Here is a 126,665-nt window from a genome sequence, read left to right on the forward strand (position 1 = left end):
CTGGTGAAGGTTAATGAGGGCTGGGGGAGCTACTCAGTCCAAAATCTACATTCAAGGAACAGAGGCAAAGGCATCCAAATGAAGACAGTAAAGAGTGAGAATTGCTTCCAGGAGCTGGAGCGCACAGCAACTGAATTAGGACTGTTTGAGCATCATTTGAAATGAGGAGGAAGCTGAAGCTGTTTCCTGGAGCTTGGCACAGTGGGCTTCATCATGGTCAGTCAGCCCCCACGGAGACATGGGAGACAGGGACTGAGCAAGATGGATGCTGCCTTGCCTGTCACGTCTCTCAACTCGAGCACTGCTGGGGCTGAGCCTACTACCTGGGCAAAAATGCTGTGGCATCCAATTATTATTACCCAGCTGGCTTGAATTGAAATTGAATGTAATTAACTAATTAACTAAGGTTGAGACCCTGCCTACAAAAGGTGGGCCATTTCCTCCTGGCTGTGGAAGATGCAATGGTATCTTTGGAGCTGCTGCCCAGGCTGGTGGGCAACAAAATGCCACTGAGGGAGAAAAATGAGTCAGGAGTCCTGACAATGTGGGTGCTGCAGGGTAGGGTTTAAACCAGAGCAAAGCAGGGAGGTGGACAGGGTGATGGGCTGATAGGGATGGCAATCCATGGCCTTAGGGGCAGAAAAGAGTGATGGGGAAGAGGGAGGAGAGGCAGAAAAAGACATCCTATAGCATGAACGTATTGCTCCCACTGAGAGCTGGTGATGGGAAAAAGCAGAGAGATACTGGCTGTGATGGGGGATACTGGGTGGTGGAGCTTGGAGTGTCTTGGTGCCTTGAGCTCCTCTGGGAAAAGCGATGCCTGGGGTCCCTCTGCTGTGGCCAGGAGATCTGTTGGCAAAACAGTGGGATAGCAAAATACAGCTTTGCATCTGGTGCTGAGAAGCTGTAGCATGAGCACTGGTGGGCTTTGTGCAACCAACAGCCATATGTGGGGAGAAGACACACTCTGCAGACGGCCACCTGCCTTTGCTGGCTGAGAAGCACTTCCACAAAACAGTTAATGTGTGTGTACCGAGCACTTCCTGAGCAGTTGCTGAGTATAGGAGATCAGTTATGCAAGCTGTTTCTTCAGTTTTAATCTGATTTCCTCCCTCTGCTCTTAATAAATCTTATTTTTATTAGATCTTTTGAGTCCTAGGCAGCTTGGGAATTTCACATAGATTTTCCAGGAAAAGAAAGGCCTCTGAAAGGAGGCATGAAAAAAAAAAGAAATGAGGTCTGGAGATATTCAGGCAGCAATTCTCATCTGAAAGAGCACAGGACACAGGTTCTTTTCTTCAGAATGATGTTTTCTGGGCAAAGGGCTGCTGGAAATAGCTATTGTTGACTCTGGCTGAGAACTTTAAGGGATAAGAGGTATCACTGCTTGTCAGGAACAGCGACGTTGGGGTGAGTTAAAAAGGAGTGTGATGTGATGGGGGATTGCAGTGGGTTACGTAGCTCCTTTGTGAATCTGTGTGGCTGGTTGCTGCTGCCTTGAGCCAGGTCTTGCCATTTGTTAGGGGCAACTCCCCTCGCACCACCCTGGCTATGGTTCATCCCCACCCATCTTGGTGTTTACTTCCCATCGTCTACATGTTTGCACCAGATTTGACGTCAGCTCCAACTCTGATCACAGCTGAATTTACACCAGACACTCGGCAAAGCTCTGCCTAAGGAAAGGCTGGAAGTTTTTTACTCAGAGTAAGCTCTTACAGCTCGTGGTCCATTGCAGGTGGTGAGCAAGCAACACAGGGCTTGCCAAAAAATGGCCCGCCCCAGGGTCAGCACAGGGCCACCTCTGACAGCTGGGAAGAGGCAGCAGTTTTAGGCTTCTTCTGATTTCCTGTGGTATATTTGAACTCTGCTTTGGGAAAGAAATCAGTCTGGCACACTGCTTCAGAAAGGCTACTCAGACTCGATCTACCAGAACTACTATTTCACTTGTTCTTGTAAGCTTTAATTACTCCGAAACTTTGGAATGGGGATGCTGGGAAGGGTTTGAGGTTTTAGGTATGTTGTTTTTTGGGTTTTTTTTACCTGTTACATTCCACTTGAAGTTATTTGCTGAGAGAGTCTTTAATAGCATGGAATTGGCACGTTTCGGGCTCTCAGTTGGTATCTGTAGATTTTGCTCCTGGTTGTGGGGTTTCTATATTTAAAGGCCAAAATATATCTATGCTTCAATCTTGCATTGATATAAAGCTTGTGCATCACAAATGCTGATTTGTAGAAAATCACGGAAACTCCCAAACCCATGTTGTTACAAGTGACTCAAGGAACTTAATGGGTCATCAGGATCACTGGGAGTTTGTCGAACACTGAAGCTGGGACAAGCCCTGACTCAAGGAGATGTCAGCAGGGAGGTAACTGCAGTGGTGCCCAGACACCTTCTGCTCAGCCTAGATCCCTTAAGGAGTCAACCAACTTTCTATCACTAAGGTTGGATTGGCCTTTAATACTGTGTCTTAATTCTTCTTGTCTGTTATTTCTGTGTTTCTGATATGTCCTAGTGCCCTTCACTTTGGACACCATTTCTCCTGGTACATACTATATCTGGGCCCCCAAAAACCAAACACACTTGGGCTTCAGCTGACCGGGGTAGAATTGCACTGAGCTCCAGTTCCCCCACAGTGTATTACCAAACCACACAACAGCCACAGATCCGAAATGATCTGTAAAGGTTACCACAATAACAGCAGGATGCCATCTTATTTATTTTGCACTTGGCTTTTTGAGTTCCCTATCTGAAAGTACATCAAGTCTCTGCGGAGCTCTAACATCAATGCCACATTCTATGAAGCAAGGAAAATATAATATTTTTACAGTCGGTCTTTAAATCATTTTCTGACAACAAATCAATCTTACAAGAAGCCTTGTTGGTGTTATGAGTAAGAGAAGGAGAGATTTTGAGATTAAAGAATAATAATAGTTTGCTGTCTCCACAAATTTGCCCTTTCCTGTATCAAACTATTGTGTTCTGCTGCTGAGATCTAATTAAGCCCCAGCAATCAGATTTATGATGGTGCTAATAGGAAAAAGGATCGTATAATGCTGTTAATATGTGCTCCATAATTAACATTAATGGGAGTCACGTGGTTAAATGCCCCTTGTACCACCCTGAAAACGGACCTGTAGGTGCCGTGTTTACTTTGTAACTGTGGGGAAGCAGCAATGGATAACGAGCAATTGCCCTTCTTAGCAATTAGCAAAGAAGTTAGAGATGCTTGAGGAATCACTCTGCTCCAAAATGGGGCTTGACCTTTGAGTCCTGAGACAGGAGATGACTCTTCTTTTGCAACACTCCACGTGGTCCTGGGACATTGGTACCTGGGCTTTTCTGAGCTAGACTGTGGGAGCTGGGCAGGAAAGGTGCCGAGAGCTCCCTGGCAGGGCTGTACCCCCTTTTCCGTAATCCCTTGCAGTGCCCAGGTGCTTTCTGGAGCCTCCAGTGTTTCGTGGAATCAGCTTCTTCAGAATCAGCCCTTTGCAGACCCAAACCTTTGGTAACGAGATCCAAAGGCTGTGGAGCCATTTTAGGCTGAAATACAACTCTGACATTTGGCTACTTGTGTCCACTAAAAATCCTAAGATTTTTTTTTCTCTCTAGGAGTAGCTTTAGTGGTTAAACCCAAACGGGTATGTGATGTTCGGTGTGCCCTAAATCATCATTATTGTTTCACAAGGAGGCATTGCTCTGTCTTGAGGCCTGCGGATAACATTCTCCTTAATTAGAAAAGTAGTGGTTTACCCCCTCTCTCCAGGGGTGCAATTTATTGCCCAAGTGAAAAGCAATGAAAATCATTAAACCTTAAATCTCAGCCCTGACACTGAACACTCGGCTACCTCAGCCTTTTCCTCTCTGACCCAAACTGCCCTGAAACCAACCAACCGTTCCAGCCCTCTGTGTAACCGTTGTGTGTGTTTGCTACGTGATGTTTATTTTAGCCTTGCAGGTGTAAATTTAAGTTGAGGCCAAATCTGTGGAAGTTTAAAAAACTCGAGACGCAAACAGGAACTGCGAAGCGATACGTGCTGAGTGATGAGAACTCAGAGTGAAACAGGATATTAATTGTAAGAAACGCGAAGTCCTAATTTCTCCCCAGCTCCCCAAACAGAAAGAGAGTGGAAATAAATGTTTCGAAGTAGGATACTCCTGGTGAATTAGAGGGAATGTTTTCATTTTATCTTCCTACTAATGATTTAAGATGACTTCTGCATGAATTTAAGCACTATACAGAAATGAAAGCCTGGGAGGGAGATGGTTCTGAGGAAGATTTCCATGTTAAAGTATTGAGAATGATTTTCAAAAGCATTTAAGTGACTTATAGCCTACATCTCCTGAACTTAAACTCTTAAGAGAAAACACTTTAAAGGTGCCTGGGGGTGCAATTACGCTTTACGGCTTGAGCAGTCCTAACCATTCCCTTCCCTTTTTGCTCAGAGTCCAGTCCAGCTCCCTTCCTCCGTGCCCTGTGCCCGCTTTCAGCCTCTCGGACCCTGCACAGGGTGAGTTCAAACAGTTAAACCAGCAAAATTAAGCAGGGTTTTTTTTCCTCTTCAGGTTAGCAAGTCGAATCAGCTTCGCGAAGAATCCAGCCACTCCCAGAACTTCCATGAGATGACAGCTGGGTCAGCAATTCCATCTGACCTCCTGCAATGTGTAACTTCACCCAAGGGCTATGGAAATCAAACTTTTATTTTCAAAAATTACTTTAGGAACGAAATATGGATTTTTTTTTTTTTTTTAATTTTTTTTTTACCAAGCCTTTGGCTCTTGAAAGCTCAGCTCCTTTTGGGAATGAGAATCCATGTCCTCAAGATTTTATTTTTTTACCAGACACCTCTTGGTCGCTCTACAAGTACTACGTGATCCCCCCCAAGAGCTCCACAACACCCTCTTGCTCTCTGTCATGACACATCAGCTCTGCGACTGCTGGGTGAGAACGAGAGCAGGGATGCAGAGCAGGAATCGCGACCAGCGCCAGGAATGGGCAGCTGCGGGTGCCCTGGGCTGGGCTCTGGGCTGCTTCATCACGGGAAAGGCGTCCAAAGCTGCCAGTCTGGCCCCGGCACCACCGGAGCGCCTTAATCATAGAATCATAGAATGGTTTGGGTTGGAAGGGACCTCAAAGATCATCTTGTTCCAACCCCCCTGCCATGGGCAGGGCCACCTTCCACTACACCAGGTTGCTCAAAGCCTCATCCAACCTGGCCTTGAACACTTCCAGGGATGGGGCAGCCACAGCTTCTCTGGGCAACCTGTGCCAGTGCCTCGCCACCCTCAGAGGGAAGAATTTCTTCCTTACATCTCATCCGTATCTGCCTTCTTTCAGTTCAAAGCCATTGCCCTTGTCCTGTCACTACACGCCCTTGTCCAAAGCCCCTCTCCAGCTTTCTTGTAGCCCCTTTAGGTACTGGAAGGTCTCCCTGGAGCCTTCTCTTCTCCAGGCTGAACAGCCCCAGCTCTCTCAGCCTGTCTCCATAGCAGAGGTGCTCCAGCCCTCGGATCATCTTCGTGGCCTCCTCTAGACCCGCTCCAGCAGCTCCAACACCTGGAACCCACGGAGCGGTTCTGCCCCTCGGGAGTTATTTATGGCTTTACAGGTGACGCTCGGCGGGAAGCGGCTTTGTGTTCCCCACTGGATTGTCTTTCCACACGGAACTCAGCCGCCCGCGGCGGCGAAGCGCTTCTCCGCCCCGTTGCAAAGCCGCGGGGAGCGGGAGCTCGGCCCGTGCGGGGGACCCGCTCCGCCGGCCGGGAGCGGCGGGGCCGAGGCCGCCTCCCCGCAGCCTGACGGGGCCCGACCCCCGCGCTCCGGTCCCGGGCGCAGCTTCTCCGCCCGCCGGGCCACCCCGCTCCGCCCCGCCGCACCCCCCGGGCCCACAATCCCCCGCCGCCGCCGCCGGGAAGCACCGACCCGGAAGGCGTTTAGCGGTCATGCCGGGCAAGATGGCGGCGCCCGGGCGGTGAGGGGAGAGGAGAGGCGAGGGCGGCGGGAGCGGCGCCGCGGCCATGAGCGCTGCCCGCCGCTGCAGCCCGCCCCGGGCGCTGGCAGGTACCGCCGCCCGCGGGGGGCTGGGGGTGGGGGGGCGCGCCCGGCGCTGTGCGGGGCCGGTGGGAGCGGGAGCGGGGCCGGGGCCGGGCTGCCCCTGGGGCCGTGAGCTGTGTCCCCTATATAGGGGGTATACGTAGAGCCTGTGTGTCTCTGCGTGCATCCCTCTATATGGGGGTATAGGTGCCGTGTCGCTCGCGGGTGCCCTTCTAATGCCTTTGACTGCGGCGCTGCCCCGTGTCAGCCGCGTCCTTCCAGCGCTGCCCCGGGATGGCTTTGTCCGTGGTACACAGGAGCAGTAATGGAGCAATAAACTAAAAACGCGTCTCTGGGGAGCTGGGAGATTCGGGAGAAACCCCCAAACCCTCCGAGCGAGCCCACGCTTCAGTTCTCTCATTCGGAGCCTGCGAACACGTTTTTCCCCCCCGGAGCAGCCCTGGTTCCCGTTTGTTGGGGTGTATCAGTGGCACAGATGGAACTGGAACCTAATGTTTTCTTCTTCTTTTGTTTTTCTTTCAATAGGACTATTTGTGTGGCACCTGAAGAACACTGGAATACGGCAGGTACCGTGCCAGTTTGTGCACCTGTGCCGTGTAGCCAACGACAGATTGATCACCTTTCAGTACTTTAACTTTCTCAAGCGAATGGTAAGTCAGGGAGCGCATCCCATGGTTCTTTCATTTGTTTTATCCTGTGTGATGAGTCAAAATGAAGATTACTTGATAAAAATAATGTTTTTCTTATCAGCCAAGCTCAGGCAATTCCAAGCATTTCCTTTTCTGCACCACGTAGGGGTTAAGCACTTGGCATCTAAAACACTGGAGGTTGGAGGAAACCTGCTGTAGCAAAGACAGTGCCTTGTGCTGCAGTGTGTCCTCTTCCTGACAGCAGGTTTTCTGTGCCCTTGAAGTAGGGTGCTCATCTTCTGTTGAGAAACATGGAATGAAAGGATTTCTAAAGTTATTATTTACAAAAACGCTAATAAGAAAGTCACTTCTTGGCTAGCAGTCATACAAGTGGTAGATGGAACTCACTTGCAGAGGTAGTGTTCTGATTGAAGAGTTGATCAGTTAATTTGAATCAAAACTCCTGAGCTCGTTAACTTCATGGGTTACATTCTATAGCATGCTGTTAGTTTTAGGTATTAAAAGAGCTGTAATTCTCATTCAAACCCTTGAAATTGTGTCTTCTTTGAGCTGTTGTATTGCATGGAAGAGAACGGTAGGAAAAGACGTATTTGACTGTTCCTCAAGTTGTGTCCTGTTCATGTACTTTGGAACTATATGAAACATGGATAAGACAAAGTTTTATAGCAAATGACTGCTTTGACCTCAAGAAGCGTGTACATGTGTTGATATCTTTTGAGATTCAGTCTGTATGTAGCAAGAGAAGAGGGTCTCTTCTTTTTTGCTATTGATTTGATTTGTATTCACATCACTCCTTCAGAGTTTCAGATCCCTCTTCCTTGTTATAGTTATTAATGTGTACTTTAAACCACGATTAGTTGAAAGCTCAATCTTTTTATTCTTATCTCTTGCGCTTGAAATATTTAGAATATTTTGGGAAAGAAAATAGAAATACAGAAGCTAACTGCTCTTTTTCTTATTCTATGTTTTGTTCTATAAGAGATCTAAAAGAGAGGAAACAACTGTCTCCTAACTTTCTGTTCCATATATGTTCATTTGAACTCCGGTTGAAAATTGTTAAGTATACCAATTGGGATAAAGTATAACAATTGGGTTAAGTATAAAGCTTGGGATAAATACTAATAGCCTAATGTAGGAGATGATTTTGTGTCGTAGGAAGTGGATTGTATTTTCTAGCATTTTTCTGATTTTTTTTCTTATCTTAAAGATGCAGAAAGTTTAGTGCTTATATTTGGAGACCAGAGTTCTTATGGGCGTGTGTGTACCTCTTTGTTTAAAGGTGAATTGATTGGTTGTGAATCAAATGGTATTATCTGGTGGTTTTGGATATGAATAGTGTTTGCTATTGAAACTACAGGAGAAGAAGTAGTTTTATCCAGAAGCAATTCTTTATTCTTGAGTAAACATTTCTGAGGCAGTTGTGAGTTGAAAAGCTGCCTTTGCAATATCTTGTCCAACTTCAGAAACTTTTTTGTACGTAAGTCTTTGAAATCCAGGTAAACTCAGTCATGTCATCATAGGAAGTAGTTCTCCTAACAATAAGAATAACATGGGAATAATGTTAATGTTAATATTAACCTGAAACGGACAGAAACATCTTTTTAACTGTTCATCTTAACATTTCTCATTCTGTTTAGTATGTAACACAACACAACAAAGACCTCAGCCAACGGGCAAAGCCTAAGTCAGATTCAGTTGCATCTCCTTTTCGTGAGCTTCAGCAATTGGATCAAGAAAAAAAGGTTATACACAAGATTAGTCCAATTTCACCTGTTCATCCACCTTTGTCTGAGACATCAAGCAGAAAGGAGTTGAGAGAAATGAAGTCAGCTGTAGAAATTGAAGACTCAATCACACCAGTAAGAGCAGAATCCAAAGAAGATAGACAATGGAAAGAAATGAAGCTACGTCTCGAAGATTTGCCAGGAATTTTGGCACGCTTGTCAAAAATTAAGCTCACAGGTACTACTGGTTTATTTTTTTTCACTTCTGTGCATCCTGTTTGATTACAGAATTCTTTAGCACGTTACTGGTACTGTGCAGGCTTTTGTGTGATAATTCCCACTTTACTGACACAAAGTACCTGGGTCAATTCCATCAAATGTGTGCAGGGAAAAATTGTTTTATGGAAACATTTAATAGTTTTCCCATTAAATTTGTTTAAAATCAGTGAGGAGGAGCATCATATCGTCAGCTAGCTTTTGGGAATCATAAGCAAGCAAGCCTTAGTACACAAAATACAGTGAAACTGGATTAGGAAGTGAATTTACAAGCATTATATTTATTATTTAAAGTCATCTTTCTCAAGTTTACCACCATTCTTTCTTATTTACTTACCTTTCACTTTACTGCTTCTGATTGTGGAATTAGTATTGAAAGTACCAACAAAAGATAAATGGAATAATTTAATATCTTGGTCATCAAACATTTTCCTTTACGTTTTCTAAAATAAGGTATAATTTACTTTTCTAGTCAATGACAGTGTTGTATCTTCAGACCAGCAGTTTGTTAAGCAATTGCCTTGTAGCCTAACTATGTTTTCCCTTACTCTAAAACTAGTACGTAACAACTATACATATACTTTTATGCCTAAGGAAACTCTAATGGTCTGACCAAAGCCTTCCATCTTGTCTGTATCAGGGCCAAGAACAGAAATAGTTTTCTAGGTCCCTACCGTGATGCTCTCTTCAGTGAGTGAAATATATTCTTGATAATAAGACTGCTGCTCTTTGCCATAAAAATTTCTAGTAATAAGAATCCTGAATACAGTTTACTTCTTGAAACTTTTTTGTCTTGCAGTATGTTTCCCTTGTTTGCTTCTCCATGGAAGAATTGTATTGACCACGTACAGTGTGCAATGGTCGTTTAATTTTTTCTATAATAAAAAGCCTTATAGTTCTCTGTGTTGATGAGATGTCATGTTTTGGACTTGGCAAAACTGATCTTGTCTGTGTGTCCAAATGTTCTTCCACATCCTTTTTAAAAAAAACTCTCCATGTGTTTATTTTGTGCTAGTAAAGAGTTGGGTTAGTAGCCTTGAAGGATGAAAAGCATGTCTTTTGGTACTTCACCATGTCACTTTTACATATTAGCCTTGGTAATTGTAGGTATTTAAAACTCTTACTGGCACATTCAACAGCTGTCTGGGTTATTGCACTTCAGATTTGCAACAGCTTTGTGGCACATAAAATCTCAGCTATTGTCTCCTCTTTCTTTCTGCATAACACAGGTTTTGCCTTTTTCTCCCCTATGCTGTTCAGCTTTAGTAATATTTTGTTTCTGTTGGGCTCACCATGGATAACTGAAGTGCTGTGTGACCAGTCAGCTCTTCTGGCATATTTTCAATGAGGAGCGTTTATTTAAGTGGCTCTTTTATGTGAACTTGAAAGCTGGCTAGTTATCGAAGTAGGATTGAATTTCAAAAATCTCAATGGATCCAGGAATTAAAAGTTAAAATGCAGTGATTAAGTGACGGCCTTATAAAGGAGAGGGAGAGAATGAACTGTTGTTGCTGATACTCCTTGTGAGTAAGCTCAGTGGTAGTACCACATCAGAGTATTGCTGGGAGTTTCAAGAACTACAGCAAGATGGAAGAGTGGTTTTTTGTTTTTTTTTTCTGGAGAAAAGAATTTTTATATGATACTTCGTTGTGTGGCCTCAGTGTTGCTGCCAAACTTTTCAACAGCTTCTAGTAGGCTCTTACTTAACTGCAAAAGGCAATAGTTGCAGGCCGGAAAGCACCAGTCTGGTTTTAAAACTAGATGTTCTTGAAGCCTGCGGAAGGCAGTGGCTACAGAATTCCTTTTGCTTCATGGTTGTGTGTTGTTCTGCATGAGTCTGCGTTTTGAGATGTGCTGTTCTTCATCCAAGGTAAGTGTAGTAAACTTCCAACCTGTTGAGAAGGGAGAGAGATGTAGAAAAAACCCTTAATCTCTCTTCTGGTTGTGATCTTTGTATATTTGGTGGGTGGGGAAGATGATTCGAGGTGGGGAGGTTTTGTTAGAAGGAGAAAGTGTAAAAGAATAAGTTGGATGAAGAGGGGTTTGTAGGAGGGGAGTTGGTCTGTATTGGTCATAGGATAGCGTAGGAGACGAGCAGGAAAAATACTGGGTGTAGTGTGTGGAGCAAGGAAACAATTAGCTTTTCTCCAACTTGTGTAATCGTTTAGACAAATTATATATTCTGTAAGGGATATGGTGGTGTAGGTCTTTGATTTTATTAAATAAATTCTCTGAGGTCAGTTTTTAAGTTACAAATGACACACAGCTCGATTCCTTTCGCCCATGAAGTTCTGATAGATCTCATATCCTGTGTGGTTTTTTTGGCAGCCTCTTTGTTTATACTTTTTAGAGTATGAAATAACAAAAAAACAAACTCTGCATTATGCTAAAATGGGACTTCCTTGTGCCTTTTTCTTTTCCTGCTGCTGAAGCAAAGAGAATGTTTGTTTGTGTTCTGAACTGTAATTCACCTTTGAAAGGAAATGAGTTTAGCTCTTGCCATTCCCTCCTGCTTCGTGTAAACTGCAGCTCTTGCGACTCTGCCTGACCGACAGGGAAAGATTTTTGTTTATATTCTTGTTGCCATAGAAAGCAATTAGGGAACTTTTAATTACTTGTCGCATAATTTACCTTTTTGGGTTGGATTTCCATCCTTTCCTTTCTCTGTGCTGGCTGGTGTCTGAACAGCTGCTTCTCACCATCCAGGCACTTGGAAAGCTCATGTGTCTGTGAAGTTTTCAGAATTATAAATGTCATCGTTTTCAACTTTGTCCTAAAGTTTATGTGTAGATGAAAATAGGAGAGAGATATGTGAAGATATGGTAATAGGAGGAAATTCTAATAATTTATAATGCAAACACATTAAAAATTTCAGGTTGACTCATCTTAAATGTAAACTTGAAGTTAAATTTAAGTGATGTTTTCCCCAGTGATCACAGATGGAAACTAAGATGAGCTATATGCCAAAACACAGGAAAATTAAACTTCAGTTTGTAATTTGGAGGAAGTGTGATGAAGGCACGATATGAAAAATGCTGACTATTCTCATTAGATGCTTCTCTGTGGTTTGGGAACATTTTCTCATTGTTGCTCCTGTAGTAAAGGATGTCTTGCGCCGTGGTGTTTTGGTGAGCACAACCAGCTGGAGGTGTAGCACCTTGTGTAGCGCCTGTCTGAGGAGTGGATGCATCAACATGGGTCAGATGTAAACTTAACTGCTGGTTTCTAAACAGCTATAGAATTTTTAATCTAACTTGCAAGCTCGTTGAGCAAGGGGCTGTGTTTTTAGCATGTCTGTGTTTCTGCTGTGCCTGGAAGAGTTGAGTCCTGGTTCCAGGCTACCATAACGTGGTTCTCCTTCAGAAAGTCATACTAAAGCCCATGTGTTTCAAACATTTACCAACCTTTCCTTTATTTTAATATACTGCAGTTAACATTTTTATTCATCTTCACAAACATACTAATTTGTGTCTAAAGATTCCTTTTTGCTCACAATTGTGTATTAACTGCTTGTTGTTTACCCAGGGATCATGTGCAAAGCCACTCTCTCCCCTGAAGTCTGTCTATTCATTTATGGCAGCTCATTGCAAATGACTTTTACCTTCCAACTCTTCAAAGGTGTTTTAGAGTTTTGATAGTATTTTTTTTCAAAGTACATTCTAACAGTCAGTTCACTGAAGCATAGTGAACATTGCTTTTCTGTGCTGGTGACCGAAGTCTTGTTTTAGATCCCACCAGAGTGACTTCTGCATTTGATATCTTGCTTGGTTCAGTGTGTGCAGTATCCATGCAGAATCACCAGAACCTCAAAGGGACGTTTCAGGAAGTCATCTAATCTATTTTCTCTCAAGGCAGGACCACCTTTAGGTGTATCATTCATGACTTGATGTTGCTTTGTCCTTTCTTAAACCCAACCGGGGAATGCGCAGCTTCCCTGGGCTGTCTGCAGGAGTGTGTCTAGCAGAAACTCTCCTTTGCTTCACTTCAAGTATGTCTCTATTTCTCCAAACACCAAGAAATCTGAAAGTTTTTCAAAGTAAGCTTATGTTTTGCTGTGTTTCTCTCATTGAGGAGAGAGATTGTTTGGTTCTAACTCTTGAAGAGTTCAACCCAGTATCCTATTAACGTTATGTACAAAGACTTGAGAGTAAATTATCTCTGGTTTTGTCATGGTCTATTAAAGAGCTAAAACAGGCAAGTCTGAGGTGTTTACACCTCTGTACATCCAGAGTAGAGTCGTCTTTAATAGAGTCATTCCAGGGTTTCCTGTTGTCAGAGCAGAATGAAACCTATTGTGCTTTTTCCTCACCAAAGTGTAACGGGCATGTTACAGACAGAATCACAAGACTGATACAAACAATTCGCTGAGGAGACCCGTAAATTTGTTTGATGTTTGTTTTTAAGGTAAAGTCTTTCATGTCATCTTGATGCCATCTCATCATTAGTAGCTCCTTCCACAGGCTGTGGATGTTCTCCAATCAGGTGCCAAAATTCTTTTAAAGACAGGATTGGAAGCATCAATGCTTTAGTTTTCAAGTCTTTTTTTAAAATATATGAATCTTGGCACAGAAAAAACGTGTTTCATAAGTGAGAACCTCCCGTTTCAATTTGACATAAGAAAAAAAAAAAAACACCTTTGCCATGAGGACGGTCAAACTTTGGAGCAGGTTGCCCAGAAATGATGTGAAATTCTCATCCTTGGAGATGACAAAGCCCTAAGGAACCTGGCCTGAATTCAGTGTTGATCCTGCTTTGAGCAGAGGTTGGACTTGATGGTCGCCTGAGATCCCTTCCGATGTAAATTACTCTGTGTTGTTGCTAGATGATGTTAGACAAAAACCTAGGAGTAAAGGCTACCAGCTACAAAAACATGCACAGTTTCTATGCCATGGATTTACTGACTTACATTTAAGATTTGCAAAGTGGACAAATACGATAATTTGTAAACATTTTTGGGTTTGGAGACTAAAATGGAGCATTTCTTCACATGCCCCCTTTTAAGAAAATAATCCTGTCGTGTTTACCAGAAAACTAGGATGTGATTGTGAACATCCTCCTTCCTCTCTGTGTCCGTTGTGTGTTTGTAAAACGAAGGTGATGGACATCCAGCTTTCCCTAATGGTTCCGAGTGTTGCCAAACTGGCACGTAATGGAGCAACAATGGCTGAATGAGGTGCCTATGCTGTGTCGCAGGCTAAAAATTTGGTAAGAGCAGCTCTAGTAAAAAAAGTGCATTTGCTTTAGTGGAGTTCCAGTACATTTCCACTTTATTCTGGAATAATGGCATTTATTGTGGCATTTATTCTTTAAACAGCACCTTTAATGTAGCGAGAAACGTTGACAAAGATTTATCACTGTTCATTGTTTAGATTATTACTAGTCTACGTTTATTCTCAGTTCTAAATATATTTCATTTGCCTGTCAAAGTAGTTCTCATTTTGTGATTATTAAAACACTAACTATTATCCTATCAAAGAAATGAAGCTTAATAGTGGAAGCTTTCTGGCAATTTGATTTCCATGCTACAGGGAAAACTAATGAAATAAAAATAAACTATTATTACACTTTTTTTTTTTGCAAAGCATTTTAAAATTGTTTGGTAGTGATAATCTCTCTTACCATCTGCTCTGCTCGTAATATTGGACTTGAATTCTATATGGTATGATGCAAAGACTTGTTTCAAATTATTGTCCCAAATTTTCTTCAAGAGTCTGACCTTTAGTGTGCAGGTTATAATCTGCAACAACACTTAAGATTTTTTTTGGGGTAGGGACATTTAAGCTAATAAAGCAGACATCGGTCAGATGTGTAACACTAATGCTGATGCTACGTGTAGCTTTCCAGAAACCAAAGTCTGAAAACTCTGGAAGGCAAATTCCGTCAGCTTTTGGAATGCTGGTTTTCTTTAAGGAGTACAAAAAAATTTGTAGTATAACAGTGCAATTGTTTCTTAAATTAAAGTAGAAATGCATTTGCTTTTGTCCTTCCATATGGAGTGGTGTATCGGTACAGGAGCAGAAAGGAAATGTGAAGCTGAATTGATTTGCTTTGGCTTTTTATAGTTTTATTTTGGCTTTGGCTACTTTTTAACAGAAGGTAAAAAAAACATGACATAGTGATTCACATGCTATAAATACAATTACAGGGATTTATAAAGGCAGATGATATTGCAATGAAGCTAAGAATACTGTACACTGTAGACTTCTTGAATTTGTTTTTGTGCTAGAAACATCATAATTCACTCTTTTTGTCACCGATCCATTAGCATTTTCTTTTTCATTTGCATTGAAATTGGAGACAAAAGTCCCTTGTTATTTTTGTTAAAGCTGAAGGTGTTTAAAAGACCAAAAATTAGGTTTAGGCTGAGATCATAGGTTTAAATCCTGGCTTCTTTTTGAAGAGCAAATGTAATGCCAGCTCTCATCAACAAATCTTGAAAGGATCAATTCCATCTATTATGCAATAAGGCGAAGTTAATTGGGCCCCTAAAGCACTAAACTAACAGGGATTAAAAAACAAACAGAGTCAATGACCTCATTCCCTTGATGTGATCTCCATTAAATACACTTTTCCTCTATGAGGAAAGTAGAAGAGTAAATTATTACTTCCACAGTAAAGGAAAATAAACCTCCTGGTCCAAAGGGACCGTTTTCTTATTTACTTTCGACGTGTTGCATTGGAATTGCTGGGTGATGGGATGTGCCTTGTGTTCAGAGCACTGCCCAACCAACTGAAATACCTGCTTCAACGGGAAAAGCGAGAGGATGTGCTGCAACCTTTTTTGATGGGATCCTGATAAGTCACACCGAAACGACTGGCTGAAATTAATCTGGAGAAATCAATGGGGACTTTAATTAGCGCTGTAGCTGTACAGTGTTAGGATTTCTTTGAGGTCAGTGTAATGGTAATGTTACACTGACTGTTTGCCAATCTGCTCCACCTTTCTTCTGCAGTAAATGAGTTGGTGTTTTACCATAATAAATTGGTGTAAAGTGCTCTCTAAGATAAGTTTTAATTAAATTTTTGTCTAGAAATGAACGTGTGATTTATTACGCAAAAAAAATGAATGTAATCACTCTTAGAAATGCAAACGCCGCTGCTCTGCCGTCGTCTTCTCAGTGTGTTTTTTAACTCTATCAGTTGTAAACCGGTGCATTTGTGTTTTCTTGTATGCTCTACTAAGAAGGATCCAAGACTTTTTGGAACCAAAATGCAGTTGTATTTGTATAGTATTGTATTTATATATTTCAGCCTTTCAGAAGTGATCCGCACCTGCGTGTCCGTTAGTCTGGCCAGCGGGGTTACAGCTTCTGTGGTTATTTCACAGCTTCTCCGAGGGATAAGGTTCCATCACAGATTTATTGGATCTATGATACACTAAATTCAGAAGTAGCCGAAGGAGCGGCAGTGAGAGCCGGATAAATGTTCAAGGCCAGGTTGGATGAGGCCTTGGGCAACCTGGTGTAGTGGAGGGTGTCCCTGCCCATGGCAGGGGGGTTGGAACGAGATGATCTTTGAGGTCCCTTCCAACCCAACCCATTCTGTGATTTTATGATTCTACACTGTCTGGGGGAATCAAAGCCAGGGGACTTGCCATGGCATCGGGCAGAGAGCCGTCTGCACAGCATCCTCTGAATCCATAGCAAGGCTGAATAATGCTTATAATAATATTATGTATATTATTATAGTAATATTAATCTGCCAATGGATTTTAATGCTTGGAGAGAAGTTTTGATGAGAAGCCAGTTTTCTTCACTGTCTCTTTTAGGATTAAATCCTCTTATGCAGGAGCAGTTCTTTAAATTAGCGCTTCGCGTGTGCGTCCTCACTGGCAGGTCTCTGCCGTGACATTTAGGTTTTCATCTCAAGTAATGCTGCTTAGTAGGTAATCCAGGTATCTTCAGACAGCAAAGCTTATTTATTTGTCATTTAACTTCAGACAAACAGGAGACTTTGTAGGAATCGGGAAGATAAGAACATTTTGATGCTTTGATTTGAGCTAGCTGAGGTCTGGAACACACAGTTATATGCAGAATATAATTTAAATACTTTCTGTTTAATAACTATTAATTTGAGATTGTAAGGTTTAAGGTCGTGAGCAAGATATTCAGTAAGAATGCTGACTTTTATAATAAAAGGAATTTTTCATGTCACTATTTCTTGCCAAAAGTGAGGTTCGTAAGATCTGTTATTTGGGTAATTACAATATTGGGATTGAGACTTACGTAACTTGTTTTAAGGATGTGATTTGCAGTTGTAATTTTGGGTGACAAAACTGAAATGGATTTTTTTATTAATCCACCCAAATTTTGAGGCCTTTAAGAGTTGCGAGGTCCGTGTGATTGTGCTTGCAGCTTGAAGTGGGCATGTCAGATGGGAAGAGCATGAGCAGATACCTGTACAGTGAAGCTACTGCACTCACCAGCTGTAGCCTACATGCCCTGAGTCTCTCTTTGACTCTCTGCACTGCTGAAATTACTGCTCTAATTTGATATAATGCATGTTTCTCAGTTCAGGATTTTTCTTGCTGTTTTTGTTCCATGTTAGACTTTGCAATAGCGTGTGAGTTACTGGAACAAACGTGTCTCCTGTACGTGCTGCATGAGGCAGTTTGATCCTGTAGCAAATCCATAAAACAAGGAATACAGAGGCATAAGTTTAATTCTCGCCTCTTCTACTAATGTGCTGATGCTTCTGGGTTTCTCATTTCATTCCTGACAGTTCTTCTCATCTTTGACTTCTTTACGTAGAGTATTAGTGTTAATCGTATGCACTTCCTGGATATACTTTGATCCAGAAAAGTAGAAAAAAGTTAATCTGCACAAGGTTTCTTGCAGACTTTAAAAACCTTAACTCTAGCGGTGTGTACAAAGGGGATGGTTTCTTGTTGATGCTTTGAACTGTTTTCTTGCTTGTGTTGCAGCTCTGGTTGTAAGCACTGCATCTGCTGGCTTTGCCATGGCCCCGGTCCCTTTTGACCTGACCTGCTTCGTGCTCGCCTCCCTTGGAACTGGGCTGGCGTCGTGTGCTGCCAACTCCATCAATCAGGTCAGTCCATCTCTTCAGCTGTGCCACAAACTGTCGTCCTGGCTTCTGAAAGGCTGCCAAGGAGTGTAAATGGGTGGCTGGGAGTGCGATACTTCAGCTGCCGCGCGAGCTCTGAGCCACTCAGATGGACACTGTGGAAGTAATATGTGTCTGCGAGTTAAAGCGTAGACGCTGGGCACAGTGTGCTGCTTCAGAAGAGAGCTGATGAGGTTTTAAGCCTCCCAATAATAATGTTTATCTTTATAATACCGAGCCTGGATCGCTGCAAATTACATAGGAAGGGCTGTGTGTAATTGGAGTATGGGAATAGCCATTGGGGCTCCAGCTGTATGAGCCTGGTTCCGTGGTTGTGTTATGTATGACCTTGTTGGATCTGTCTAAAGAGTGGCTCAGAGCACCTTTCTAAACGTCTGCAGTGGGACTTTGGTGGGGTTTGTGTGCTTCTGTTCAGGCTGGAGTCAGGGAATCCCATGCATCTATAAAACATACTGTAAGTCTCCGTCATGTGGAAGCTGTCTCATGCTGGAGACATTCCAGGTGCCGGAGCTTGAGCTTCCTTGCATGTGTGAACGTGCCCATGGAGCTTCATGCTGATCTCTCAGTTCTCTTGCAATCCAACTGTGAAGCAGACTTGCTGTTAGGCTCTTCCTGGGTCCCAAAGGAGAGCCAGACCAGTGAACAGGTAATGACACTTGAGGTGTTGAACAGAGTTACAAAGTTCAGTAGCCACAGGCACTTTCAGTGTAAATATGACCTGGAAAAGGAAGTGGCAATAGCAGTGCCACGTTTAATATCACTTTATGGTTTCTGCAATCACTTGGGAGATGGTGGGGGGGCTGAGTCCTGGGACCCTGCTCATGGAACAGGGCGTGGAGGTTTCCTGTGATCAGCATCCTGGAGTCACCTGGATTGAGTTGGGCTCTTTGATGTTTACACCTTGTAACACCTCAGTTGTCGACACCCAATGTGCTTTTTGAGATTGCACCCATAAGCACGTGTCTTGCTCAGACTGAAGTGAGTACAAGTTTTACTGTATGTTTTCACTGAGCTTAAAATTGGAGTAGGCAGCTCACTCCATGTCTGTTTTCTCTGCAAAATAAGAAGGATGCTGCATGATTTCTAGTTGCTTGGAAATACTTAGGTAGCCTGCCTAACTTGAAAACTTACATAGCCTTGAAAAATAATTTTAAGAAAGTTACACTGTTTTCTGAAGTGTACATTTGGTTATCATGTACATATTTTTCACATAAAGTCTGTGTAGAAAAGCTGTCATAACTAAGGTGAAGCTTTCTTGGTTTTGATACAATTTTAGAAGTACCCTTTTTTTCCCTCCCTCTTTTCCTTTACTACAGAGTTTTTTAGTATTAAACTAAGAATATTAAAAATTCTTTTTGTGACTTATCAATCCTTTGAAAAATTTACTGTCATACGTACTTTCACCTTTCATGTGTATACTACTGGACCAAGAGGAGAATTCATTATTTCTTGTTTAGAGATTCCTGTGCGACTGGTCCTTCTTGAGATTTCAGTAGATCTTCCTAGAGATGATATTCATGCACAGATAACTGGTTTTCTTTGTCTTCAGTTTCCATGTGTAGCTCAGTGTTGTATTTTGACTCAAAAGTAGCCACTTTTTAAACTCTTGAAAGTCACTTTTTAAAATTTTGCCTTTTGAAATCTTGGGATACTTGGCAGTACCAGGAATCCTTCGCCATAATTTGTATTTTGACACTTTTGAGGCTTGTTGGGATGGGGAAGGAAAGTTAGGAGTGCAATAACTATGTGCTTGGGCTCATAATTCACTATTTACTCACTGCTATCTCACCGCAGGAACAGCTGTTAATACGCCCTCAAATGTAGAAGCTTACTCCAGCCTCACAAAGTGTGAAACTGCCTTCCACAATCGCAGCTGACTGCTTTAAGTTTGCACATTCGGTCGTGTTGAGCCACTTGCCCGTGTAGACAGACCTTCATAGAATCACAGAGTGGTTGGGGTTGGAAGGGACCTCGAAGATCATCTAGTTCCAACCCCCCTGCCATGGGCAGGGACACCTTCCACTACACCAGGTTGCCCAAAGCCTCATCCAACCTGGCCTTGAACACTTCCAGGGATGGGGTATCTACAACTCCTCTGGGCAACCTGTGCCAGTGCCTCACCACTTCAAGGCGACTACTACCCTTATTAAGGACAGCAAAACAGCAGAGATGGTAACAAAGCAAAAGAGCAGAGCTGTGGTCTGTGACCTTGTTTATGAATGGATCCTTTCCATCGACAAGTGTCCCTTTCCCCGTGTTGCTGTTGGTGCAGTGTCTGAACTGACTGGGAAGTTAATTTTCAATAACCACTGCAAGCTTAGGTATCCGTGTCGACCTTTGGGAAGGAGCACGTTTGACTTGGAACTTCCTTTATTGCTACTTTCCTCTGTCCATTGCTCCCCATACGCATCCTCTTCTCTGGCAGCTCATGACTCATGTTTCCCTTGTTGCTCCTTGCTGTCCCTTAAGGACCTTTTTATGCGATAACCGTCTTTCCGCTTCCCATATTGCCATAAATCTGTACATCTTTAAGGGCGACTCGTCTTTCCCACCCCTCATTTCCCTGATAAATCTGTTCACCATTTACAGTCCTCAAGTATGTCGTGGGAAGGTGAAGTGTCGATTGTGTAAGATTCCTCTCCGTGATTTAGGACAGGATGTGAGGAGCTTGGTCCTGTGAAAATGTCATAGAGATTCCGTAATATTTGTGGAAGTATTGATACAAACTTTTAACTGTTTGAATTCTGTGGTTTGGGGTTTTTTTTTGCTTCTCCCAACCACTTCATTTTAACAATCTGGTAGGAGCTGAGGCCAGTTTACCCCAGTTGAATTAAGCTGAATTAGATAATTAAGTTGAATTAAGTACTGGGGAGGGAGCCAGGACTACTAACACGCAGAGACCAAGAAGTCATGTTTTGTTTCTTTAGGAAGTTGGTCTAAAATAATCTTTTAAGTACCACTTGCCCTCTTGATTTCCGATTGCTGTATGTCATACTTTAAATGCTTTTTTTTCTAACCACAAGAACTAGAATGCTTCAAATATTTGCCAGAGTAGAGGTTCTCACCCCATTTTCACTGTCCTTAATAAGAAAGCGACAATAAAAAAAATGATGGGAGTTGGCAGCACTGTAGTTTTCCATTGTTTTTTAGAAGAACAATTTGGATATTTATCAACCAAAGGCGTGTATTTACAAACAAGTTTCATTCACAACCCATAAATTCTAAATTCTAGCTGTACTTTCCAATGCAAGTTAAAAAAATGTATTTTTATGACAATTCTGTGAAATTGGGTAACTATTCTTAAGAAGCAGATGAGATTTTTGATTTTTTTTTTTTTTGCAAAATGACAGTGAAAAAGTTGTGCTTGAAAATATCCTGGAAAATACAGACAAAAAGGGCTTGAGCGTGGGCTTCTGTTAGGGGGAAACGCTGTGCCTGTTCTGCAGAAAGGTCATTCTAGAAACATTTGTATAGAAAACGTCGAGAGAAGTATCTTGGAATAATTTATGTTAGACGGTAGTTTGATAGAAGCCGAATCTCTCAGACTGGTGGAAAATGTTATGAATTCTGGGGATTTGGAGGGTCCTTGGGTTTTCCTGTAGAGTGTGTTGGGTCTATGGGCTACAAGGGACTAAACTCCTGCTGGAAGGTGCCAAAGAAAAGATAGTGTTTTATTTCTCTGGTCCTCTACCAGCAGTTCTGCCTCTGCCTCACTCCTTCGTATCACAATACTTCAGAGTTGTACTTTGCACCTAATCTAGCATTTTAGTGGCACGCTAATCCCGTGGTCCCTGGGTCTCTTCCACATCACGTAACACTGTGTTATATCCTTCAGCCCTTCAGTGTTGTACTACAACATGTCACCACTTCTCAGTCCCACCTGCTAAAACTGCTTTTCTCTCTTTTTTTCTTTTCCCCCTCTTTTCCTAATGGCACTCTTTCTTTTTTTCCATCATTGAAGTAACTCAAAATTATTTCGGACAGATGTTCTTTATTAGTGTTCTATCTCTTCAAAATAATCAATATTTTACAGTGGTTTTTAATTAAAAAAAAAATACTTAATGCATTTACCAGGGAATAGATTGAGACACGTTTTTACTGTAACATTACTAAGCCAGTCAAACCCACCAGAAAATCTCATTATAAGAGATCAGTCTTATTAATTGCAGTTATGGTAAGGAAATGGAAAGATTTTCTGGGATTTCATTTTGTAAATACTGTATGTTAATCTTGAATAAAACAAATAATTATTCCTAGCACAGCACTTTTTTTATACTGGCCACTTTCCTGACTCTTTCAGTGTTGTATATTGGTATGGATACTCAAGAAGGCATTTTACCTTAGTGTTGTTCCTTACAAGTGGCAAAAAAGAATAATCAAAATATTGGTTTTCTTACTGGTGAAGACCAATTTTGAAACTTATTTTTTCCCGTGTTATACTCGTGCTATCATAAAAATGGAGTGGGAGAAAATGATATTAAGTAGTTAATCACCTTTTACTTTTCCGTAGCTCTGGTTTCTGATGATTTTTGAAAGCTGACTCAAGTTGCAAGGATAGTCTTACACTTATATTATGGAGAAAACATGTCATTTTTGAGACTTCTAAGATACTAGCCTCTGATTTATGGAGAAAGAGATAAAACATGAAGAGATGTTTACAACACAATACATGGCATTAAAATGTTAAAGCAATCACATGCACGTTTTATATGTCAAGTACATTCTTCTGTAACTGCAGCATGGTTAAAAAGTGGGAGAAAGCTCTAAAGATGAAAGCAGGATGTTTAAAATGGTTTGAATTTAGTAACCGAGAGATAAAATGATGTGGTTGGATTTGACTGATGATACCTTGAAAAGGAAGCAGACTGGACTGAATGCCTTAGCTGAAGTTAGAGAGCTGAAAATAAGAAATACCATAAACGTGTTAAACAGAACGAGAGAACAAATGTAAGAAGAGTTATTAACATCCCTGTCCCTTCAGGGTCTGAGCTGATGGCTGCGTTTCGCTCTTAATGCCATCCTCTGTTGACAGCAGTGATCCCTTAGAAGTGTAGCTGGAATGGGTGGGAAGGATGGGGCTGGTGTTAAAATAATGGAGTGGAATTCAGGATCTGAATGCAATCGCCAGCCTGTGGACCCTCTGTGTCGTCTTTTGTATTAAGACAAACTGTGATGTCACTTGGATCCTGCAGTGATGGGCACTGGGCTAAAGTCAGAACAGAGCTGCCTCTACTCCAGTTTTTAATCCACTTACTGTCTCTGCACTGCCAGAGGGATAGCTGTAGTCTTCACATTTATGATATTTTGCTGTTCTGGAATGACTTGATTGACTAGGACTCACGAAACAATCTGAAAAATGAATAAACCTACTTAGATAAGCAAATATTGCCTTGCAGAGAAAGGTCAACTGAAGCTTACAAATATAGTAGCACTTTGAAGTCTTCATCGTGCCTTATTGCCTGCAGATGAGACTGGGGTTTGCTGTAGTGATGGTCTGAAGTCAATGTTTTTACAGTTGTTCTTGCGCATATGGGTTAATCATCAATACTTAGACTCCAGGAAATAAAATGGGCAAATTGATCCAATTCCACTGGCCAAGCAACAGTGGAATCCGTTGGAGTCACACTGATGTGCTCGTATTCCTGTGTGCAGTCACCACGAGCTGATGTTTGTTGTGTGTCTGTAGTTTTCTGAACTACCTGATGTTTAGGGCCACGTAACAGGGTGAAAGAAGTAGGAAAACACAAGTTGAAGGTTTGTTGAATTTTGAAGTAAATGTTATGAAAGAATGTGTTGCACTGGTTACCAGGAGTCCAACACCTTGTTCCTCTCTCAAGATATATTGGCTGTAACTGTTTTAGCTTGCTGGGCCAATAAAAATTGTAATTCATTTTTCAAGGAGGGGGAAAAAAACCATGAGGAATTAGTTATTGGGAACACCTGCATCGGCGGGAGGCGGCGGGTGGTTGGGAGGTGTGCCACCAGCTTCCATGGCACAGCCAAGTCTTCTCAACTCCACATTTTGTTCAGGGTTGTCAAGCAGTAACGATGAGGATTTTGTGTGAATGAGACACGGTGTTTGAAATGGTTTTTAAGTATTAACTCAACCTTTCTTTCCCCTGTTGCCCCCTGTCCCATCAAACAGCTTGTGTGAGTGAGAAGGAACCTGAGAGGTTTGTATGTGGTTAAACCCCACTGATTTTGTCAGCACTCTTTTTTTTTTTTAACGTGTATCTTCTTTTATTTCTGCAAGTTTTATAAATATTCTGGTTTTAGCTTGATCAGAGGCACTGCAATACTACTTGTTTCTCATTTTTCCCATCCCAGAGATGTTTAATGCAGGAGTTTGGATAGTTGAGGTAAAAATGGTTCACGTTGGTCTCTTAGACTCCAAGTAAACTATTCGCTTTCTGCGTTGGTGAAAAATAATGTAAAGTGATGTGACCTTAGTAGTTGTGTCCCTTTCAGAGAGTGCTGCTGTGGTTTCTGAGCAAATCTACAGAGAAATCTGTTACGAGGATTGAAGCAATAGAAAAAAATAAAACACGGGTTAAACAAATGCAGGGAAAGTGGTGGTTAGTGATAGATGCTTGGATTATTGAAGGAGCAGAAAAGAAAAATAGCAGGAGTCTGGCAGTCTCTCCGACTTCTTTCTCTTTATTTCCCAGTGAAGAAATTCAACATGAAAGAGAACAGCAATAGTTCTTGTTATATTTCCCCAAACCGAGTGTTTTTTTGGTGTAATGGTGCCTAAACTTTTCCTACTCAGTGTGTTTTATTGAATGTTTGAATGCAGGTAGTGGGAACTTTTTATTCTGTCGCTGACGTTATTCATATGCTGTCGTTCAGACCCAGGTTGGAGGAGATGACCTCTGTCAGATCATCCAGCCCACCTCCATCAATGCAGGAGGCTTTTCCCACGTAATCTCTTCAAAATTCTGTCTTGTTCACTTTTTGAAAGCGCTGAAAATTTAGTATTTTTTTTTTACTTCTTCCGCTAGCAGATTACTACGCTGCCACGTGTGAATGAGAGAACTTTCTTTAAATGCCAACAAGATCCACTCCATACAGCGTATCTGAAAAATCAGATAGTTGAATGATTAGTTTAAAGTGATTTACAAAGAGCCTAAAATGACTTTCCAAGGTTTTGGGTTTCCAGATCAAAACACTTCATGCCTAGCTAATAGCACCTTGCCCTGCCCGCGTGCGCCCTGGGTGAGCCCGCTGGCAGGCGCTTACCCTTTTTCGGCTGGAAATGGTGAGCGAGTCCGTCAGCCTGCACTCCTGGTCCTTCGTTTGGGATTAACACCTGATGCATCTCTGTCTCTCTCTGAAGTCCCCTTTGTTTTGACTGAGCAGATTGCCTGCAGCAGGCGGCCCTGCCTTTCATCTGCCCCCCCCAGCGATCAAAAGATTGTCGGGAGTGGTTATTAAAACCTGGTGTTTAACTCTGGAGTACAGGACTGTCAGTGTTGGAGGCAGCCCGGGATGTAATTTACAGTGTATAATAAATATGAGAGAAGTGCAACACTGGAAGTCTATCTTGTGCTCCAAAGTGTGCTGATATATGCTGCTTTGATATTTTAACTGCTAGGCAACCTTCATTAGTGGTCATTGAAGATCATAACTTACGGCTCCGTCAGATGGTTCATAATTGCAACAGTTAGATCAAGTTAGCGTGTAGGAATCCCTGATATTGAGTAGGAATGGCTCAGCTTGTGAAGATGTATTTCGTGAGCAGCGAAAATGATGAGCACTAATGAGAACCAAGCTCTGAAGGACCGATAAATTTTAAATACAGAGATTATCTTTGCAAAGCATAAATTATTTGACCTACATCTGAAAGTTGATAAAGGATCTTGGAAAAATGTTATAAATTAATGCACACCGTTGTTGGAAGAAATTCTCTTTCCTCATAGACATATTGTGTGAGTATTGGACATGAGGAGTCTTTGGAAGAAGGTGGATGGCTTCCCATAGCTCTGGAGAGGGGGCACTTAGACTCCACTCACCAGTGTGATGTTCAGTGACAAGAAATCAAACAGCATCATTTTGACTACTTTGCCTCCTTTGTGACATTCGTTATGAGCATAAAGCTTCAGATTTTAGAGGACTTTAGATTTAAATGTTTTGCTTTGATTCTTTCTCTTACGTTACATTTTGTATATATTAAAATCCCCCCAAAAACCCCCACCATAAAGAGTGGATAAAAACTTAGATTTAATGTTGTGCCCCTTCTTTATGGGTCATCATGCTTCTCAATAAAGAATTTTTTTTCTGTAGATGTGCAAAATAAGCTCATCCCATTGTTTGTTCTTTAGTGAACAGAGCAACCAGTGTAAGTATTGGGTACACGCTTTCTCTCCCTGCTTGCATTTGGGGATGAGCAGCTTATGTCCTAAATGAACACCAGAAAGCAGGTAGGATGGTAAAGGGGATTTTATAGAGAAGATGTGGCTGTGGGGACTGCAGCCTTTTCCACTCTGCCAGGATGGTGCAAGTGAAACAGCCCTGCAGAACTTCCGGAGGGAAACTGCAGAAACCACGGAACTTCTGTGCACACATGAATCCTCAGGAGATGCGTTTTGATGCTGCAGGAAGCTTTGTCTCACTAGCACAGCACTGAAAGGTTCTCTGGAAATACTGGGGGCAAGTGAGGTAGGGGGAAAAGAAAGAAATAATTTACCAAATGATTAATTGCCAGGAATACTTCAGTGGTGTGGGGTTCCCTTTAGATCCAATGCCAGATTTCCCCTGGAAACCCTGATCACAGGCAGAACAAAGGAATTTCAAAGGACTGAAATGATGGAATGTGGAGAGAGCACTAGACAAAAAGGAAAACCTAGTACTTAATAAGATTTATCTAGCCTTTTGATCCATAGGGGTATTGCCTTTCTAATCTAAAAAAACGAAAAGTGAAAATAACTAGTTGATTTTTTTTGTCAGTCTTTAAATGCATATTTTGATGTTTTCCAAATCACTGAGAATTTCTTCAGCAATGCAAGTATTAAATTCTAATCTTATTAGATAATTAGTGAAACATCACTTTCTTTTTGTAATTTAAATGTTGTTATATTCATCCTGTTTATTGCCTTGAATCAGACTCCTGACGGTACCTTGTGTACTGTGCCGTATGAAAAATAACGAGTATGTGGTGAAGTATGACTCACAAGGGTTAATGGAAATTATGTCCTGGTTCCCTGAAACAGCCTACCCGTACGACTTCTTTAGGGAATAGCTCGTTGAAACACTAACCCAGAGCACTCTAACAATCCCTTTCCTTTTGAATTATTTTAGGATTTTATCTTCAAATTTCCATTGTTAAAAAACACTGCGTAAATGCTATGAGTTCAGATTCTACTTTGGCTTCCTAGTGTTGAATAGGATTTACGTGCAGTAGAATGGAGTAGAAGTGCCCTTTCTTTAATTTTGCATGGCTGTTGTTGCTCTTAATACGAAGTTTTCCTCTGCTTTGTCTTGGTTACATGCTCTGGTTATCCACGACTGTGACCGTGAAGAGTGGACCTAGCTGGCAGGGCGCTGATCATGCTTTGTGACTGGTGTTGGCAAAGGCAAGTAGGGCTGGAGCAAGCACTCGTTGTGTTCTTGTTTGTATGGGCTGCCCGGTGTTGATTTACCTTATGTGGCTTTGGACTTATTTTTATCAAAGCTGGAAGATTTTGCAGTAAAGCCTAGTGCAAAGTTGAGCCTGCTGACCTCATCTGCCAGAGCTCAGGAGTGTGTTTTGGACAGGCAGGTGTCCTGAGGGAATCATCTCTTTCTCTGTTGTAGTTGAGTAGGGAGAAAGAGGAGATACCTCTAGGTTGTGAGGAAAGGGATGAGGAGGGTCTTGGTACGCCTTTTCCTAGGCAAGCGAGAAGGAGCAATTGCGATGGATGTTCCCCAGTGAAAGTGGAAAGGATCTTTCTCACACAGTTGCTGGGACTTCTGTGACTGGGAGGTTGGAGATGCCCTATTAACAGTGAAACTCTTGAAACTCTTGTTTTCTAGGGACTTTTCATGTGGGGAAGTTCAGAGTAACTGTATTTCAGGTTTCAATAGGGCTCTGGTGTAAACACATGCATATGTAGTGCATATTTGGGTGAATGTCTCTGTAGCCCGTGCAATAACTACTACTAGAAAGTCTGACTGTGTAGTATGAAGTGCTTAATTACTTCAACTCTACTTTCTGTGGTCACGTTGATCCTTTTTTGTTATCTTTATATAGAATTTAACTGTCCTGGTAGTTTGGCACAGATATCACAGTGACATAATTCTTTTGATTTTTTCCTTCAAACTTCATAAGTAGTTTGTTGCAAAAGCACTTCTAGGATGGTAGCAGGTCACTGAGAGCATGATAAAGTGCTCTCTGACAGAAGGGAGGCACCAATAAGTGGGTTTGGTTCCAGTTTTGAAAACTCCCCATCGTATGTAATAATAGCACTCGTCTCTTGGGTCAATGCTGTGGTATTTAAACATTACATTTTTGAAGGCACTGTAACAGGACTCAGGGCAGGTGTGAGTTACGGAGGATGATTCCCTTCGTATCTGAGGTGGTAGCACAGAATTTTATTATTTCATATCTGTATTGCAATAATATCTTGAGAGTCCAGTGATTTTCCAGCGTAAGAAAGTCATGATGTGTGTCCTGCAGAGTTTGCAAAGTGGGAAGTTACAGAGCGTGCAAGTATGAGGGTTTGTCTTTAGAAAGCAAAACGCTCCTCTGAGTCGCGTACTTCTGTTTTTCGGGGAAGCTTAGAAAGAAGGTTGAAAAGCGAGTTGATTGGTCTGTAGAAATCAAAGAAGGTAGTTATTGTCATAAGAGGGGTAGTCTTGAGCGGAAACAAGCTGCATTAAGCATGTAAAATCTCAAGGACCATCCGTCTTCTTTCTGGACGTGACTTAACTGAACCTTGGAAGTGCTGGAGGATGTATTAAGATTTGTCAAAGCTTGTGTTTGTTGGTAAGGCCTAGAGTTTACTAAAAATCAACACACGTCACATCCTAGGAGGAACAAGAAAGTCATTGAGAGTTGATTTATGTTGATTAAAATTCTTACTCGTAAAATGCTTTTTAATTTTTCGCTATATTTCTGCTTGTGGATTGGGTTGGATGTTGCTCTAGGCACTAGCAAGGTATGTTACTTGATTCTTGGATGTGTGCCTGCGCTACGCAAGAGGTTTCCAATACATGATCTGCCTAATTTATGGTCGGATGAGCACACGTGGCATGTACAATATCCATGTTGCCAACTCCTGGCGCATTTGTCAGTTGTCCTAAAAAGATCTCTTCTACCCACAGATGCTGATGGTTGGATTTTTTGTTTTAAAATTTGTCAGGCTTTAAGTAGATGGGCATCTGACATGTTCTTTGGGAAGATGTAGAATATATATATATATATATATAAATATATATAAAGCTATATATATATAGCTTTACAATTCCTTGGATTCTGTTGGAAAACGGCTGTCCAAATTGCACTAAAAATTCAGCAGTATCCCCACTGGGATTATAACACTGGTATGAATAGAAAGCTGTAGTAAATTCTTTTAAAAAATTTTATTTGTAGTGTTGAATAGCCGTTTACCACTAAGTGACTTTTTAAGAGGATTCTAAGCGTAAGCTGTTTAATGAACAAGTAAACCACAGCTCTGGGCAGTAATCCATTTCTTCTGGTTTTTATGAGATCTGTGTGGAAACTGGAGGAGGAGGTTAGTTTTCAATACCAAAATCATTAGGTGCATCATCCAGATTAAAAAGCACGAGGCATGTTGGAAGTATCATTAAACCAGGACAAGAAATAAAATGGGACACGTGGATGGAAACATAAGAGTTGTAGCAGCTTTATAATATAAGCTTTGACTTCAGACCAAACATGTTTGCAGATCTCTGAGGTTTGGTATTCTCAGGTCACTAAAGGCTAACTCTGTCTGGATCTGTATAGATTATGTAAATTTTTGAAGTGAAACAGACTTCTAGAAGATGAAAATCTGTCCCTATAATCCTCCTTTTAAGACTTCTTTCTTGTTACAGTCAAGATTTATGTTGATGCTCCTAACAGAGACATGACAATCCGTTTTAACTTCAGAGAGTATCATAAAGGTGATGGCATTTGAAAGCAGGCTGCATAGTTCAGCATCAAACTCATTTTTATGTTCTGAAATCAGATACTTCTACAAATAATAATCTTTTACAAGATGCATTAGGACTGGGAATGCCTTGTGTTTATGAAAGGGCAATAAAAGCAAAATATTATCTTTGAAGGGCATCCTTTATAAAAATGTTTATCTGAAATGGTCTTAGACAGGGAGGGAACCGAAATGGAAATAGAAAATGAAATTGCAGGGAAGTGGAGGTCTCTGCTGTGTTTAACTTGCTGCCTGTGGTGGTTGCAGCTCGATTCCTAAAGCATTTTCTACCATCGTTTTTGGCAGCTTCCTAACAGCGGGAGCGTGCGGGGTGGAGGATGGCCCCTGGTTCGTCCTGTCTCTGCTCAGTTAAGCTTTTCTCACTCCAAGGAAAGTTCTCGTGAGTTTGTGGATAAGTAGCAGAGCAGTGTCTGGAAGGGACAAATGCAGAATATCACCTGGCAGAGTTTCAGCCTGAATGGGTGAACGTTGACCCGTGATCTGTGTGTTGGATTCACATTCTTTATCCTTGATTAAAGTCTTCAGAGTGAGGACCACTCCTGGTGGAAATCATTCATGCCTCCTCTGTAAGTCAACGGTTGACTGTAACTCCCTCCTGATCTGGATGTTTCTAAAGTTTCTTTTGAAGTAGGGCCAAGAAGTGATGCAGAGGCTTATAAGCAGGACAGGTTTTGTAGGGAGAGTTAAAATATTTTATTAGAAGTACTGCTAGAGTCAGAGAAAATGGATAACCTATAAAACATAAACTTTCTTCAAGTCATCATGCAGATGTGGTTCCATTGCTGTGGTGATACCTAGAGACTAGTCGTCTTGGACTTCGAGAGCTGTTTTTGTGCCAGGATTGTGTAAGAATAAATCAGTGGTATTAATATAATGCCATAATTAGTTTCCGAATAGCATTAAGTAGGTGGCAGCGTGGCAGAGTGGAATGAAGGTCTGTAAAAGCAGAATTGGCAGGGAGATTTTTAGGGAAATGGTTATTTACTGTCTCTTGAAAACGAGAACAAGAACTTTTAGCAAAAGGCAAGTTAAAAATGAACAAAAGGAGTCTGTTCTTCAGGCAGTATGCAGTTAGGGGGACTCCTCGCTGTAAGAGGTGTGGATTATAAAGGTTTTGGTGATGGTGCTCGCGTCTTCTTTTACGTCTTTGAGATTTGCTTTGTTTGTTAGTGACAAACTGAAAAATAAATGGAATGGCATTGAAACCTACAACTGAACATGAGATTTTAAAAGAAACAAACAAACCAAACCCCAAAACCAAACACTGAATTGCTACTGAAAACAATTGTGTGTGGAGCTGCACAGCAAATTGCTTTTCTATCCCAAAATCCACCCTTTAGTTTCACTTGACCCTCAAGCTGCTTCACTTCTGCTGCTGTTACTGCAAACCTACTGTGCTTGGAGAGCTGTGACCTTTATTTTTTAGGTCTAGATTTCACGACAAGTGCTTGGGTGGGGTTTTTTGCCTCTTCTGTTGCAGGTTTTGCAACCTCTATGTCGTTGGTGTCTTCTTTGTTGTTAACAAATAAAGGTAAGGAAGGCTGGTTTTGAGTATTTGTCCCAATGAGAGAAATAAAGGAAACAGCCAAGGGCTTAACTGCTTTGGAATGAAACAAATTTAACACAAATAGCTCTCTGCACTGCTGGCGAACATGAAGAAGTAGTGCTTGGGGATGCTCTTGGAAGATCTGCCCTCTTCTGTGGGATCTGGAGCAGAACTATGAGTAGAAATGGTTGGTTACATCTAAAAGTAGGCTTCCTCCCTGTTTTCTATTTAATTCTCTGTTACTGATGGGAGAATCAGATTTAAAGAGTGCTTCAGGCAGTCACGGTAGAAGTTTCCCCCTTGCTCCCTCACCACTGTTTCCAAGAAGGTCCCTCCATAGGGGCCAAAATTACAGAATATTTCCTTCAGCCACTCTCTCCACAGATCAGCATTTTTTCTGGTGCTGCTTTGGTGATATATATATTTCCATGTGTAATTGTGACTGTAACTTCCAAAGAAACCCCTCAAAGAAGTTATCCCATGACCTAGTCGCTGTGTGCTTTTGCTGGCTTCAGATTTGCAGCCCCAACGCAGAAGATGTTTTGTTCTGTGTCTCCAGAGCTGCTTCATTGGGTACTTTTTTTTTTTTGTAAATGCCTGTGAGTTATGTGTGAGTGGACTCCTGTAGGCGACAGTCGTTGTATTTCAGAAAGTGGCAGTAATTGTGATAATGTAGCGTCCAGCTCCTCTTTGTGAAATTCAAGTCTTTTTAACATCACCACCTTCAAAGACAATAAAAATTCCAGACTGCATTTATCTATTCCCCTGTGAGGAGTTACTGCAGTGTATATTGTATCATTCCATGTGAAATTCTTCTGCTTAATAGTCTCATTTATACACAGTTGTCTGAGGTCAGTTTTCCATTTTGCAGTTGTCAAACAGCTGTCAAATTAAGAGACCAGATCCCAAAGTTCATTTACATTTTATGCCATTCTTTGGGTGCCTGTTTCATATCTTAATATAACTAATGATTTATCTCCATATCTTAGTCTTCTTTCTGCACTTGTTTTTCACAGATGTTCACATCCTCTTTCTCTTCAAGAGCAGCCCTTAAAATAAAACCTCTAACTTTTTTTTTTGTTGAGACTTTTCATTATACAGCTAAAGAAAGATGGTACTGTATCTTCAGTGCAGGCAATATATATGAAAACAATTTAAATTCTGCCTTGTATTAATCATAATTTGAATTTTGAACTGAAAAACAGAGTAGTAAAGAAAGTTTTGAAACAGGTTGATAGAAATTACAAAAGTTTCATTCCTGTATCGTTGGTTTTGGTTAATAATTGGCCTAGCTTTTGATTTCCCTCTGTAACTTTTGGTTTCTTGTTCTTCAATAGAAACCCAAAATTAAACAGGGCTTTGTTCACAAATCATCTTTGTAGTAAAATGTGTTCATTTTTCATCCTCAGGAATGTCAAAGGCTGTCACATGAGCAAGAGTGCAGAGCCTAAATTGAGTGCTGTTTGTGGGTTTGTAGTATGATGGTTCTTACGTCGCCGAGTTCCAAGCGTAAATTTACACGGTGAGGATTTAGGGGTTGTTTTCTTTCTTTTTTCATGATCATGGTGTAATGATCAAAGGACTATCTCTGTACACGCCCCTGATGTCTTACTACAAAATACTTAAATGGCCTGAGGTAGCCGTCTACTTGATAAGAATTCCTTAAAGACAGGTCGGACCCTTGGGTGTTAAATGTATCCTTTCGAGTTGGGGGTGTTTTCTGGGAGGAAGGCAGCGGAGATACTATTACAGGCCTCAGCAGTTCTCCGTGGCACTGAGCTTTAAAAGGCTCTTTAAAAAATAGCCTTAAATTATGGCCACTGGGGGAAGTTTGTCTGGGCTACGCTCTACCAGAAAACGTTTCTGTGCCGTTTCAACGTCGTTCACTAACCAGTTCAAGAAGTGTAACTTAATTAACCCTTTCCAGGTTTTGGGGGGAAATTCTGGTTTATGAATGCATAGTCGTAGCCTCTTTACGTTTTAGAGACAGTTTAAAGACCAGCGATACTTCTTGTTGCCAGTTGCTTAAGGACCTTATGCTTTGCTAAGAAAAGGGAAACAATATCCTTGCTATTTGCTGCATTTCATAGGCATTTCATAGGCAATTATTAGTCTTTCCAGTTGATGGGATCCGCATTGGGATTGTAATAAAACACAAGTCAATGTGAAATTGGATGCAGACGAGGAGAGCAGATAAAACCAAGTGAAAATTAATGACAGATGTAAAAGTTATTGGTAATAACGTAGTCATCTTTTTACAATCTTTTTCCAAACTATGTTTTTATTTCAGCAGATGTCACTTGAAATCTTCAGAGTAAATCATCTCTTTGATTTTGATTATGATCTTGAATACTGAAAGTAGCTTAATTGTGATGGGTTCTGACTTATTTATGAATACGTTTTTACGTTTGAGGGCAGGCGCACAGCTCCCAGGCTGCTGAGTTGTTCAGGAGCGGTTGTGATGGTAGGATGCAGGGTGCTGCAGTAGATGTCCACAAGTCTAGTTTTATGGCTTGAGATGTCACTAGCGTTAACTCCGGGGTCCGCAGAGCATCCGTGAAGCTGAGGATCTGTCATCATCGCAGGTGGGACATGGGGAGCCGTGGGGCTGGTTTACTCAATGTTCCCTGAGAAAAATGTGGGAAAGTGCAGCTTTTCAGCGCTGAGCATAAACAGCACTTCTGTAAGCAACTGAATAAAGCTTTCCCTACTTCTTTTATATAATAAACAAGCTTTATTTGCTTAGTTTCTCATGTAAGAAAGACTGTCCTGGGTCAGGCCAAAGGGCTGTCTGACGCAAGGATTCTCTCTTCAGCAGAATTCGTTGATGCCCTTCCTGTCTTGGAGCCATCGGGTCGCGGGACCTCCTCGTTAATCTTCCTGGCCGTGCTGGGAGGAGGATGCCTGACATGGGAGGTCCCAGGAGCTGGGACGTCTTTCTCGTCCTCTGTGAAGTGTGGTTGGGCAGCATCCGTGAGGATGGTGGCAAGGACAATGGGCAGTCCTGGAGAAGGCTGGTCAATGCCTCCAGCTCTTCCTTGTTTTTGTACTGTTGAGTTTTGCCGCCTTCTTTTTGTTGTCCCTTGAGCCTGGGCCTGTCTCTCCCCACCACATTTTCTTAGAGTGGAAGAAGAAAAGAGTATTTTGCTGTGGTAGGTGAAAATCAGTAACAAAACTACGTCGTAACACACGCTTAAGGTTAAGATGAGTACAGGCATGAAGTTAAGTCTCCAGAAGACTCTCCAGCGAGTTTTGTGTCAGGGCCTCCTTGAAATAATGATGATGTCTTTGTGTCTGTGAAAACTTTCCTCCATGAATTTATCCGATTTCCCTTTTTGGCACTGGAAGAGGCAATGACCACTCATCTCCCTGTTGGTTTCTTCATGCCATTTGTGATTTTATAGACATATTCTCCCTCATTTGCCCTTTTCCAGGCTGAAGAAAGCTGCTCTGTCTTGGTTCTCCTATATGGAAGCTGTTCTGTACCTGTGATTGCCTTTGCCTTTTCTTTGCTAGGTCTGTGAGCTTCTGTTTGAGAGAGGGGGACCCAAATGGCATCCCCTGAGGGTATAGGCAGGGATATAGAAAGGATTTATATAGTGTAAATGTATGTGCAGGGCAGCATCCCTCCCTCAACAGGCACAGGCATGTGTACACATACACACACTCTCTTAGTAAGTAGAACTGAGAACAGCAAATTTGATTAATCAAGTCCTTAACATAATTAGAATTAAACAAGACCTCTTGGGATAGTAATCAATCACAGCAATCAACTAGCTCTGGTACTGTGCCTCTAGCTTTTGTTTTTCTTTTCTTTTTAAAATAATTTCTGGATAGTGACTGGCTTTTTCATAGACTGATCTATTCCTACCCTGTGGTGTCTTTGCATAAACATCTATACATACTGGCCATTGCCTCTCATTTGATATCTACTCACCTGGTATTTTAAGGTACTTCTGCAATGCATCGCTGTCAGCTTCCACCCTTAAAGGTCTCAACAGCTTGATAGGAAAGCTGAGTGGTTTGTCCATCTAAGCATAAGCTGTTCTTGGGTGAAATAAGATCTTGAGATCTTACTCTTGTGAAGGTCATTAACCATCTTTCCAAGGTGGAATTGCCCTGTTTCAAAGTGTTGAGCTGTTTTTATAAAGCGAGGCTCTCTGCAACCACCACTACCTCCTGGTCATGCTAAGAAAAAGAGGTAACATCTTTTGAAAGGGCAACACGTAGATGTATCATCCAGGATAGGACTGGTGGCAGTGCTCATCAGCGTGATGCAGGTCATGTTTGTAATCCAGTGAGACCCTTCAGTCCATGACGGGAAGGTGATCTCAGCAAGGCCCCTGTTTTCAGCCCTTCCTGTAGGTTTCCTCATGTAAGTCCCAACTAAACCGGTTGGGAACCTCATTTGGAGGGCCCTGAAGTTCTTACGTATTGCAGAGGCCTTTAGGGAGGTTGTACAAACCTGCAATTTTTTGTATTAGGAGCCGTATATTTTGAAGTTAGAGAGGAGTTCCACACTTATCCTACATTCTCGATGTGGAGATGTCAGTAAGAGGCCTGATTTACATAGGTTAAGCACGTACAGTTTGTGCTGAGCCTAAGCAGAGCCAACAGGGAGGTGTGAGCCCAAGTGTGCTGCAGAAGACACAGATGGCTTTGAGCAGCCTTACCCTAACGAGAGTACTCCATGCTTTTGCTGCTCAAATTACTAAAGTGTTGGTTTTGACGCAGGGGAATATTGATTTTTTTTTTTTTTTTTAAACCACTGTCATGAAGTCAGAAGACGTTCAACTGTAATGTGAATGGAGGGGGAGGGTCTGCAGACTTCAGTGTGGTGATTTCAAGGTTAACCCGTCATCTAAGGGGTCCAAAATTTGTCCCCTGTGTTTGGCTACAATGATGGCTTCTGCTTTTGAAATGAGACTTTCTCCCAAGTCGTTGCAGTCTTTTTCTTTGTGCCTGTTCCAGGATGTTTGTTGTTTGGGTGGAGGAATTACATATATGCTTTAGCTGCCTTCCTATTACTGTGCTTCCTTCGTCTCTCTCCAGTGAGCTGACTTTTCTCAAAGTTCAAAAATCAAGTTCTCAAATCTCATTAGGCTCAAAAGAGGAAGTACCTCCTCCCCTGCCCTGGCTCAGCTGGCCAGTTGTGTCTATTCCAGATCTGGAGGATCACTGGTGTAGTCAGAATCTTGTCCCTTTTTTTCTTCCCCCCCAAACTATATCACTTGCTCCAATAATTATTTTTTTTTTGCATCCAATAAATGGAGCAGGTTGTGTCTGCTATTCTGTAGTAACCTAAAGGCAAAAAGAATTTTAGAGGTTCTGTACTGATGTGCCTCCAATATGTTGTTTACCATGTTTGTGTTCGCAATATCCTCCTATCTGTATTTTCCCAAAACGGGCCCGAAATTGAAGCTCAATCCATGTCATGCTACTGTGTGAACCAAAGGACCAGCCTTTTTCTGGGCAGAAAAAAAGCATATATGTTGGTGGCCAACTGTCAGAGCAAAAACAATTAATGCATCAAAAAAGTTGATACATGTTAGATAGACTGGTTTTATTTGTTACAGTTAATTACTGAAGTTAAAGCTATTAGAAGGGCAGGAGCATTTTCTCTCATGATTTATATGGTTTGGCCCTGAAAAACCTGAAAATACAAACTGGATGCTGCTAACTTATTTTTGCACAGATCATAAAAGGAGTAGTGCAATTTCTATAAAAAGGTATAAATTAAAGTATTTAAATGTTATTTTTATGGCATATTAGGTGGAATTATTTTAATGTAAATGGTTTATTTCAAGGAAACTGTGAAATTGATAAATAAATCTACTCTGTTCCAGTGCTAAACGCGTGAAACGTAATCTTCTTGAGTTTTACATCCACAGGCCAGCATCCTTGCGTTTGCAGTAGGATGTAGGTGCTACTAATGTATGTAACAGGTGCATGTAATTTAACTGTAGAAGTAGTCAAAATACCTTTAATCAGTTAATGTTAAGCCAAACCATATGGGTCCATGGCTACTTTTGTTGTGCTCTCCAGTCAGCCGCGGTCGGTGCTTTTGTGGGTCAGCGTCCCGTAGGACCCAGCAGTGGGACGTAGAAAAGACCCAGTTGCTGAAATTTTAATCTTTCTGCTCCAGAGTAACAGCTGCAGGTAGTGTCAGTGCACGATGGCCCCTTTTGACTTTCCTGCTTTTATATACGAGTCGGTTTGGGAGGTGGCGGGGTTGTGTGCGATGCTGCGAAGAGCAGAGACGTAGACTAGCACGTTTATGGGATTGAAGAGCCATTAAAGGAACTTCAGCATCAGCCTGCGTTCGAAACGTAACCGAGGCTTGAATTCAGAGAGAACAGGGTGCTGGTCTGGTCGATAGCTTTCAACGCTGAGTCTTCTGTGATATTTTAAAACAGATGCAGAGGAAACAAAGCATAAGTATCATGGAGAGATGGAAGTGGTCCCTGTAAGGGTTTTCTTGCAGTGGCTGATGCGAAATGTATGGCAACTAAAACTTTGCTGTTATCCAAGGCATGAAAATGTTTTCATGCATGTAAACGACAAGTTCCTTTCTTCTGGAATATTAGTTTTACCAAAGACCACTTGAACTAGGACAGAAACAAATTTGCCGGTGGACTGGAGTAGCGTGAGCATCAAACACCACTGATACCATCTACTGAGCAGTAAGTGTTCTCAGTTTGTCTTCTTGTAATATGTGGGTTTCTACTTTTAATTGTTGGGAAGTATGTCACTTTTCAATCGCTGCATTCCCTGGGAGCTGGTGCTGCTGGAGAAGAGTTCTTTCCTGGGGTCATCTTTCTGGGTGGTCCTCCCAAAGCCGTCATCAACGCACGGCGTATCTTGTCAGCGCGGGGCTCAGCACCACGGGTTTATCTTGTAAGGCAGCTCCGGCCAGAGCGTGCCGGCTAAGGATCTGCTCAAGGATCCTGTCTACGATTAATAAAACTGACTTTTGAAGCTGTCTTTTTCTTGCATTGTATTAAAACAATTCGGAATGTCGGGTTTTCCCTTTGAAGTTTAATTTTGAGTTCATCGGCTGTGTTAGTTGCCTACATTGCTGCAGATCACAGCTTCTAAAATCAGATGATAAATTTACTCCTGAGACGTTGGTAGGATTTGTTTTCTTGAAAGCTAACCTTAATTAACATTTAGCTTCATCTTTAGAGTCTCTTTGGCAATTGATTGCCAGTAAATGCACACAAATGAGAAGTTTTTTGACAAATACTTAAAATAGCCATGGTAGTAAATACGCCATTAAATACCAAAATACTGTCAAAATTATTTTCAAGGCAGATTTTGTACGTTTTTTTTGACCTTTTGCTTAAAGTAAATATCTTCAAGTCATTAATTTAACGACTTATTCTTTCTTCTGCTAATACAGCGTAAAAAACAAATGTCGACTACTGTTATTAAACTGGTTTTGAGAGAACTAACTTGGGGAGCTGGAGAAAATAGACCAGATAGCACGCTTAGGAGCTCAGCAGAGTCTGAGACCCATAACCATAAAATATTTTTGCTGAGAAAATGTATTTGTTGCTGTTAGTAGTAAAGAAAAAAAAGCAAATAACAGACCAGACAAACCCAAGGAAAAAAAAAACATCAGAAAACAAGGCAGAGCTATACTGGTAGGGAGTGTGTGCCAGGGTATTGGCATTTCTTTTATGCCACTTGTGAAAAGATTTCATCTTTATTCTCTGCCCTCTGAGAAGACTTCAAATCCAATGTTCTGGGTAGCAGAAGACATCCGCTCTACTTCCAGCTTTTAAAATACGCGTCAGCACTTAAGTTGGGGAGACAGCAGCGCTAATCACGTTAAGCACCGTCTCCACGCCGCGGCGAGTGCAGAATTAGTGCATTGTTTTAGAGGTGCGGGGACGGGGCGGAGGGCAGGGGCTGCGAGAGGAGCGCCCGGGGTGGGAGCCTGGTGCTCGGTGGTCCGGGCTGCCGTCGCTCCCTCCGCTCCCTAAATCCTGTTGGTTACACCTCGAGCGGGAGCCAAGCCATCAAGCAGCCTCCATTCAAGTGTTTGCCACGTCGAGCTCTCTCCGGGATAGTAAATGCTAATTCGGTGTCAATTAGGAAAACGCCCGCACTGTGGTTAATGAGAGGAATTTCAGTTGATTCGTTACTGGGTTGGGTTTTTTTTTTCCTGCTCCCTGTACTTTGTGCATCTCTCGCCACTTTTGTTTTTTATTGAAGCGACTTAACCTGGGTGTATTTTACTCTTTAATTTCCATTTAGGTGTTACTCTGAAGTTTACTTTATGCCAATGTGCCTTTCAGTCGCGTAGTGCACTAAGCTGTTGAACGCTGCCTGCTTCACCATTAAACTTCAGTAAAACCCATGTATTTTAGCATTATTGCTGGTTTTTTGAATTGATTTATTGAAATTGGATTTTAATATTACAGAATTGAGTCTTAGGAACGCGTGGCGAACTATGCTACGTAAACACATGCATACTTTCCTGATAAACCTCCAGTCAAAAGTCGATCCTGGTTTCAACTTGCATTGCCACCTTAACTTTCAAAATGTGTAAAATGTGTATCGCAGAGATGTGGTGGAGTCTGGCTTTCTGATAGTTTTTTATTTTTTTAAATTCTTGTGAAAACATTGCTTCTCCAAGTTAGCCATGTGTTAACCTCAAAAATGTTAGTTTTATGGGTAGCGTTGCCCTCATAAAACAAAAATGAATGGATAACACTTTAAAGGAGTCTGCATAGGAAAAGGAGTTTGAAATAACATTGTGCTCTGACTTTCTCGACTAATTTAAACTACTGTTATATTTTTGGTTAAAGGTTAATGTTCCTTTAATTGGCCTTTTAATCGTACATCTGTGTTTGGTTGTTGGGGGGGTGGATCGCATTGAGCACCGTGCCCTTAGCGCCGGCGTTTTTTCCGCGTAATCTCGGGGGATTCTTCGCCCTTTTCTGGCTATCTGAGCTAATTGCCTCCGTGCCTTGAACAGCTTTCTGCCAACACATACCATAATATTTTAGGTACAATGTTAGGTAAATTCTGGACCTGACTTTTAGGCATTTTGAATAGCAGCACGTCTGAGCTTTCAGATGCTCTTCGGAGTGATTTGGAGAGGGGGGGATAAAAAGAAACTACTTTGATTAGCAAACCAAAATTTTAATAAAGAAATTAAATTATATATTTGATTGTATCAATTGTTTTCTCAGAACTTTCACATGATTTCTTGATGTTGGAAGCTTATTTATGCCTTCTGCAGTACTGTGCTCCATTCTCTTGCATGGGATAGTGTGTTAGTTTGTTGTATTTGCATTTTCTTTAGCCAAAGCCTGCTTGGACAGAAATTGATGGAGATTTTACGCTGTCTTTAACAGGAGTAGGATTTGTCCTACAGAGCTAAATATGAATATTGTTATGTACTGCTAGAAAACAGGAGGGCAGTGAACCTCAAACAGAGACATCTCATAGTGAAAGCGTATTTAATTCATCCGCCCATTGGCATCACTGCTAACATGGGAATGTCTTTGGTTTTATAGTCAGAGTAATCAAAAGTGCTAGGAGACAGTCAACTTAATTTGATTTTTTTTTCCCTTTTTTTTTTTTAATTTCTGAATACTGATGTGCTTGGTGCGAAGCCAATTTCTGTTTCCCGTTGAGAAGCATGTAGCTGTGTTTTATGTTTTATTGTGTAGGTCTTTCTTACATTAGTAGGGGACAGAGAAACGTAGGAAAAGAAAGGAACCGTGTTAGCAGGGAGTCCCAGTAACTTCATAATGCCTGAAATAACTTCTAACTGACTTAATGCTATTTATCTGTTACAGAATAATAATCTCTCTGTAACGTAATTAAAACATGAATTAAATCATTGTCTGTCCAAGAAGATGGAAAACTTTAGAAAACTGCGTGGTAATTGCCAGAAATAGATCTTTTTATTACAGAAAAGTATTTTGTGGTACATGTGTTTTTATGCCTAGTAAACACCAAGCGCTTTCTCCTTTCGAAAACCCGAACAGTTCTGCTTTATCTCACAAATTTACGATTTGCTTTATGTGCCCACTCTGCATTTATTATCCAAATAACGATACATTTATTTTAGCGAGTATGGGATCCTGTAAAATAAACAGCTTGCTTTAATGCAGTAAATAATAATAATAAGAAGAAGAAAAATGCAAATAAAAGACTTGCTCTAAAGCTCTTACAATTTTCATTCCCCGTAACGTGGACATCTATGTCTGCATGTTTGTGTGTGGTTTTATGCCCACACTGAGAAACTCACATTGCTCCAGCATGACACAGGACCCTGATTTCATTCTACATATGTTTTCTGTCCGTGTCACCGTGTGCCTGACGGTGGCTGTAAGTCCTGCTATAGGTTAGTTTATTACCAGTCCACTACTGTGTAGTGTCTGATTTTTCTCCAGTGCCAAAACAGCCTCCGGGAAGCCACATGAAAGTTGGGTTCCCCTTCCCACGAGTGTTCTTAATTTATTCCAAAGTCGCGTTGCTAATAGTGGTCTAAGACTCCAGCGCTGTGTGTGGTTTTTAAATTACAGCAGCAAACCACAAAGACAAAAAGCCCATAGCCCAGATTTTGCAGTTGCTGAACGTGGAGCTGCCCGGCTTCCCCCCTTTTCTGCTGTGGAGAACTTTTAAAGGATTCTGTCAAAATAACTTAGGATCACAATCTAGGTTGGGGAGTGTGGTGGAGTGAGAAACGATTTCTTGAATAGTTTGGGAATCTTGGTTAAATGAATGTTGTAAGATGCTGGTGTGTTTGGTTTTTTTTTTTTCTTATATTCCCTTGGAGGTGGGTGTAGCAAATGTTTGCAGAAGTGCCTACGCGCCCTGCGTTTGGGGGCTTGAGCTGCTCCTGCCTGGAGTAGTTTTGCCTGTGCAAATGGGCTTTGGCACCTTTGGAGCTGGGGGGGGTGCGTGTCAAGCTTGCAAAAGCTGCATCCAGGCTGGTGCTTGTTTCAAACCCGGAGAGCTGCCCTGGATCCAAAATCCGAAACCGGAAAAGTCAGTGTTTGGGGCAATGGGATCCATGTTTGCATTTAAAAGAAAACACCCCAAACACCCCCTACACACACTTCCAGAAACGGTCTGCTGAGTATTTAATGTCTTTTTTCAGTTTTCCAGTACATTTTTAAAACCAAAGGTATATTTCCAGGTTGCTTTTTTGAAATTAGCAGTTGCTGTTTGAGGGAAAGCCTACTGTTACTGGTTAAACTTTTGTCTGTGCTGCTGGAAACCCTCCGGATGCTGGAAGAGGTGGTGTGACTTTATCGTTCCAGCGAAGAGAAGTCAGAGTTGTTACCTGAGCAGAAGAACTTGGCACGTAGAACATAAGATGTGCTCAGAAAATTCATCTGAAGATTTTATTTTTTAATATTAAATTTCTTTTTATTAGTAAAGTGACTTTAAAAGTGCTTTTTTCAGGTATGCAGTGACTTGCTAAGACTACTATTGTGAAGGGTATTGCAGAGCTGCACGTAACAGGGGAACTTTCTTTTTCTCTTGCCGTCGTGTCTAACCTTGGTACGTGATGCCCGGCCGTGCCCACCCTGGAAGGAGATGCAGCGTGTGATCCCCAGCGACACCAAAGGGCGTTGGTGCAAACCAGCGTTTCTGCTGTGCGCCTTGAAATCACCGTGTCAATTTAAATCTGAGCGAGCACCAGAGGATGAGGATGACGAGCTGGCCGGGTCATCCTGTCAAGCCTGTTGACTTGTAGGGGCTGGTGCCTGCGTCCTGCACCTCCCAGCATCGCGGCTGGGTGGAGGGGCTGGGAGGCACAGGCAGGGTCTGGTGTTGCAGCCCGGCTCTGCTGGACTTTGTGGAGCTCCAAGCGCAGGCGGCGGCTACAGGTGAGGGATGAAATGTGAGCAAGGCATGCTGCTTGGATCTAAGGAAGGAATTCTACCCTCTGAGGGTGGTGAGGCACTGGAACAGGTTGTCCAGAGAAGTTGTGGCTGCCCCATCCCTGGAAGTGTTCAAAGCCAGGTTGGATGAGGCTTTGGGCAACCTGGTGTAGTGGAGGGTGTCCCTGCCCATGGCAGGGGGGTTGGAACTAGATGGTCTTTGAGGTCCCATCCAACCCAAACCATTCCATGATTCTGTGGCTAGTTATCTTTGCTGTTAGTTGGTCTCAACTTTTAATTCAAGTTAACAGTGTAACTTGCAAAGTTATATTTAGACCACACTGGCGTATATTGCTTGCAGGACTTTATTTTTCTATTTTTAATTTATAGAAATGCTCATCTTCACATAGGGTAACGTTTTCTCATTTTCCAGTAATATAACAGATTTGACTGTTCTGTTATACAGGATATGATGTGTTACATATTAGCCTGTACTTTTCAGAAGAGCCAGCTATTTAGACAGGATTCCTGCACTGACTGTCTATTTTTTGAATGGTTAATTTGAAAGATCTTAGTACGTGTTTTGGAGTCTGCTGGGAGGGACAGATTAGCAGCAAAACCTTAAATAATAGGTAGCTACATACAGAATGAAGTGCCTGGCTTCAAATTAACGACATTAATTATCAGCTTCAGAAGAGAAAATTCCTTCATCTGTGCTCTGACTCATTTATAAAGTTCACTTTCTTTCGTGATTGTATTGTAATGCATAAAAGATGCACCTAAATATTTATCATGTAGACTGCCATGGTTTTACTTCTGCTGCACGCTCACGGGAATAGCACGGAATTCTAGATGGGAGCTTGGTACCTGTTTGTATTTCTTGACAATAGCAGTGGTGTAGGATTAAAGACCACCTTGTTTATATCCTTATTAAGCTCTTTTCTCCTATCAGTTCACATTATTAAATCCTTAGGATTTTTAGTTTACAAATATTTGGGAATTTGTTCGTTAAATTACAGATGAGGAGAGAAGGAATTCTGAAAATGGTGTAAATACTTGTGTGTGTGTTGTTACATGTCCATGCATGTGCTATATGGGTCCAGGTTTCCAGTCTCCCCACTGCAGGACCAGAATGCTGCAGGCAGTTCATCCTCTTTCCTTTGTATTGGCTCTTCTAAGTGGTGGTCTGGATGGGGAAGATCAATCCCATTTGGAAAATAGTTCAGCTGATAGGACTTCCCGGCTCTGCAGGCAGGGTAAGTCACGTTTGCAAGGGCAGTGGTGGGCAGGAGCTGAGGTCCATCAGCACGTGGACCCGTGCCCAGCCTGTGCTTGGTCCCTGCTCTGCTGGGGAAGGTTTGGAGCCCATCCTGACTTCTCACGTGTTGTGACATCATGAACTCTCCCTACCTATTTTACAAAGTGAGAATATTAAATAGCTGTATTTTTGCTTCAAACTTTTCGAAGACAACCATGAAATTTTATTTTTATTTTATTTTTTTCAGCACTGAAATCCAGGATGGCCAAGGATGATTTTGAAACAAGTCCTTTAGAAAACTTTGCCGTTTCAAGTAGCTATTGCTATATTTTTTCTTCTTTCCTTTCTTTTCATTTGCTTTCATACCTTGGCTTGATGTCTCTGGCCTATGGACAGTGAAACCTCCTTGTCTATTTTGGTGCAATTTCTAGTGAGAAAAGCAAGCTGTTTACAGGAAAACTCTGCAGAAAGGGTGTATAGGACATGCCAAAGTTAATATTTATTTAGTCCACATTTTAATAATTACTTTAAGTATGAATTTGCTTCAAATTTTAAAGAACTTTAAAAACTAAATTCACACGTTCTTGGCAAGGTGGCAATTATCTAGATTGTGTTGCTCATCATAGGGTAGTTTTTTTCCTTGGTGATTTTTTTTCTCATTTGGGAAGGATTATTTATTAAGAATGAAATTTCGTTTGAGCTGACAAGTGTTCCTAAGAATTAACTTGAAAAATGTGTGAATATAAGTTACCTTCCTTAAAGAGGATGACATTGTTACTTTTTTAATTAATGTAGAAGATGCATTCTATGACTTAGAAAGCTGTATGGAGACTTCAGAATTTGATGTCTTTAAAATAAACAGAAATCACATTTAATCAACCTCAGCTATAGTCTGTATAAACATATATTTGGAGAACAGACTTTGTTCTTCTGTAGCCGTTGACTGGGAGGTGCAGCCTTCTCTGCACTCTCATGCTAAAGGTTTATAAGAAGATTTTAGCAGAAGATGTCCTTCTGCTTTGAACAGTCCTCCTATAGTAAACCACCCCAAATCTTGTTTTTCCCTGTATCAATCAGGTATGTTGAGATTAGTGGAACAGGACTGCTGCTGAGATGAGTTTTTAGCTTGCTGGCTTCAAGTTGGACATCCTTCTTTGATACCTCCACCAGTCTTTTTAATACTCAGCCTGTGGTCCATTCGTAGAATGGTTTGGGTTGGAAGGGACCTTGAAGATCATCTAGTTCCAACCCCCCTGCCATGGGCAGGGACACCTTCCACTAGAAGGGGATGAAAATCCTGCTGGGCTTCGAGTGGTTTGGAGGGCATCTCCTTTGTCCTGCCCTGGCATGGAGGCATCGTGTGTGTGCAGGAAAGCGTTAGCTGAAGTTTTCTGAGAGGTCAGTGGTGTTGAAGAAGTGTTTCATGGCTCTCCAGCAATGGAGATGAAAAGCCAATTCCTTTCTCAGACACGATTTCCGAGCGCAGTGGGGCTCTGCAGGGAGCTTGACGTTGCTTTGTGTGCGCCACAGATGTTTCCATCTCCAGAAAAGGGACATTGCTGCACCTGGGAGGCCTCGTTTTGTGGAACACGTTAGTGCTGGACGTAGTGGTGAGTTTAAAAACCCAAGAAATTTAGTGCTCTGAAAAGCAGCACTGGAAATAATAGCCTGCAACTTGAGCAGTGGAAAGTGTGTTCTCAGTGACGATTTGGGGGCTGAAGTGGTTTTGTGTTTGCAGAAGGTCAACCAGATTGTGCTGAGGGACCTGCTCTGATCTGCAAAAGAGAAGAGGGGCTTTTTTATCATTCAGGAGGAAAAGGGGTGTCTGAAACCCAGAGAAGCGTGTTCACTAGCAACTAGCATCTGGTAATTTGGAAGTTTAACCCTGTAACTGCTTCCTGGATGAAACAAAATAAAATTGAATCCCCGAGCTCCAGTGGCAACCCCCTGGTTTGTCTGCCAGAACATGTTCTTCATGGCTAGAGTAATGCATGTCCATGCTGGAACCTCCGTGCAATTTTGGGTATGAGTATTTTAATCACAGATAATCTGCTATTGTGCTTCAGTTACTCTCCTTGGAAGCTCCTGTTATTGGTCTGGAGGAACAAGGGGGTTTTTATTGTCTCCGTTCCCAGAGTAAAACATTGATGACATTAAATGGAGGCATTTGAGTAATTCAGCTATTCGACAATATTTCTTAATCACTGAGATCTCAGGTTTTGCAATCAATCCTCTTATCCTTGCCTTCTGTTGGATTGATGTAGCAGTTACTTTGGGGACTGGAATTGGAGGAGTTATCTTCTGAGTGGACAAGTGATTGATTTTAGGCATTAGACATTCACGGAGACATTATAAACATTTGCCTTTTCCTACTTGTACTTTCAAGTGACCTAAAGCCTTTGCCAAACAGGTTAGTTGCCTCAAAGAGTTACCAAAAACATCTTTATACTTTCTTTGACATAATATTTTTAAATAGAGAAGGCTGGGCAGTTTGCTCTGTGGAGTAACCTTTCCTCCTCACCATATGCACACAACTCTCATTATATTCATCGGAGAAGTACATGTGCATCGAGGAGAAAAATAGGTCCCATGTGTCAGAGCTGTCAGGAATTTTTTCTTCCACTACATTGCTTTGCTTTCTTTCTACCTACAGGAACTTTGCAGTTTTTGCACCTTGTTATCCGCTGCCTGTCAAATGTCACATTTTCTAATTCCTTCTTCTCAGAGCCGCCGCGATGCTGCAAAGGTTGCGGGAAGATTTCTCAGCAGCGTTGTCTGTTGCTCCGAAAAACCTGCGCCGCAGCACGGAATTTCAGCTTTAATAGTAGGGAGAGGAGAAGGCAGTAACATAAGCAAATACGATGTTATTTTTATAATTTGCTCTCTCGGTTTCTGAAATTATACACCTTTCTGATGGCCGCCGCACGGCTCATGTGCGCAGCAGAGCTTCTCTCCCCTTTGTTTAAAAATGTGACACACAGAAATCTAAGCTATAAATAAAAATCATCTCTCCTAGAACATTTTAAAAGCTATTTAAAACATTAATATAAATAAAAACCAAGCTGGTGTTTGTTCAGCATCTTTGCCCTCATAAGAACATTAGGGGTCTTTTCAGATTGTAATGTGTTTATGTGGGCAAGTAGAGAGAACTCTAAAAAAAAAAATAGTTGGCTTAGTGAGGATCTAGATTCAGTAGGAAAAAAGAAGCTTGACTGAGAAAGAGAAATATGTCCCTGTGAGTGGAGGTTCAGTAAGAGCATTTTGTAACGCACAATGTTTTTAATATTTTTTAAGATAAATGTGAATTAGTATAAGGCAAAGCTTCCCCTCTATTGTCAGTTTTCTTTTATTAATCTTACACAACTTTTCACATTTTTCTCTCTCTTGCTTTCTTTGCCTTTCTTTTTCGTTCTTAGCTTTCTTTAGATTTTCTTTGGGAAAAGATACAATAGGATTGGTTTAGAAAAAAAGTAGCTATAATTGTCAGTGTCGATCTAGCTATTGAACTGACTTGGGTTGCTAGTACTCCTCCCACTCTGGTGACCTTCTTAGGCAAAAATGCAGTGGTTACTTTTCAAGTTTCTTTGTCCATATTTGCTGATTTGGCTTCAGATTTTTGGGAACCAGGCAGCGGATGTGTAAGCTCCTTCTCTTTCAGCTGACGATGTGATTGCCTGTGAAGAGGTGAAACCACCATATTTGCAGTTAAATCCACTACGTGACTAGTAGAAGAATTGATCTCAATTGGGATGGGAGATATTTGGAAAAAATCAATCCTTGATAGTGTTATCCAGTGTTTGGAGTCTAGATGTTTGGGGATGGGGCATACACTGTCGTTTGTTAAATGCCTACTGTGTTTTGAGCATTAGTATGACTTTAATCCTGCTTTTTACATCTGTTTTAATAATAAGCTTTTACACTTACTACTTAGCTTCCAAATCCTTTCCACAAGGTGGCTGTAATTTTATTGGGGAGGGTAGTGGAGGTCCTGCCTTTGGTGGTGAGATTGTAGCAGCAGAACCCAGACCTGCGCATCTGAGCACTGCTGGCAGCCATGGTGCCCGTTTTTATTAATAAACCGTTGCTAGAAGAATGGAATAAATTAATTCCTGAATTTCTATGAATAATGCAGCTTTGCACTGTATAAACAGTCAGTGTTCCTGGACAAGGTGAAGTTCTTTTGGTGGTAAGCAGGGTGAGTAGCAGAAAGTGTTTTCTAGATGTCGAGATGACTGAGGGAAATCAAGCTAACAGAAAAATCAATAAAATTTCTGGCCCTTAATCACTGCCTGCAAAGGTGAGAGGTCGCTCTGCCTGTAATAGCGCTAATTGGTACAGAGAGAGGCTGCATTAACATTTTGCAAGTAAGCTTTATTTAAAGGGAAGTAAATCAAACAGGAGATTTTTTGGAAACACAGCAATTTCATACATATAAAAATCTTTTTTTTTTTTTTATGCTACGTAGTGTTTTAAGACTGTGTCCTTTTAAATGCTGAGTACTTGTCAGCCAGCTAAAGGTGGAGGATACCCCTACTGCCAAAAGAAAACTTTGCGGTGAGTGAGCTCATGCTGAGTGCTTGCAGGATCGAGCCTCCAGGTATTTAATGTCCTTAAATTCCATCCATTTTTGGTGTTTTTTTTATCTAGAAGCTAAATACGTGTCTCTCACACACACACATGCCCACACAGATGAGATTTCCTTACCAAAGGTGTGTGTTAAGATGACGACAGCGGGCTATCGTCCACATCAGTGTCTGCTTTAATTCCATGGCAGCAAACGAACAGTTGTACCAATGATGTGTAGCTAACGAGGTGTTGTGGGTTTTACATCTTCTTAACACAGTGACCATTTTTTCCAAGTAAGGTTTTTGCCACCCATAGTTTATTCTGATGTTTTGTGAACACATAGAAAGCCCAAAGTTATTTTCTAAGGTTTGATACCCAAAACTTGTATAAGAAAGTAGAGAATTAAAAAAAAAAAAAAAAAAAAAAAAAAAGAGACTTAAACTACCTTCCCAGTCTGGCTAATGTGAAATTATTTCAATTAGTTTTCTCTAACAGAAAACTTTAAAATTATAGTTTCTGTATCTTAGAGCGAAACAGCCAGTGGTGTTATTTCAGCAACGCTTTTCCCTTCATCTGTTTTTCTACTTCTCCCTTTTGTGTCGAGGCAGGGCTTAAGAAATTCTGGGAGGAACGCATGGATGTGTGGGTGGATGTGAGGGTGTACCCTGTCTACATAAGGGATATTTTTAAAAATTGTAATTTGGACTTGTATTAACAAATCTTGGAAAATCAATGCCATTCAACCCAGAAAAATGGTAAGATTACAAGCAAATTTATTTTAGTGGGGGAAAATGACCACAGCTGTCTCTTCTAAACAGTGATTAAAAACTGGGAGCAAAGTTTAGTTTTAAGACTTGAGTCCTTCAGATGTACAAAGCCTCTTGAGATCAAGGCTAGAACTTTTGTTGCCTGCAGTCGAATAGTCCATCATGTAGATTTAGATGAGTTAAATCAATATCTGAAATCCTATATTGCAGTGTAATTTAATTAGAATTGTAAATAATTTGGTCTAAATTATAATTCATTATCAGTGCATTAAGCTATATGCATGTATGAAAAAAAATCTTTAACTACAGATTCTTTGAACCAAACCCTTTCTGTTCTGAAAGAGCTCTGGGAATTCAATTAGCTAACGGGATAATTCTGTTCTGTATCTTCTCTGTCAGCGACTGTGCAGCATTTCTCAAAAATATGTGAAAATCTACTGTTCCTGTTAACATCTGCCACTTAATGTTTCACATGTTCTGCTCTGTTATAAATAATTTATTATATCTGTATATTTTTGTTTCAGTGTAACGATTATATGTAGGGGATTGTACTGGGAAGGTGCCATGTGGAGCAGAATTGGAGGAGTTGTTTTTGTTTTCTAGGTTTTGTGATAGTGTTGTAGGGCATAAATCCCAATCCAAAAGGAGCCCATCGTGATCTTTTAATTGACTCCTGTTAGCTTTGAGTTCTTTTATAGAAGATCATATATTATTAATATCATTTTGTTCCACATCGTTCCATTGGCACTCTGTAGCTGTTTCCCAGTTGACTAAAAGAAAGAGCTGCTTAATGTTGAAGCTGCTGTGGTTTTCGGATGTTATTTATTGCAATGATCAATTTTTTTCTTTGGGGTGTTCCACGTTTAACCTATTTGGTTTTTAGTTTGAAACCAAGGTTTCAAATTATTACAGTTCCTACAAATGAAAAATTTCATTCATCCTTTTCCCTTGCCTCATAAAAATATTTAAGAAACCACAAAGAGCTGGCCAGAAACTCCCAAATGATAGAATTCATTGCGAGATTAGAGAATTTATCTGAATCTACATGTTGATTTTTAATACTACTAAACTAGATCCATCTTTTTGGATTTACAAAGAGAAACCTCCTTACCCACCAAACCATTGCTGTAAATCACTTTCCGTCCGTCTGGCCGACACCTGATTGCCCCAGCTATCACCAGGAAGGTCTCAGCACTGTTCTGTATTATTTAATGATTGGAATGCTTTTTTTTTTTTTACCTGCTCCCAAGGGCCAAAAGATTTATAATCCTTTGGGGGGCCAGTGGAGCTGCAATATTTCCTTTCACAGTCGCTCCTACTCCAGTTGCGAATGGTACTTGCAGGGTAACTAATATTGTTTCCTCCTCCTCCACTTTCCTTTTCCTGAAGCCATCAGATAACCGTTTGTTTGTTCTCGTGTGCTCTTGCAACTCGCTCTGCAACTACAGTTTCTCGACTGACCAGATTCTCTTTCAGTTTTCACATGCTTCTTGTTTCGGGGGAATGCCGGGGGGGATTTGGTTTAGAGATCATGCTCCCTCTTTATCCTGAAATCTTTGCTTCCTGTGCCTTGCTCTTTTGCAAAGGGCGTGTAGGAGAAAGGATACTGCAGCCAGCTTAAGAAACTTCATGGAATAAAAAAAAAATCACTAGGAAATTGAGATTTTTTAGTATACGGCTTGTGATACTGGAAATTTATGAGGCATTCTTCACTGCAGTTGAAAATTTGGAATCTGATGAGCACAATAATAGTTGTATTTTATTATTGTCTTTAATGATAGACCTACAGAGCTTTGCATTAAGTAATCTTTGGCGTATGAATCAAATAATAGTGGTTTTCTCTCTATATAGTTTCTGCAGATAATATGCTAGAAACATTTACAGCAGTGGAATCCCTTACATCACTTAGCTTCTGGACACAATCATCAAATATTTTAGCAATCCCCTCAAGATTCATGTTGCTTAAGATCATGTGCTCTTTTCATTTTATAAAGTCTTTCAAAATGAGAAAGGGAAAAAAAAAAATGGAAAAAATATGAAGAAAAGTAATATAAACTTTGATGTTCAACTTTGAGATTACCTCTGGGAATGAAGTGTCATCTCTTGAAAAACCTCGTGAGATCAATAAAATTATGCAGACTTAGGTGAAGCGTTTTAGGAAAATAAGTGCAAAAGAAATCTTTGTTTCGGCTGAACAGTTGATGAGACTTTCCTTAAAATACCTTTAAATGTAATATGAATGGTTGAACGCAAAAATACGTTATCCTTAAACTGAGATGACTTTGCACGCACAGCAGTGCATGTGGGACTGTAGTGCTTCATTTCAGAGTACAGGATATCTTGTGTCTGTAATAAAGGAAAAAATTCCACATCGTATTACGTGTTTTCATAAAGGAATGAGCTTTCACAAAAAGTAATTGTGAATTCAGTCAGTTTTTCCCCTTCTGCATCATTAACAAACGTTGTTATTAGAGTCTAGAATCTCATACTTGTCTGACACTGTTTTACTATTCTTTATAGTTAAATTTTCAAACTTGTGAGCGATAGTGCACGTAATCCTCATTTATTTTTGTTATTTTAGTCCTCTCAAAATCTGTTCTTTTCTCCTGCTGTTCCACCAGCAGCTCTCCTTCCTTCCTTCCATGTCATGACAGTGATCCAACCAAAACCTTGCTCTTGCAGTCTTTTTTAATTGATTTGGATTTGGAAAACTGAAGTCCTAAATATTGGTTTTGGTAATTGGATGACATAAAAAGCATAACTTATTAAAGAATTCCCTTCCTTATTTTGTTACACTACTCTATAGAATTTAATGTGTTTTTTCCTGTGGATTTTTTTTTTCCACCACTTATAAATTTAGGCATTAGTATGTGGTACGGACTCAATTTCCTTGTAGCTTTTATGGATTTAATTACATTTGGGGCTTAATTTGGTTTAAAAAATCCAGGTTTCCACACTTGTGGGAACTGAAGAAAATCAATTTTTCGCAGTTTCTGCTCCTTGTCCAAACTACCATGGTGTACAACTAGACTTTCTGAAATCCTGCTGAACCTTTACCCTGGTGCTTGTCTTCATCGTACGGGAGTGTGTAACCAGGCTACGAGATACGCGTGTGTGAAAGCAGCTTTGCTTATTGCAAGGAGGATTTGAAATATTGCTTAAATCAAATATCTGGAATCTTGAATGTGAAGACCAGTGCCTTAATTTTTCAAATCTTGAGTCACTTTGATTTGGGAATGGCAGGGAAAGGGCTGCTGCCGCTTTCTTAAGACTGTTGGGTAGTGAAATGTAAATGCAAGCTCCCCCCTTGAAAAGCTGAATTTAGTTTTGTTTGGTTGTTGTTTTTTTTTTATTTATTTCCAATCCATTATGAGTACTCGAAAAGCTTTATATTGCTGTGCAGATATTGCTAAGATCCTGGATGAGGATGGCTCAGGTGATGCCCAGTGTCCATGAAAACTCACGGATTTTTAAAGTTGGTTTGGATGTTGGTTTTCAAGCAGTGAACTTTTCTGCTGCTTGTAATTCTGTCGGTTATTTTAGGCAGCCTTTGTATTTTAATTTTTATACATGATATTAAATAGAAAAGACGTAGGTTTTATTTTCAAGCACTAAAAAGCTCGGCCTTTGGCTGCAGGACCTGACCCATCCAGGCTGCAGCAGGACTGGCTGCATGCCCCTGCTTTGGGCAAATGCAACGACTCTTTCAAAACGCAGAGGCTGTTCTGATACCACATCATAGAATTCCACAGGGATTTTTTTTCTTTTTCGTTTTTTTTTTTCCCCCCTTTTTTTTGAGAAGCAGACAGCAAGTGATACACAGGCCAACTGGGATACTGGGAAAATACTCAGCATCCTATCCATCATGCATGGCAAGTGTCCTTCATGCTGTGGGACACATCAGCGATTTCAGAGCTTTCAGCAGCTCCTCCTGTGGTCCCACTCCTGCCCGTCTGTCACGCAGGCTGCCAAGGTTGCCCCATCTCCCTTTCATTTGATATGGGCTGAGAATGACAGGCAGGGGAGCGAGGGCGATCGCAGCCGTCGGCGGAGCGGCAGGCGGGCGGTTGGGACTCCGAGTACAGCTGCTGAAAGCTGTCAGGATCTTGCCAGGTCATCCCCTAAATGAAGATCTTCCATCATGGTCTTTCTCCATGGCTGGAGACTTTTTCAAATCCACCACATGCTTTTCCAGAAGCCCCAAACAGAAGTCACTGTTCGTAGGGATGAAAAGTATGGCAGAGATTTTCCCTTCTGTGCCTTCGGCATTCAAAGGCATCTCTGTTTTGTCCCTTCGTCTCCTCCCCTCGTGCCCTGCTATTGTTCAAAGCCTTCTCCCTGTGTCCATTTACATTGTGCTCTCACATTTTGCTTTTTTTGTTATTTATTGCATGCCATCCCTTATGTTTTGGAAAGTTTCCCTAGTCCCATTGGCCAACCACGTTCCCTCTCTTTTCCCCCATCTCCTTCCAACAATCCCAAACCATTTTTCTCAAAAGTGCGATTTCGAGTGAGCTGCAAGACTTCCCCCACATCGTGATCCCATTTACGTGCCATTTGCTACCCTGGTAGGGCAAAGTCATGTCCTCCTCCCTTTTAAGAACGAGGAGAGCGATGGCAATAACAATTCCATGTTGCTAAGAATCTTGATATTAGCTTATAAAGCACTCTGTCTCAAAAAAAAAAAAAAAAAGGCAATTTTTGTTGTTGTATTATTAGGGATATATATTATTTTTATGTTGATATCCAAGGCAATAGTAGCTGGCTTCCTGTGTGCAGTTTCCTTCTAAACTTCTGCTGTAGCCATAGGACTTGAAGTTGCATTTGAAACAAGCCAAACAAACCGAAGCCACCCCAAAGTACCCAACCTACGTGGTGTTCTGCACCTTGGTGTAAGGGTTTGTTGTCGGGGCAGCCTGCAAACGTGGAGGAGAGCACGGTGTTTTGGCGAGGTGAGCCCAGACTTACGTGTACCCGTAAAAAGCGATGTCTTATCACAAGACATTTATTCATTAAACTGCATTTATCCTGCCTCTCCTGTTCACCCTGGAAAGTAAGCTACTATGCGAGTAGTCCTATTTTTAATAGGAACATTCATAAATAAACGAGCCTCAGGGCAGGCCGGGGAAGATGTTTCATCTGCGGTTATAGATGAAACAAGAGTTTCATGCGGGCAGGATTATGTTATTTGCCGCTCGGTTATGTGTTCCTGCACATCGCTTCGCAGCGCGCGAAAGTCCCGACGACTTCAGCGGGGAGGGAGGCTCGTTTTGCAGCTGGAAATCCCGACGAAATAGACTGGCGGCGCGCAATCGTACGCTTTTGCTGGAAAACGGGCGCTCTGCAGAGTGTTTTTCTTTCCTGCGTGCCCCAAGGAGGCGATGCATTTGCTGATGATAAACCCAACAGGTGCCAGGGCTGTTGGGTACTGGAGCCAGTTGGCTTTCTGCCGGCAGGCTCACAGTGGCTATATTGTGTCTCTAGGTTTTTGTGTGCTTCCATGTCCTTATGAGGGATGGTATAACCCAGTTGAAATACATACTTAAACTCCTGAGGGATTAAGTGTGTTTCCTTTGCTTTACAGTTCAGAATTTTACAGTTTCTTTGTTTGGGGGTTCTCAGATTGCTTAATGATTTTTTTTTCCCCCTCCCTGTTTTACCCAGATGTGTATAATAGCAGTATTTGAACCTTACTAGGTTTGCCAATTTTATTACTCAACATATGGTATATCCTTTTATTTTTGTCTAGTATATCATTCCTCTGCTGAGAAATCCCTTGGTACGTGCTTTTTTCTTATTATTCTTCAATTGTTAGATTTGTAACTCTCCTGTACTCTGAAATTCAGCTTTTTGCTAGTGATTCAAGGAGGCAAAATGTGAGATGTTTTGCTTCTGTCTAAAAAGTATTGTTTAAGCTGTCACTTACTGGAAGTATTACGATAGATTCATGTTAAAATAACCCTTTCCTCAACCTCCCAGTAACCTATTGCTTTGTGGCGTAGGAGAAAAAGCACTGGAGAAGGTGCTGGATGACGCAGGCACTGCCATACTGGATCAGCCCGGGAGCACGGGGCACATCCGTAGCCCACGAGTGGCCCCGGCGCTGGCTGTGCTGGAGAGCCCAAGCTTCCCAGCAAGGAGGCTGAGCCCACCCAGGACTGCTGGGCCAGTGCTGGTGGTGTTTTGCGGTGCACCTTCACCCCCAGCCTAGCTTCTTGGAGAGATTTGGGAGATCGCTCTCTTCTTCCACCTCTAAAACATTCCCAAAGCCTGAACTCTCCTCTCCTGTCCTCAAATCTTGGCCACACGAGGAGGTTAGAAATGTGACTCACACACCAGCTTTGGTTTCCTATAACATAGAGACATCCTTTGCTCCAAGCATTATATATGGATTTTAAAGTTGTTTATGAGCACGTAATATTCTACCCAAAACCCTGCGTGTGTGGCTCATCTTTGCATATTTGTTATGTATTTATAGTGACCAACGTTCGCAGAGAACGTGAGCAGAGATTGTTTTCCTGGTAGGCTCAGGAGTGGATTCTTTTGCGGTTTACATCTCTATAACTCAATTAAATGGCATTAGGATAGACTTACATCAGCTGAGTTCTCAGCCCGGAGTCCAAATATAATTCTTAATAATGACGGTTTTACAAGTGATTTTTCTTTATAAAATTTTATTAGTGTTTTCTTCTCAGTGGTTTCTTAAGCTTTTCTTGCTTTGTAGTAAAGTCTGCCTGTAAGAGTTCAGACCAAGAATATTTTGTTTGAGAGTGAGTCAGAGTTTCAGAATAATTTGTAGTCTACTGAAACTATCCCCGATGTACTATTTGCATGATAACTCTTGTATAAGCTTCCCAATTCAGTTGTAAAGGCACAAATCACTTGAATTCTATAATTTGTTTCCCACGCAATGGGAATAACACATGGCTTTCTATTGGCAAATATTTTGCTAATGTTTATATCTAGGTTTGGAAATTATAAATTGCTGTCTGATGCTAATTGCTGTTAATAATAATAATAATAACAACAACAGCCTCTCAGGTAATCTTCTATATAATGAGAAATAAAAATAATTTCCTTATAGCGTTGCTAATATTCCCAGTGGAATGGTTATTGTGTGCCTTGAGAAAAAGGATGAGATTTTGTGTAGCAGCCAACATGAACGACGGTCATGTATGAGACAGGAAGACCCAGTTTAGAAAAATCCTTTTGTTTTCAGTTGGTATAAAGACCAGGCAGAAGTTGCCCACTGTGTTTTGCCATTAAAATATACGGTATCCAAACCACTAATAATATTCCTACGTTACCTGTGGGAAGGGGAGCTGCGTTTTCAGGCCGTGTGGATTCACGACGTGTGCGTCGTTGCGTGTCCTCACCCACTGATAGTGTCACCCCACCCCGAGGCACGGGGCTGTGTGCTGCACAACGCAGCCTGTGTTTAGGGTCCCATAACGCTCAGACATAAGATTTAGGTTTTTAAATAGTTGCCCAGAGACCCGCAGGCTGTAGCTCTCCTGGAGCCCAGCTTGTCTGCCTCGCCGGGATGAACAGCTTAAACTGGCCCCGCTGGAATTCAACCACTGACTTCCCAACAAGTCCAGTTATTTCAGAGCTGGTGCCCAAACCGCTGAACGATCATCCCCAGCGTAATGAATTCTTAACCTTTTTGCCATAAATAGGTCAGCTGAGCTTTTGGTGGCTGGACTTGGGTTGTGCTATCGGTGATGCCTATCGGTCGGTCCGCTGCCGTTACCGCGGTTATTTCCGCAGCAGACGCTCAGCGTTGTTTTCTTGCCAGGCTTTTCTTTCCTCCAGGCACCCAAATTAATAGCTGTGAATGAGTGTGGCTGGTTTGCTTGCAAATACTTGGGGTGAGATGAGCCATAAAGACAAGTGGTGGGTAGCTGAATAACTTTTTTTTTTTTTTTTTTTAGCAAAAATTCAGGCAAATGTGTTGTTGAGGCAGGGAACTTGAATCCAAAGTGTATTTTAAAATAAAATAGGCCTTTCACAAAGGCACCGTACTGGGGCAGTGTAACAGCGTGACTGCGAAACGTGGGGTTTAGGGTAGTGATAAGTGAGAAGGACCAGGATCGGCCATTTCCGTAGCTCGAGTAAAACTTTCCGCCTTCAAATTTCTTCTTAAGCTTCTTTTGCAACATCACTGCTAGCCGGAGGAGTTTTCCTTTGCCACTAGAAAGGCACTTTGCGTGTGTTCGGGTCAGGCTGAGCACAGAAAGTACCTGGCATCGCGCTGCCGGAGTATTAATTTATCCACTCTGCTCCCAGGGATTAATTTATCCCCTCCTCCGGTGCATCCGAGCTGAGTACTTGATTGAACCTGCTGTCACCGTTGAAGCAGTTTAGCATTACATGAGTGTCACACAGGGTGTATTTTTACTCTGATTATAAGATAAAAGATATTTTAGCCTGTGTTCTGTGTTTAATATGCCATTTGGAAATCCTCCTGCCTAGCTCTCGGAACCGGCAGGATTTTCCTGGCTCACATCCTTGAGAGGGCTCGTCCTCAGGTGCTGGTGCACGTGCCAGCCAAAACTTGGATAATGCCACAGGTCCTTCCTGGCTATTACCACCCAACATATTTTTTTTTTGATTGACCTGAAAAAAGAAATAAATTAGTACTTAGAACTTTATAAATTCAGATTTGATTCTGTTTAATGTAACTATACATCTTATACTATTATATTTTTAATTAATGATGTTAGTGGCTGCATTTGGTGGGGACTTACTGTGGGTTGCAGTTGTCTGAATTTTGGTATATTTTTGTGTGTGTGTAAGCTGAAGCCTGGACGAGCGGTGGTAGCGATGCGCTCTCCTAGGAGACATTAAATTCCTGTCTGGATTTTGGTTGGTAGTATATAGTTTGTCTCTGATAAGCTCGATGGTATATTAATAATAATGCTTAGATCTCATGTGCCCCTTGACAAGTTTGGAAGGATTGGTTTCCTCTGCTGAGTATACCCTTAGATAAGATTTTTTTTTCTAGTGCTGAGGGTTTTTTTAAGATTTAACATATTTTCTTGCAAGGATTCCTAACCCTGACTGTCAATTTGTATAATCTATAAAAACTTCTGAAAACTATCCAAGAAGATTCTTCTTCCATTCACAATTTCATTTTTATGATGGGGCGGCGTGCTGGGAGCCCGCAGTAATTCTAACCACCGCTGTCCCCATCCGTACTGGTTTTACAGCAGACGTTGCAAATTGCCCAGTGAATTTATGTCTCCCTGAATCCAGCTTTTCTTCTCATTTTCAGGGAATTTCACACCCACTGCGGTCTCCCCAAAGATTGCTCAGTAACGGACGTTTATGGGAACATTCACAAAAATAATAGAAAAACTTGCAAGTTCCTGGAAACGCCTTCAGATTTTGCCACGATCCAGTATGCCGTTAGCAGCTGTCCTTTTATTTACTGATGCCTCCCCATCTCCCACATACTTGTGTGTATATTACGTGTTTATATATGTGTCTTTCCAAACAATGACAAACCAGTAAAAATTGAGAGTTAGACCGTTTCATGAATCTTTCCAACCTGGGAGGCATGAAGACTTTTCCAGCCGCCGGCAGGATCTTTTTTGAGGCACTGGATTAATTTCAATTAAAAGGTGATTCTTGACCTCAGTGAGTTCTAGGTTTAAATAGGCAAGTGTGGGAATGAAAAAAATGGAACATGAAGTGACTTCTTCAGGATCGCTCTTTGGGCTCTTAATACCTGACCTAGATTAAGAGCCAGGTTTTTTGCTTTCTAGTTCAGGGTATTATCTACTCTTGGATCAAGCCTGAAGGCTTCTCAGGCAGAAAGAAGAGAAAAAAAAAAAATCTACTTTTCTTAGAGCATGACTGTGCAATAGCGTGCAAAAGGCAAATGCAATTTTGACTCTCAAGCAAGGCATTTCCATGGAGGTAGGGAACTATTAATGCCATTAGCAGATAGTCATCTGGAAAACCGTGCACCATTCTGGTCTCCCATATGCAAGAAAAATTAATTCAAGCGGGAACAGGTGCTGAAAAGGACTTGCTGGGATGTGGGAGGGAACGAGGAGCCAGACTTACAAGAGGTGGTTGAAAGAGCTTGGCTTGCATGGCCTGGCAGGACAAAAGCTGATGTGGATATGATTGCTCTATAAATATATCCCGGGGTAAGTACCAGGGAGGAAAAGGACCTGCTAAGGCTGTAGAGCAGTGCTGGCAGAAGAACAAATGGGTATAAATTAGCTATGCGTAAATTTAAGCTGGAAATTAGATGAAGGTTTCCAGCTATCGTAAACTTTTAGCAATTTATGAAACAATAATCCCTTTCATGTGACATGGTTGTCTGTATCAGAGGCAATGCAGCTCCATCAGCTTTATTCAGCAAGGGCAGACGTTGTTCAACAGAGGGGTGAGTAACTTGCTCAAGGTTTACACCCAGCTGTTTAGAACAAAAAATCCCCATAAAAGCCTGGTCTTTCGTCATGTATTTTGATGAAATTACCAAGAAAGTGTGAACGTTGTTTAATAGATTCATTGTTTGTCTGTTTATTCTCTAATAAATACTTGTTCAATTGGGAAATTCTGTAATTTTGGACTTTTGTATGAGTGGCCCTGTTTGAATTTAAAATGTGATGTATTTACATTATGCAGAACAGAAAGCGTTCAAACCAGCTAAAATCTATCATTTCTCTTCATCCCAAAGGGCTGAGAGACCTGCCTGGACCAAGACAGCTAACCTTATAAAAAAAATTGAGAGATTGGAGAACCTGCCCTTGAGGCCCTTTCTTGTTGTGCTCAGTGTTGTGTTACAGAGTTTGTGCTTCTTCCAGATCAACACGGCTACTGCATTTGCAGGGTCTGAGGTCCCTCAAAGCTGAGAGTAGAAACCCATCTCTGAAGGTGGCCCAGATGCCTCCTTCGCAGGCTCAGTGGCTGCTACTTGGAGAGACTCAAGTGATTGATGGTGCCACCACCGAATTTTAAATTGCGATTGAAGCCTATTAGTCTGTGATCGCTAATCAGAGTGAAAGTTGTTTTTTGTTGGCTTTTATTACTCATTCCACTTTGTCCATATTAGTTACAGGCATAATGTGATTGCTGTTCTGCTTTGCCAATATACAGCGTTCCCAAGGGACCTTCTTTGCTAAGATCTAGATTTCTCTTTACAGCTTGACAGGTTGCTCTAACAGCCATAGGAGGGTTTTTAATACTTTGTAGTTCTCCATGCAAAAAACAACCCTTTTTATTATTTTGTAGGTGAGGGTGACATAAATGTTAAAGTGCCTCCTGTTACTTGATATTTAATTATGAAAGCATCCGCTGGAAAAATAGCATGAGCCTGGTGTAATCAGCACTGGAGCAGACCTGCTAATCTTTTCATTTGGTCTAGACATCAAGGATGCTTTGTACTAGTCTGGCTATAGTGTGATCATCTAAGACCTTCTGGACTAAAAGTTTCGGGACTCTTTATGAAGGGAAAAACTCCTACACAAAACCCTTTAGGTTTATGTATTCCTCTTTCAGCTGATAAATGCCTGTTTGATTAGTTCATGGAAAAGGTATTTGCATGAGCCTGAGCGTGGAGGCAGCTTGGCTGTTTGTTACTGCCTTGATGCCTGGGAGAGCCGCAGCCCCTGCGTGCTTGCAGTCAAAACAAGGGTGCTGGTCTTGGTGGTCCTTTAAACTGGGGTGATTCTGGTTAAACAGCGTTTCCATTTGCCCCGTTACTGTATAAAAGATTTTTTAATTAGTCGTGCTCCTAAAGAGATCCCCAGTCGCTGGCATTGGTTCAGAAGAGAAGAACATGTTTCCTTGTGCTGTTTTCCTCCTCTTTATTGTTAAATTACAATAATCCTCCTTGGAATCTATTTTAAAACAATTTAAAGATTCGAAGCAAACACTAAAATAATTGCCAATGATCTGTTTTCCCAAACCTATCCACATACTTATTTTTTGTGCATTTTTGGTCCGGTTTTAATCAGTGACATGGTTTCTGTTAGACCTTAGCATCTTTAATTAAAGAGTGGGTGGGAGGGCGGCAGCAGGAGAGGGAGGGAATCCCCTTCACCTGTAAGATGCATTGGGAAAGTCATTCGAGGTCAAACCAAAGAAATCCCGTCTCTCAACAGTGGCCAAAACTCAGTGCCTGAGGAGGAGTATCAGAATATAAATGAGATCTTAAATATTTGAGTATTTCAGTGCTTTGCATGGAAAAAGTCAGATTTTATCTCCTCTGGAAGGCTGCCAGCGCTGTCTGAAGAAAAATCGCTGTCTGAATAAAACCACTGTCTGGTCTGGCACAGCTCTGGGAAGCACTGGTACGGCTCATCCTTCAGGAACTCACGATGACATTTCTGCTGGGATAGACCAAGCACGATGTTGCCTGAACTTGTCCTCGCTGGGGCCAGCCCAGGACGAGCTCCTGGTGTGCCCGCGCCGGCTGCGCTGACCTGCCCCGGCAAGTTCCTGGTGAGATAAAACTGAAGCCTTCTATAATCTCTGGGTTTACCTTAGAAATGGATGGCCATGAGATTAAGAAAATGTAAACTGGGAGGACGCAGTGGGATGACTTTTTTTCCCTGGATGTGAAGGCCAGCCCTGGCTCAGGCATTTCTGCAGATCGTTTGCCGTGTGCTGCGCGCGGCGTGGAAAACCGTGTGAGAAAGGAGATGGAAAACCGAGGGGCTGAGATGGAGATGGGCTGCTGACCACGCTGGTTCTTGACTGGTTCTGCTGATGTCCTGCAGTCCCACTGCTTGGGGATAGCAGGAATACCCGTGTTGGATGATCAGAGTGTTTCTGAGGTGTGAATAAACATTTCCTGCACTCCCAGCTGCATTTGCCTTTTATCTTCTCCCCAAATAATACCTTTTGTAAAATGGAGATTATACATCACTACTTATTTGTGGGAAGAAAAGACAAGAGGATGCAGCAAAGTACAATAATACTGTTAGTTTTGTCTTCATCATATTTTAAACGATTAAGCAGGAGAAACAACCCCTTTTAAAAATCTCTCTTAAATGTATCTGTAAATATAACTTCTTTTGGAGACAACAGCTTCACGGAGCAACATTTTCTTCCCTTTTTTTTTTATAGAAGGTTATGTCTGTTAAGAACTGTGTGGTGCTGGGCAACAGGACAGTTGACTAAGACGAGATTTTTTCCTTGACTAAAGTACTCTGGAATGAGCTGAGAAGCATCCTAAGGAAGGGCTCAGGGCTTGACTGGGTTTCCCTCTGCCTTCTCTGTCTGCAGGCCACCGTGGTGCCTCCTCGCTTTTAACTTATCAGCTCTCGCTGCCAGATTATCTCTCTGCCAGGTTTTAGAAGCTCAGCTTAGTTGTCAGCAGCTTGTCTGTTAATAGGCACAACTGTTCTCCATCAAGGCTGTATGAGCAAAGCATCTGGAAATGGGGAAATTCGGAGGAAATATCGCTGGTGAAACCCAGCAGAGAAAACCAGTGCAGATTGGGAGAGCGAGCTGCCAAGCGATAAATATTTATATAGTAAATGCATATGCTTGCGTGTAAATGAAGTACTCATAAACCCTGTGAGCAATCTTCCAAACCTGTTTTGTGTCCGTTTTGGTGTAGAAAATGTATTTTAAACCTTTATTCGTATGATTGTGTGTTTGGAGGAGCTGTCGAGGTGTGCAAAGGAGCCGGTGCCTGGACAAGGCACTCGCATTCAAAGTCTCTTTTGCCTGGTTGTGGTTATTTTGTTCTTTTATTTATTTATCTTCCTTTCTGATAGCACAGTTTGAGGTGCTTGCACTTGTGTCATTTCTGTGGCTGCGAACAGATGATTTTTTTTTTTTTTTGCAAAACTGGATTATTTTTTTTCTATTTCTTATGCAGTGAAACTGGGAGTTATACCCGAACTCCTCACCGCTCAGTTTAAACAAGCGCTGAAGCACAAAATCGTATTTACTAAATAGCACAATTCTGCCAATTATTTTCATGATGCGTTCAGTGTTTAAATTACTTGTAAAACATAATTAGATTTCTTTCTAATTTTCATGCTCCTACTACGTGGATTAAATAGGTGGGCTGAGCATTACCTTCTGCAGCAGAAGGTTTGCTAAGATGCCTGTGCCCAGCTATTCATAATTTTCGATGACTATTTTCCTATCTGTCTCTTCTTTTTTTTCCGGTACAACCTGCAGGCACAGTAACCATGTGCTTTTCTAGTTTTATTTCGTACTTCCTCTATAAATCTTAGTCCATAAGAAGCATTACTAAATGTTGCAATTCATTTCACCACTTCATATTTAATGATTATCATGTAAGAGCATCTTGAGACTTGTCTGCACAGGAACTGCTGCGTAATTAAATGGAGGTATACGTTTAAGGACTTGCCTACCTAGGGAAATTCATTTGAATTTTAGTAGGATGTGAATTTTAAAGCAGAATTTTTTTCCTCGAGAATGTCATTATGGGTACTTTTGCTTTGGAATAAGAACTTTTTGTTGCAGGCTTGTTTTTTGGAATTGCAAAGTTAGTGTTTCTCAGGTATATACACACTTTCCTCACTGAAGGATTTGAAATCTGGCCCTAAAGTAGATGTTTCAGCAGCTTTTTTTTTTTTTGTCATAGAAATACTACAATGTTTGTTTTAGTTCCAGTTCATAATGTTTTTTTTTATTGTTTCAAGAGTTCACATGAGAGTGGCTGATTTGATTTTACAGTCCTTTCTTGAGAGGATAGCTTTTTATTTATTCTTTTTTATGCTTTTCAATAGGTAAGCTGGGGCAGGTGGCATCATATAATGATCTGGGCTCTGGGACAAGTAAATTAAGTTCTTTATTTTATCTTATACTTGCCAGCAATGATAGCCTGCTCTAATCGGTGGGACCTTGACGCTGGACTTCCAGTCTTCTCACAATCTATTCCTACTTTCTTGAATAAAGATGTTTGGGTTTTGATCCAACATGAGATACTGTAATGCACTTCTGTTATCACACAAAGGCTTTTCATCTTTCTGGGTTTAGTTCCATGCAAAATGAACACAATACCAAAAACACCCATGACGCAAAGTCTGACTTTAACCCCTCGTGCATAACCCTAAATCAACTCTGCTGTTGAATCCAGGTGATTTTTTTTCTTTTTTCCTGGTGGATGAATAAAGCGCTAGACCCAAGACTCCAGCCTTAGTCAAGCCTATTTAGTCAAAGCTTCCAGATCCCTGTGCTGGCACAGAGAAAAGGGAGTTTGAAATAGTCCCCCAGAAAGCTCTGGGATGGATACTGGCACCCAGGGGAAATTAGGGCACTGAGGTGCAGGATTGCGCTTTTTTTTTTTTTCTCCCATAGGTACTCAGAAAACTTCATATTGGACTAGCACTTAGCAAACAAAGGTGACATTTGAGCCACCTGGAAGACAAATCTGACAAGAGTGGCATTTCCATGTCAATATTAAAAAAAGCTCCAGCAAGTTCACTGCTGGGTAGAGGTGATATCCATTGCATGAGCTCCAGGAGTCGGACAGGCGCATTGAGCCCTTCGGGTGGGCAGTGAGGTTTTGCTTTAATAACCTTTCTGCAGAAGGATTGTGCAGTTTTGCACGCTCGCATCACTCGGTTACTGCTTTGACTCAGAGAAGTGCTGCTGGAGCTGGTGGCACTCGTGAGCAAGAGGCTGCAGTTGGTTGAAGGGAACGAAGGCTGCCCCAGGTTTTGAGCGGAAAGCACGGATTTATTCCAGCCTGTTGATGCTCATGCAGTGCTTAGGACAAGTTTTGCTTATATGTCATTATGTTTCTTATTATTGTTCTTTTATTTTAAGAATGGCTTTCTGAAATAGAGCCCTGTCTTGTCCGTATCTTTGACCTCCTTTTGGCAAAAATTTTCTTGTTGCCAGAAGCCAGGACTAAAATTATTGTTGTTTAAACTTCTAAAGCATTTGAAAGGATCACTGTCACAAAATAAATAAATTTAAGCAAGCAAATAGGTCATTATACCTTAGAAAGGAGGGGAGGTAATGCTGATTTGGTGTCTTAATTGGTTTCCAAGCTAAAATTAATAGTGTGTGGAATCCCTCTTAGTAACATGACTCGGAACTATTTATTTTTCAACTCCTCTTTTAACTCTAGCGGAGATTGATGGGTGTGTTATCTTAGCATTTGGGAGATGCAGGCAGTATTGGAATGACAAACATTTCTTGACAGCTTTAGAAAGATGGATGATGTGATGCCCATGCAACAGGTTTGGGTGTTTGTGCTTTCTAATGGGTCATCGTGAGGCTCTTACTTCACTTTCGTTCTTAACGAAGGGGAAGGAAAGGTGAGACCTAATTATTGGTTTGAGATGTATTTGTAACGTGACTTCTCAGTGTAGAGGTTTGTCATCCAGCCCTTAACAGAAGAGCATGATGATGGTCTTCTGAAGAGCAGTTAATGGTCTCAGTTTGTGCATTATGCTTTTAAAAAAGAAAAAAGTAGATGGCTACTGGTGCCATCTTGGCTGGTGCCAAGTCATTAAATATACCTTGGGTGTCTATTATTTTCTTGTACCTAGCTACCATATTTTACAAATCTACACATTCTGCATTAAAATGTGTTTTTATGAAGAGAGAGACCTTCCCAAAACTTACTATGGGTAAAATCCTTAGGCTTGGCCAGAAACTTTGTGAGGTATTTTGAGCATCTCTTCTATGTCTTTTGATCAGCAGAGCTGTGGTAGGTTCACGAAGGAGGAGAGAACGCCTTGGACACGTCACAAAGACGGCGTGCCACATCACGTGTGCAGCTCGCTTTTCTCGATCACCTTAAACATCTTCTGAGAGCCCTGGGTTGGAACCCACTGCTCACAGAACTGCAATTTTGTCTTTAGCTGTAGGCTTTTGGGAGATTTTCTATCACATTCCTCAGCAGAGATGTGGCTTTCCTTTGTGGTCTGTGAAATCAATAAGAAAAAATAATATTATTAGTATATCGATAGGTTTCTGTTAAGTTCTGTACAGATGGGAGAGAGGAAAGTGGTTTCTCTTCGTTTGCTTTATTGCCAAGATTTTTTTTGAAAAAAATAAAGCCATTGTCATACAAATGAAGCTACAATATTGCACTCATCAAGGTGCCTTTGATACTATCTCTTAACATTTAAAGCTCTTCAGAATATTAGAAACTAGACTTCTTTTGGCACTGAGAGCACGTGGGGGAGTGAAGCGATGAGGCTGTTTTCTTGCCAGCAAAGTATAAATCACGAAATCCCCCGCAGAGATTTCTCACTCCCTTTTCAGGCATCTGAACAACAGGAAAGAGTTGTTTTTAAATTTTATTGTAAAGGGGATACTTGTAAACTCTCTCCTGTAGGCCTGGTAGATTCCCTGTGTCATATGTAAAAATGTGACTTGGAACTCTTCTTGATATCAACTCTTTAAATCCTTTAAAGGAATAACTCTTGAGGAGAGATTTTATTATTATTAAGAGGTTAGAGCTGCGAGTCAGTCCAGCAGATCAGTTCTGTGAGTGTTGGGCAAAGTTACCGTGCTGTGTTTGAGTCGTGTCAGTAAAAACTGATGCCACTTTACACCCCTGGTCATATTTAGGCTTTTTGGTGTGCTATATTACAGTCTTCCCAGATTTCATTCATTGTGGGTTTTTGGGGTTTGGTTTCATTGGTTTTTTTTTAATATTTTGGCCAGAAGGAGCTGTGCATTTTCCTTTTGCCAAATACAGATGGACCAAAGCAAATTATTTTTCACAGCTGCCGGTAACTTAGTAAAAAAGTTAATTGATTTCCAAAACTAAAAGGTGTTTTGAATAAGTAATTTATGTGTCTGTAACTACATAAATAACCTTTCCAGAGCCGAAAGCAGGCAAGCCTGCTGCTTCATGTATGGTGCTACTTTTGTTGGTCTTGTAAGAAAAAAAGCATTGCTAACAGGCCGTGCCAGCCACGAGCCCTTAAAGCGAACACATCCACGTCTGCTGCAAGAGAACAGTTTATGGATTAATATTCAGGAGCCTGGCAGGAAGCACATTACAGTGGATTAGTATTCTTATCATTTAAATGACAAATTATAAAAAGCTGATTAAAATGACCTGGATCCTGGACACATGGGTTGGAGCCAGGAGACGTGTGGAAGTGATTTAAATCTCACCTTTCCACTTCCTTGCTCGAATCTCCTGGGCAAGAACAGAGCAGCAGCGAGGCTGCTTGGTTTTATAGCTCGTTCTAGTAGTCACGGGGGACTGAAAAGCAGCTGACACTGATAGTCTGGAGGGCTGTCTAGTTACCTGCCCTTTTTACAGCTGCCCTGGCCACAGCCAGGAGCTCGGGATCCCTCCGTAGTTACTAGAGAGAAATAAAGGCTTTGCATCTCAATTAGACAAGCTCCTGCCTCTGTTTGCTCTCACTTGGCATCTGGAGGAGACGCGTGTCTCCCTGCTGAGTCTGGACCTCCTGCTTGACTTAAGCACTCATTTAGGCAGCAGAAATACTTCCCCAAGAGTTCCCGAGTAACAACTTTATTCCACCACAGGAATTTGTCTAAGCCATCTTCAGTATCGGATTTTATCTGCAGTGTTGCTCAAAGCAGCTGCACTGTGTCCAGAGGACCTGGCCTTGTGTATTTTCGGACATAGAGTAACTTAAACCCGATACTGACCTTGTGCAATTCTTATCTTCACCAAAGAGATTGTTATTTTGAAGTTTTGTTTGTTTTTTAAATTGCACATTGCAGTCGTGGCATGCTGGCATCGTGACAAATATGATTTAATGCAAAGGAATCTCGTCAAGAAAATGGCTTTGCAAAGGGATTCAGTGTATCTTGGTAGGCGTAAAGCTGCTATTTTTCTTCAACTCTAACGATTGTTCCTAAAATATATTGAAATAAAATAGTTCTTGAAGGGCAGAAAGTATGGACCTCTGCATCTGACATCTACTTATAATTCATCAGCGTTACTTCATCGCCTTATCTCCGTGAGCCTTGATAGAGAGAACAGTTTAACCCCTAAATGGGAGACGCACCGTTGGGTCGCTGCTTCTGTCTTGGGGTACGTGATGCACCAGCCCAGCGGTGAGAGCCAAGTCACAGCTTCACCCTTTCTCTCTCCTGTTTCCCTGTCCAGGGTGAGCTGACCCAGTGACACAGGTCAAAAAATGAAAAGATCCAGGTGGAAACTAGTTATATTTTTGGCCAGATCAGGTCGTTCTGTGGGTGCAGTTGGATCAGCACAAGGGAGGGGCACGAGGTGTTTCTCTAACTGAGGGCTCAGACTTGAAACACGTTTTTTAGCAATTTTCATTTTAAGATGAAGAGCCCAATGGTGACGAAGTCCATGTCCAAAAGAAAAGGATGGGAAGGCATTCGGAGCAGTACGTCCTGCGCTTTGGAAATTTCTCCCTTTCATTCAAGGAGCCCAAACACATTGTTGCTCTCCTGGAAGTGGAAGGCTTGGAGTAAGGTGCTTTGTTTGTGGATGCCTTAATTGTCTGCTAAATAAAAAGGACTTGGTGGTGGTAAATATTTAATGTTATTTGAAGTCTTTGGCAGCTGGCCAGAAACCAGTATTGCTTCCCATGAAAGCTGTTTCTCCAAGGTGGATCACATAAGGTGAAAGCCTGTCTGCAGTATCTAACTTGCATTTCCCCTAAAGCTGTGTCCGACCTCCGTCACGCCTCGGGAACATGCTGCTTAGGTGTCTCACAATGTCAGCAGTTTTCAAGATTGAACAACTTGTAAAATAAGGCCTGGTTTTATTTTTATTATTATTTCTTTTTTGTTACTATGTCTTCTTAGCAAAATATTATGTTAGTGGGGAGAGGAGGGCTCATCGGTGGTCGCCCAACCTGTTACCCAAAACAGGAGATTCATATTTTTTCTCTCATTTGAAGTCTTGGACATCAGGTACATTGAGAAAAAAAAAAAATTGATGAGATGAGCTTTTTTTTATGCATTGCTGCTAGCAAATTTGATTCAAAGATGAAGACAAGAAAAATGTGTGTAGGGGTAAACTAGTAAAGTAATTTGGTGTGAATACCCCATTATTTCATTCAAAATTATTCATGCAACTGAAGACCGCATGTAGCCCTTAATTATCTTTTCCTACTTCATTAATCCCTTGCTTACATCAGCGTGCTCCGATGCACACATGCATGTCCGGGGTCTTTCCTTCCACCCTCGCTGCGTTTTCCCAGGTGAATGCTGCAACGCAGCCACACCTGCAGTGACAGCGGTCCATCCAGCTGTGCTTTAGCAGTTACAGATGTCAGTGTTTCTGGATGCATCCGTCATCCTCACCTCCGTCCTGACCCCTCATCGTTGTGACGGGACCGCGGACGGAGCAGCAGTAATGGGACACTCTGGTGTTCGGATCGTGTCCTCTGACACTCCTGAGTGGTAATACGGTCACGCGCTTTTGGAGCTCCTTGTAATGGTACTTCTGGTATCACCAAAGGAGGTTGTTTGGCCAGAGTGCTGATGAAGAGGCCACTAAGCTTTGAGAGTTTTATCACCTCTTGTTTCGGTGGTCAGACTCACTAAAGGGGTTTGGATGAGCCAAAAACAAATAGAGAGCAGTGTACCAGGGGCTCTGGGCACTGCTGCCAGCTAAGTGTGCTTAAGTGCAATGAAACAACAACAACAACAACAAAAATCTCAGTTTTGGAGGTAGTGGATGTCTCTGAGGATCCTTCACGCTTGTAAGTGGTCAAGGAAATGGCAACATGTCATCTCTTGAGTGCTTAGAAGTGGAGCTCGCATGGCAGGTTGTTAATCTGAGAGGACAAATCAGTGCTAATTGAAGTCTTCAATTCCTCCTTAACTAGTTCTAAGGAAGAAATTTTTCCCTCTGAGGGTGGTGAGGCACTGGAACAGGTTGCCCAGAGAAGTTGTGCCTGCCCCATCCCTGGAAGTGTTCAAGGCCAGGTTGGATGAGGCTTTGAGCAACCTGGTGTAGTAGAGGGTGTCCCTGCCCATGGCAGGGGGGTTAGAACTAGGTGATCTTTGAAGTCCCTTCCAACCCAAACCATTCTGTGATTCTGTGAGTCTTTGCCTTCTCCATCCTGAAATTCTGTTTCTGAAATGACAAGTATCAACATTTTCTTTGCAGTTACCTCCTGTTCTCTTCCCTGTACACAGCAATGGGCTTCTGAACGCTGGCTAATAGAAAGAATGTGTCTGTAGTGGAAGCTTTTTTAAAAAAAATAATAAATTAAACTGTGGCAGCTGCTTTACCTACCAGACCGTTTTTGGGTTCACTGGGACATGACAGTTTGGGTTTTAGCTGCCCTACTCAATCTGTAAGTAACGTTGTTCAGGCTTGCATCAATCTCATATTTAATTAGAATCCTCTTTGAAATGGAAAATATTAAAGCAGATCTATAGCTAGGCTGGGAACTGCAGAGCCAGAGGGTTTTCAGATACTGCCTTTAAAAAAAAAAAAAAAAGAAAAAAAGCCATTTCTAATCCTTAAAATATTTGCCTTGCTTTATTTTCATATCTTGAAGACAAACAGGTGCTGTGTGCCCTTTATGATTCTCAAATATACAATCTCCAAGCCAGCAATCTCTAAAGCCTTCCCTTGTTTGTACAATTAGGGTGGGATTTTCAGAATCACTCAGTGTTGGTCTGTCTCTGCTCTCCTTGAAGTCAAACTGCCATTGACTTCAGTGAGAATAGTGTTAGATCAGTACATGAGTGCTTTTGAAAATCCTTCTCTTCGCTTTTTCTTTTCAGTCACATCTGTGTACAATTGAATAAAAAGACCTTTGTAATATACTTTAATTATTCTTTGTTGTTTTCATATAAAAGTGATTGAGAGGAAACCAAAAGAAAACCTATAATAATAATCTTGACTTTGATCTTATTTACCATAAATTATATGTTATGTTTTCCTTCTCCTTTTATGTAATTATATATTACTTTATCACAATGTAAGATAAATCACTGAAAAGGGGTAGAAACAATTAGGTAATGTGGAGGGGAAGAGCACTCACTAAGGAAGGAACTCGAGTCTTTGTGGTCTGATGGGTTTCCAGTGCTTATTATAGCAACTTTTCTTTGAACGCATGAGAAAATTGGGAGACTTTACAGGGAAGACTAGTGCTAAAACCTGATAAATTTAGAGGCTATGTGGCCAGCTGAGAGGAATGGCTTTCTGGATGTCACCCTGCCAGGAAACCTCAAGTTATTGTCCATGTATCTGAACTTCTCTCTGCCACTGTGCTCTCCACCAGGTTTTAGTCCACCCGCTCCTCACGAATCCATGTGCCTTTTTAGTTTCCAACATGTGTTTCAATGATGTTTCTGGTTAACTGCTTCCTCTTTGGCAATAACCAAAGAAAACTGAAGAGGATCAGAGCTTGCTGTAGTGCAGGGGAGATCAGAAGACCCCAAAAACACCTAATTCAACAAGACCAGTATTTGTAAGACTGGCCCCATACAGCCCAGTTTCACTCCCAGTAGACATTCAGTGAAGGGCTCAAGTGGGGAATCCAATTGTACTGGCTGTTACGTGCATTGTGTTAAAAATGTTTGCTTGGGTCTGTAGCAAGAGATTTTAGCTGAGGATAGGCTTTGGCCACCACCTACACCCATCCCCATAGCTCATCTCCACCTCCCCAGTCCCATGCAAGACATGGAGGATCTTGGAGACCAGCAGCACTTCAGAGCAGGAGGAGGTGACCGCTCTTTGACGACAGCCTCGTCTTCTCATTTGCTCGTTAGTGCCGTAGATTCACCCAAACTGCCCTTCACAGAGTCTTCGGAGAGAAATACGTACATCCAGAGGGCAATTCTGCTGCCAAAGAGCACATGGAAGCCTGCTCAGATGCAGGAGTGGTTTTGTGATGGGAAGACCTCCGAGTTGCCTTGAATTAAATTGTCTTTTAATAGCAGGGTTCCGCTCTGCCTTTAGAGTCGTGGGATTATCGGTTCTGATGTAAATATGTGTTTAGCATTAAAGTAAAATGTTATGTCAATACATGGAGGAGCTGTTGCCTATTTCAGCCGCTGCTGTTTCCACCATGTGTCACAGATTAGAGCTGGCCCTGGCCCAGGGCCAGCCTGCTGCTTGCTACGCTCTGAATCCGAAGCGGTACACGAGACATTTACTAGCCGAAGTGTGGGTGATCCGTTTGATAAAGCAGACGACGTGTCGTTCCTCTTAATGCTCTCTATTTATGTTTTCGCCTGAACAGCATTGAACTGTCATAATTCAAGAGTTAAAAAAAAAAAATCCTCTCCCGCAGGAATGACCGCGGATGACAGCATGTGCTCCGGCCTTTCCGTCCGCTCCGCTGCCTTAATTAACTGCAAATAATCAGGACACTGTCTTTGAAAACTTAATAGGTGGTGTCGGTGTTTGACTGATGATACGGAAAGAGCGAGAGGGCGGCCCGTGCCTCTCGCCCTTTCCGTATCATATCAGTCCTCAAAATGCCACCGTAACGTAGCGCCGTTTGCGTCTGCAAGGTGATGCTTTGGGAATCTTGGCTTAAAAGAAGCGTGGCCAGCGGGTCGAGGGAGATGATTCTGTCCCTCTACTCTGCTCTCGTGAGACCCCACCTGGAATACTGTGTTCAGCTCTGGAGTCCCCAACACAAGAAGGACACGGAGCTGCTGGAGCGGTTCCAGAGGAGGCCACAAAGATGATCAAAGGGCTGGAGCACCTCTGCTATGGAGACAGGCTGAGAGAGTTGGGGCTGTTTGGCCTGGAGAAGAGAAGGCTCCGGGGTGATCTTATTGCAGCCTTCCAGTACCTAAAGGGGCTACAGGAAAGCAGGAGAGGGACTTTTTACAAGGGCCTCTAGTGACAGGACAAGGGCCAATGGATTTAAACTGAAAGAGGGGTGATTTTGATTAGATCTAAGGAAGAAATTTTTCCCTCTGAGGATGGTGAGGCACTGGCACAGGTTGCCCGGAGAAGTTGTGGCTGCCCCATCCCTGGAAGTGTTCAAGGCCAGGTTAGATGAGGCTTTGAGCAACCTGGTGTAGTGGAAGGTGTCTCTGCCCATGGCAAGGGGAGTTGGAACTGAATGATCTTTGAGGTCCCTTCCAACCCAAACCTTTCTATGATTCTATTAATCTGTGTGTCCCCCAGGATGCCTGAATGCTTAGCTACCCTCTGCTGTCGCTTCTATTTCCAGAAGGTAGCTTGAAGGAATTAAAGAATCTTCAGTGTTTTGCTTAAAAACAAAGTGGAAACCAATGTGAAGAAGCCAAAGGGAAATAAAACCCAACCAGGAGTGTAAATTGCTACAAGCAGTAATGTGACAACTAATCTAAGAATTGTTAGATATTTAAGATATAATTACTGTATATTAACTAGATGAGATCTGCACAAAAAGTCTGATGAGCCTGCCAGAGAAATAAACCACAAAGTACTAGCTGGCCTGATTTATTTTTTTCCATCAGCATGTTTTAAATGTTCATGCATACTGATTAAAATTTAGGTTGGGGTCTTGAAAGCTCTTGCCAAGTCTTGTCACTCAGGGCTTTTTAGATGCTGGAGATTTAACCCTCTGTCTGTCTTTTTGATGGCCAGCTTCCCAAATACCCAGGGCAGATAATATTCTGCCTTGTCCAGCTGAACTGATGCATTCCAACTTCCTGAGGAAAAAGCCTCTTGAGTGCTTTGAAAATATTTATTTATCCAAGATTCATCTTACTGAATTTACCGTTTGCTGTAACAGGCTGTACCGTGCTGGCCGGGCATGAGATAATATGTTTGAGTTCACTCTTTCATTCTGATGGAATGATATTTGAGATGAACATTTTTTTCGTTTTTTTCTAGAAAATCAGGGTAAAATAATTTCAAGAGGGGAGAGAATTTTGCTGAACATCTGGGAGCGAAATGGGAAAAGTTTGATAAGTGGCATCTTGCTGACATGTAATAGCAGCTCGCTCAGTGAAAGAATCCGAGGCGTTGCAAATGAAAGGGTTTTCCTTCCCTGTAGTTCAGCTGGATATGTAGTTTCGTGCGTACAGTTGGCAGTAACAGATTATTCAGATTGTCAGGTTTAAAAAAATGAAAAAATTCAGACTTAAGTCATGCAGTAATCTTAATTTCGAGAGCAACCGTGTCTGTGTACTACAGAGACTGACATTTTTTGACTGCTTAGCTCAGCAGAGAAGTTTCTTGTTCAGAATATATATTCTATTCAAAGGTTAATGACTGTATTAAATACATGGAAATATTTCATGCACTGATTACGTTATTGTCAGGTTATACTAATAACTCACCTGCGTAAGTTTAAATTCTTTCGACAGTGTTGAGGGTCCAACGGTTCTTCATTTCAGTCATTTTGTGTTTGAGACAAATGGAGTTTAAAATTCATGCATTGTTTTGATTTTATCCATGGCACATGGAATACCTTTATCCCTAAGCTTAAATACTCTCGAATGAGCCAGAATCTCTGCACGTGCACAAGTTCAAACTGCAGGTAAGCTCACAGCAGTCAGACTTTGCAAATAGAAATAAAGGGAAAATTGTGTCTTTGAAAAACAAAGCAAAACGGAACATAGCCTGACATATTTTCAGGAGAAAAGACTTTAGCTGTATAGAATTTTACCCTTGTATTGCTCTACCAGTCTGATGTCAAATGACATTTTTTCTCCATTTAACATAATTGTCTCTGAAACGTAACAGTGAAACAAACCATTAGCAAAACGCTGAGCTGTCAGAAGCAATCACGGGTTTCGGATCCAAACGGGGTGCTTTCCCTTCTCCGAAGGTACTCCTTGTGGTTTCCTCCAGAGGTTCTTTGGGAAGCATCCAAGCCTTCGAGGGCAGCGCCGTAGCCGTGCAGGTCCCACCTGTCCCTCTGACGTGAGCCGCTGGGGCTGCGTGTGTTGAGGCATGTACCTGCCCCACGGGCTCCTCTGGGCTTTTCTTCTGAACCAGGGTCTCCACCGACTTGGTTCTAGCTGGGTTGCCGCTGCAGAGGACAAGAAATAACCTATTAGTTGCTTATCTAAAACTAATTACCTAATAGTGAGTTACCTAACGCTGTACTAGAATGCTCTGGCAAAGTGAAAGAGGTATAAAATAAGCCTTTTTCGTCCTGAACTCCCTTCCTCTTTCATGTGAGTAACTTTTGGCTGAGCAGCCCGAGTTTGCTTCAGGAATATAGATAATAAAATTGGAAGGCTTTGAGAGTTAGTAGGAATTGGAAGTGGGTCAGGAGCTCCATCTGATTACTGTAGATGGAGGCTTACCAAGAGCAAACCATCTGAGGGCTGCGTAGCCCCAGCCAGCTCCACCACACAGGTGGAGACAAATTGGATGTGAACTAGTGATTAAGAGCTACACTGATGATTTCAATCCCCACGCTTTTATATTTCTTACGTTTTGAGCGTTTAATTTGCAGCCTTTAAAGCAAACCGACAAATGCAGGATTCCTCTCCTGCAGAGCTGTGGTAGTTTTTGGACCCATCACGGACAAACCGAGGACTTTAATTAATGCAACACAGGCTTCAGCCGAGTTGACAACAGTAATTATCCATTAATTTGTGTTGGCCAGCCACTGGAGAGGGACGAGGCAGCCGCTTTTCCAGGGAGTTTCGGAGCCACTGGCTGGCAGAGGAGAAGTGCAGGTTTGGGGTCCCCCAGCCAGTGTCCTCCTTGCTGGTTCTGCTGCTGCTTCCTCAACCTTCTCCGCTGTCTTCCCTGCCACCTGCCCCAGCCTCGTTCTTTCCCAGGTTTGGACAGTTTCACAAGCACGACAAAGCACGGGGATGGTGCCTGCTGCCAAATTTCTTGACTTTAGAGTGTACTGTTAGCAAGTTTTGTTTAAACAGGAAAATTTTAGCATTTGGTCTTGAGCACATGCACGCACTCACTCACTCTTACTCGGACACACACAGAACTTTCTTATAACCTTATTCCTGGGAATGGTTCAATCCATCAGGAAGATGATTCAACCTGAGGTTAAAAATGTCACCACGAATGGAGAATATCATGGGCTGTTGTGTTAGGCAGGATTACCCATGGGTATCCTGTTCCTGTTGCGCTTGCAATACATAGGAGCAACAGCAGAGGTTCCCAACTTGTTGTGTAGTCATTACTTCGAAGGAATAGATGGCAAAGGCGGTTCCTGGCATCTCTATGTACCTGTAAATGAAGGGTCTTACCCCTGAGGTGCACCCAATGGGGTGCTCGGCAGTGATCATCCCCCTGTACTCGGCACTGGTGAGGCTGCACCTCAAATGCTGTGTTCAGTTTTGGGCCCCTCTCTACAAGACAGACATTGATGTGCTGGAGCGTGTCCACAGAAGGGCAATGGAGCTGGTGAAGGGTCTGGAGCACAAGTCTTATGAGGAGCAGCTGAGGGAACTGGGGTTGTTCAGCCTGGAGAAAAGGAGGCTCAGGGGAGACCTTCTCACTCTCTACAACTACCTGAAAGGAGGTTGTAGCGAGGTGGGGATTGGTCCCTTCTCCCCAGTAGCAAGTGATAGGACAAGAGGAAATGGCCTCAAGTTGCACCAGGGGAGGTTTAGATTGGATATTAGGAAAAACGTCTTCACCAAAAGAGTTGTCAAGCGCTGGAAGAGGCTGCCCAGGGAAGTGGCAGAGTCACCATCTCTGGAGGTATTTAAAAGACATGTAGGTGTGGTGCTCAGGAACATGATTTTGTGATGGACTTGGCAGTGTTAGATTAACAGTTGGACTTGATGATCTTCAAAGGCTTTTCCAACGTAAACGATTCTATGATTCCTGGGGTCCCTGTCCGCTGGCATTCCCCTGGCATGCCCCTGGCATTCCCCTGGCATTCCCCCGGCAATGCAGTCCTGTTAAGTAGCAACGTCAGTAACGTGACACTGTCAAAATGAAGATGTTTGTTAATTCTGTCTTCTGATGTGTAAAACGTTACATCAGCTTGCTGGAATCCCATAGATTTTATCATAGAGTCACCTTAAATCTGCCTGCAGTTTGACCATACTGAGCTCACTGTCAGCCTGATTGTTGGAAATTATGATTTGTTACGGTTCTTTTCGTACACACTCACCATAATTGGGATCCTACCCCAAAACCTCAGACATAACGTCAGTAGAAAACATTCTTTCTGTAAATACATCCCACTCTTTCTATAAGTTAATATATGCTTATTGTTTTTATTATTATTTTGCACACGTAAAACTAAATGGCTTTACGGTTTGCTGTATGGCAAAGCGCATTCAGCTTTTCCAGTAAGATTCTTCATAAAACGGATTGTAGGAAAGCCTGCAGGAATTCCTAGCGCCAAGATAGTGCCTCTCGAATTTTCCCAGAAGCGATGTTTAAAGTCAAATTGGGTTGTGACATTAAATAACACCATATGGTGTGTTCCTTCCCTGCTGCTCGAACTAGATGCTCAGCGCGGTTTCAGTAGCGTTTTACAAGAGTTGATTGATTTTGGGGTGGGTTATAGGTTCTCCAAAGTTAGATGATCTTGAAAAAAAATGTAGTGTTTGTCTTTTAAATGCCAGAAGCACAACGTTTGCAAGGGCTGTTTGTGTTACTCTAAAGCTGGGGCAGGGCTGTGTGTACAATTGCGTGCGTATAAAAGCTGCGGCAAACCTGTCAAGAAGAGAATTTGGCATCAAACTCTGCTTCAGATGATTAACTTTTGGGGACTTGCGCAAACTATTTTTGTCCTCTAGGTGATTTTCTTTCTAAGGGGATGCCAAAAGCATTAATGCAGACTATCAAAGCTCTGTAAAAGGAGTTTGCCATTTTTGTTGTGCTTCTGAACCTTCAAAAATAGAGGTGAAAGCACCTACAGATGCAGACAGTACATTCCACGCATGGCATCCTTTCCGGCATCCTTTCATTTTGATTCTTTCTTTTTTTTTTTTTTTTTTTTTTTTTATTATTACAGTTCTTTGAGGTTCCGTTCGACTCAAACATGAACAGGACAAAAAACAGACCACTGGTGCGAGGACAGATCAGGTAAGGCTCTGCACACCTGCTCCGGCTAATGAGAAATGAGTCTTCGTGTTGCTTTTATCTGTCTCCAAACTTCTCTCTCTCTTCAGATGACAAAAAATAGCAATTTCAGACAAAAGACTTAAGAAAGAAATGCACCTCTCTGTTCTTGGGTATTCATGTTTATAACTTTCATGTCAGGATTTGGGGTAATCAGCTGTCCTCTAAACTACCGGATTTCTCAAGACAGCAGAATTTCCACTCGTCTTGTGTATTTCTTCATGTGCGATGACTACATGCACAGCGTGGTAGCACGCAGTTGTGTTCCACTGAACTTTTGCATTAATTTGTAACAACAAATCTTCAAAATTTCCCGTCTAAGAACAAACACAAAAGTGCATATAGTTTTTAGTAGTCATGTTTATCTGTTAGGTCACGAATATTCATTTGAGTCTCCCTGCAGAGGCATCTGTGATTCTTTTTTTTTCAGTAGTTTTTGTAAGGCACCATGGTATGTTTGCCTTTTCTACATGTTCAGCATAAAGCTGGGGTGAAAACTTGCAATGATGGCATCTTATGAAAATAAAGTCAAAATTTTTCATCATTTACTTGATCAGCATCCATAAGTAAATCCCTCCTTCCCCTCTAAAAAAGCCCTTTATTAGCATCGAGATTCCCTTGGAAAAAAAAAAAAAATCCTTCATTCACTCTGTTTTTTGGATTATATATCAGTTCAGTTTCTCCAAGACTGGTTTCCAGCTAAAAAAGCAAAGTTAAAAAGAACAGCAACAAAAAACTTATTTGCAAACTGAAACTGAAGGCCCAATTCATAAATGATTCAACAAACAATTTTAGTATTGCATTTCCATGATTTGTGCCAAGGATTATTTATAACAAAATTATGTTTTCCCTTAGGCTTCTGCGAACAGTTGGTCCTATTTATTTCTGTGTTTTATCCATCACCTTTGGAGGACTGAGAAAAATGTGATGGATGGAATTAAAAGAAAATTGAGACAAAATAGTAAAGTGAACCTCAGGGGTAAATTCACTCTCATTGTAAATAGTTAGAGCGCTTCAATAAACTTGTTCCGATTTGTTCTCGAAGATGGTGCTAATTACAGATTCCTGAGTTGAGTTAATTTTATTTAAAAACATATTTTAGGGACCACTGCAGTGAGGGCATCTGTTGTACATACAGTGAGTCAGCCTTAATTGTACAGTTCAGGGGAGCTCCACTTCTGCTCCACTTGCCTGTGGTCCTTCAGCCCTGGAAGAAGGAACACTTGTTAGGAAGAGAGATGACGGGGGGATTTTTTCATTATTTCTTTTTATCATAGTCTACTAGCATGGCTCGCAGCGTTTCTTGAGCCAGAAATAGAGCTAGAAAACTTTCTGTCAACTTTTGATTTGGAGAAAGCAATTTGTTTTAGAAGTTTCCAGTGTCCTTAAACGAACTTCACTGTCATCCGAACGCACCACAGATTGGCAAAACCATATTTAATGGATTTTCTTACTCTCCCCACCCCTCCCCTTCATATTTGCTTTCACCACAAAATGGTAATGTTGAGGACTTCGTGTAATCACTCATCAATCTATCTACCTGACTGTCAACAGCTAATTTAAAGTTCTTTAAAGTGTCACTTACCTTGAATAATGCCGGTCTCGTTCCCTGTAGACCGTTGAACATGCAGACCTTGACTGGGGTTATTTCTTCTGCGGTGTGCCAGAGGAGAATAATCCAGTGCGAGTGATCTAACCTCGTTATATTTTGCCACATATTCCCTGGTGTTCCTTGAACTCTTTCCTTCCTGGCTGGTTAAATAAAACACTTAAATGGTTGTGCTAAGGTAGTCAAAAATAGACGAGGCAGAGATGGATAAATTCTATGTAGGAGACTGGTGTCTTGGCTCTGGGGAGGAATCCAGAGAGCTTGGGGTATGTTCAGAGTTCTGGCTCAAAATTTGCCTGACGTTTGAGTTTTGACATTTCCTTATCTTTAGCTGCTTCATATCATGAAATGTTTGCTGCTTTTTTAATTCTGCTGTGTTACAACATCTGTGATATCCAGTGCAAACAAGGCATCATTTTACGATCCGTCTTCATTTGCACCATTTGTGAATATATTGTGATTTCCCTTTTTTTTTTTCTTTCTTTCTTTCCTTTTTATTTATTTCATGTAGTCCTTGTTACAGAACTGGTTAGTATGGGTACCAGTTTGTGTATGGTCCAGTTCTGAGCTTGAGATCCCTTTTGGAGAGGGAGAAGGTTGTTAACTGTCCATCATGTTGGCTCGCTGCACCTCCTTGGAAAGGCTTTCCATGGTGGCTTTGATGTGAACTTCTGCCCACTGAGAAACTGCCCTGAGACCAGTGACATTTTTAATAGAGGTTGTGGCATCACGAAGACAATTGTTAGATGCTTTGAGCTTGGGCCAGAATCAAACTGGTAACCCCCAGTGAGAGGTCCCTGGTGTTACTGAGTCATCCAGTCCCTGGATGAGCTGGCGTTGCTGTTTTAGATAAGCTAATTTATGGAGCTGGCTCATTAGGAAATGTTACGCTGACGTAGAGAAATTATTCCCCTGTGTTTCGCTTTGAGGCCTCCATGTGCAGCTTCAGCCCCAGGTTTATTTAGGTTCCAGATCAGCCATCAGTTCTGAGCTTGCTTCCAACACTTCTCCCCTTCCTTTTTGCCTGAAGCCTTCACTTTGAGAAAACAACACAAACCTCTCTATCTCGGCAACACCTGTGTGTGTTCATTTCCCTGCAGAAACGTTCATGTGGTTCCCAAGTCCTCACATCTCAGCCTTTTCTACAAGTCGCCAAAGACTTGCAGTTCCTTTGGCATCAGTGAGGAACCTCCGTAACTTTCAAAGAAATACTCTGTGGCCAGGGCTGCACAACGGCGTGTGAACGTTGCCATGGCCTCTGAGGTCTAGTTGGGGACAGAGTGTCATTATCTCACTGGTGACACTCAACAAGTGTTTAAGTTAGGAAGCTTTGCCCTGACCATCACTCCGGGCAGCACCCTGAGAGCCAGGAGCCAGTTCTGCAAAGACCTCTGAAAGGATGGGGTTTGGAAAAGCAATCGTCCCCCATCCTTTGTGAAGTCCTCTCCATATTGTATCAACTTCGTGGCTAAAATAGTTTATTTAGAGGCTCAGCATACCCCTGCTATGTATATTTTATCTCATTTGGCCTGGACCAAACCATATAGGCAATGACACGGAAGGACTATGCAGAGCTGGGATCTGCTGTATGTAGGGACAAGAGAACATATACCTTATTTCCCAGCCCCAAACCCACGGCTGATGCCTCCAGGGAATCTTCTGACGCTGTTGCTAGATTTGTGACAAACACCACCTGATAGTTCATTGACTGCTTGCTTTACAATGTCCTATTTAATTTGTGAGGCTCTGCAAAAAATGTTTCCTTTGAGCAATGAGACGTAACCATCCTTATTCTCTATTCAGAGAGTAATCAGAGACATCCTGTTGCAAAAATAACAAGAGTAGACCCTAACACAGCATGCCACTAAACGCCATCCATCATTCCAGCCTGCCCACATGTCCTCCTCCCTCCTCTGACCCCTCAAGTCTTGTTTGGAAATACAAACAGCTTGAGATATTCTTCATACTTTGGCTGCACTGTTAAACTCGTGGAACATATTTGCATTTTGCATTATAACAACAGCTGATATTATTTTTCCTGCTATGAATTGTTTTTGTGTCATTGACAAGGGAAAAAATTTCATGTGCTCACACAAGGTTAGATTCGACTGAGATGGCAGCAGCTTTTCCTGGTTTCCTGTTGGGTATGATTTATTCCCTTGCTTTTTAAGGTAATGGATTTAATTTTCCTGCAGATTAATTTAAATAAATCTCTAGTATTAGCTGCAGTAGCCGAGCAAGCTTAGCCTCTAGGATGACAAGTGCCCTGCTCCATTATATTGTACAAAGTGACAGTTTTGATTGCCCTTCTACACAGAACTGTGTCCACTCTTGTTAGAAAGCAACTGTTTTTATGAACTTACAGTACTGCTGGATCTGCTGTGCTAAGCATTCATAAAAAACTTAATAGCTGTACAGGAATAGTTTTTCATCTTACAAAAAAATACAAGTCATCAAACAGCATGTTCTGAATAACTAATTCATGACCATGTAGACACCGTTCAGTTCTGTTCCTGCAGTATTTTGCAATTTGCAGCTGTTCTCTGTACCTGCAGCCTTTGGCTTTGGTCTTAGTGTGGGCTGTGGTGTCCGCCTGGGAAGGAGCTGGAATTTCTCCCTCCCTTTACCCTCAGGTTTCGTGTCACCCGGGCTGTGGAGCGTTGCACAGGCAGCATCAGAGGATGGCTCAGGTTGGAAGGGACCTCAGGAGAGCTGTAGTCCCATCTCCTGCTCACAGCAGGGTCAGCTCTGAGGGCACACCAGGTTTCTCCAGGCTTTATCCAGTCTTGTCTTAAAAACTTTCAATAATGGGAATAATATGCTATGGAATTTAATTATATCCTTACACAGAATATTTGCAGTCTCAAGCTTGCTTTTCCTTGCTCGTTTAAGAAGTGTAAGTCTACTGACTTGGCAGCAGAAGGCACAACACAGATAATGCCCTGGATGCTTCCAAAGAGATGAATCTTCGTGTTATTTGGTAAATATTTTTTCCTAGAATCCCATTAACCTGCTCCTAGGTATTAGGGAGGGATGGGACAAGGGGCAATGGCTTTAAGCCGAAAGAGGGGAGATTTAGATTAGATCTAAGGAAGAAATTTTTTACACTGAGGGTGGTGAGACACTGGAACAGGTTGCCCAGAGAAGTTGTGGCTGCCCCATCCCTGGAAGTGTTCAAGGCCAGGTTGGATGAGGCTTTGAGCAACCTGGTGTAGAGGAAGGTGTCCCTGCCTATGGCAGGGGATTGGAACAAGATGATCTTTAAGGTTCCTTCCAACCCAAACCATTCCATGGTTCTATAGCAATTCACAAGGAGCTGTGTTCTCCGTATGAGCTCTCCGCTTCTTATGGCCATGGTTGGTGGTTATTGCAATGAATGGAGGTGGTAACGCTTTTCCTATTAGTTGGCATTTCGGATCAGTTTAAACTATAAGCGAAACTCTTGAAGAATCAGACCAAAAAGGGCTCCTGAGCTGGCAATGTCTCTCACTGATGAATTGTATGTATGAATTGTAGTTATAACTGCAGATATATCAGTAGAACATTCATGAACTGATAGACAATTGCAACGCATCAGACTTTTCCTATTTATTCAAAAACACATTGAGACTCAAGACTACTTCTATGTAAAGCTGAGTTTTCCACTCAGTTGCCTGTAGCTGACCTACTACTACAAAGTGTAACAAGACCAGCCCGTGCTGAAAAACTCTGTGTGCACTTAAAAAAAAAAAAATCCTCCTGTAATCAGTGTTGATAACTCTGTGTAATTGCCTTGATTCTTTGCTTACTAACACTAATGGAAATCAGGAACGTTTCTACTGATGTTAGTGGAGCTACAGTGATGTAAGTGAGAGGAAATCCATGTCCTCAGCTTATGCTGAAACCTGCGTTAAGCGTTTAGCCAGCCCTGTTTTAAGCCAGGAGTTTAAAACCTCCCCAAGGGTTTCAGTACAACTTTGGTTCCCATTTAAAGATCAGCCTCCACTTAGCTGGCTGGTCTGCTCCCTTGGGTGGTCATTTCAGACAGGTTTCATTCTACTTCAGTTAAAACAAATAAAACACAAACTCCATCAACCTGAAGTTCTTCAAGAATAATCATTTTTAAGAGATCAGATGCTCATTCCCTGCAGGGAAACATTCCAATATTTTGTTTAGAAAATACCTCATTTTAAAGAGACTGCCCTGAGATCTTTTTGAATGATAAAAATGTTTCTTTTTTCAGTGGGAGGCTTTCCTCGTGTTTAAACAGAGCACAATTCAAAGCAGACACCACCACGGCAGCCTTTTCAAGCATTTTTTTATCCTGCTTGTATTCAGGCTTTATTATTTGAAAACAAGTCAATGCATTCCTTCCCCACCACCACCCTCCTGGCTTACTTTTTTTTCCACCCTGTGTTTTCCAGAAGCTGTCATTGACTGTATTTGGTAAACAAGAAATTAAAAAGGCAGCTTTATATTTTTGACATGTACAATTGCTTGTAAAAATGTAGTCCTTGCCTTTTGAACAGCATGGTATTTTTTTTTTTTTTTTTTCTGGCACCACCACGTCACGGAGAGGTGGAGGGGGAAGAAACCTTGAGGCTAAAACATAGTTTAATGAGAATAAAACCCACATCAAAGGATGGACTAATGGAATGATATAATGCTTACTGTGTCACTTTCCCAAGGGGGATATGGATGACAGTACTTATATTTCAATTATCTATTCACTGCCTGCGCAGGACATTGATTAAATGGTTCTAAGGTATTAGAGTCCTTTTGTAGAACTTACAGAAGAATGGTGATACTGCACATTATCCTCAGATCGAAATGTGTATTAGCAGGAAATTATATAGCTCTAACTACATATATATTTTGTTTCTTAGAGCAATAAAGAGGGTTATTTTAATAACTCCAACATTACATTCAAATTCGTTTCAGTTGAAACGAAGCAATTGCTGGCTATCAGCTAGTGCCTTCAGCTCACTCCTCCTGCCTGGGCCCAGTTCTGCTGCAGCTCAACGGAGACATTCCTTTGGAGGCAGCTCTGTTTGGTAAATACAAATCCTGCAGGAACACTTGACCCCTCACGCCTTGCAGCTTTTCAGTTCGGCCGAGGGGCCTTTGCCTCCGAATTATTTCTCCGAATCTTCAGTTGCACGTGGGACAGTTGATAAATCGAAGTACATCGTACATCGGTCCACGTTAGGAAACATCCCAGATGCCCATGTATAAACCAGGAGTCACGGTGCATTTGGCTGAATAGCTGCTCCATCTGCTCGTGGGGAAGGCTGTGGAGAAGCGATACGGGCTCCTAATGGAGTTGTCTGATCCTCTCATGTCAGCTCCTCGCCAGGGGGTAGAGCCCCGTGCGCTGGAGGGAGCCCGGCTATTGTCCGCTAATCCTTCCATCCTTGTGTCTGATACGAACGGGCCTCTTGCATCTCAGTTGTAACCATTGACTTTTTATTTTTGACTGACTAGTGATGAGTCATTTTCTTCAAAGGTGATGTTAAAGTGAGTTTTCGCTCTTAAGCTGCACAAACAAGCAAAGTTAAAGCTCGGAGCCCAAGGTCCTTTCCCCAACTTAGCGCAGTGTTCTCCTGGTGGCTCTTCTTCCTGTTTCTGTCAAACATTTCAGCTTCGTGTTTGTAAATTTTGGCTTAATGCAGTCAAAATCCCCACACTTTGTTCCCTGTATTAGTATTGAACCTTATCTGGTATAACCACCACAGCATCATTATTCAACGTGTGCCAAGCGTTGTAGGAAATGTTACCGCTCAACAAGTCCATTATGGAGCTGCCTCTGATTAGAAGCTGCTATACCCTGAGAGCTGTTTACAGTAAGTCAGGTTAGAAGTGCATTTCTTCCTGCAAAGGACAGAGTTTATCATGTCTTATACAAGTTGTAACTTACACGTTATCAACTTCACAAGTCAGATACAAAAGAGGTTTTTCCTACGCTTTAATTAGCTGTGCTAGCACAGATGCTTGCTCTCCGGTCTTAATGACTAGAAAAGCTGCATTCCTGAGGTTGAGATATGTGGAGAACCTCTTTGATACGTTTTATTTATTTTTTTTTGTAGGGACATAGAATCACAAGGAGTATTATGTTATAAATCATGCTGTAAAGGAGCGTGAGCCACAGTGACTCATATTGGTGCCCATGTGTGACAATAATGATGTTGCATTCATGCACTTTGATGGTGTGTGAAGGGAATTTGGGTTTTTTTCCACCAAACATTTGTAAAATATAACTCCAGATACTAACTGTAGATAAACAACCAGAATAACAATACAGAAGTCCCAAAATACAACTATCTTCATCCTCTTCACCTCTCAGGTGAAACATAGCAACTACTTAAGAGCACGCTGTAGAGTGTTAAAGCGATAGGAATATCAAATGCATGCTTGCAGTGTTGCAGAGGAATCTGCTGACAGACGGGAAGGATCTGACTCAAATTGCAATTTGACAGGCTCATCTGCTCGACTGCTTTTCCTCTTGATGGTGTCTCAAGCCCGATCCTCCCTCCACTGCAGACCATTGCTGCATGTCCTGCTGGCTATGGCTGCAGTGAATAACTTATTTCCTTCATTGTCGTTGCTCCTGGAAATGTGTTTAGAGTCAGTGATCCTGTACCAAGAATGGCTGGACTATCTCATCTCTTTTTTTTGATGAACGGGTTGATGAATCCTCTAGAACTTCAGTTTGCTCCATCTTAATGAGAATTGAAAACTGGCCCAAGACTTCTTTACCCAAACGTTCCAAACGTTGGCTGAGGGCTCAGCAGAAGCACACGTTATATTTAATCACTCGAAATCACAGAAAAATGTTTCTGGAGAGACCATGTTATCCATCCTGTTTGTCAGCTGGTCTCTGGTTCTTAAACAAAGAGAGAACTGAGGTTTGGAAGTAAAATGAATGGATCACGTAACTGCCGTGTTGTAAGGTTAGACTTGTTAGGTTAAAGAGGAGGATTTAGTTTAAATATTATGGGGGGCATTTTTCAAATTTACTGTAGGATTGTCCTGTGAGCACTTTAAAAAAATATTTACATTTTCATGACTGCAGGGAAGCTGTGAATATTATTACTCACCCTTTCACTCCTGCCTAACAAAGCCATATACCAAGGAGCGTGCTAACGCTCTGCGGGGTTGCGTAGGGTTGTTATGGTGAGCGTTCTGGTGTGTATAGCAAGTGTAATGACAGCATAAACACTTCTTAAGTGTGAGTCCTTTTCGTTTTTAATTTTTTACTTCAAGTGAAGCGACGAGGCCCAATTGGAGCTTCTGCTTAATAACAAAGGGCAGCAGAAAAAGTTTTATTTCTGTCTGAACATGGTATTCGTGAGCTGCAAGTCTCCCCAGGGTTTGCTCAAGTATCTCATCCCTAACCTGTGGTCCCTTTGGTCTCAGTCCTCCAGGCAGACTCTTGAACCTGTGAACAATGAAAGAGCAGATCCCAGCATCAGTTGTGTGGAGTTAGACCGGTAGAAATGAGAGGAGGGTGTCTTTAGGAGAAAGCTCCGTGCCAAGGACGGGATCCCCGATTTCTCTTTTTTCGGTTGGGTCGAAATCCCTCTTGTCTCAGCGCACACATCACATCTTTGCGGAAACTTTCAGCAAAATTGATGGAGCTGATTTTGATTTACGCAAGCGTAAAAAAGAGAGATGTGTCCCTTTCAAGATGAAATGATTCTTTTAAATTAGCTGTGTTTGTTTATGATAGTTTTAAAGTCCCTCGCTCCGGCAGGGGAGACGGAACATCTGCAGCTCGGATTCTCGAGGAGCGAGGGGAACTAATTGCCTCCAATTTGGTTAAAATCCAGTGTCGATTACGCTTTTACACAAGAGCGACCCACAGCCATGACAGGGCGGCTCGGGCTCCACGCATGGGTTGTTTCTTCATTGGGAGAAAAATGAATTGACACAGACACAGGATATTTTATCCAAGTCTGTATTTATTTAAACTAAGTACACTTCTGAGCAAGTATATTAGATCACAAAGCCAGAGTTGAGTTGGCAATTCAGTGCCAAAACTCAAGAAGGCAACTCCGTGACGAGACCCAGCCAGCTATACGTGTTTATCCATCACTGAGCTCCGTATCCGCCAAGTTCTCACTGTCTGACATTCCTTGGGAGATTTAGACATCACTCGTTGAATCCTGCCCTATTTCCCTGCTGATGGTCTGGGTGTCATTCAAAACCACAACCAGGTTGGTGCTGATGGGCCCGGCTGAGCCCCGTGGACAAAGGAAAGGTGTTAGTGGGATTCCTTTCACAGAGATTTGCATTTTAAAGAGGTTTTATTTGAGGTTCAGGTCTGTTAACTCTTCATCTGGGTGCACAATGCTGTAGTGTTGAGTTCCTGATTTAAGTGTGGTTAAATGCTACCCACTAACCCAGCTCATTAGGCTTTTTGGGAGCACCTACATGTTTCATACCTCCTCTTAACACAGAGTTCCACCTCAGCTCAGATTTTGTGTTACGAGTTGATTTTAGACCTTTTCCACTATTTTCCACACTACTTGTTTTTTTTTGCATTTGGGGAAAAGTACTGTCCAATCTGAGATTGTCAGCATATTTGCTGTAATTATTGCTGGAAACCACATAATAAAAAGCCAGTTACAAAAACACAAGCAGATAGAATTGCAACAAGTGTGTTCTGGCAATCTTAAAAATTGGGGTAGTATTATATATACCCAGTTAAAGGGGACTTGATGTTAAATTCAATAGTTGTAGTGCATGTAGAGCCTGATCTGCGACAGCCACACATTTTTGGAGACAAGATACCAGATGCTGACAGAATGGAGATACTACTTCTTAGCCTGTGAAGATAAAGTTAAATAATTCTTTGTCAAGTCTTTTGTTTTTCTTTTAAAGCTCTCCATTTGTTTGCACCTCCTAAAGGATGTCTTGTCAGTCTTCAGTGGTGAATGATAGACAAGTGTGTATTCTGATATTTTAAGTTGATGGGGAAAAATCAAGTTCCCAATTAAAAGTGTAATTTAGTTTCATGTTTTAGTTTCAAAATACATCATCCTTCATCCCTTGTCATGAGTCATGAACCTTCTCGCGTGACTGAGAGAGAATAAATTAATATCTATTAAGATCTTTCTCTACACTTTTTCCCTTAAAATAGTACCATTTTAGCTCATTGATAGATATTGTTTAGTTTAATATAATTCTGGTACTTTGCACGGTTAAGCCTCAGTCAGCAGGTTCTTGGGCTTTTCATAATGTTCAGTCACAAGGTACCTGTGGAAGATGATCTCAAAAGTGAGAGCGTGGATCGCTTGTGTTACTAAAGCTTCTGACTGATGCTGAACCAGACCTACGTGGAAGAAATAAAAGGGTCTTGCGAGATGTCCATTCTGCTAATGCTAAAGCTATTTTTTTTCCTTTTAATTGGAAAGAAATAGCTCTCCTTGAGACTAATCCAATCTGTAATTGGAAGTTGTAGTTGAATATAAAAGTATTTTGTCAGTCATACTTTGAGTCCTTTATATGCTGCCTCAAAACTATACTAATTACAGGTCATAAGGTATCATCATGTAACCACTTTGATTTAAATTCTCAAATCTGACTGTAGATGTTTTTTCTATCAGGTCCATCCCCAGTCTGTCCGTACAACTCTTCTGGAATTTAATCTCATGTCTTTTGCAAAAAAAAAATAGAATAATTTTAGAAAAGTCATCAGCGATGAAGCTACTGATGCAGGCAATGTTGTTCCAGTTTCAGTTTCCATTAGTAGTGTTGTTATTACTATAGAACTTTTACAGCTGACAATGGTCATGAATATGGTTTTTATTACTAAACATATAAATACACAGCCTGAAAGGATTTGTGTGGAAAGTTAAAATTTAATTTCACTGTTGGTAGATTGCCATCATTCAGTTGTCTGCCGTGATTACTCATTGGTTTTGAATGCTCTGTGCCTTACTTTGAGCTTAGAAGCTGTACGAGTGGGTTTTTTTAACCTCCCATCAAAAATAATTTCAGCGAAGCTACTGTTGCTATTCAGGGCAAAATGTGCTTTTTACAGCCTTCTGACTCATTTTTCGCAGTCAGCTGACTCTACGGCACTTGTGCCAGCAGACGACCCCGCTGCCGCTTCCAGGCATCTGTCCATCTGGGGAAGCAGAGCTGGAAATAATGCAAATGGAATCCAGATGTGTGCTTGCAGGAGATGGGCTTTCCTCCCTGTTACCTAAGTCAGAGGAGGAGGAAGGCTTCTATGGAGTCATCTGTTGTTGCAGTGCGTGGCGTCCTCGGCTCCTTGTGTCTCTTCCAAGCGGGGTAGGATTCCTGGTGTACCTGCTGGGGTTGATGGCCTTCCTTTGTTCTCTTGGTGGATCTCTGAAAGCTGCCGAGGAGGGTTCGGTGGTTCTTGAGTGCTGATCTTAAAAAAAAAAAATAAATAAAAGTTTAAAAAAAATCCCTTGGCTGATACTGCTCCAGCTGAGGGAGGTGACCAAGGCATAGCTCAGTCCCATATGACAGTCATGGTGATCACAGGCTCAGCTTCTACCCTGGGACTGGTTTTCGGCAACTCTTGGTGTTGTCTGGCTGCAGGAACTGAGAAGATGCCAGGAGATGAGCAAAACTGTAAATGAGCAGCTGGGGAGAATGGTGGCTTTTGGCACGAGGTTGGGTGCATTTGTGCTGGGGATCTCCATGGGCATCCTCCCCTCTTGAAACGACCACGGGCTTTTGTGGCCAGAGGAACCTTCAAAGGGACGTGGCTTGCACTTCAGTTTGTGTAACCTCTCACTGCTGTCGGAAAAATGTAAAAACTTCAGGCTGATGCTTTTGTCTGAGTTTGTAAGTGGCTTCAGAAGCCTTAATAACTTACTGCTGACCTGGAAAAAATTAGGAAGAGGAGGGGGCTTCCTCCGGCAGCCTTGTACTGGGGAGTAGTCTGGGGACATTTTTAGTACCTACAGATTCCAGAAATAATAAGCAACTTCTGATGCTTACTCCCAAAATCTGATTTTAATTATGGCTTTGGAACAGCGTTTGTGCACTGGATTCGCATCTCAGCCCGTGATGGCGAAATGAAATCGCAGAGATGAGGATCACACTTGTATTCTTTGTCTGCCAAATACCTTCTTCCGAGCTCCCGCTATTTTCAGCCCGTCTGTGTGTGAGGCTGGATCAGGCTGTTCCTCTGCTTATTACGACAAATTGTTTTGACACTATATGCAGATGGAATTTGCGCCCGGAGTGGCAATATTGAGATTAATCTGAGCCGTCAATCTCACTTTTATTGTCTCGGCACTGTTTACCTGCCACCGTGGAAGATGCTGAAGTCAGGGATAATTTAGGACCATTTCTGTGGGCAGCAGCAGCAAACGAGCGGAGGGAGGGAGCGTGGTGGGCTTGCTGAAGCTGTGTCTCGAATGAAACACAACCAAAACCAGTCCCTCACCAAAAAAAAATAAGTAAAATTGCAATTAAAGGATATAGTTTGTGCGGAGTATTTGCCGTTATTAAAATCCCATGCAGAGGGAGGTGAGGATCATAAAATTACAGAATGGTTTGGGTTGGAAGGGACCTTCAAGATCATCTAGTTCCAACCCCCCTGCCATGGGCAGGGACACCTTCCACTACACCAGGTTGCCCAAAGCCTCATCCAACCTGGCCTTGAACACTTCCAGGGATGGGGCAGCCACAACTTCTCTGGGCAACCTGTATGCGTATCTTGGCTTCGTTTGGATGTGGAAATGGCTCTAAGTAAGTTCCTTCTTCATGTTTTAGGGAGGTGCAGCTTGGCACCGTCCCTGTCCTGCTTATTTTAGATCATCCCCCCGCATTTGGCAGAACGGATCCCTGGCCTTGTGGCTCAGGGGACAGTTGTCAATAGTAATAACATCTAATACAAAATAATCAACTAAGAATTTAAATATTTCAGTCCATTAAGGCATTCTGTGCCTGCTGCAGCAGAACAAAAGGACATTGTTGTTTTGGGGAGTTTTTTTAAGTTTACCCTTTTAGAAGTGGATGATGTTTCTATAAAAGGTTTTTGACAGACAGGGAGAGGACAGAATTTATTACCTTCTGTATTAGGCTTTGAATCTAATTTTTGAATATAAGCACTTAATGCTTCACCTGAAAAATATGCAGGCGGTCTTAAAAGGACACCGACGTTCAAGCTTGCGCTTTTATGTGAACACGGTTTGCGTGCCCAATTTCCCATTAACACAAGGTCACAAATTAAGTTTCTTATGTATTTACGTAACACCTGAACATGAATTGCATACAGCTGCTGATGGCATGAGTGCACCTCTTCAGGAGTCGTGTGGGCTTTGTGTCCGAGCATCCATATATTCACAGAGATAGGTCAGAGCATTAGGTGCTGATACAGGAATTTTTCGTATTTCTAAATATTGATAGGTTTTAAGAGGGGATTTTTGTCTAGCTTCTTGATTGTTTTTTCCAAACAAAATTTTCTTTAAACTTTTTCCCCCCTTTTTAATACTGTTTTTTAAATTGTAATTCTAACTGTACTTTGACAGTTGTCTTCATAAAATGTTTTGCTAAAGAGCCGAAGACGGTTTAGAAGAGCATGTGTAGTAGTGATGCTATTGATCTTTATAGACATGAAGGTTGCTAATGCTGCTGTGAAATAGGTAAAATACCACATTAATTTTATAGATGGGAAATGCTTTAATTTGTTTTCCTCTCTCAATTTTTCCAAGTAACGCTATGAGTCAATAAGCACTATTATCCATGACTCTGGAGCCTATTAAAGAAATACATTTCATGTGTATGTGTGTAAGATCATTATATACATACAACCAGCTCATCTGTAAGTGGCAACTAGAAACAGAGATTATGCTGTTGCACATGAATTAAAATAAGCTGCTGCGTTGTCCGAAGTCTCCATCAAGGATAGGTGAGTGAGGGTCCACGGGAATGGGGATGCGTCGCGGTCGTGTATGCAAGGGATGCTTGAACATCACCCACATGGGATTCTTCCTGCCTGCTCCCCATTCCCCTCCAGCAGCTGTGGGCTATCCTTGAGCAATCCTCTCCAACCTGACTGACAGCATCTCTCCAGACACCTGTGTGTCAGCAGAAGCTTTGAGTTGAATGAGGAGAAACCTGAGTTTCTTTTCCTCCTCCTCCTCTTCTTGAATGTTCTCAGTGGATGGTGACTGGGGAGGGTCTGTCTTGACTGAGCTCCATGGCAGAGAAGTGTCAGCACGTTTTCTTTGGATCAGAAGATGTTTCATTATTCACTCTTCAAGCTGAAGTTCTCTCAAAAGCTTTTAGTTGAATGTCAATGTCTTTTAGCAGTATTATTAGGCGGGCTTTGGCGTGTGTGTTCCCAGTAAGGCAGAGGAAGAGGGACAAGGCAGAACTACCAGTTTTTGGGTTTTCTTTAGGAGGTGTCCGACGTGGTGACATACTGGGTATTTTAGAGTTGAAATTTGACTAGAACTCATTTGGCACTTGCTGTATTTTTCCACAGTCTGATTTTAATCAGCCAAATAACTGAAACCAACTCCTCCCAAGAATCCATCATAAAACCTGGTTTCTTACTCAATATGTTTGCTTTCTGAGCTAGCTCCTTGGCCAATTTTCCAATGGAAGATTGCCTCTTTTTCCCATGGGAGCGATTCCCTTAGCATAAGTGAACGCCCAAGTGAAATGAGGCTTATGTACCCGCGTCTGTCATCAGCCTGCACTTACTGCAGGAGACAGTTTAAGGGTGAAGGAAACCAGAAGAGACCCCGCAGCCACTTTTGACCACCACAAGAGGATTCCCCAGCGTTGGGTTACCCAAGACCAATGCTCCTGTGATGTGCGTGATGGCATGAGGCTGTAGTGGAAGGAACTACATGGTCATCAGTTGATGGGGCAAATCCAGTGACAGCTCAGCGTCACAGCCTTTCTCCTGCTCCAGGATGAGATCCTGATCTCCTGTGCTCCCTCAGTGAGGTACAGGCAGCCCAGCAAAGGAGTGTGCATCAAATCAACGAGCCTCACACCACCTGCCTGAGTTTTGACAGACTAATGTGAGCATGGAGATGCATGGTGGTCATAGAATCATAGAATCACAGAATGGTTTGGGTTGGAAGGGACTTCAAAGATCATCCAGTTCCAACCTCCCTGCCATGGGCAGGGACACCTTCCATTACACCAGGTTGCTCAAAGCCTCATCCAACCCGGCCTTGAACACTTCCAGGGATGGGTCCCTAGAAGACCATAAACTAGTAAAAATCAGAATACCCCTTAAACTGGTGTGATTTAAACCTACAGTCAGTCTCTTCTTCTTAAAATCCTTGGAGTCACTGAAGCAGAAAAAACTGCACCAGTGACTGAAATTCTCTATCTTTTCCTCAAATATTTTCTCTTTCCCAATGAGAGTTGCTTATACTTCTCCTAGACCTTATAAACTGACATATTTACGTGAGAATGAGTTGAATTCTCCTCTACCTCATGTCTCACCAAGAAAGCAAGGTCCTGATTTCTTATTGCAGTGTCTTTGTAATGCCAAATAGGATTTTAAGGGGCAGAAATAACAAAGCTGAATCATCAGATCACAGTTTGAGTTTCTGATCTCAGTTGGAGTTTTAGGGGCAGGCACTTGTTAGTCAGACAATTACTCTTCTAAAAGAATTTTACAGTTCTTTGATTGTTAAGGAAACACTGGAGAGAAGTAGAAAACGTGCTACTTTCAGGATGTCTAAAAGTAATATAGTTCAACTGCTGATGACGAACAGCCGTCATTGACTTGATGCCCTCCCCTGGGATCGTTAGGACTATTACAGACACTAATCAAACTGCCTCCAGGAACTTCCTCCTAAAGTGGCAAAAAGGAAGAAACTGAGAAACAAAAACGTGTTTTCATCCACCAAGAACAGAGTCTCCAACGCAAGAAGGACATGGAGCTACTGGAGCCGGTCCAGAGGAGGCCACGAAGATGATCCAAGGGCTGGAGCACCTCTGCTGTGAAGACAGGCTGAGAGAGTTGGGGTTGTTCAGCCTGGAGAAGAGAAGGCTCGGGGTGATCTTAAAGCAGCCTTCCAGTACTGGAAGGGGGCCTACAGGAAAGCTGGAGAGGGGCTTTGGACAAGGGCGTGTAGTGATAGGACAAGGGGCAATGGCTTTAAGCCGAAAGCGGGGAGATTTAGATTAGATCTAAGGAAGAAATTTTTCACTCTGAGGGTGGTGAGGCACTGGAGCAGGTTGCCCAGAGAAGCTGTGGCTGCCCCATCCCTGGAAGTGTTCAAGGCCAGGTTGGATGAGGCTTTGAGCAACCTGGTGTAGTAGAAGATTTCCCTGTCCATGGCAGGGGGGTTGGAACGAGATGATCGTTGAGGTCCCTTCCAACCCAAACCATTCTATGATTCTATGAAGGTCTCGGTCAGATAACTTCACACCTCCTTTTTGATAAAGCCTCATTTTTTAAAGGTACTTTTCTGATCCATCAGTGGGATGTGGAAGGCAGCACACAGCTGGTATCAGGGCTGGCACCGCAGGGCCATCACTGCTGCGGAGAAGTGACGTGGGACAGACACGATGCTGGGACCAGCCATGGAGGAGGGCTTTGCCTTCCCTTCCCGAGAAGAGCTGGTGTCTGCCGCTCCGTGATCAGCTCATGGCGTGTGGCGTTCATTTGATTTGAAGATGTGTAGATGAGTCTTCACTCTTGATTAGTGAGAAGAGTGCTCGTTGCGTTAGGTCGAACTGTGTCCTCGTTTATGTGGGCGAGCCCCAAGGGAGCGAACGCGCGTAGCCCGGCCACGTAGGGTCAAGCTGGTCTTCTGTCACCTCAAGAGTGTGTATTGTGTAAATCTAATGTTTTAGATGGTATTTTATTCGGGAATCAGTCAAGATAGATTTGTTTAGCCATACCCAGTCAGCCTTTCACTATAGAGGAGCAACATCTACAGAGCTTTGGGCGTTTGCAGTCAGCGTTGAGACAGTTCACGGTACAGATGTGTTTTCCTCTCTGCAAAAGAGCACCACGAGCTGCAGAACCAGAGGGCACAGCAGCGTACGGCTCCTGTCACCGTACGGCTCCTGGAAACAGTCTCAGATTTTATACATCTCGTTGTCAACCGATGGCAACGATGTTCCCTGCCTCTATTCCTGATGGATTAGTAACACCAAGACTGGTAATGCCGGAGCATAAATGTGCTCTGTGCATGCTCCATAACCTAAAACCTCTTGATGGTTTTGAAAAGCTGGGTAAAATGACTTAGTCAATTAAATTTAAATTGAAGGCAAATCCTTAGTGTGAGATTTGCTTGTTTTAGTTCCTCTAGTTTTTTAGGATCTCTGTACCATACTGGTCCAACGAAGATCTTAAAAGCCAAAATTTGAATGGTAGGATTTTTTTTTCTGACAAAACTCCCGTAAAATTCATCCCCACCAGCAAATTTTTCTTACGAGCGTTGGAGCGGTGCTTGCAACACATATTTTAGGGCTAAGGATTTGGCCAGAGGGCAGAGTGATCATGGGATACAAAGGCTGCACAGTCTTCAATTAGACAAGACGTGTGAAGCTGAGCTCCATGCAGAGACGTTTGTTGCAAGTGCACGTATTTCCTGCTCTAATATAGTGATTAGAAATGTGTATTTAGCCACATGGGTTATTAAATGCAACTCAATTAATAGCATTTTCCTCCCTCCCAGAGGTCTCCCACACCACATTATTTCTCAGTGGCATTTAGTTCGCTCTTTCCATCCCACCAAACACCCTCCAACAAGCACGTGGGATCCCACCAGCAGCACACGTGTTGATGTGGTGCAAGGGAGCACAAATGAAGCTCCCTTAGGGTTGCATCCCGGTGCTGCCTAAGAAGTGTGGTTTTGGGAGCCAAACAAAAAAAATCCTTGTTCATCATATTTGGATGGTTATTGTGGAACTTATTAGCAGATGTTTACATAGCTTTAGCCACTTCCTTACAGATTTTAACAGGAATTTCCAGCTTTCCCCAAGCTGTTCGCTGATGTGCAGTGGAAATCAGCAGAAATAATTTGCATCTTTGTCGTTGGCTGCTTTCAGCCAAACCTAAAATATCTTCAGTTAATTCCAGTCACGCTTAGAAGATAATAAGTTTTAATTTTGGTTCTGTTGCCAGAATTGCTTTGCTGCGCTACCCCTGCTTAGCTCAGTGCATAAGCAAAATGGAAATGGAGAAAATTCAGCCTTTTTTTCAGTAAAGCCAACAAATACTTTATTCCCGTTGACATAATTTCAAAACGATCTAACCTACTCTTTTTCTCATAAATGCTTCCTAATTTTGTGTCTAACCCTATTGCATTTCAGTTAAAAGATCCCTTGGATAATTCAACCAATTTAAAATCTGACAAGGTACAACCATTTTCATTCGCTCTGAACCCTGAGTGCTTTTTCCAGAGGTCCAAATTTACTAAGATTAAACTGAAAGAGAAAGGACCAGTTCTCCCAAAGGGCTCTTTACCTGCATAGGTTCCATTTGTTTAATGACCACAGTGACCACGAGAATAAGAATCACCTGGTATTGCAAACCTGCGGCAAGATCGTCTTCACGTTTTAGGAAGGCTTGCCTAAGGGTGGGGGTCAAATGGGAAAATTTAGGCTGGGAGAGTAAAAAAAAATAGCAAAAATCCAATCTTAATTTTTGGGAGGAGGCAAAAGCAGAGGGGCTGTAGTCGTTCTTTCAGACAGACTGGTTTGCTGAGCGTGTGTCCCCGGCTCTCTCCCGCAGCCCCCTGCTCGCCGTCTGTTTTGCTGCCTCCTGCGGAGTGCCGGGCATCGCCCTGCTGACGCTGGGGGTGAACCCTCTCACCGGCGCCCTGGGAGCCTTCAACATTTTCTTATACACGTGTTGTTACACACCCCTGAAGAGGATGAGCATTGCCAACACGTGGGTGGGAGCTGTCGTCGGTGCCATTCCCCCCGTCATGGGCTGGACCGCGGCCACGGGCAGTCTGGATGCTGGTGAGTAGAAAACCCTTGCACCCGGGCGAGCCGTTGTCAGTATTGCCTTTGGGATAGCTGGAAAGACTACTCAAAAGGCAGTAAACCTCCTTCTTTATGCTTGTTGACCTGAGCATGGTACCATAAGGGCTGGGGAAGTAGACATGATTGTATCATTCTCCTTGGGGGGGCATTTCAGGGACAAACATGAGCTGATAAAAGACCATGACCTGTTGAATATGTGTTTAGGCTGTCCTAAAAAAAAGAAAATCTGCAAGGAAAATAGTATCTTTGGGGTTCATGTGGAAGAAAATGTTATGTAATTTCAGGATTAAAACCATACCCAGTAAGATCTGACTTACAAGTCAGGAGCTTTCAGCTGGAAAATTCCCAGCTGTGTTTATGACTGTCTTTCCACAAGCCAGAAAATATCCTAGGAAGATTAATTTATTGGTGTATTTCTTAATTGCCCACTTCCAAACTCTAAGTTATAAATGTTCCTTCCCCCCCTCCCTGAAAAGCAAATGAAAATTTCTATTTTAGTAACTGTGAACTGTTTTTACATCCCTCATAAAACACTGATCTCTTCAGCAGCTAAACTCTGACACAATTAGGGCTTGTTTTTCCTGCCAGCTAGAAACGTAGGAATCAAAGTGGCTCCACATAGTTATATTCTGAAGAAACTCATGAAGTTCAATTAACAGGTCTGTTAAGAATTTTTTTAGCACGTACTCGTCCCACAGTGTGGCGTATTTAAGGCTTGAATAATACTTTCAACAGCAAGGCTTTTAACCACAAGTTATCAGAGTGTTTAAAATCCATAGCGTGCTGTTCTTCGTTTATGCTGGGCACTTCCTATAAAAATCAGCCTGAATTGGCTTTGTGTACACATGTTCTGCTACAGATCTAATCCTGAGCTAGGATGAAGTGATTTTTGTTTTTTTATAATCGTGCGTGCTACTTCTATTCAAACATTTACTTCTCTGAAAGTTGTTTTTTTAATATATTTAGACATATAGATGATATATATGTATATGTCTAGTGTCTCATGTTAAGGAATGCATAACGACCATCGTTAAAAGCTCTGTATTTCTAAAGAGAAGAGAATGAATTAAAAACACAAAATGTATATTTTTAAGGACGGGATCATTCTGACTGCAGTCGCTTAGATCTTGGGTTTTATATTGTTTATAAGGATTTCTCTGTTGGTTTTGGCATCTGTTTGCAGGGTTGATGCTAGAAGATGGCTCTCGTGCCCCTGCTTCACCTACAAATTCCAGCCTGGACGAGCCGGAGTGTAGAGACTGGCTCTTGCTGTAGAGGCTGTCACGGTTCAAATTTTCACCCCTGGTATTAAAATGGCAGTTAAACGGCTGCAATTAAAGCCCAGCACATTAAAGTAAACTGGCACTGATTTTCATTATCTTCAATTTATCAAGTTACAACTTGCTCTTTGAGACCTATTTCACAAAGAGCTAAGCTGTCCCTGTACGGCAGGCAGGGCAGGCAGCAGAGAGCACCGGCTTTGTCCCAAGTAAGCTCTTCCTCTCTAATTTGTAAATAGGATGTGGTTCCAAGTCCCTCTGCCAGCTCTGCTGTGGAGGAGATAATCTCTGGCAATGGTGCCATCAGTGGAAGATGACAGTTTAAAACCACCTGAGCAGACTTTGCCAGAACGTGATGATGTGCTCTGGTGGGTAACCTGATGTTGTATTGTTTGTTCTGGGTAGCTGAAACTTTCTACAGTCACCTCCCAGTCTGTGTGGGTGAGGCCAGGCAGCTTGTTAATAGAGAAAGAAATGTTATTGAGCTGATACTGGTCTTTGTAATGAATCACACCTGGGGAGAGTCCTGAAAACGATGACCTGAATGTAATATTATAGTGGATTTCAGTATTCAAAAAAAAAAAAACCTAAAACCTTTTAAAAAGAAAAGAGATGACTAGAAGGAAAGGACTGCATTGTAAACTTTGATTTTCAGTGTTCAGCATTCTGCTGTTGCAAAGGAGAAGAGAGTTCAACATCTGGCAGCATCAGACGCGTGCAGAGCACGCTTGTGTGTCCGCGTGCGTCCATACGCGACACGGAGACCTGCATCCCTCCTCTAACCAGCCTACCCACAGTTGTTGAACTCATTAATAATGTGTAATTAGCTTGGAGACTTAACCTAGTTTTAGGTGGAGGTGTGAAAATGCATTTGCACCTCGTTGTTTTTTTTTTTTAAAAAAAAAGATCATTCCAGTCAATAACAAAGAGGAATGTGAAGGGAGGCAGTTAGAAAACTAATGAGAAGGAAGGTTCTCACCGCTTAACTGGTGGGTTTTTGAGTTTACATTTTCCTGTGAATTTTCTCTCCTTGTAATCTTCCCACAGCAGCCTCATTGTTGTACACGTTGCTGGTTGTAGGGAAAACTGTGTTTCAGCGTAGACCTTGCGGTGCCGTTGGAGGGAGCGCCCGGGCGTTACGCCGTGGTGCCCTGGCACAGCCGTGTCCGCGCTCCTCTGTGGTGTCAGCAGTTCGGAAACATCCCGGCATGGTTCACAGGTGGTGCTGCCAGGTGCTCCTGGTCCTTTGAAAGAGCTGGAGATGATTCCTCATTTCTGATTGCGGAGATAGTATCGAGGTGTCTCGCATTGGAGCAGCCTGATTTTAATTTGTCTTTGTTTTATTTATAACTTAAATTCAAAGGTTAATATCTTGACGTTTTCTTGCACGAGAAACAAATATTGCACGTTTGCAAATAAAAGTCCAGGACCCTCCTGTTTCTGGAGATGCAAATACTTGCTTTTATTTCTGATGCTGCACATCTTTTGCAGATCCTACAGTGATTCCCAGTGACTCTCACTTCCATTTCTGCCCCGATAGGTAACTTCAGTTATATGCTCTTAAGCCTGATTGAACATTCTGCCCCCAACACTAGATTTTGTGCCAACATAATTTAAGGAAAACGTCACATTTCAAAAAAGAAAGATAAGGTTATCTGTGGGAAGATGTGGAATTCTTTGTTGTGGGTTTGAGGGGGGGAGTTGTGGGGGTTTTTTTAATGGCAGCTGTTTGAAACTGATGAAAGATGGGGAATGTTAACATTTCCTCACTGGGGGAGCCCAGTGCAGGTGAGATGGTCAAAGGTGCATGATAAACGTAATTTATCACGTGGCTATCACTGCCACGTATCGGGTGTATTTATGCAGAACTTAACTGCCAACCTGTGATTTGCAGTAACACGTTTGCTTCCTTGAAAGCAGATTTCATTGCTCCCTTTGTGGTACTATTTATTTCCAAAGAGATCTGTTTTTCTAGTAAATCAAGACGCCCTCAAATTATTTCTCCTGATTTTACAAAGGGAAGACTAGCAGGAAAATAACAAAATCCACTTAAAGCCTCAATAGCAGAGAGAAAAGGAAAGAGGTGAAGCTTGGCAGTGCCCCGTTCTGTGCTGGACCCTCCTGCGCAGGATCCAGGGGAGGGAGAGCTCCTGGCTGTGCCACACTGCTGTCGAGCCTGCGCCGGGTGTCTTTAGGAAGTAACAGAGCTATTTATTTTGCCATGCGAGAGGCACAACGTACACATGCTTTAAATTGCTCTTGTTTTGCTGGTCTCTCACCCCAGACGAATGCTGCAGCTTGCTTCTTAGAAACGTTTGTTGTCCATTTAAACTCCTTATTTCCAGTTAGCAGAAAAAGTCCATCTGGAGTGAACATTTCCAAGTGCCATAAGCCTGTGTTTTGCCTTATACATTTTGCACTTCTTCCTTCCGACCTTCCTCCACCGATGGCTGGGTCCCGGCCGGCGGTCTGAGAGCGGAGCAATTTGGGGCCACGAACCACCCGGTGAGATGGAAGTGACAAGCAGGGGTCCTCGACATAATGTGCTTATCAGTTAAGGGGATTTATTCTGAGTAGGTGGCAGTGGCGGAGCAGATAACAGCAGACATTACAGACCCATGGTGGCCTGGAGCCATAGGTATTACTGCACCAAAGAATGTTTATCTCAAGAGACTATTTAGTTTATCTCAGATGCTCCGTTTCTGGCCTCGCTTTCCTGAAAGACATCTTGTACTGATTTTCATTCATTTTCCGAAATTTAAATAATTCCTGGGGCTATGGAATTTATAGGCTGAGTATCAATTGTAATCATGTGGAGGCTGATTTTTAAATTGCCTTTACTTTGTAATTCAAATTGTGTTGTATGGTAGACATTAATTATGTCAGGCAACATCTATTTACAAATGGGGATTTAAAAACGGGCAGTTCTTATCAGCTCGTGACATTTGGCAGATAGATGGTTTCAATAACAAAAAAAAAAGAGAATAAGGGAGTGAGGGGGGGAAGCTGTGCCCAACCTGTCCATGGCTAGAGTCTCTTGTACCTTCCCTGATGTAGCACTTCTCTGCCAGGAGGAGGGAGAGCAAAGCAACAGCTAAATTGCATGTGAAATAAGCTTGGAGATCTGTGTGTCCCTTCCAGTTGAGCTTTCCAAGCCCCTGGATGTCTGAGCAGGTCTGGGTGCCCGTGGGAGCCAGGCAGCTCTGCCGTCCTGCCGCAGGACCCGAGGACGCTCCGGCTATAAACTCCCTCTAGTAAACTCAGCTTTTCAGAGTTTCACTTTTCAGATGAAAGACAGCAGAATTTGTGGTCTGTTCCAGAGGAAACAGAGATATCCATGTCACTGACATATGAGAATTGGAAGCTGGAGGCCCAGGAGTGTGCTCTGGGGAGGTAAAAACTGTAAAATCCGAGGCAGGGGGACAATACTAGAAAGCAGCTGGTCTGAATTTAGGACAAAAGCCAGTGGACTGGGTGTTTTTTTCCCCTTTCCATCTTCAGGAGAGACAAAAGAAATGGCAGTTCCACCGCTCGGGCACCTGGTGGTCCGACCCCACGAGTTCACAGGCAACGTGCCGTTACGCGGTTCTCTGCCCCACGCGTGGCCGTTGGGGCACCCGGAGGAGGTGGGGCTGTGGGGCAGCCCCTGTGCCCCGGGTGTGTGGCATGAGACCCATGGGAGAAGCGGGGCAGGGGGTCTGCCGGAGGGACCCCCACCCTTGGGCTGCGCGGGAGCCCCGGAGGGAGCCTGGAAGAGGCGGTTGATGAGGAGCCCTGCGTGGCTCTGCAGGTTTGCAATCCTCTGCTGAGTCTGGGCCTTTGGCAAATACTTCCTAAACATATTTGCACATAATGAATGGTCTGTGCAAAGACCGTATTTTCATCTTACCTGACAGGCTCGCTTTTTTTATGGCATCTGTTGCTGGGGCTAGCTCAGACGAATTATGTACGGCGTTGTTGTTTTTCTCAACCTTGCCCGTGTAATGAAAGGTGTTTCCCTGGGAGGCTTTCGGCTGTAATAACCTGTTGTGTGTCGTAGAAAAGGTGTCCGTGCCTGTGTGTATCCCTCTGCACACATCCCGTGGGACGAAAAACCCCTCCGCCAACTTCATTCCCCGTTGGTGTCGGACACCAGGGACCGTCCCTTTGTTCTGCAGACAAGCCGTGCGCACGGCCAGCATCCCCTTGCCTTTATGTGCTGCAGCAGAGAAGTCTATCGCAGCCCCGAGACGCTCCTGTTCCCCGAGCCTTTTGTGCCATCCCTCAAAAGAAACAGCTATTGAAACCCATGACCATGAAGCTTTTGAGTTGCCCAGTGTTTTCCTCCTTGCCCTTCGTTTACATGACCGTGTAACCTTGAAGGAGCACAACTGGGGCCGTGCGTGCCCGCGCTGACAGCCGGGACCATTGTTGGCAGCCCAGAGACCTTGTGCAAAGCTTTAGAGGCCATGCTTTTCCTTTTTTTCCTTCTCAAGGCTGCTGAGCTGCTCGCGCGGCATCTGACACAAGCAGCAGCATCTGCTTTTGTTTTCCAGGGGAAGCAGAAGTGCCGGTTGTTGTCTCACTCTGGTGCTAATATAGGAAATGCCACGGTGGTAAAATAGAGGGGAATTGCAACAGTTTGGCTAAGGTTTGTGACTACATGATTCCCAAATGTCTTTATGTTTGAGCAGGCTTCATAATCACAAGTTAAGATGTAAATTTTGTAGAGCTAATCCCTTTTCTACTGCCAAAGACAACGGGAAAAATTAAATAGTAGGTAACATTTTTCCTCAGGAGTGATTGTGTCAGGGCAATATCTTGAATACTCGTAATCGGGGGCCAATTGATTTACCCTAATAGTCATTTTCCATCACCGAAACAAGCTGAAGGAAAAATAGTAATTACTGCACCTTCCAGCTCTCCTTCACAAACTGAAAACACCGCTACCAGCTTAATAAACTGGTCTCTATGTATCGCGACAGTGCAGCTGTGACTGTCCAAACCACTCTGAATATTTGTACCAATTCCTCCAAATAATCTTTGAGTGTTTAATCTTACATTGAATCCACAATGGGCAACAAGGCTTTGATGAAACTTCGAAATCTTTCTTTACCCCCATAGTTGCTACGTAGTTAGAAATCTCCAGGGAAGGCTACCGTGTTATATTTGTTGTGAACAAGCACAGAAGAAGAGATAGAAAATAAAAGCTTCGGGGATGTATCTACTATGTTTCCTGTGAGTAACATCTTGTAAAAATCATGCAGGACCACAGTGAGGAGTTTTGGACTCATTATGTTAAATTTCCTGTAGAAAAGGTGAAAAATGCAGTCTGAGACAGTGCAGTGGCTTGCAAGCAGGTGGATACAGCTGGACCAAGTCAAGTCTCTGAGCTCTAATCTACCTTGTCTGGATTAAAGAGGAGTAATTTGTTCAACATCTTTTAAGGGAGGAGAGCCAGTTGTGTGCTATCAAGTAAAACGGTGTGTGGTTGTTTCCTGACTATGATCCATTAAAAGGTTGAGCTTAGGCTACCAAAGCCTTCCCCTCCTGACAGCAGCCAAACTCGTAGCAGTTTCCTAGAGACAAAAGGCCGGTGCTTTCCTCTAATAAGTCAGGGAGCTACCAAGGTCTGGAAATAATTTTAAAATTCCTTCACATTATTCAAGGCAGAAGAATTACTAAAATTGTGCTTTAAGCAAAACAGCATTCTTAGGTTGCCAAGGCAGTAAACACCAGCTTTGGGAAATACTGTAAGATTTCAACATCTGTTTTGGAGCTGATATTTTAACCGTTCCGTGTTTATTTTAATGCCTGGTTGGCCACTTCCCAGTCGTACATATGCAGCACCAAAGCAAAGGCAGGAGCGAGTCCGTTCTTGAATTGATGCTACAGATCAGCTCCCCCTTCCTTATCTTTTTCAGTTTTATTGATTAGGTAAATAGGTGTTTGTCCTGTCTAGAGCTTGAAAGTGATACAAGAAGTTTGCAGAACACACTGTAGATGGAGGGCACTGTGTGTTGTCTAAAGAACAATGAGAAAGATAAGAAGAGGGAATAAGTTGTTCATCTCCAGTATGTTCTCAGGAACACGATGTTGATCCAGCAGTCTCCGTAGATAACTTTGGACACGTTTGCCTCAACTCATGCCGGCAGGCCCACGTTCATCTGCCTGCCCAGACTGGTTGGACTCCAGCTGGCCCTGCTCCAGAGGCTGGTGCTCCCACCAACACACGTGATGCTCCAGCCTCTGCTCTCTTGTAGCTCAAGTCCTTTTCTGCCTGGGAAGAACTTGCATTCTGAAATATTTTTGAGAGTTTCAATTGGATCGTCCCAACTATTGTGCCTTGTTTAAGGCAGAGAGCTGAAATAATTCAGCTGCGGGTGAAATCACCACTACTGCTCCATGTGCCAACTGTACGACGTATAAAGTTCTTTGATGGTTAAAGGTATTGCCAGCCTGAAAGAGGCACGTTTGTGATCGCTGCTTAAGAGAGGGGCATCCTCAGCACGAGGCAGTCAGGCAGGATCCAGACGTTTCTTCTGCCCTTTAGTGGATGAGAAAATAGGTTTGCAGTCCTCAGGTCGCTTTACGTGAACGAGACCGTTTGCTCAGAATGATGCCACCGGCTTGATTTCTGTTGGCACTGACAGCTCAGCAGCTGAATGTGCCCACTCTTTCTTGAGTAGATGAACAGACCCTGTGTCCTTTACAGGACGTGAGAATTTTGGAGCTTTTCATCCGGGGGTCACTGATCCCGTCGCAAGCCCAGGATGGACAGGACAAGAAGGTGTTGCTACCTGATTGCTCTGCTCCCCTCTCCATGTTAGCCAGTGGTCAGAGTTGACACCCTGTGAGGACTTACACCCTAAAAAACATCTTCCAGTTTCCTGCTCTTAGGTGCTCTTAGCAGAGAGGCCAAGGACTCAACGGACTCAGGCGCTGACGTTGCTCCCTCGCCTGAGATTTGGACCGTCCAGCAAATGAAGTCATTGTAAATTGCTTTAAAAGGAATAAACCATGAAATTTTGATCAAAGTTGAGAGGTACCACACGGCCTTCTTGACACCATGAAGAGCATAACTTCGGAGGGAGATGCTTTTTGCTCTTGTAATTCTGAAAATTAGACTGTCAGCTACCGCGGTTTGCAAGCCCAGAATCACTAGTTGCTTTTGGAAGTCTCATCTCACTGTTATTTCCAAGTCTTACTCAAATTTATTGAACCTTAAAACATCTTGCCAAGCAGTTTCCGAATGACTGTGGAATTTAGTGTCTTGTTTGTTTTAGGAAAAGTGCAGTTTATAAAGCTTCAGTATTTCACTAGATAAAAATATATTTACAAAAAGAAAGAACCATTTTCTGCCTTCTTCAATGCCAGTTGACATTTTGGCTTCATCTTAGGTATTAAAATAAAACAAAAATCTCAGCTTGTTCTTGTTTGTTAAAAAGAAGATATATTACTATCTAAATACTTCTAAAAGAATTTAAGAAAAGAAATAATAGCTTAACCTTAAAATTCATGATGAACAGTAAAACCTGTTATTTATCTTTAACTCCGTGGATGCTGTAGGACCTACCTGGTTCTCTGCAATCCTGTAACTTTTGAGATGATTCAAGCTCGTACAAAGTGATTAAACAATAGGAACTCAACAAGAAAATATTTTATACCTATTTGGCACACAAGAGTGAAAGAATACCGGAGACCTGGGTCCTGTTTGTCAAAATAATCTTCATTTTTTCTCCGAAATCAAACAGGACTCTTCCACCAAGTTATCGGGATTTGTAAGTGACTGCTCACAGCTGTCCCAGGTTCTCACACCTGGAGAAGTGAAGAGTTTGGACGTGGTCAGAAACGGGCTAAGCGTGCAGCTATTAAAAATTTGACCAAAAAAGGCCAAAGAGTTTGAGATGTCCACGAGCCAGGTACTTGTGGTCTTGCAATTCCTAAATACTTGGCGGAAAAGCTGAGGGATGCAACATGAATTTCTACCGGTCCATCTGCACTCAGGTTTTCCACGTGCCGCGGAGGAGCCCGAGGGCCACGGTGGCCCGGGGTGCCGGCTGTGTCCTGTGGTCAAAGTGAGCGTGAAGGCTCTGCTCCGATGGCCGCCTTTGCTTCGGCAAACTCCCTGCCAGCTCCACGTTGTCAACGACCTCGTCTGCTTTTCACTTAATTGTAAACTCCGCCGAGAAAAAGGGGCTTTGCGTTGGTTAAACCGAGGTCCCAGGCTGCTGGGCTGCGCAGGAGCAGCAGAGGAGACTCGGCGCTATTTCGAACCGGGTTAGTCTCCAGAGGCAGTCTCGCCGCAATATTGCTTAAAAACACTGCTGACCTCATTATGACATAGTTAGCATTCATCTAGTAATTAATGAGTGTTGCAGTGTCTGCTTTGGGCTGGACGGGATTCCTCCTGTGGGCTCGTTTGGTGCCGAGCTGTGCCGTGCCCTGTGCTGCGCTTGGCAAGTCATCAGCCTCACGCGACGCTTATAAATCTCTGACAACCTGGCAGTCCCAGCCTGGGCAGCGGGAATTGCGGGGTGTCCAAGGCACATGGGAAACTAGCAAAAAGATCAGGTCAGTTAAAATCCTCATAATGGGCTATTAAATTGTTTTACTGTTCAGCTTCTCTGTAAAATATCAATTATCTCAATGGTTGTAATGTAATCAAAGTAATTAAATTCCAAAGGCTTGCATGTAAAAACCAGAGCTTTGGAAGTGGGAATCCAGCCTCAAGTAGTTTAGTTGGTCTGTCTGTGTTTAAAAGTTTCTCCAGATGACTTTTTTTTTTTTTTTTAATGATGTTATAGTTAGAGAACTGTTAAAGGTTTGTGGGTGTTTGAGGTTTAGGGTGTGTTTTGAGCTTGGCTGCACACAACGCTTGGACAATTGAATGAGCAAAGCCCGTGTTACAGCCAAAACACAGGGATGCAGCACAAGCCAGATGAAAAGCCGGCTGGTCCGTAGCCATGGGAAGCAGGGACAGCCTCAGCCTCTGAATCCTGGCCCCGGCTCCATCTACTTAAAAGTTTCCTCAGCTGATGGATAATTGTAGCTTAACTTTCCCTAAGTTATAAAAAACCAACAAGCTAATGTCTCTAAAGCATTTCAGATGTGAAACTTGAAAAATATTCCTATCTCAGGTTTATCAAATCCAGGATCTTGCCTCCGGTAATATGTTTTACAAGAATAGGAAAAAGCTACGGAATGACATATTACAAGAACCTTTTCCCCATCGTTTCTCCTGGTGTAGGGAGTGCTGCTCCTTGATTAAGTTTTATTTCAGTTTATTTTAGTACAGCTACGCCTTTGGGTTTCAGCAGAACTGAATCAAATCCTGTTGTGTTAGGGCCAAAATTGCTTTTGTTGCCACAATTATCTGAAATTAATGATAATTTTGGGGCGTACCATTTTCAACTGTATTAAAAGGTTCCAATTTAGAGAAGGTGCTAAGCATCCACGCCCTGAAAGTCGACTTCAGTAGGATGAAACGGCAGGATTTGCAAGTTTTGGGCCATAGTCCAGGAAATCACCTGTAATTTGTAGCAGGCAGTGTTGTTCTGAAAGCTGCACGCCCAATATAGGAGTGTCTATCTCCATCCTTAATGTAATCAACTTTCAGAGGCATGTACCACCTAATGGAGTCGTCGTTACTCATTTTCAAAAGCGCTGAGACAGGTCTTTTATAGCACCACTGGATCGTATGAACGACTGGAAACCTGCTTTAAGGCTAATGGGCTGTTTCTTACTGGTTCATAAGGAAGGGGGGGGAAAAAAAAGGCTCTTTTGCAAACTTAGATTATTATTATTTGCATGACAACACCAGTGTGAGGTTTGTTATTTAAGACAAGAATTAGACATGCACAGCCCCGAGGAACGTACAGCCAGAAGAGATGGAGAGAAGACGTCAGCCACGAAGCAGTTCAAAGGAAACACTGGCTTGGTCTTTGTTAGAGCCTGAGCATTCTCTGGGGAAGAAACAGGGATTTGGGGAAGAATTTAAATACATTAACCTGTGTGGAGATAAGTTGCTGTTTCTGTTTCTGTCAGGTCATTAAGAAAATGATAGACTCATGGCTCCAACTGAGAAGTAGTTTCCATAGAGAATGAGCTCATGGATGCAGGGAGATGCAAAGAAAGTGTTAATGCTGGAGCAGAGTGTTTGGGAGCTGGGAAACAAAAGGAAAATCCGGGAATGCTCATAGTGTGCAACAGCCTTGGGGGATTTTTGTGTGTCTTCAGACAAAATTAGTGAAGGGAGTTTAGTCTGAGGGCCTCCTTGAAGCTTGCTGAAATCAGCATCTAAGCTGCTTCTGCCTTCATAAGCCCTGTACCTGTCCTGGGGATAGCTGTGGAAAACGTGGAGCTTCCATCGCTCCTTTTCAAATGTAAAAGCAGCTAATTGGTGTGAGTAGAGTTACTTGATCAAACTGCTTAGAAGTTCCTACACTTGGTTTGAAGGAGTAAAATGTTCTTCATCCTCTGTCACCTCATGAGCGGTTTCTGCCAGTTCTGCCGCCTGCCCGGGTCGGTGTTGGTGTCACTCCCGTGCCGTGAGCAGTTCCCTCCCTTCACGCAGTGGCAAACAGAAAGTTCAGCTGTGCTTGAGGCTACCAGGGTGCGGGTATTTTCCCCGTTCTCGGGAGGAAGCAGCTTATCCTCCTTTTCTGCTGTCATTGAGCCGGGCTCCCTGTTTCTGGTCGATGGGACACTGCTCTGCCCACTGGCTTTTTTCTTCTCTGGACTCACCAACTCGGGAACCAGGGAGTGGAAGCTAGATGCTCCCAGGAAAACCGTGTCTTGTCCAGCTTTGCTTCATTTCCATCCATCTTCCCTCAGGTAGAGACTGAATTGGTGCAGAAACCAATTAGCGACGGTTTGTTAGGAGGAAGTGACTTCTTGAAATGCTTTTTGAATTCAGTGCTCCAAAACCAGCAGGACCATCGTGGGCAGCCACGATGAAACGTTGAAAACAGCGCGTGCCTTATCTGGCAGAGCACGCCTCGTCTCCTGCAGGGAGCAGAACCGCGCTCCTCTGCAAACACCGCCCGCATCTGCTGGGGTCTGCACGCAGCACGTCTCGCGGTGCCCCTCTAACCCGTGTTTCCTTCTCTCTCTCCCACCGCAGGTGCGTTACTGTTGGGAGGAATCCTCTATTCCTGGCAGTTCCCTCACTTCAACGCCCTGAGCTGGGGTCTGCGGGAAGATTACTCCCGCGGAGGATACTGCATGATGTCCGTCACCCACCCGGGGCTGTGCAGGCGGGTGGCTCTGCGTCACTGCTTGGCCTTAATCGGACTCTCAACGGCGGCTCCTGTCCTCGACATCACCACGTGGACTTTCCCCGTCATTTCACTCCCTATTAACCTCTACATCTCCTACCTCGGCTTCCGGTTCTACAGGGATGCGGACCGCAGCAGCTCCAGGAAGCTTTTCTTCTGCAGTCTGTGGCATTTGCCAATGCTGCTGCTTGTCATGTTCACGTGCAAGAAGTCGTTCCTCGAGAAGGAAGACAAAGGCGATCTGCTCGGTGGAAATCCTGGGAGGGCTATGGAAATTAGATTGCCTTAAATGTCAATTACTCGTCCTCGTGACACATCAGGTAGTGTATTTTAGTGATTACAAGGGGGAAACCTGTGGGAATCTGTTTGAAGAAGGATCATTTGTGCCTAGCGACCACTTCATGCGATAATTTTCTGTTTTCTTCTGAAAGGGAATAGACACAAGAGCTTAAAGCATTCACGGGCCTCGGGCCCGTTCACCCATCACGGATTACCGTTTAGCCCATGTCAGAAGCACATCACTTTGGGACAGCCTTCCAAAGTCTCCGTGAGTCGTGGTCTCTTGTCTTGTGGATAGGTTTTCGGTTTGCAAGTCCCATGCGCACACTTACTAACCGCCAGCACTGGCAGCCTTGGCGAAGCCGTCAGGAAGCGACGAATGAATGATTTATCAGCCCTGCTCCCTACGCACCCTTTCCAAATTCAGCTTTGAGGCACATGGTGGGATGGGTGAACTCCTCTTGCCTCGGTCCGTGCCGTCCCCGCTCTCTTATTACGCAGAAGCCGTCAGTTTCTGAGGCTTTTTTCAATCAACTGCTGTTCCCATTCACCCCAGTAAATTTTTAGCTTTCACATAGCTGGCACAGTGCTAAAGGAGTAAAGAAAACTGTCTTTCAGCACACTACACATCAGCATTTAAACACCAAACAACCTCCAGATGAACAGCTATTCTGTAGCATATACCTTGAACGCACTCTGAGCCATTCTGCTGTACATCCCTCACGGGGAATTCCTGACTCCCGTGTTGGTTTACATCATTAGAGTTTGCGCCCTGAGTTTCAGATCTTCAGCTGGTAAAAATTGCCATTACTGTTTGTGTCAGTGAAGCTTTGGAAGGGTGTAGGAGGTGAGAACCAGAACACGGAGTCTGGTAGCTTTGAGGCTTTTCTTTGCTGATGTGTCTTGTGCCAGCCCCTTCAGCCTCAGTGTCCTCGGACTCGTATCGAGAGTTTGAACTCTGTTTGATATCACACCGTGGTGGCTCAGAGAGAAGGCCTCAGGTTTGGGGTACGTAATCGATACGGAAACATATTTTACAAAAAAAAAGTTTGGGATTTTTACCTAACATTATAACGTTCAAACTGCTGATGCAGCCAGTGTCTCTCAAAAGCAATTGTTTGGGATGGTCTCACTAGGAAAATGCACTATCTTTGTTAACTAATACACTGAAGAACATTTCTAGCCACGGTCTAATGTGCTTGTGATCCCACTACGGGGCTGGGGGTCACCCTCAGCCTACCTGGGGCTGGCTGCGACACGCTGGGATGCTTCCAGACACGGCAGCATCCAGCGTAGACAAAGACACTGTTTGAGTTTATTGTGGTAGTTGGTGCCTGTTATGACTTGATGCATTTTCACGCCAAGATTTCTTTCCCATGCGGAGAGGGACCGGGCAGCACGGTTGTGCATCGATCCAAAGATACAGTAATACCTGAAACGGGAGACACTGTCTCTGATCTGATCCCGAACAAAGCCCTTAAGGAAACGTCACAAATCTGCCACCACGTGCGTATCACGCTGACATAAAATCTTCACTGGCTGCTTTCATGATGCAAACCCGACTTCTGGTCTCAGTTACACTGGTGTAAATCAGGAGTGACACGGTTAACCTCTGTTCTGCTGGCGGAGGTGCTCGCAGGAGCAGAGCCACCTGTTTTACATGGCTCTTAAATAATGGGTAGCGAGATTTTCTGACTCTCTCAAGTGATTGCAGATGACAGGATTGAGTTCCCTGCGACTGTTTGTCTGACGGATTCCGCTGTACTCGAGTTACTGTGGGCAACACTTGGTAGAAATGTCTGGAAACTGTGCAACTCCTGAATTTGTTTTAAAAATGCACCCAGTCTTCTCTGCAATAAAGTGCATACTGTACAAAAAAAAAAAAGAGGTGAACGCTCAAAATCTGTTTTAAGCATTTCACTTATGATCGAAACTCTGGTACAATTCAGTCAATTGCAAAGATATTTCATAGTTTTGTGGCATTTCTTGCAGCAACAATGTTCCTCTTGATGACTGCAGGAGCAAGGACAGCTTGCGAAATGCGGGTTTGTTGTGCAAAAACCGCACCAAAAGTAAGTTGCATGTGAGTAGAAAGGGTTTGTGCAAAGCCAAAGAATTTGGTCAACCTTTAGCTGGGAGAGGAACCTGAAAAGAGCAGATGGCTCACAAAAAAACACAAGTTTTGTTCCCAGAGGCACAAAGTGGTGCTGAAACAGGAGGGTTGTGGTTTTCTTCTAAGTCATTACAGAGCCAGGCTTCAGGATGGGCTGTGAGTGCGGGGTGCTGTCCTGACAAACTCCGTTTCGATTAAAGGTCCCGAGGAGACGCCTGTGGTTCAGTTTTGAACAGTCATCTTCATTTCTTGGGCCAAAATGTGTAACATTCACGAGTTTTCAGGTCAGGCAGGAGCTTTGTAATCATCACTGAGCGGCTGCAAAATGCAGGTCACCGAGTTGCACCAACATCTCCACACCCAGCCGGTCTGGCCTGGAGAGAAGGCATAGTTTTAGAATGAGTGGATCTGGGATTAAAAGGTAAGAAATACCTTCTTTTTTTTAAAAAAAAAAAAGCTTTTTGTTACCTAGAATGTTGTTCTCTGCTTTCATACAAAATAGTTACACGTCAGGTATGGATGAAGCCATCTACTGTCATTTTACTGCCTTTAGGAATTTTTGCTGTAGCTTGTACTTTGAACGTAAAAACATTGCCAAATTAAAATCTTGGTTACAGATGGATAGTACAGGACGAGCTCTCAGCTGTCCTTTTCAATATTTCTGGTGCCACTATGGAAATGAAAAAAAATACTGAACTGTCTGCCCTCGTCCAAGGGCGTTTGTGGTCGCTGTGACCCTACGTGGAGCCATCCCCACTCCAGCACTGCTGATATTGGTGCCCAGATTCTGCAGGGGAAGAGGCAGGTGAGGTGCATGAGAGTGTCTTTGCTGTGATGGCTTTGCACAGCTGGGGCAGTGCCAGGGGTTAAACTTGGGCTTCCTGCACCTCGGCCCTGGGCTGCGCAAGCATGAGGCTTCGCACAGCTCCTTCAATCTCAAACGGTGGTTCCTACGTAGCATTGCAGTGGTCTTTGGCTTGTCCCATTTGGGGAACTGGAGTATAGGTTGTTTGGCATCCCATTATCCTGGTTACCCAGGATCTCCCCATGAACTGGCTCTCCTGGACAATACCTGCTAGTTATGTGCTAGTGAAAAAAAATCGCAGCACTGTGCCATGTCCCTCAACTCCTGGTAGCTGAGAGGGTCCCATCCCAGTGTTGGTGTTACAGCGGGCAGCCATGCACCAGCAGGAGCCTGTACCGAAGCTCGCAGAGGGGTCTGAGCCAGTGACTCAAGAAGACCAAGCTGGTTTCAGTCTATTTGAACTTTAAACCTTTTGTGTGGTTTTGTGGATAAAACAGTAGCCCTAAGGCTCAGGGGGATCTTCACTCTTTCCAGATCTCTGTTGAAGAAATGCATTCCATCTGTAAAACAGGGATGAGGATATTTCTCCTTGTTGGATGAGTAAAGAACCCATGTTTTTGTCGGTCCCCCACCCGCTCCATCACCCCTATGGCCCTGTCAAGAGCGATGCCAATGATTAAATTCCACCCGCGTCTCTTCTTTGCTCTGACCTTCACCAAACCGCTTGGTCTCATCGCAAGGCTGACCTTGGCACAGCGGGGAGCTGAGCCACCCCCAGGCGAGGAGCCCCCAGGTCCCACGTGCACCCCCTCGCGGTCCCGCGGCGTGCCGGGCACCCCGGCAGGGCCAGCAGTCGGCGGGGCTCCGCGCTTCGTTCCAGCGGGAACGAGGAAACCCAATCCCTGCGCACACGGCTCCTTCCCTTCTCCTTTCCCCCACTGGGTTGTTTTGTTTTCTCGCTTCCTGTATCAATCTCGGATATAATCTGCCCCAGCAGAGTAACACATTCACACTCTCCTGGCTCCTGCAGCGTTTCCCACTCAGCCGGGCCACGGCGATTCAAGGCTTACACAAAACACACACGTCCTCTGCAGTTCCGACCATCCCACGAGAGCAGGGATGGAAACAGAGTGATACTGTTAGAAATCATTATCATTAAGATAGAAAGCGTGTTGTCCTGGTTGCTCTCCCAAGGTGATTAGATATTCCCCTTTCCTTGGCAATACAGCCTGTCTACACAACACTTTGCTCTTAAAACAGAAATATCAGCGCTGTTTTCCTACCGAGCAGCTCAGCTGGAGGTGGTGATACTGGAAGCTCTGTGGCAGGCTGTTCCCAATGGTGTTTCCAGTCGTGGTATTTCTTACCCCGGCGAGGGCTGGCGGGATGCAGGATGCCGCCCGCGCCGGCGGCGTGGCCTTGGGTCGGTGGTTTGTCTCCTGGTGCTCGCTCTTCTCCCAGTCGTGGAGAAGGTCAGTCGAGCAGGGCAGGGCTTGTCCGCCGTCGGTGCGTGTCCGGCACTTGGCCCTGCCAAAGACAAGTCAGGGTCTGGTTCCCATGTTCATCTTGTCCAAAACAGTATGTTGTTAATTCGGGGTCAAAGATGACACCTGAGTTACGCTGTCGGTAAGGACCCTCCTCTGTGAGAGTCCCTCTGACCGTGACTTGCCGGGTGGTTCACATCGATGGGTTTTAGTCCCCTCTGAAATAAAGGTACTACAGACTTTTAGGGCTTCAACACCAAGTTTAGCAAGCTTTGGAGCTGCTTTCCAAACCCTCCTGTGGACTGAGCTTGCAGTATTTCTTGAACAGCAGAGAGTTACTGTGCTCTGTCGGAGCTCGCGTCGGTCCAGGTTGCCGTGTCGCAAAGGATGCCCACACCTCCGAAAGGCTGGTGTCAGCCCCACAGGGGTCAAATTCTCCCCAACCCAAGGAAAAGGAGGTCTTTTGAGCAGAGCACGTGTACGGTGTCCCGAAGCCGTTAGACCACCATCAGAAGTACATGTGTTTAAAAGAGCTGGCAGGAACGTCTCTCATCAGCTCTGCCTTCTACTCTTTCCGTCACCTCTGCTTTTCTGCTTCCAGACTTTTAACTGTTCACGCTGAAGATTTTCCAGCCTGGGTCAGCGCCTCGGGCTGGGGTTTTGTTTCCAGTGTTTCAAAAAAGCACAGTTCAACTGGTTCACAGAACAAGGTTGGCAAAACGAGCTGTTTTCCCACAATGCAGAGACGTTTTTTCCTACTGCTCCTAACCAGTTCTGGCACCTCCAGGCCTTGGAGCAAGAACTGACGGTTTGGCAGCGGGCTCAGGTTGGTGCATTTATCCATTCTGGGAAGGTACCGCGTGTTTCCCTGGGTCCCTCAAAGGTTACTGCTCCCAAATCCTTGAGTGTTGCTGCTGACACCTCCGAAGAGATGCTCGGAGCGTGGTAGGCACAGACCGTAGTGGGGAGCTGGTGGGGAGCTGCTGCCACGGTCCTTGTGCTTTAGGGGAGCCCCAGGACTAAAAAGAGGGTCCTGGGAAGAAGGAGACCTGGAAAACTTTCCCTGAATTCATACCTGTATTACTGTTTTTCGAGGAGCCCTGCTTCAGTCCTGCCCATTGCGCCAGGCAGAGCGCGATACCCGAAGCGATGTTTTCACGCGTCTCAGAAGCAAGTGTGGCCCCCGAGACTGGGGTGGAGGTTTCTATTCCCTGGTTTTGCTGTCCAAGACATATGGCAAGGGCCTGTCTGTCCCCTGCTCCCCTTTTTAACACTTCCTATTGTAACTACAGCCTCCCTTTGACGCCGTTTTTTCATGAAATATGTGCTATGAAATACATTGCTTGTACCCGTCTGAACTGCAGCTGTAGCCGGACTGTCTTTTCCTTAAACAGAAGCACAGATTTTGGGGAATTGCCCTGAGTGATTGGAAACAGAAGGGCTCCGATATCCCGGATTGACCAAACCGACCCTACCTGGGACCAGAGGGGACATCTTGCCCATCTTCCTCCTCCAAAAAGCGAAAAGAGGGCAGAGGGGAAGGGGCATCCCTGGGAAGGGAAGGGGTAGAAACCAGACCATGGTGCCAGGGGAGGGCAGAGCTTCCAGGCAGGCAGGACGGACTCTGCCACCGGCCCTCTTGTCTGGATGAACAGGAACTGGCTGCCCAGACGCAGTTGATGCTCATGCATGAAGAAGAGGCTGGAATGGAGACTCGTCTCTGGTTTTCCAAGCAACGAGAAAGACGGAGATTTGTGCTGTTGAGAAAGGCTGGGATATGTTTGGGATTCTGTTTTTTTGGCCAGGGAGAGGAGGCCCTGTATCAAATTAAACTTGAAACAGAGATGCGGACGAGGTGATTAAGGCATTTCCGCCGTGCTTCCAGGGGAGCTGCTGGACGGCATCCAAAGCAGGGAAGGGAACAGCCTGAGTTTATCAGCTGAACTCGGAGGTTCGTACCGGTACTTGCACCGCAGAGCAGCCGAAGGGCTGGGAGACCAACATGCTGCCCCTTGGCCATCTCTACACTGGACTGCTCCCAGCCAGTGCAGAAGGGAAACTGAGGCATGCTGGATACCCAGGGCCACGTAGTCACCCAGCAGCAGAGAGAGGAATATTATTTTGATCTCTTCTCCCCCGTCCACTGTCCCTGGGCTGCAGCTTAGGGCCAGTGTCTGCCTGTTACAAGCACTTGGCTTTCAGTGGGAACAAGGACTGGCAGGAGCTGGCGATGTGTCGGGAGTGAGGCTGATTAACCCTCCTTGCTTCAAAAATCTGCAGTGGGAAGAGCGTAGTGGAAGCATCTGCACGCAGAGCATCCAGCCAATTCCTTAGCCACGGAGTCCATCCATCAAATCCACGTCTCTCCAGTTTAGAGACGAGAATGTGCGGGACAGTGTCAAATGCTTTGCACAAGTCCAGGTCTGTCCTGCACTCTGCCGCTCTGCTGCCCAGCAGGTCTGGTCCCCAGGAGCCACCCAGCATCTGCAACAGCATTTGTGCTGCATCCCGCGTTCCTGCTCATGAGCAGCCTGGCTGGGCTTTCTGCAAGGATGGCTCCGCGAGGATGTTCCAGGCTGCCCGTGGGTGAAACGAGGAGCCATCACGCTGGAAGGAGCACAATGCTGCAACTACGTGCAGGGCTCAGCCTGGCTGGGATCTGGCCTTAGAACCGTGCCCGGTGCCAAAGACACCGTCCGACTCTGCAGCTCGGAGCTAACGAGCCTCCTCCAGCACCTCCAGCCCTTCGTGGGGCCTGCAGGAAGGATGGATGGATGGATGGGCGGACGGACAGGCAGTGATCCAGGGATGCGCAGGCTGCGTCTGGCTTGGCCGTGATGGCAGTGAACTCCCTCTGTTGACTTATCCTGAAGTTGCACCCCTTAATCCGGAGCCGTCCCTGTCTCTGGTAATAAATAGCACCTTCCCTAAATGTCTTTAGCCCGTACTAAACCGCAGACCAGACTGATTATTGCTGCTTTTGTAGCCTTTACAGAGCTGTTTTTATTTATAATCGCACCCCGCTGGTGCCTTCGGAATGATTTTCCCTGCTGCGTCCCACGCGGTCCGGCTCTACAAAGCCACGTTTTCCGAGTAGCTGTTGTTGGTTTTAATCACTTGTTATTTGGATGATATATTAATAGCAGTATCTCTGCGAGGCTTTAGAGTGTTTTCTTTTCCGAAACATTTACAACAAAAGCCAAGTGTTAGCCCTCATAAACCCCGTGTTTCGTTTGGCTGCCTCCCCCGGCGATGAATCCGATTAAAGGAGCGCTCAGCGAAGAGCCCGTCTCTCCCCATCCCGCCCTGCCTCAGCCCCAAAACCTGCTCCTGAACATCCGATTGAAAGGTGTTGGAGACTCCAGCGGGAACGGGGGTGCTCGGAAGGCCCCGCGTGGTTGGAGGGTGTGGGTTTGTAAGTGCCCATACGTAGACTGTAGAAATCTGTAATAATCCAAAATATACTTTGCAGATGTTCGTTTGCGCCGGGCGGTTCTCCTAAACCCCGAATAACCCGTCGTACCTTATTTCCCAGGGAGAGAGGGCAATGAGGCCGGGTGGTTTGATGCTCTTTGGGATGAAAAGCCACTGGTGAAAACAGAAATCACACCAGAGCTGCCTGCTGCCTCCTGGGCAGGAGCCACCTCACGCTGCGTCGGTGGGGAGGAGGAGTGGGGTGATGCTCTTTATTTTAACCGGTTATGGGGGGAAAAGCAACCCAGCAAAACGGATCTGTGCTGGAAGTGGTTTGAAATGAAACGTTGAACTAACTGAGGCCGCTGCCTTTCATTTCCTTCAGGAAGGGACTGTGAATGGACCCGTCGCCCGCTTCAAAAGGCCGTGGCAGCGTGTCCGCTGCGGTGCGGGTCATTCATGGACACTACAGGAGATGTGAAAACATCTGCTAGGTCCATGCCTGCTCCTTTCAGTACAGTTACTCCCCTTGCTAATAATTGTCTGTGTTCTGTCATCTAGAAAGGGACTTTGTGTGCCTCCCAGGTATTCTAATGCTAATTTGTTTAGTTAAAAAGGAGAAGAGGCTAAACAGATGTGAACCATTTGGTTAGGTTGTAGTTCATTTGTTAGGAAGTGCAAAGGATTCTTGGCAGGATATTAAATATTACCTTGGCTGCTCACAAACACTTCATATTTCAAGAGAGGAAGGGAGGTGGGGACTGCACTCCATAAATCAGCCTTTTCAAAGAGACAGAAAAAGGCAAACATTTGATAAATCTGTGTCATTATACTCAGAGATCAAAGGGGTTTTTACATATGTATTTATGCAACTGGCAACCTAGGAGACAATAATAACAAACATAGATCTCTGACAGCTTTACAAAAATAAAAATTAGCTGGTTCTAATCCGTAATTATCTGGGAACTGTGCGAGGTAGGAGGTTGCTTGCAGTAGAGCTTGAAGTTGCTAATGTTGAGACGGCGAGCGAACGTTAAGCCATTCATAAATACGTTAGGAAGTTCCGTGGGCAAGGGATTGCAAAAGCCACCGGCTGGTAGCTGGGCACGGCCTCAGCGTGTGCAGACCTGGATCTACAAACCGAGCCCAAAATAGGCAGGCAGTGGTTACCAAATCCCAAAGTCACCGGGGAAAGGTGGTGTTTCACCGTGTGCTAATTTTCCAGCAGGTGATCTACCAGGAATCTGCCTGAAGGATCCCTGAAGATAGGAAGATTTCCATCCCCGGGCTCTCTCCTGCTTGCCAGTAAGTTACGGATCCATGTCCGATAGCTTCCGTGGCCCTGGAAGATAGATCCCGTGCCTCTGCGTTGGCCGGGATGAGCCCTGCCAGTTCCCAAATTAGGCTGAATCATTTTGCACAGCTGCCTAAGTACAGACCTGGAGCCGAAGGCTCAGGTAAGTCAGGGAAGAAGCTTGCAAAGACCCCAGGAGAGGTTTGCAAGCAGCAGGAATAACAGGAGGACTAACGGGGGCTGCAGCGGGTATTGCTGTAATCCAGGAGAGAATTTAGCGAAGGAATTGAAATCTCTTCAGAAGCAGCAAGGTCCGTCGCATCGCTCAGAAAACAAGGAGAAATCCAGTTGCGTGAAAATAATTCCATGGACAAAGCAACGCAGCCACAGAAATTAGAGAAGGAGAAGTAGCATTATGTCATCTCGCCTTTCCTTTTGGCCAGTCACTGGGCTGATTTCCTATTCTCTTGTGCTGTTTTAAAATTACTTCAGCAACTTGGTTTCTGCTTGTTCCCATGGGAAACTTCCACAGTCTATAGATTTCGCTGGTAGGAAACTCTTCTTGACAGTCAGACTATATTTTCCTTTACTCAATTCCATCACATCACTCCTACTTACGCCTCCTTGGAGCACCCTAAACGCTCTTCTCCATTGAGGTCGGTGGAGTTATGTGAGCAGTAAATTTGGCCCGTGGCACTTGGAGAAATAGATATTAAAACCCCAGGGACGAATTAGGGGGCGAGGGGAGGGAGGGCAGTGGGGGAAAGGAAATGGTTTCAGGTTGAGAGAAACAAGATCTCCTCTTACATCTGCACAGCGGTGCTGCCCCGGTGGGAGCATGCCCGGGACTCGGCAGCGAAATGCTGCAAGAGGCACCGATGTCCCTGGGGTGTCCCTGAGCACCGGTGTGGTTACAAAGCCACGTCTGAAGCCACGTCTGAAGCCACGTCTGAAGCTCGAGGGTGGTACATGGCACTTGGGCTTATGCACAGAGGGATCCCGTCAAGCCCTGGGCACTTTCCTTGCACGTGACTGACCTATTTTGAGTCCCAGTGATGCCACCCACAGTCACCCCACTCCCTTTCGCCTCCGGGGTGGCCCAGCCCCACCATTTGGCTGTTTGCAGCTGGGATGGTCACCAGCTGCTGGTCCAGCAATCCCGACCCACGTAACACTCACCGCAAGCTGTGCCTCCGCAGGGTAATACCAACCCATGTGTTTTTCAGGAAAAAAATCCCAAATGCCCTGGGCCCTCTCCCCCAGCTCATAGCTCACTATTGTGACATTAATATGAGTCCAGCAGACATGTGCAGTGATGGAGCTGCTGCGGCACAAAAAGAGAGGAGGCCGCTGACAGACACGTGGGGTTTATCCGTCGGCAATTCTGAGCTCCCGTCTGCTCCGAAATAGCCGTGGTCACACAGCCCGCAGGGTGCACGGCAAAGGACACACGTGGCAGGGAGGAGGAGAGGGGACAGCACCAAGGACTTCTTAGGGGGGAAGAAGTGGAATGAAAGTACTCAGGGTCTCTCTTCCTGGGACCTTGCAAGGGAGCAAGGGCTGAGGACATGGACCAGTGACTGAGGAACATCTCAGAGCACTGCGGAAGACCAGTAAGGAGAAAGAACTGTTATAGATAAATCCATGTGTGAGAAGACTCTTGATAGCATGCAGAAGCTCCAAACCAAAGCCCTGCATCTCAGAGTGTTAGGTGCTGTACATTCCCAAAAAGGAGGTGATGTTGGCTGGCCACCGCCTCTCTGGCCAGGTCACTGTATGTCTCAGCACTCCAGGCTTACATGCTCCAGAATGCCTTATTTTCCCATGAACACGGACGTGATTAACATCATGAAATGGTAAATGACGTTTCTCCAGACAGGACAGTGACCGTGTCAGGAAAACGGCATCCTCTCTGGATTGGGACCAAGAGCACCCTGGCTTGATTTTGAGTACCTGCTCCTAATTTATCACCCCAGCAGGACTGGCTCCTGCAGATGTTTCAAGAGCTGTGTGTGCCCTGCCACTGACATACCCGTCTTCACAGTTCAGAAAAAGCAAAGGAGATGCTGAGCGTTTCAGAACCAGGCAGTTCAGAGGCAGGAAGATAACGTCTGCTAAAAGGACGTACGGATTTTCTAGTTGGGAAGCAATAAAGCAACAAGGTGAAACTCAGCATCAGGCCAACAGGATCAGCACTGGGAGACGCTGCATTGTGTCAGACTCTAAGAAGGTGGTAGAAAGCGTGACTGCAACCGTGGCCTGGGGCTGGGGAGAGTCATCCAGGGTGGATGCCGGTGAGGTGAGTCCACAGGCCTGAGCCATCTCCTTGTAGCGTGACTTTGATCATCTTGGCTTGAAGGTGTGCTGGGTTCTCTGCTTTCTGCTCTAACAAGTGCGTTTTGCAGAGCCGGGCACCCTCCAGGCCCATCTTCTCAGCAGTGCTCCACCAAGTGCCACCATGGCCCCTCGTCAGGAGCTGCACCTTCCCAGTGCCGTCTGTGCAATCAATCAATCATCAAGAAATGGGATCCAGAGACCGAACTGATGCAGCTCAAGTAGTTTATTGATTAACCAGCCAGCAAGACAGCTACTATTACAATCCAAGGGCTCTGCAGCAACAGCATGGAGCAAACCCAGTCTTGAATTTCTGTTTGTGCCCATTTCTTTGCAACCCTGGTTTCTTCATGATGTAGCCCCCGTTGCCCTCATCGGTGGGGCACAACACATGTGCTACTGCCACGAATGTTGCCTGTGGGACGTTAAAGAAATTGCAGGAGCCAAAAGCAAGCGTGCAAGCCTTGCTGGAGCCCTGCTCTCAAGGTGGCAGCAGGTACGGAGGAGGCTGTGCCCTGCCGAGCAAATGTGCAGGCTCCAGCTGGAGGCAGGTGGGTCATTCTGGAGGATGGAGCCACAACTGGTTCCCAGCCCACTTGCCAAAATGTGCCTCCCCTGCGCCAGGGAGAGCTCAGACTAAGTGGTCTCAGCCCTCCTCCTGACCTACCTTTGCTCAGATGCTGTTTCTGATCACTTACCCGCTTGCCATTCCTAGGAAGAAAACTGACGTCCAACTGCTGAAGATACAATTACAGTAAAACCTATCTTGGGGCTATTTTTCTTAAAAAGCCAATCCAACTTTTACAAGCTACAGCTGACATATATTAAGGGCTTAAACCAAACTTTCTATGACATTTTGTTGATGTTATCCTGGCTGGTGCTGGTGGACGTAAGGAACAAGAATTATTCCATCTGAAGGGTTTTCCTCTTACCTCATGGGTGTAGGAACGTGCAATGGAGCAACCTCTGTGCACAAGCAGCAGGTTTTCTGTTTTGAAAGGTACAAAACTCCGAGTAAAGAGGTGAGTAAATCCAGGTCCAGGAGAGCCAGCCTGTGTCACCTGTGGAACGATTGCTGCCCGCAACGGTGATTCACACATTGCCTGGAAGTGCCCTCTGTGATTTTCTCCACAATTCCCAGTCTGGGCCAGCTGGCAGAGCTTTACCAGCACAGAGGGAAAGGAGAGAGCGATTCCTCCTGCAACTGCGTCTCGTCTCTGTTGGCTCGTACCACCCTTCACAGCGCAGAGAGCCCAGCAGGGCCATATATTTTATCTCATGGCAGGGGAATGCTTTGTCCGCTGTTTGACTCCATAGCTGAAGCACAAATGATCTCATTGTGTCATCCCAAAACCTGCTTTGCAAATACCTGGTCCCAGGAAGGATGGGGACCAGTGGCAGTGGTTCTGATAGGGGTTTGGGTGCCCCAAGCACTGTTCTTAGCCCTGTGTGAACCCACTGAGTAACTTTTGGAGAAGTCATGCACCTCTCAGAGTCTTATTTCCCCTCTTCAATCTGCTTAGTTTAATTTGTTTGTTAACTCTAGTTTGTAGCAGGGATTATTTTACAAGATGTTCACACAACATCCAGTGTGATCAGAACAACCCAGTCTTGCACGATGCTTTTCATGTAAAAAAAAGCCAATGTATGAAGAAGTCAGCATCATACTGTTGCTTCTGATACACAAGAAAATCAAGGCCCTTAGTGGAGAAAATATTTCGGTTTTGTTTGGTGGCAAAAGTTAAAAAGAAAAGGTAGAGGTTCCAGCAAAAGCTGGCTCTGCCCTTAAAGCAACAGTGCTCTGAAAGGAGGCTAATTCAGCACAAAATTTTCATAGAATCATAGAATATCTCAAGTTGGAAGGGACCCACAAGGATCATGGAGTCCAACTCCCTGCATCTTTTATTTTCGGCATCTTTTAATAATAACATGGTAGAAAAGCTGCACGCGTGCATTGAAGCTGCTGAGTTACATTCTTGCTGGATGAATGTTGACTCAGGCACTTCCACGGAGCGTGCACAATCCCCACCAGCTCCTTGCAAGATGCTGGCATGATCTGGTCCTGGAAAGGAGAGTCCCAGAGCGGATGGTGGGAAGGCTCTCATCAGCCAAATGCTCTTAATCCGGCTTCCACAGGCTGTTGTGTTGTGTCTGGTCTCTGCCTGTCACTCCCGACACGTGGACTGTGACAGGTCTCACCGGGTGTTTGTACAGGCAGGGACTTCAGAAAATGCAGTGCTACGAAAGGTGTGGCTCGTCAAAAAGCCAACACGTGTCAAAAGAATAGGTAAATCCGAATACTTTGGGGAGGAGGAGGAGGAAATGACCGAGATGCCCCCAACACCATGATGTCCCAGTGCCTGACCCCCAGCTGGCAATTCCCTCCAGCCATGGAGGGAATGTGGAGTGGGAAATCCCAGCCTGGCCGGGAACAGGGAGGAGAAGATGGACTTTCTCACTTCTCTGTCTATCCTGCAGCCTCCGGAGAAGGGATGCAGCCATCGCACCAGGGTGTGCAGCTAGGAACTCTCCAGGGACGTGCCCGCTGGGTGGGAAGGTTGGGCTGCTGTCGTCCCAATCTAGCTGAAACACTAAAGGAACTGAGGGAAACGTGGATTGACAGGTATAACCCAGAACTGCACTCTGGTTCTCTTCTGTGTCTGTACAGCAGGTAGAGCTCTCAACCCTTGGCTTTAGTCTGGCAATTAAACTTACTATTTTGTCATAAAATCTTGTTTAGGGATAAAGCCGAGTCTGATTAACATTCTTGAGTGCAGGCTCCGGGGGATGGACAACACATGGGGTGCCTCAGCCAGAGGCCACAGGAGCTGCGGTGCTCCCCATGTGAAACGGGGGCCTGGCTCACCCAGGGTGGGGAGGGACATCCCTGTTGGCAAACGTTAGCCAGAGTGTCGGAGAGCCCAGCCATGGTCTCTAATTGAAATCCTCTCAAATGTCCTTTTCTTTGTGGTTTTACAGCACTAGGTGATGCTGGAGACCCCAGTTCTGATCCACAACCAGAGCAGCTTTGCAGGAGACGCTTTGGTTAGGCAGAATTTACACTTGAGTAAGGTCTGTTTAATATAATGTGTTGGACCTTGCTAATGTTCCAGCATTGTGTTGGATAGATGTGCTGGGCAGGGGACAGTGGCTGATGAAAGCATCAGCCCTACTGCCTTACCTCTAGACAGCACCTTTCATCCCAAAGTACTTTCCAGATCACTTACAGGGATCACATCACCCATCCCTGAGATGCAGCCACTGATAAGCCAGAACATGAGGAGCGAGAACATCTCAAAGGGCTTCCGAGCTGGATGAGGATCCTTCCATGGTGCTGTTTTAGCCCATGCTGGATTAGCAGTGGGTACGAGAAAGAGAGGAGTGGAACAGCTGGAAAAGGGAGCACTGCTCCCATCCACAGAAGAGCTCGGGAGCTCTGATATTTGGGGCCTGCATGTTTGGAGTGGGAAAGAACAACATGGCAGGAAGAGACCTCAAGCTGATATAGAATCACAGAATGGTTTGGGTTGGAAGGGACCTTGAAGACCATCTCGTTCCAACCCCCTGCCATGGGCAGGGACACCTTCCACTACACCAGGTTGCCCAAAGCCTCATCCAGCCTGGCCTTGAACACTTCCAGGGATGGGGCAGCCACAGCTTCTCTGGGCAGCCTGTGCCAGTGCCTCACCACCCTCAGAGGGAAGAATTTCTTCCTTAGATCCCATCGAAATCTCCCCTCTTTCAGTTTAAAGCCATTGTCCCTGTCCTGTCACTCCCCGCCCGTGTCCAAAGCCCCTCTCCAGCTTTCCTGTAGCCCCTTCGGGCACCGGGACGCTGCTCAAAGTCTCCCCGGACCCTTCGACGGACGCGCGACCCCGACGGTGCGAGCCCTGAGGCGCGGACACCCCCCGCCCCCCCCGCCGTCTCCGCAGCCAATGAACGCTTCTCCTCCCCTCCTCCGCCCCGCCCCCGCGCGCCCGCCGCTCTTCTGATTGGCTGCTCCGCCCGGCTCATTATACGGCAG

At 43.5% G+C, this 126,665-nt stretch overlaps 1 protein-coding gene across 1 annotated transcript; it reads left to right on the forward strand.

Moving 5' to 3' along the window:
- Window positions 1-6,016: 6,016 nt before the first annotated feature.
- COX10 (cytochrome c oxidase assembly factor heme A:farnesyltransferase COX10) lies at window positions 6,017-111,696 on the forward strand. Its single transcript, XM_086624063.1, has 7 exons — window positions 6,017-6,059; window positions 6,579-6,703; window positions 8,341-8,665; window positions 17,627-17,751; window positions 78,722-78,792; window positions 98,124-98,356; window positions 110,765-111,696. Exons 1-7 carry the CDS (start codon window positions 6,017-6,019, stop codon window positions 111,205-111,207), a joined length of 1,365 nt encoding a protein of 454 aa, XP_086480189.1. The 3' UTR covers window positions 111,208-111,696.
- Window positions 111,697-126,665: the final 14,969 nt, after the last annotated feature.

This window comes from Tauraco erythrolophus, chromosome 20 (assembly GCF_009769465.1).
Source record: "Tauraco erythrolophus isolate bTauEry1 chromosome 20, bTauEry1.pri, whole genome shotgun sequence".
In the NCBI taxonomy this organism is placed as follows: Eukaryota; Metazoa; Chordata; class Aves; order Musophagiformes; family Musophagidae; genus Tauraco; species Tauraco erythrolophus.

Coding starts and splice junctions, on each gene's coding strand:
- COX10 (XM_086624063.1), top strand. CDS start 6,017: ATGAGCGCTGCCCGCCGCTGCAGCCCGCCCCGGGCGCTGGCAG. Junction 6,704..8,340: donor TTAACTTTCTCAAGCGAATG/GTAAGTCAGGGA, acceptor CATTCTGTTTAG/TATGTAACACAACACAACAA. Junction 8,666..17,626: donor GTCAAAAATTAAGCTCACAG/GTACTACTGGTT, acceptor CTTGTGTTGCAG/CTCTGGTTGTAAGCACTGCA.